General features: G+C 36.5%; 1 pseudogene; it reads left to right on the plus strand.

Annotated features, from left to right (window-relative positions):
- Positions 1-95,612: 95,612 nt before the first annotated feature.
- Positions 95,613-96,484, plus strand: LOC131812112 (small ribosomal subunit protein uS5-like; annotated as a pseudogene).
- The last annotated feature ends 47,695 nt before the right edge of the window (positions 96,485-144,179 follow it).

The following is a 144,179-nucleotide window of genomic DNA, read 5'->3' on the forward strand; positions in this document are numbered from 1 at the left end:
CATACATAAAAAGGTTATTTTTGAAACTAGAAATAAAGAAACCTTTTACCTTTTAATATGGAATCTGTTTCATTTTCACTGCACAAATTCTTAATTCTGGATGAAGCCTGAGATAAGCACACACAAACTGCACGTTCACCAGAAATATAGTTTCTGTCTTTGCTCTTGATGATTGCTAAATGAATAAGCTTGCTCACACATCTCAAAATCTGAAAACTTCAGTACAATGCTCTTTGTTTTCCAGGGAATGGCAGGGTACTCTTGATTCACAGAAACCTAGAACTTCTCTAAGGCAAGTGAATAAATATCATCTTCAATTAAATCAGTCTGCAGCTCACAAGGTTCTTTTCTTTGCTCAAAGTTCTCAGCCTAGGCAGAAGGTTCAGAGAAAGGACCATACCCAGGCATACATAGGTGTTAAAGGGAGAAGAAAAGAAAAGCTGTTCTTTTTTTTCGTTGCAGTTTTTCCTAAGTGGTTTTCAATATAACTTGATTCCCTCCCTATATCCTCAAGCTCTGGCAGCAGTGGAAACATTAAAAGATTTTCTTTTGCAACATGATATTTTTCCTCCCAAAATTCAGTTTCCTTTTAAGGCCAAGAATCTTTCAATTTTATCCAACCAGTTCATGTGAAGAAAAATATCTCATCAGTAGGCTAGTTTCTGTACCATTCTTGTTCAAACTACTCAGCAAAATCCAGCTACTACTTTTTTTTTTTTAAATCCTAGTATTCCTACAATATATATTTTAGTTCAAACACCATATTGAGAACTCTTCTCTGTTAAGCCGCCATATTTCTGCATTTAGAAGAAATTTATATGCTCTTTGTTCAGGTTTTTACAGCTTTTAAAACATTTTCAAGTAAGCTGGACTTTGCTTAATAAAGCTAATTACTTTTGTAGCATCAACCAGAACCTAATTTATTTCATCTTCACAAAGAATCCACTGTGTAGATACAAAGTTAGAATTTTTTTTTTTTTTTAATTGCAAAGGGAAACCCTCTCCCAGAGCCAGCCACTGGTGGGGCAGCATCAGGATGAAAGCCAATGTAATTTCTCTAAGACACATCTTTATTTTTTTCCAAGTCGAAAGAAAAAAACATTAAATATATCTTTACCTCTCTTCTGGGCAACTTATGGCAGCAGTAAAATCTCTCCTAAGTTTTTCCATTTACAAATCTTACAAATGCTATAGCATGACATTTATTGGTGACATCTGTTTATTCATCAACCTGGATAGAAAAGCTCTTGTTATTCAGTTTATTATACAAAATTGCATTCAATATTATGTGACATGTCATCACTGTATTGACATATTTTTTCAAGACTGAAATCTTCAATTTCTCCAGCTGAATCTTATTTTACTCACTATTTACTGACATTTTTTTCACCAACTGTAACTTTTTTTCTTCTAGAAAATGTTTTGTTGTTCAGTAACTTGATTTTGAGACTTTTCAGTGAGAATGACCTTTTCTTGACAGAAGCTTTACTCTGTTTTGAAATTCCACCGGATGTTTAAGATAATCATTAGCTTTCCTTGTCAAATGGATGTGATTTGTAAGTGTTTTTCCAAGATTTCTGGAGGCAGTCCAGCATTTTAACTCACATGCTCTGGGGGTGCCTGGATGATTCAGTCAATGGAGCTTAAGACTCTTACCTTGGGGGTTGTGGGTTCAAGCCTCATGTTGGGTGCAGAGATTATTTAAAAAAAAAAAAAAAAAAAAAAACATCTTTAACTGGCCTGCCACAAACAATATGCAACAGATCAAGACAACTTGGATTACCAGCCCATGTAAAATCCATGGACTCACTTCCCTGGTAAGAGAATTTATTCTTTGTCTTCCTTGATATAGTATCTCAGTGTAAAAACCAAGAAGATTGAAATTCATCACTAACTTTATGGGAATTGTTCATAGGCCTAACTTTAGGATCTTTCTTTCCCATCTCGCATCCTGTCTGCAAAGATGTTCCACACTGAACCATCAGACTTGCTTATGACACACAAATATTAATAAAATATAAAACAAAAGGGAAGAATAAATAACTAAACAAGACACTTCAAAATGTCTTCTAACCTACACAATCTACATTTTGCAATATTTTTGAAAACAGCAAAGCAACAGGAGGACAGTTAAGTTATGACACATAAAAATTCCTTTCCTATAGTGAAAAATTCCCTCTGATTGTCAGTTATATCAGGAGACTTGTTATAGACTTGTTGGAGGCATGCATAATTAACAATGTAGGCAAAGATGAAAAGACTTAGGGGATTGGACATGCTGGAACAGATACAGTGTGTGAGGCCAAAAGACCCATCAGAGGTTTAATGGGAAACTTTAGGAAACAATTCCCTTACTAAGCCTTTCACAAATGCACTGGAGAGATGGGCACCATCATCCCTGATTGATGGGCACAAGCTTCGTTTGTTAATATAAGAAGGCGGATGACAAGGTCCCAAAGCTGCAGCAAGAAGATTGCAATTATTGTAATGACTGACAAGACTGAGGGACAACTGGGGAGGCTTAGAGATGATTAATAGAATATAGTATCCCCAGTGGTAATATAGATTAGCCGCCAACAAGAGTGTTGCTTAATATATGCAATCAAAAGAAGGTAAACATATATATTCAAGAGACTGTGGATGGGCCACTTTAATTGGAAGTCATGATCTTTGGCCAAATTTCTCAGCTTGAGTCAGTTTCCAGACCTAGAACCTTATGACTAAAGAGGTCATTAGATCCCAAGGAAGAAGGACCATGCAACACCATGGTCCTTTAGACTGTGATTTAGCCTGTGATGTTTTCTTCAGATGCTTAGACATTTACTCAGATCACTGTGTTTCAAGAATGGGATAATATTTAGGTATTTTGAAGGTTACTGGATACAGCTAACACTCATACCCACAGCCTCAAAGTATTATCAAGGATTTTGTTAGAATGAGAGTATACAGGGACCAGTAACAAATAGAGTCTTGCCAAAGGCAGATTTATAGCAGAACTACTGGTTCTGTGAGTCTACCCAACATTACTGGCCCTATAAAGATAGAACACTGACCATGGGGCACCAAGGGACAATGCACCCAGAGCTCTACATTATGAGTTGGATTCTGTCTCACTGACCAGGTCAGTAAAGTCAGGTGGGTCCAATAACAGTCCACTGTAAAAATGGAAATGGTCACTTCCCAGTCCTCAACTCTACAATTGGAATTGACATATTCAGTGGTTGATGTAAGCCCCACCACAGAACCTTGTCCTGTGGAATCAGAGTGATCAAGTGGAAGCCTCTGAAACTGTTCCCCTCCCCCACCAAAACACAGCTAATCAGTACAATATGGCATTCCAGAGGAATGGTGGAGGTTAGTTCTATTCCTAAGGATATGAAGGTGGTAGTCGTCATTATTATTTTTTTAAAAAAAAGATTTTATTTATTTGACAGACAGATCACAAGTAGGCAGAGAGGCAGGCAGAGAGAGGAGGAAGCAGGCTCCCCGCCGAGCAGAGAGCCCGATGCGGGGCTCGATTCCAGGACCCTGGGATCATGACCTGGGCCAAAGGCAGAGGCTTTAACCCACTGAGCAACCCAGGTGCCCGGTAGTCGTTATTCTATCGCCACTAAATTCTGAAGTCTATTCCTGCAGAAAACACATGTATTCCGGAGAATGACTTTAATACTACTGCGGCTCATCCAGGTGGGAGCCCTGATGTGCTAGCTTGGCTGAAGCAGATTACAATGGCCTCAGGCACATAGCATGCAGCCACTGACCTGTCCAGTGCACTATTTTCTATTGCAAATTGCTTGTGTTCTCATAGAATGGATAACGAAATACACTTACAGTCTTGTTTCCAACTGCATTTACTTTCCTGCTCTCTGTCATAATATAATCAGAAGCGATGTGGACTGTTTGGACATACTACAAAATATCACATTGATTCATTTTATTGATGCCATCATGTTGATCAGGCAAGGTTAGCAAGAGGTGACTACCCTGCTGGAGGCATTAGGTAAGATTTATATGCTATAGAAAGAGACAGATAGAATTTATAAAGATTTAAGGTCCTGCCGCTTGGGTAAAATTTTTAAAGATTCAGGTTCTGGTTTCTTGAAAAGACACATTTCTGCTTTTTTTTTCTTTTTTCTATTTTTTTTGTATTCCCTCCTACTGCAAAGGAAGCACAATGCCCAGGAGATTTCTTCGGATTCTGGAGGCAACATATTCTACACCAAAGAATAGTGGTTTGGTCCATATTTTAGGTGTCATGGAAGGCTTCTAGCTCAGAGTGGGACCAGAGCAGAAGAGGACTCTGTGGCAGGTCTACACTGTGGTGTAAGCCATTCTTTTATTTGGGTCCTATGATCCAGAAGAACCTATGGTAACAGAGGTGTCCATGGTAGGAGTGTAGGCTTTGGTAAGTCTCTGTGGGAGAACCATGACATAGGACCCTGGGAATCTGGTATAAAAACATGCCCTCTTCAACAGAGAATTGCACATCTTTAGAGAAACAACTCCTGACGTGTGACTTGTCCTGTAGAGATGGAGCCGTTGACTATGAAGTGACTGTGCACTCAGAATGCTACACCAGGAGTTGGAGTCTGTCAGACTTACCGGGTCGATGAAGTCAGGTAGGCTCAACGACAGTTCACACTAAGACAGAAAGGGTGTGTCTGTGTTTAAGCCCAACTTGGAAGAGCAGGCCCTCATGTCACCCAACACTTTGTCCCTCCCTCAGCTTGCACCTGTGGCTGTACAGAAGGAGAAAGAAGCTCCAGTTTGGCTTAGAAAGATCAGCTTCATTTGTGAGCAGAAGCTAAAAATGGTCAGGGGCTGCATTCAGCCACATTTGGGGGCAGCCCTGCAATTCAGGTGTAAGGAAAAACCTTCCCAGTGAGCAGAGTGGTCACCTATTCTGCGTGGAAGGAGACATGGTCTTCGGTGACCGTATATACAGAACTGTGATCAATAGAAAATGGCCTGGCCTGCTGACCAGGGGCCTGGAAAAACCAAAGTTAGGAGGCCGGGTGAAGATGGATGTGGACGAGCACATAGACACAGGCACGAAGCGTGAAAGTTATTTAAACAGTGGGGCAGCGAAATTACCTGCCGGACATGCTGGACAATCCTGCTTCAGTGCTTTTCAGTAGTCCCTTGACTAACTGTGCCCATGGAGGGGACAAATGCAGCAACTGTGGCCCGAGAAGGATATGTTACTTTGGGAATGTGGATTAGAGTCGCACTCTCCTTTAAGTCACTGACACAAGCAGAGAAGGGATATCCGGAAAGGACCATGAAGGAGGGATACCAACGACTGTACTTGTCCCCATTAATCTCCTGCTTCTAGTTTCTCTGCAGGAAGAGGGGTCCACGGGAACGTGGAGGATCTGTCACCCGAACACGTCCGGAAAAGTGGATTCATGCAGCGCGGGAGGTGGAACATGGCAGCCACCAAGGTGTGCTGCTCTGATTTCCTTCCTTGAGAGAATGCGCCGGTGAGCTACGAGGACGCCGCACTGCAGTGTTTGTACCAAGGCCATGTTCTTCCCCAGCAGCCCGTCACGAATGACTGAGTGTGGCTGGGTAACAGGGTCGGATAATTTATGTCCAGTGAGAGATTCCAGCAACCTGTTCAGCTGCCTGACTCTCAAAACAAACTGCGCTGTCCTCTTAAAATCTTCTAACCTGCTTTTCCTTTCCTTCCTTCCTTCCCCTTTCACAGATGTCCGATCAACATTCCAGTCTGAAGGCTTCCCCTGCCAACTTCTGTTCTTCATATCTTTCATAGGAATTTTCCCAAATACACCTCTTTCGCTTCTAACTCCATCATGGGGTCGGCCCCGGGAATATCCTACCCATGCAGCTTCAAGGAAGGTTTGTTTTCAAAGCAGGAAGCCGTCCTGGGCTCCTTGGTACCATACCATGATCATCAATTATCACCCGCCTCCCTTATCTTGTGTCAAAAACTGAGAAAGGACTCAATCCAGTGAACACAATCTGGAGCACTGCCACTTGGGGTTAAAAGACATCTGAGGAAATGGCACGCAAGGTGGCACAAGGACTGTCTACCACTCGAGGGCTGGCATTCCGCCCAGCAAAGATCCAAACACGTGGTCTAATTTATTTCCCTATATCACAATCTCTTAAGGAACCCCTAGTGGCACCTTGTGGAATCCTAGGTTTCTGGAGAACTCTGCTTAAGAAACTCTGTTCTCCACCGGGTGTTACATAAGACTGATGGATTGCTGAACTCTACCCCTGAAACTAACAATACACCATGTTAATTAATTGAGTTTAAATAACGAAGAAAAAAACCCAAACTGCTCTAGAAGTTCTGTCTTCATCTTCCTACCCTTGCTCCCCTCATTCTTCCTATGAATCTCTTTTCCTCTAAGTGACCACCTTTCTTCCGCTCTGCTGTCAGTCCTAACCTTACATGGTTTCTGCGAGGGGCAAAAGACAGCTCAGGAAGTAAGCCTATGAGGTTTTAACCTTTATTTCTATTTTGGAGTGTGCTGAAGGAGAGAAAATGACATCTTGTGTTCTCTTAAGGAGAAACAAACAAACAAAAATATCCCACATTATTAATACTATGGTATATAGCCCTGTCACATGTCATTTAGCCAAGAACTTTGGAGGCTAGAAACATTATGATAGCCCCCTCAATTAAAACAATGAATCTTATAGGGGCCTGAAGTGGTTCAGTCAGTTAAGCCCCTCACTCTTGAATTCAACCTAGGTCATGAGATCAAGCCCTGCTTTGGGCTCGTGCTGGGCAGGGAACCTGCTTAAGATTCTCTCTCTCTCCCTCTCCCTTTCCCCCTCCCTACAACTTGGGTGTGCACTTTCTCTCTTTCTAAACAAAACAACACAAAGCAAAACGGAACAAAGCACATTGAATTTTAAACATTTCTTTATAACTCTCCCAACCTTTTATTAACTCCCTCTCTCTCCAGATTTTCATGAATCTGCCTTAATTTTTTCTCTGACAGGTAGGTGATGATTTATCCTATAGAAAAAGAACCAAGACTGTTTATTTGGTTGATTCTTCCACAGTCCCTAATTCCTAGTTTGCTGATTCAATGTAAATTGTATTTCTAGTCTGCGGTGCTCTCCATTTGTTTTACACCAATTTATGATTTAAATTGTTATATATTACCAAATGTCCCTATCAATGAGTTGAGAAAAAGCCAAAAGCCTATCCTGGCAAACAAACAGGTAAATATTTGATGACAGCAATAGAGTTTAGGGGAAATCGAGTCTTGTAATTAGGTTAGAAGACTATCAGTTCACAATTGTATTTAATGGGCTCACATATTCCTCAAGAGCTTCAAAATATTTCTGTGTCAGAATGATAATCATGGAGATCTGAATATCAAGCTCTGAAGTGGAGGGTATTAAAGATCTTCTCTCATTATTCTTGTTCCTATTTAACTGGTATATCACAGAATTAGTTCTTTCACAAAACTTACTTCCTAGGAAACATAAGGATCCCTTCTATGTGATGGTTAAAAAAAAAACTTTTAAACTTATTTTTAGTGGAAATATAGCAAAACAGTGGAAATGTATCAGTACACATTTTGCTGGCTTTCTAAACTATCGGCACTTGAATGTTTAAACTTTTGTAAGGTGACTTAGGGGGTCCTATCAATTCTGAAAACTCCTTACAATTCTACATCATGTTGACTATACTCAAGTCCCTGAAACACAACTGACAAGGAAGATTTCTCATTTCAAGTATATCTTTTATTTATGGATCGAGGTTTCACTCTATGCCCTGGTGGGCTAGGATAAAGAACATAAAGGAAACACCAAATCCTACTCTTCCGCTTCCTCTGAGGTCTGCAAAACTGGCAAGCCGCCTTCTGTTTGAACTTTCTCCTTTCTCAGGATGAGATTCCCCAGAGAAATCTCAGTCCCTAGGAACTCACATTTCCCTCTTCTGAGATTTTCCTAAGGAAACCTCTGTCCCTCATGTAAACATTTTGGTCCTAAACTTTCAGGTTTTCAGGCAGAACCTGAATTCTAGGTTGAAATAGCTAGGCTACACACAGGATTCTTGACCTAAATGCATTCATAAATTAAAGAGCCTCAAGAGACTATTTGTTTTCATTGACAGTCTTTTTCTTTCCTCTACACTATATATGTGCAATGCATATGAGTAGTTTTCAGAACAAAGGGCATAATGTTCCTTGGGCAGCTAGAACAAAATAAACTGGAAGGGCTCAAAAATGGCAGCAAGGACAGCCGTGTAGATTGGAGAAGTGATTTCTGCCACACTTAGTCTTTCTTCACCTCGGTTGAGAATCACTCATGCATGGACATTGGAAGCATACTTTGTTGCAAATTACTTGGATGAACACACCATCGTTTTACAATCAGAGGACTTGGGATCTTGTTCTGGTTCTGCTGCTCATTAGACCTATGATCAGAGCTAATTATTTTACAATTATCATCCTCAAGTTTCTTCCCTATAAGAGACATCAAGGTATAACAACTGAATCCTGTTGAAGATTACTTGATATTGAGCCTTCTATGATATAATGTCAGTGAAATTTTGATTATAGCAGATTTTTCTAAAAATTTAAAGCTGTCTTACCAGTATGGAGAAGGGAAGTAAAGACTTATATAGGAGAGGTGGCAAGAGGAAACACACATGGTCATTTGGTTCAGCCATTTTTCTAGAGGCTTCTCAAGAGATGGGGTGACTAAACCCGGCAAAGCCTGAGACATTCGCTGGAACTCATTTTACTGGGATGTGGGTTTATTTTATATAAAATAGAGAGTTTCAAGTACTGCATCCTCTCTTATATTCCCTAAACTTATTTGGGCAGTGTTCCTGGCAAGGCTTACCACAGCAGGCCCAGCTCTCACTTGGTTATCTGTGTTCTGTGACTAACGTAGGTAAAGTGGGTACTATCCTCAGACACTATTTCTGTCACTTCAGATTCAGAGAAGTGGAACAAAGGAAGTACTGTATGTTCTTTTTTTTTTTTTTTTTTAAAGATTTTTTCTTTATTTATCTGACAGAGATCACAAGTAGGCAGAGAGGCAGGCAGAGAGAGAGGAGGAAGCAGGCTACCTGCAGAGCAGAAAGCCCGATGCGGGACTCGATCCCAGGACCCTGGGATCATGACCTGAGCCGAAGGCAGATGCTTAACCCATTGAGCCACCCAGGTGCCCCAGTACTGTATGTTCTTTAAGGCCTAACACTTTCCTATCAGCACAGTTTACCAGTGAATCCCTAGATTTGGAAAAAATAAAAAATTAACTGGTGTCCAGAAAGCTTATTCTTCATTACCTATTATGGTATTGCTACTTTCGTATATTCAGTCTCATGGCAGAAAATGCCTGAAGGAAGAATGAGTATTTGTATTCCAGCACCAAAACCATAACCCAAATTTCCAACACTAAGTGAGGGATATATAGCAATGAGCTCCAAGAGATCAGCTTTTGGCAAGGGAGATACACTACATAAATAGTTACAAGATCACTAACATAAAGTGATAAGAATGTGTGAACTGCATTTTTCTGCAACCAGTTCTAGAAAGCTCAGGAAGGATTCCAGGATGGTGCGATGCCTGAGTTGGTCTTAGAAAATAAGCTTCAGCGAGGGGGAGGGAATTAGTTGTCCTAAGTAGAAGGGGAAGTGTGAGTAAATGCATAGGGTTGTGTGAATAAAAAATGTGTGAGTAGTTTGAAATTGCTGGAGCCAACAGTGCAAGGCAGGACATAATGAGAGACGCAGCTGGAACATGAGGCAGAGGATGCATAATGAAGGGTTTATGCCACTTAGGAATTTGAAATTTTATCCTGGCGTCAAAAGAAAACTATTGAAGAGTTATGGGTAGATACTGTGGCATAGTCATATTTACATTTTGGAAAACAAGTTTTGGCAGTCCTGCACTTGGTAAATTTGAAGGGAATGTGACTGGAAACCTATTAAGGAGGCTTTTTCACTAATTATTTGTGTCAAACATCGAATTTAGGCATTCACCATTATCTACATATAATATATAAAAATATCTGTAACACATATATTGTATATAAATATAACAATGATTATTATGTATTATTGCTATATAATCATGTATCATATTATATATTTATATTATAAGATGCATTATATTAAATGTATTCTATGATACATGATATAATATGTATCATATATAATACATATTACATATGTTTATGATATAGTATATGCATTATGTTATAATATATTCTGTAATAGAATTATATATGTATTTTATGTAATATTACATGATTGCATAATATTAAATAATATAGCATATTATATATTATATCTAAATATATATAAATGATAGTTATATGATTTTAAGCAGAGACTTAGTTTCTCCCATTTTATGTCTGCTTTATGTGTATATGGAGTGTTTTCAAAGTAGAGGCATATCTGAGTTCCTTGGGAATTTGGATCAAGATATCTGGATCAAATAAAAAATGGCTGAAGGGTTAGTCATATAAATTTTGGGAACACTACAGAGATATTTCTAACATATTTAGTCATTCTGTCACCCACTTGAAAATCATTCATGCACAGGCACCTGAAGTATGCTTGGTGGTAAATTGCTAGGTTGAAAATATCATAGCATTTTACACCAAAAATCTATCTCACTGTTATTGACATCTTGGAATATTATGAGTTTTTATTATGATGATAAATAACAGTTTGCTTTTCTTCTGTTAGAGAAAATGAATTGAAACCTGCAGGACAATATTAGCATAAGCTTTGTTCACAAGTTTCTCTGAAGTGAATTCTTCAATTAAATGATTAATAATTCCAATTGCTAGTCATCTAAGAAACACCATGCTTGACTACACTTTTAATATGATGTAATCAGTACTTATGGCTAAGGCTTTCTCCTTCACCAAGTAAAATGTATGATGTTTACTCAGATGCACTCCAGGATATAGGTAAAGTCAGAAAAGATACAAGGTAAGTGGGAAAGTCAAGTAGCTATTCAAAATGTCCCTCTGGGAAACCCAATACATATTCCTTAAGTTGTAACATTTCACATTTTCTTTGTAAGTGATAACCTCAAGCTGCTGCCATACTTTTCTATATGTCATTGTATTGTATTAACTGAAAAAAAAATGAATATGATGGTAGAAAGGATAGCACAAGTGTCATGTCTTCAGAATAGATGGGTATTAAATACTCATTCTGAGAACGATTCAGTGGAGAGACATGATGCTATACTGATCTGGAATCAATTCCTAGCTCAACTACTTTTCAGCAAAGTGACCTAGGATGAGAATTTAGCCTGCAAGGACACTTATTTCTTCCTACATGCTATGAGTAATAAAACTTACAGAGTTATTTTGATAACTAGCTGAGATAAAGTATTTAAAGTGCCTCAACTTGGCAAACAGCAGCCTTTCTATAATTATTACTTTTTATTCTTTGCTGTCACTTTCTGAAAATTGTTTTTTTTTTTTACTCTTCGTCACTGACTACTCTTCCTCAGTTTTCTTTGTTATGCTTTTCTTGCTAGCTGTCAGGGTACTAGAAAAATGTCATATGGGACACCCTTTGTTTTCTATCTATAGTGCTAGTTAGCTTCACTCAGATCCAGGAATATTCTCAGTGCATGTATGACTGCCAAATCTTTATCTCCAGCCATGACCTCCTTTTGTAACTCTGAACTTCTTTCTTGAAATCACTATGTGGATGCCTAATAGGCATTGTACATAATCAATAAATATTATGCTATTATTACTGTAAATATTATTATTACTATAATTATAGATGCTGAAGATATATCAATAAGAGAAACAATTGGAATTCTTTCTCTATATGTTTATGCTCTGCAAATGATGTTATACTATAATTAAAATGAATAAATTATACAGTGTGACCGTAATAAGTGCTGTGGAGAAAAATAAAGCAGGTGAGATATCTATTGCTACTTTAAAAATTATCCCAAATTTAGTAGCTTAGAACAATGCATATTTATTATCTCCCAGTTTCTGAAAGTCAAGAATACAGGCATTGTTTAGCTAGGCAGCTCTGGCTTCGTTTCATCTATGAGACTTCAGTGGAGATACTTACCAGGACTGTAGGCATCCAAAGACTTGTTTGGAACTAGAGGATCTGCTTCCAAGATGACATATTCATGTGGCTACTGACAGGAGGCTCTACTCCTAGAAATCCTACTCCGAGAAAGTGGGGAACTTCCAAATCATAACATATGTACAGGAATGTCCAGAGCAACATTCTTCACAATATCCAACTGTTCATCACAGTAAAATGGCATATTAGTCAGGGTTCTCCAGAGAAACAGACCCAACAGGATATGTATATGTATATGGACATGGATATGCATATGTGTTAATGTATATGGATGAGGAGATTTATTATAGGAATTGGCTTATGCAATTATAGAGCCTGAGAATTCCCACCATCTGCTATCAGTGAGCTGGAGAACCAGGAAAGCTGCTAGCATGGCTCAATTCAAGTCCAAAGGCCCTGAGAATCGGGAACACTGATGTTCAGGGTAGAAGATGGAAGTCCCAGCTCAAATAAAGAGAAAATTCACTCTTCCTTTGCCTATTGTTTCTAGTCTACCCCTCGATGGATTGGATGATGCTGTCTGCATTGGTGAGGGCAATCTTTATTTAGTCTACCTACTCAAATGCTAAGTTATTCCTGAAACATCCTTATCAATACACCCAGAAATATTGTTTAACCTGATATGTAAGCATTCCTTAAGTTGTGTGTCAAGTTGACACATAAAATTAACCATCACAAATGGATAAGTAAATTATGGCATATTCATAAACAGAATTTTTTTAAAGCTGTGAAAAATGAGCCAACTATAGCTACGTTACAGCCACACTGATGAGTCTCACACTTGGGTTAAGAGAAGCAAAATGTAAAAATACATACAGTATCGATTTATATCTAGTTCGAAAACAGGCAAACAATCTCCACTTTTAGGGCTGCATTCATTGGGCAATAAAACTTTAAAGAAAAGACAAGATTATGACTATCACCAAAATCAGGATCAGAGATGATCTGTCAGAGATTGAGAACTATAAGCAAGAATGAGCACATCCCCATTTGGGAAAGCTAGTAATTTTATAATTCTTAATCTATATGGTGGTCAGAGAGGTGTATGCTTAATAATTTTTATTATGCTCTACATGTTTAAGTCACTTATCTACATGTACTTTATGTTTTACAATTAAAAGGGGAAGAAAGGTTATGGGCTCACAGTAGGCCACGGGAGGTCAGTGATATAGAGAAGAGATGAAACGAAGTGTAAAGAAGAGAGTTCTCTTCAAAAAAAGAAAGGGGAGGGGATGATGCAATGGATTCATTGGGTACCTTTAAAGGGGAATATTTATTTCATTCTCCTCATGCTTCCTTCTATGCAGAGGGACTTTCATTAACGTGCCACTCCTGACAAGTATATCTACTCTCCATTATTCTTCCCCTGTGGGGGCAGTTAAAGAAGTGGAGAAGGAAATGATGTACCTCATTGATGAGTTTTGGAGAAAAACTAGCCCATTAATAGCTCAGGCACTTTCTCTCTCTCTCTCTCTCTTTTTTTTCTTTTGTGAGTGAGCTAATTGCAGGAAATAATGTGAGTTTCTGTCCCTCTAAATACAGGTTTTCTGCTCCTCTAAATACAGAAATGGTTTTCTCATTTCCCGTTTCAGAAAAGGTTTTCCCATTCAGGAGTTAAATATGAGGGAGATCACTTGCTCACAAAAGAAGCCACAGCCTCAAATTTCAGCCTTGTTAGTAACAAACGTAAGTAATTTTGTATTCATCTGCTGACTTCTGGCCTTATTTGTTTGATTGATTCAAAACCTGAGTGGGAAAAACCCTCATTTATCCCTCCGTACTCTTCTATAGTTTTGGGTAACATGGCGGCTCTCATGTCATCCTCTTTGATGAGGATTTTATCCAGCTTCTCACTTGCACTGGCCTCGTACTGTCAATAGCATTATGGCACTTTTTGTGACTTGGAGGTTTTAAAGCAATTTTGTCTTCCTTCATGTTTTCCATATCAGGACTAAAATGAAGCTTTTATGGGCGCCTGGGTGGCTCAGTGGGTTAGGCTTCTGCCATCGGCTCAGGTCATAGTTTCAGGGTCCTGAGATCAAGCCCCACATCAGGCTCTCTGCTCAGCAGGAAGCCTGTTTCCCACTCTCTGCTTGCCTCTCTGCCTACTGGTGATCTCTCTCTCTGTCAAGTAAATAAATAAAATCTTAAAAAAAAATAAATTTTATGATCCACATACAGTTAATGGGAACATTTTGGAAGCAGGCCCTCAAGATTTCACAGCAATAACGACAAGCGAAAGCAAAGCTAACCCGAGGATGTATACATGGGAAAAATAATATAGGAGTAAGAAATAATAACACAAAAACATGGAACAAAGCTACATAAACATAAGCTAATATATAAACTAATAAACATCTCCCTCCTGATATGCCTTTGTTGCATGAAAAAAAAATAAGATTAGAACACAGATGTCTTCAATTTCAATGAGCCAAGAGGCATATTGTATCTATTCTCCAAGCGCAGGGTAAGACAAAGAGCATGTATGGTACAATGAAAACTCTAACAGCTCAATAAAATAATTATTGTTTATAATAAAAATATTATTAACAGTAATATTTGTAACTGCTCTACGAATTGGTAGCTGTTATTGCTAGCTATTAAGAGTAATGTTGGTGTCAGGAATCAAAGTGAGAAAGAGAAGGAGTATGAAAAAAAAAACAAAAATACAAAGGAAAGTCTAAGATATATTTGTTTCCATTTGGATCTTCCTCGTTACTTCATCCTGCTTCATGTCTGCTTAGCTATTGAAGGAATTTGTGGTTTTCATGGACAATAAACACTTTACAGTTGGGTCTCTGACTGCTCTTTAAGAAGCTGACATTTGTGGTAAACACAGATAAATAAAATAGAGAAAAGGAGGAGTCTTTCTGCAGCCGTGAAGTAAAGTGGCCCCTGGGGAGGGGTAGTGACAACTCTAAGCTCAGCTGTTGAGAGATCAACATCACATTCTAAATTCAAATGGAAGCATAGCTAGTGTGGACCTCAGGATGTCACCATAAAAAGATGACTTAGCTGTCTTTCACCAGGCTTTATGAGGTCCCTTTATCTTAGTGAATCTGTCAAGGTCCAGGCTGTGATCATCAGCTTTGCCATTTTAGAAATCTGGACATTTCTTTTCCAACACAAGTAGAATCACAGTAATTAAGTTCATCAAACTGGTGTATAAAATCAGAATGTTAATATATACTAATTTAAAAAGAAGAGTTAAATTTTTACATAAAGTTGCACTTTAATGCTGGCATTTCTAGAATATGTTTATTAGGTCAGCAAGCAAGTTAAAGTCTGAAGAGTGCTTGCCAGTACAGAAGCAGAACAAGCCCACTATCAGCCTTCATCTTCACCTCTTCAGTGAGCTTCAGATCTGGGTTTGTGGATACTCACTCTTCCTTCCTCTATCACGGAGAAGCTACAGCGGACTTCTCTTACAAAATGCCAGACAGTACATCTTTGTCCCTATGTAAACTCTTCAACTGCTTGCTGTCGTAGGCAGAAACCCTAAACCCCTTGAACTCCCTGAAATTCTCTGTATATCATGACCTCAGTCTACTCTGAGGGAATTTAATCAGAGATGCTTAACCTTTAGAGCAAGACTTTCAGGTTTAAGAACACAATCACTAAAGAGCATCCAGGTGACTCAATCAGTTAAGCACATGACTCTTGAATTCAGCTCAGGTCATGATCTCAAGGTTATGAGATCCAGTCCCATATTGAGCTCCCCACTGGGCATGGAGCCTGCTTGATGTTCTCTCGCCCTCTTCCTTGGTCCCTCCATTCACCCCACCCCCCAACCACATGCTCTCTCTCTTAAAAAAAAAATAAATAAACCCACAATTGCTAAAATTCCTGTCAGAAAAAAATATTTTTTGAAAGATTTATTTATTTGAGAGAGAAAGAGAGCACAAACAAGAAGAGCAGAGGGAGAAGGAAAGTGAATCTCAAGCAGACCCCATGCTGTACGTGGAGCCCGGTGTGGGGCTTGATCTCACAATCCTGAGATCACAACCTGAGCTGAAACCAAGAGTCTGATGCTCTACCCACTGTGCCACACAGGCACCCCTCAGAAAACTATTTTTATTGTGACTTTGAAACTCTTTACCTTATAGTGCTCTTTTCCTCATAGAGGTATGTTTTTTAACTTATTTTTAATAATACAGTATTAAATTAATTAAACAAGGAGGTTGTTAGACTGATGTTGCTCCAATGTCATGGCTGCTTATATAAGCAAGTCAAAATCCAAGCCTTATGTAGGCAAATCAAAATCTTATGCCTCAAGGTTATGAAAGCAATCTGCCAAGGACAACCAATCACAAACAGCCAACTAGGTTTTAAGTTATAGTTAATCAAATATTTTCCTTTCTATCCTTCTGCATTTTTCTGTGTAGGTGTTTCCCCTAAGGTCCTGGTAGGGTTGGGGTGGGGTAGAGTGTCCCTAACCACTTCTGTTAAGCACTGCTTGACTGGAATTAATAAATGCTCAAATGGACTCTTAAGATGTTTTAATATGCCTCAGTTTATCTTTTTTTTTTTTTTTTGAAGATTTTATTTATTTATTTGAGAGAGTGAGAGAGAGAGATAGTGAAAGGAAAGCATGAGCAGGTAGGAGAGGGAGAAGCAGGCTTCCGCTGAGCAGGGAGCTCCACATGGGGCTCCATCACAGGACCTGGGATCCTGACCTAAGGCGAAGGCAGACACCCAGCTGACCGAGCCACCCAGGCAACCCCTCTCAGTTTATCTTTTAACAACAGGTTTATTTCTGCTGTAACAACTTGTTTTGAAAATTAGTCATTACCAAAACAGGCATAATATCTATTGATGATTTATTACAACATCCAACCTTAGTCACAGGGATTTAGTCCGAGGACCTTACTTGCACATTCATTTCATATTTATTAAGCACCCTCTATCAAACACTGTCTTATGTGAGGAGCAAGAAAGTTACAACATAACACACAGATATCCTGCTTTCTCCTGGGGCTTAATATAATGTGGAGGGGTAGGCAGGAAATACAAATGTACACATGCACACACACAGATCAGACAGACCCAAGATGCATGCAGAAAATTAAGAGAATAGAGGGATACAGAATGATTATATTGCAAGGATTGGAAGAGAAACCTTAAACAGTATAACTGGACAAATAGAATCCAAAAGGAGCGATATAGAGATCTATACATCGATCTCTATATATGTAACATTTGGAAAATTCCCTGTGGCTTAGAGGAGGTTAGAGGAAGATCTAATAATTTATATGCAAAAATATTAGTAGGAGCATGGGCTCCATTTATCTAAATGCTGATATGTTACACTTGGATGAGACCTCGGATGCTATATTCCCTGACAGGATCCAAAGCAGACTCTTTTCCATATTGGAAAAGACTTGTAAGGGGGATCAAGCTGGTTCAGATAAGTATGCACATTTTAAGGTACTTTAAATTCTCAAGAACTCTCAAGAATGCTTGAATGTGGTTTATAGGAACAAACTACTTGCTATTAAATACTTTAGTGGATCTGATTATTTTCGTACCAAACACTTTTGCTACTCTCAGCCAGCTGTTTTACCAGATAAACTGTGAGGATTGCTAAAAGGCCAAGAGGGGAATTCTGAAAGTATAGTTAACTTGAAGACATACTCTTTATGAAGATACATTAAAACTTGTACCTGAACTATTAAGAAATGCCAAGCTATTTAGGTGATAAAAGAAGATGTTCAAAAGAGATCATTTCAGTTTAATCCTTTCTAAAGTTTGATTTGGGGAGGCTAAGGTAAGCCAGAAGACAAGGTAGTGATTATTTCATAGAAAAATGAAATATGATAGTAGATACTGACCATGAAAAACATTGTTGAATGGCTTCATTCACCAGACTTGATTTCCAGAAATCTACTCATAATTAGTTTATTTTATCTCTTCAAGCCTTTATTTTTTTTTTAAGATTTTATTTTTTTATTTATTTGACAGAGATCACAAGTGGACAGAGAAGCAGGCAGAGAGGAGGGGGGAAAGCAGGTTCCCCCTGAGCAGAGAGCCCGATGCGGGGCTTGATGTGGGGCTCGATCCCAGAAGCCTGGGATCATGACCTGAGCCGAAGGCAGAGGCTTTAACCCACTGAGCCACCCAGGAGCACCTCTTCAAGCCTTTAGAAAGAGAAACCAGCAAGACAGAATCCTCAGCATTTAGATAAAGAAAGTAAGAAAGAGGTATAACTTTGGAAATTTGGTCTTTAATAAAATTTACCTTAGTTGTTCTATTTGGAAAAATTATAAATAATAGTGCCCTAAAAATTTTTAGAATTAGAAATATCAAATACTGGCAGTGTTTAGATGTCTTCAGATGGTACAATGGAGTTATTTTTAATGGCTTTGGAAAGGGAACTAGCTATACGGCCCCAAAACTATGTTTATATAGTTTTTTGTATATTTACTACCTCTATATTCTTGGTAAGTTATTTTCTTTATCACTTTTTTTCTATCTTTCTCTGTCTCTCTATATATGTATATATTATACATATACATATGTGTGTGTATATATACACACACACACACATACACACACTTATGATAACCTTAGCTAATATATACTGAAATTTACTGTGTGCTACCTTATTTCATCTTTACAGCAATAAGCCAATGATACAGATAGTAGTAATATTCATATTTTGCAGACCAGAAACTGACAATTACAGCAGCTATGAATCTTCCCTTAAACCATGCATTAACAAATGGAGGAGCCAGTATTTGAAACTAAGTCTGTTTGAAACCAAAACCTGAGCCCCTAATCCCTGTGCACTACAGATTCAGAAGGCTGTTATGACATTAAGTGGAATTATGCATGGGACAATGCCTAACTTATTTAAGCACCCAAGATAAACACAGCAGTTAGGAATCTTAGTATGGATCCTTCATTGCACAAGACAAATAGTACTTATTTCCTTTCAATCAAGACAATTACAATTTTAATCCTCATCCTATCTTGCCAGGCAGAAATTCAGTCTGATTCTTTATTCGGATTCAAACCTTCTGGTGTTGTACTAAGGTCTCTGAGTCCTGTGCTCTGCCAAAGAATTAGAGCAGACCCCTCTGGTTTTTTGGATTTGGTCCATGTTGGTTACTACTGAGAAACCCCTTATTCCTCCCAGCACTACTGCTTACTATCCAGTAATTCCGATATATCTGAGGCATAGAGATGTTTGTTGAGACTGTGGGTATCTTGGTGCCATTGTTCATTCATTTAACATTTACCCATTATCCTTCATGTATCAAGCACTGTCCTAGATGCTGAAGAAAAAGCCGTGATAGGAGACTGATTTTCTGTTCTCTGTCTAGAGTCCAGCCTCTCCTGTTATGCCATGAGATCATACACCCTATAGAATCTTGCCATCTCTTAATGGGATGCTACCAAGGGCCAACAGGTTTCAGCCAGAAATGAATCTACCAGGAAGCAACAGACACTTGGACTTGTAGAACCTCATTTTCGTAGCCTTTCCAATATTCTAAGATGGGCCTTAAGAATGCTTATACAAGGTTGTTTGTTTTCTTTGGTTTTCAAAGTAAAGATACTTTAACTGCAATTAGACAGTTGTCTGACTTTGTGTTTTTATGATCTGGCTAAAGGGAAATTAAGTTCATTATTAACATTGTCAGGTGTGCTAATATTATGGAGGTTATATGAAAAATTTGTTCTTATTTATCAAAGTCATATACTGAGCATTTATAGGCAAAAGGACACAAAATATGGAGTATTTCTCCCAAAAGGAAAAAAAGGGGGGGATACAATGAAAGAAAAACTAACATATCTGTAATTGCTGAAGCCAAGGGATGGATACGTGGAGATTCTTTATATTGTTCCCTTTTGTGTGTGTGTATTTACAGTTCTAAAGAATTAAAAATGCCAGAACCCATGATAAATCTGGGTCTGATTTTTTAATGTGTTTTTGACATGACTTAGTAGGTCATTTCATGTGTAGTTTCAAGTTTTTTTACTCACTTTTTCCCCAGAAGTTCTTAAATTGTATTTTGGTTTTGTTCTTGCTATTAATCTTACTGTGTTTTCAAGAGCAGCACATTTAATTCATAGGTTGGATCTGTAATTCTGCTCAAAATGTTTATTGTATTGTCTGGTATTGATCTCTATATCTCTTTACCCTGCACTCTCAGAATTTCTCAAGTTTCTCTGCCACACAATTGATTTTATTTTCTGTAAGTCAAGCCATTGTACCCCATTGCAGAATGAACTTTTGTTCTTGTTTTCGGAGTTGCTATTGTTAATTTTTATTTAATGAGTTCATTTTGCTTCTTAGTCTATACTTTTCTCTACTGACTCTTACCCTATAGCTCTCTGTCCCTCTTTCATGAGGCAACTTTTAAAATAAACAGACAACTTATTGTCTCTTTATTTTAGAAGCTGAAAGAGGTGTGTATGAAATAATCCTTTTCCTTAACCTGCAATAGCCCTTCAGAAGTTTTCATGGGTACATTGGTGCAGGATGCATCTCTAAGAGGAGGAAATGCTTCCCAAATTTTCAACTATTTCCCCCCATTATGCGGAGACCTTGAAAAATTTCTAGCAACACTATTCTATGGGATCTCAATTTACAAAATGTTAACTAAATTTTTAAAAAATTTTTATTTTTTTATTAACATATAATGTATTATTAGCCCCAGGGGTACAGTTCTGTGAATTGCAAGGTTTACAGACTTCACAGCACTCACCATAGCACATACCCTCCCCAATGTCCATAACCCAATTAGCAATTTGTTTTGTGAGATCATCTCTTTTGGTTGGCTCCTGCCTGATCCCATCTTGTTTCATTTTTTCTTTCCCTACCTCCCAAACCTTCCACTTTAACTCTCAAATTCCTCATACCAGGGAAATCATATCATAATTATCTTTCTTGGACTGACTTATTTCGCTCAGCATAATACCCTCTAGTTCCATCCACATTTGTCACAAATGGCAAAATTTCATTTCTTTTGATGGCTGCATAGTATTCCATTGTGTGTATACACACACACACACACACACACACACACATATACACACCATGTCTTCTTTATCCATTTATCTGTTGATGGTCATCTAGGCTCTTTCCATAGTTTAGCTATTGTGGACATTGCTGCTATAAACATTTGGGTGCATGTGCCCCTTTGGATCACTATGTTTGTGTCTTTAGGATAAACACTCAGTAGTGTGATTGCTGGGTTGTAGGGTAGCTCTATTTTCAACTTTTTGAGGAGCTTCCATGTGGTTTTCCAGATTGGCTGCACCAGCTTGGAGTCCCTCCAACAGAGAAAGGGTTCCCCTTTCTCTGCATCCTCTCCAGCATCTGACTTTTCCTGACTTGTTAATTTTAGCCATTCTGACTGGCATGAGGTAGTATCTGATTGTGGTTTTGATTTGTATTTCCCTGATTTGGCCAAATTTTTTGAAATTGTTCTTTTCTGCCCAGAATCAGCAGGAAGAGGGTAAATTCATACCTTGGATCTTGTATATATCTTCACCATGACTCAGATCAGTAAATATCACTTTACAACTTGTAAAGCACCAAGCCCTGTGTGGCTTTGGAGATACAAAGACTAATCCTTCTTCCCAGCCAAAGAGGACTCCGGGATAATAAACACATAAACATAGGTGTTCTGGTGACAGAAAGGAAGGTTTATATAACTCTCACTAATAGCACTGAACTAAAGGCTATGAAAAAATCCATTAACAGAAAGAAGCCTTCCAGGAGCAGTCACTCAATTACTCAGTTGTTTGTTTTTAAAAATAAAGGCGGTGTTATTTTCTCTATAAGCTCAGAGTTTTTGGTGTTGGTTTTAGTTTTGGTGTTTTGGGTAACCCTGAGGAGAAAGAAAACTAATCCTATTTTGCCAAAATGTTTAAAAATCTTTTACTATGTATTAAAGTAAATGCTTTCTGAATTAAAAAAAAAAAGTTATTCTGGTTCAATGCTAAACCTCTTTGAGACTTACTGAGAGGGTGTTTAATATTAGAGCAACTGTTTTGGTTCATTACATTTTTTAAGAGGTTCTAAACTTTAATCAGTGAGAACTCATTCAAGCTTCTAACTGCAAAAGGAGGCTCTTTTCAAGTCATGTGACAACCTTAAACTCTTACAATTTTAAAGCCCTTTTCGCACAATTTGTCATACGTGCCCCAAAAGTTTTGGGTTTTGCTAATGTGATAATGCTTATAAACAGAATGCTAAAAACTCTATAGGATATAAGGAGACTAATACAAATGAGTTTTCTAAGTCTAAATTTGGTTTATAGTTAGACTTTTGGAGATTATTTTTAAATGTTACCAAAAAAGCTAATATTTGTAAAGACCTTTATGGTTTAGTGTTTTTGCCTTTAAAAAAAAAATTTTTTTTTTTTAATTTTAGAGAGAGAAAGAAAAAGAACTGGGGGAGGGGTACAAATGGAGAGGGAGAGAAAGAATCTCAAACAGACAGCCCTGAGTGTGAGCCTAATGCAAAGCTGGATGAGGGGCTTAATTTCACAATCCTGAGATCATGACCTGAGCTGAAATCAAAAGTCAGATACTTAACTGACTGAGCCACCCAGGTGCCCCTCTTCTGCTCTGTTTTATAATCATTCCTCTGTTAATATATCCAACAAAGAAATGAGTAGAAAATCTATCACGTTAATATCCCTCATATGTATTGAGATACTATACATTGGCAAGGAAATGTGGGTCTTATGGAAAAATGGATAAAGGCAATAAAGAGAAAGCATGCAGACATACACGAATCACTGATACACATGTGGAACACCAAGAAGCTCAACCTCAATAGTAGCAACAACAAAAGAGCTATAAAAAAGTAGTAAGAATGGAATAAAGCATCAACCTGGCAAATCATTTAAAAAATAACAATCACCTTTTTGGTGAGAGAAAACATGAATTCAGGCACTCTGTTACCGTACTGAAAACTGGCACAGCTCTTCTGGAAAAAAGAGAGGTAAAATGTACCAAAAAACCTTCAGAAGCATTTATCATCTCTTAGTCATTAGCGTCACTTCTAGGAATTGATTCTCAAGAAAATCTCCTCATGGTGCTTGAGCATAATGTCTTTGTATGACCCTTATTATAGTTTGGTTTTGTACCACTTAATATTCCCATATTACAGGTGAGAAAGCCAAAACCTAGAGAGGATGACACACAGACTCCCACCACAAGTCACGGACAGGCCTGGATCAAATCTCCTCAATCTCAACCTCATAATTATTGCTCAGGCTGAAAATATTTAGCTCAATAATTTCGGGGTACCTTCTCCAGGCCACATCCAATGTTTGGTTCTGGATATACAACATCATGTCTATTGAACATTTACTAAACCTGAGTTCTTCCTATATAGATCTCCTCCTCTTATTCTTGGAACAAACATTAGGGGTCCTGTTTTTCATCAAGGAAGCTGAGTAATTGCCCTGAATATCAAATAGCTGAGTTTACAAACCAACCTCAGCAATCTTACTGCAGGTTTCTCTCTCTCTTAACCATTACATTGATCCCTCTCCTCGAGTAGATGACCACCCACAGATCCTGTTCTCAAAGAACTCACAGTGTAGTTGCAGGGAGACATATTTGTGACAGTTCAGGACACGTGACAAAAATACTATGTGGACAGAAGAGGAGACTCATGTCACTGTGTTCTGGCCCTCACAGCGCTGATGGTGGTGTGTAGGTGGGTCCTCATTTTTACTGTCATTTTAAGAGCAATTGATATTTATATATTTCTATTTCTATTTGTTTGTTTTTTTTTTTAAGATTTTATTTATTTATTTGACAGAGAGAGATCACAGTAGACAGAGAGGCAGGCAGAGAGAGAGAGAGGGAAGCAGGCTCCCTGCTGAGCAGAGAGCCCGATGCGGGACTCGATCCCAGGACCCTGAGATCATGACCTGAGCCGAAGGCAGCGGCTTAATCCACTGAGCCACCCAGGCGCCTCTTCTATTTCTATTTGTACCCTCAGATATCCATGGTCTGAGAAGACTTTGTAACAGGAGATATATATATATATATATTTTTTTGCTTATTGATTGAAAATTCTGTATGTGCTTTTAATCCTCCTATAAAAAAGAAAGTAAAACTATCAAAATTCATAGCAAAATAGTCGAATTAAAGAAATTAAAATGTTAACACGGTCTCTCTCCGCTCTCACCAACAAAAGGATTTATTTTCTTTTTCATATCTCTCTCTAGTTGTTTCACTTTTATAATCAGACAAATGCTGTACATATTAGTTTGCTTTTCATGTATATCATGATATGATATGAATATCACTGTCGAATAGGTAATTTGTAACTTCTTGGGGGTCATACACATAGCCCAGCAGGTATTTTATATGGTTGTTTGGAAGAAGAGGGCAGGGAGGGGCCATGTGAGCTTTCAGTGATTTTCTAAATCCCAGCTTAGCTTCTAACCTCATTGGGTAAATGTGGCTGCTCTCATACTGACTTTCCTAAGAGGATTTGATCAAAACTTAAGACTCCAGGGGCTCCTTGATGGCATAGTCAGTGAAATCTCAGATTCTTGGTTTAGGCTCAGGCTGTGAGCCTCTTGGTAATGGGATCAAGCCCAGCATTGGGCTGTGCGCTCAGCAAGGAGTCTGCTTGAGTTTTTCTCTCCGTCTACCACTGTCCTTCCCCCACCACATAGGCATGCACGCCCATGTGCGCAAATGTGCTCTCTCTCTCTCTCTCTCTCAAATAAATAAATAAATAAATAAATCTTAAAGCAACAACAACCTAGGAGTCCAGAGGTGGGACGGGCCACAGAAACAGCGTGGTAGCAATGAAGCTAAAGTTTGGTTGTCACACAAAATGAAAAAAATATATACAATTGCATTTGAAAACATGTAATTGTTATATAAATATGAGATATATTTTCAAGGTTTTGAAGTATGAAAAAGAGTCTTTTGAGATAAAGATAGCAAGAGAGAGCACCTGAGGGGGATAGGGAGAAAGGGAGATGCAGACTCCCCACTGAGCAAGGAACCCGATGCAGGACTCAATTCCAGGACCCTGGGATCATGATCTGAGCTAAAGGCAGATGCTTAACTGACTGAGCTGCCCAGATGCCCTTGAAAAGGAGTCTCACTAGCACAAAAATCACCACAGAAATAATGCTATCCAGAGTGTTCCCAGTTGGCCACAGTATAACCGCTGTCAGTCACTAGTAGAGGCTCTCTTGAAGGTAAATTTTGGGTGGAGTAATTTTCAAGCCCTAATACAAAGAGCAAACATCAGTTGAACATCCTTTATACCAAATGCTTAAAGGCGATACTCATTTCAGCCTCACAACAAATTTTTGTTGTCATCACTACAAATGTGGGGTCAGTAACTTGTTCAGGGTTACACTTTTGTGAGTTATAAAGCTGGGAACTAAAACCAAGCAGCACCAGGGCCTTTATTCATTACCAGATAATCTGGTAATAAAATATTAAATATTGGGAATTTGGTAACCTCCATGTTTTCTGCTTCTACTCCCATGCACTTAATAACAACTCCTCTAATAACTTGCATATTTTAAAAAATGCTAATTAATATGTTTTCTAGTTATCATTTAAGTATTATGAGATAACTTGGCAGAATATATCCAAATATATATATATATATATATATATATATATCCAGAATATATCCAGATATCCAGATATATATAAATATATCCAGCAGTCCAGATATATATAAATATATCCAGCAGTCCTAAAAAATTAGAGTAAAGATTCTCTGGTTTGGGTAAAAGAGATAAACTAGCAAATAGTACATTCCTTTATCCACTCTCTATTATACAGTGTTTTGAACAGCCATATATGATTTTGCAGTTTTTTTTTCAAATATTCCCTGAAATACAGTAGTTCACAAGTTCTGCACCTTGCTAGTCTTCCACTTCCAACTCAAAAAATTTGATAATTCCCACTGTGTATTGTCTTTTGGATCCAAATGTGTCTACTATAATTTTAAGGAAAATAATGCTGCACTATTATCTCCTTAGTGTTGCCTACTCTAGGAGTTGGGTAGGTTGAAGAGAACAGAGCACATTTTCTAATTCTGGTTACTCCACTAATTATTATTATTTTTTTAAAGACTTTATTTATTCATTTGAGAAAGAGAGAGAGCTCACAAGTAGGCAGAGAGGCAGGCAGAGAGAGGAGGAAGCAGGCTCACTGCTGAGCAGAGAGCCCGATGCGGGGCTCGATCCCAGGACCCTGAGATCATGACCTGAGCTGAAGGCAGAGGCTTAACCCACTGAGCCACCCAGGTGCCCCTACTCCAGTAATTATTAATATGTAATTAAGGCACAGGGTCAAGAAGAGAACTTGTATCCCATCTTTGGTAGATGGAAGATTTATGGGACAGTACAAAGATAGAAGAATCTCCTGGAGGTCATAGGTGTCCCTTTGGAGGTGTGCAAGACCAGTTTTAAGAATCTAATGTTGGGGCACCTGGGTAGCTCAATCGGTTAAGCGACTGATTCTTGATTTCGACTCAGATCATGATCTCAGGGTCCTAGGATTGAGCCCCGGAACTGGGTTCCACCCTCAGCAGGGAGCCTGCTTAAGGATACTCTCTCTCCCCGTCTGCCCCTCCTCCAGCTCTCTCGCTCTTTCTCTAAAATAAATAAATAAATCTTAAAAAAAAAAAAAAAAAAGAACTGGAATAAAGTTAAAAAGGGGAATTCTGAGAGAAAATGAGCAACATGGATTAGTGGAAATAGGGAGAATTTGTCGTTCAAAGAACAGGCTAAAGGTTCACTTCTGACAGGTATAAGCTATGTTACCTTGGGAACTTACGTAAGAGTTAGCTTTCTCACCTAATCCCACAGGGATAGTCTGAAGATTAAATGACTTTATGCAGAATGTTTGCACATGCTAGAACACAGTGGGCAGCAAATATGCAATAGTTGTCATAGCATTCTTAGATTACTAACTGGGGGATAATGCTATTTATCACACAGGGTGATGGTGAGAGTTAGGTGGAAATGGAATTCACCGTTCTGTACCAGTCACGCTCTTGGATGGACCCTTTTGCTCTTGGTTAAGCCTTTGTGGAAGCATTAATTCATTTATAAGATCCCGCTGCAGAATTTACGCATCTCCACAAGGCATTCTATCTATCTGCTCCAGTGCATTTTCTGTATCTTTTGTCAAGTTTTATTTTTATAATCTGACCCACTTTGAGGGAAAAAGAAATCCTAGTTCTTGGGACATTTGGCCACAAGGGGGAAGTAGAAGAATTTGTTCAGAAACTCTAGCAGTGTTTCTCTTTGTTTACTTTCTCCCCCCCTCCTCCATTTCCTTAGTTCTGTTTGGCATCTTGTACTTAAGTTGCAGGCTTTCTGATGCTAAAAATACCCTCACTGGCTCTATACTTGGAAAGTTTGTCAAAGGCAACCACCTTTTGATATCAGAGTGATGTCTGCAGGATGAGGTAAATGGTGCCTTGCTGGCAATAATGCCTTCGATTCCTGGTCTGTCCTTATGGATTGTAAAGCGGTAACTGCCCACGGCAGCATAGTCCTGGGGCAGTTAATCACTGAGAGGAATTATCTCTGGTCCCAGGAAGATGGCTGCTTAAGAGCCACTATGACAACACCTACATGGGAGGGAGCCCTTTTCCGGTTCTGCTCTCCCCAGGGGAATTACTCATTATGATCGCCTACTTTTGGCTTAAAGGATTTCTCTGGCACCTACCTGTTTTGTTGTTCTCCTTCCAATTAACTAAGGGATCTTTTTTTCCTTTTTCTTTTTTTAAATGCATTCTCTTTGTCTGTACTTGATTAAAATTCAAGCTTTAGGCTATGCAGATTTAATCAATTGTTTTCAAGGTTACTTATTTTGTTTAAAAAGCATGTGTTGTGGGCCATGTGTATCATAAGGTCTTCTAGGTGCTGGTTACAGCATCAGATAAGACTAGGGCTCTGCTCTTAAGGAATCTGTAGTGTCTTGGGTTGGTTTTTTCCAGTTAATATTCAAACTGTATAAATATCTTTATATTCTAAAACCTTTGGGTTCTCATTTCCTGCAGAATGAAGTCCAAAACTCATACAAGGTAAGGCTGTAGAGCTTAAGTTCCTTGTAGGAAGATGGTGCACCCACTTAGAAATTTACAAAGACAACAAGTGTCTGTGGGGGAAGGGTAAAGAGAAATTCACAATTGATGGCAAAGCTTTAGCCTCTATCCTTGAGCTGGGTGAGAGCTGCAGCCTCAGGAAAGGGTCCCCAAAGGAGGTGAGCACTTTGGTACTGAAAAAGCTGGGATTCAGCCTGCAAAGTAGGGAGCCAAGAAAACAAATGTCCCAATATATGCTTCATAATCTCTGATGCATCCAGTGGTAGAACCCCAAAGGAAGTCAGATGGTAAGGGAACATGGCACATGTGGTCCCCAAAGTTCAGACTCCTGGAACCCAGAACAGAGTAAATTGGGGAGGAAAACATGTCAAGAATATCTAGCACAAAGGCCACTCCCAATCTACCTCAGATTAATTTGCCATTTATTATGGTTCTTTTTTTTTTTTTTAATTTGACTTATTTATTTGGGAGAGCACAGTGGGAGAGGGGCAGATGCCATTTATTATGGTTTTATCCCTCTATTCTGTCCACATTTGCTACTACTCCAATTTTTATAAAATGTAGATAATTTGAGAAATAAAATTCTCTTTAATAGCAAGAATTCAGCATTAACCTAATAAATATTTTTGGAGTGTATATTATGGACCAGATATGTTTCTAGCAACTAGAAGAGGTTTCTACCCTTTAGGAGCTTATGTTTGAGTGACATCATCATAAAGAGTGTATAGTATCATGTATGATCAGAGAAAGACACATCAGGGGTAACCAATATGCAATTAGGAGAATTCAGAGAGGTTTCCCACATATAATAATGGCTAAGCTTATTTATAGAAGATGACAAAGAGACAAAGAGACCAGACAAGTATGATCCAGACAGAAAAGAAGGTGTGAGCAAGGACCAGAACCTAAGAGCAAACAGAAACTCAGCCTATTTTGTGGAACTGCAGACAGTTCATACTGGTAGTTTGCTGAAGGGACAGAGGGTGTATGAGGGGTGAGCAGAGGCGGAGTACAGAGCCTTTGAAGTCATGCTAGAGATGTTAGGAGTTATTTGGACAGGGAGGTCGTCAGGACCATGGTCCCCAACAAGAAACTATGGAGTCAGGACAGCTAAGATAAAACAGCACTGATATCCTGTTTTGCAGCTTGGACACGACCACACTTGTACTCTGCTTGGCAGCCTTTGCAGAAATCATTTCTGCAAAACGTCCTAAAATAAAACAATTAACCACAAAGCATTTGTCACCATCATGAGTGATGGACAGTTAAGACATAAGCCCCCAGATTCAGCAAAAAATACCATCAGCACATTAACGTTAACCTAATAGACAGAGAGATATGTGACCAAAGTCCTGATTGGCACAACTCAACATACCCTGATTGCTTCAGATGATTCCTCAAAAGAGCTCATAAAACCCCATTAAACTTAGAAACTCCAAGGGCAATCCTCTCAGATGCTCTCCCTCTCTGGGAGCTTTGTACCATTGCTCAGTAAACTTTGCCTTGCTGCCTACCGCTTTGTCTGGCCTACCTCTTCATTCTCTGAATTGCACCACCAAGAACCATGGGCACTAAAAGGATAAAAATCCTGCAACAGAGAGTCAAGGGTTTTGGGTAACTGGGAGGAACTGAATATACTCTGCTTTCTGCAAAAATCCTTGCACAAATTGTTTGATAGTGTTTCCTAAGAAAGGAGGCTCTTGGAGGAAAAAAACAGTATTTCTCCAATATGAAGTCCTTTGATCTGTGCTTGCTCCCTGTGTGGCTCCAGTACCAAACAGTCCACCAGAACCAAAGCAGCTGGGATTAAAAATGGTCCAAATGCTATGTTGGTGTTTTTTGCCATTACCCATGGGTCACCTCTAAATCAGCATTACTGACTTTTAATTCCTGTGACCGGAAAGGCCTCCTTCACTTATGCCACTGCCTAGGGCAGCAGGGATCAGAGCATTACACGTGGGGGTGAAGTCTCCATTCTCTGTACCCACCACCTCCTACTGCCCTTACCCTGCCCCTGAGCTGGAATCAGACTGCCTACATTTAAATGTGGGCTCTGACTTAAACTTGTTCTCAAACATTCCTTCTAATTTCTCTGAAGCTCACTTTTCCTCATCTGTGAAATCTTGAGAATTTTTAATTTAATTTCACTACAGGTTCTTTAAAGATGAAGCAAGACAATTAAAAAAATTAAAAAAAGTTTTGGATGCCTGGGTGGCTCAGTCATTAAGCATCTGCCTTCGGCTCAGGTCATGATCCCAGGGTCCTGGGATGGAGCCCCCAGGTGGGCTCCTTGTTTATTAGCAGGAAGCCTGCTTCTCCCTTTCCCACTCCCCCTGCTTGTGTTCCTCTCTCACTGTCTCTCTCTCTCTGTCAAAAAAATAAATAAAATCTTTTAAAAAACCATAAATAAAAAATAAAAAAGTTTGATAACTTATAAGTACACCACAGCCTGAGGCTGCTATGGTCTGGCTTAGAGGCAGGTGGCTCTGGTTCTTAGCACAAGGATGGAAAGAATCTTTCTGGGCTGATGCCCAGAGTGTTGGGAGGAGGTTGGGAGGTTGGGAGGTTGGCAGGGAGGGAAGGGGGACAACTGAAGGACTGGTGAAGTAGCAGGGGGAAAACCCTAGGGGATGGGCACTGGAACAAATCTAGCTTTTGTATTGTGCGATGATTCTACCCCCTTGAGCAACTCATTGCTTTTGTTGTTGTTTTAACATTTTATCAGACAAGACTGTCCTTGGTGAGCTAGGAAGCCAGGGTAATCTGTGGGTACCAGGGTAGAGGACAGTAGCACCTACATGGCTCGTTTCCCTGATGGATATTGACCCTCATCTTGAAGCCGGTGCTTCTGTTTCTGCAGCAGAGAGCTGAGTAGGTCAGACCCCCACCTGAGACTTTCAGGAGGTCTGAGGACAGGTGCCACTGGGATCCTTGCTTTTTTCTTTGGTGCCTAAGCTGAGAGGACTGGCAGCTGCATTCAGTGTCAGGATTATAGGGCACTGAGCATGCATCTCAGATCCCAGACTGATCTCGAATATGCTATCCCTGGCCCTAATGACAGTCTGGGATGCCAGCATCTCAGGAGAAAGTCCACTTTTCTGAGCTGGAAGCAAGAGGGTTAATATCTTCAGTTCCTGCGTGGGGGTGACAAAAGCAGGTAAATGAGTGGTTGAGAGTTAGGGAACTGGGGCCCAAATGAGCCAGAGGATTGGGAAGTCATGGACACATCGGCAGGTCAGGCAAGAACGCAGGAAAGTGGTCTGGATGAAAGCCAGACCGGGAGTCTGTTTCCCTCCCACATACCTTTCATAAGCTCTGTGGGAATCCATGGCCACACAGGGTGGTACTTTTCATATGCCTAGAGTCAGGATCCTGGTTGAACCTTGGTTTTGTGTGGGTGAGCAAGTAATTTAACTTCTTTACACCCATTTTCCTGGCCAGTAAATACAATAATATTTATGGCTTAGCTCCCTCTAAAGGTTTTATGAGATTCAAATAATATTTACCTAAGAGTAATTGAATGTATGATGTTATAATAATCTAGCAATGTATTTGGAAACTGTATAATATGTCAAATGCATGGTTCCAATTTTAATTTTTAAAGATAATTTATTAAATGAAAAGCATAATAACATTTAAGATAAAGCTTTTTTTGTCATTTTTTTCTTATTTAAAAAAATTATAGATTTCACCCAATGTTTATTTTTATCATAGTAATTTCAGATAAGGTAGCCTACATTTTCATTCCTCATTTTGTGGTTTTATTATTGCACTGATTTGGTTTCCTTGTAATGTATCCTTTAAGTGTTCAATTTTCCTTCACCATGTTGAAATCCAAATAGCAGGGGAAATGAAGCCATAAAGCTCAGGTCCCTGTGAATCAACAAATTTCTTAAATTCTAGCTGTAGACAATATAGTTTTAATTTCTGATTAATCTGACAGTGCATAAACCTGAAGTTGTACTCTACAGATATTCGAGAGGCATGTTTTTGCTCATTCCTTCTTTCATTTATTCATTCCACAGGTTATCTACTCACTTTACCCCTGACAAGCGAGGCACCGAGCTGGCTGCTGGCAATACAATAATCAGACATGGTTTCTGGACACAAAGAGCCTATGTTCCACTGGAGGAGATAGTGACAAGGAAGAAGGAAGTTGTGAAGCAGAATGATTTCAGAAATGGAAGCTCAGGGCAAACTGAGAACATAGTTTCTTACCCTCATTAATGCTGTGTGTGGTTTTTTTTTTTTTTTTTTTTTTTTTTTTGGACAGCAAAATCCTAACGTTTTGACTGCATTTGAAAATTTATTTTTCTTTTCTTTTTTTTTTTTTTTAATATTTTATTTATTTATTTGACAGACAGAGATCACAAGTAGGCAGAGAGTCAGGCAGAGAGAGAGAGGAGGAAGCACGCCCCCTGCGGAGCAGAGAGCCCGATATGGGGGCTCAATTCCAGGACCTGAGCCCAAGGCAGAGGCTTTAACCCACTGAGCCACCCAGGCGCCCCTGCATTTGAAAATTTCTAAAGAGCTCCATAATGTGCCTGACAAAGAAAGAAATGTCTTATTTGTACAAGGTACTATGTATATAGAAATAGAAAAATCATTAGCATCAGAAGTCAAGACAGAATCGATAATTTGTTTCAGACACTATATTACCAATGTATTTTCTTAAGCCATAATTTTGGGCTTTTGATTATTTATTCTTTATTTCTGTGAAACATCTTTCTTCCACCCCTCCCTTCTCCAGTAATATCTTTGGGGTTTTCATTTTTGAATCATTAAGAAATAACAATCACAATTTACTTTTCAGGATGATTTCATAGAAGACAAATTTTTTTGTAACTACTGGGATGAAACAGTGTTCTGGGTATTCCTTGTAAAGTGTCTTATAATAACTATTTTGTTTATCTAATAACTTTCTTATATATACCATTAACTCAGTAATACTTTAGATAGTTCTTTAATTTTTTCCTGTTTTATTTATTGTGTTCACCAAAACTTATTGGCACAGACAATAGAGACTTCTGTGTGAGACTTTTGCCACTAAAATTAAAAAAAAAAAAAGATACACACACACACACACATACACACACATACACACCTTCAGGTAATTTACAATCTAGTGGCATAAACAGACCAGTTCACTAAAAACGGTGTTTCTAGATTGTTACTGTTGGCCCAGCATCCTTACTTACAGATATTTTAAAAAATAACTCCTCATCCAACTATTTTTGAGAATTTTTGGCTCAAACCAGGAAGGAAACTTTACCTTTGCTAAGTGCTAAAGGAACTAAATGGCTCATTAAAAAAAGATTCAGAACTCCAGAGATAGACATTACTCAAATGAATTTGTTAAAAACTACACTCAATATATCATAATCAGATATTACATATGAGCTGTAAAGACTTAACTTCTGCTTTAGAAATGGAGGGTTAAAAAAAATTGTCTGCAGGCAAATTAATTTACTTCTCTTTTCTCGGTTGAGGCACTGACAGTCAGTCTCTCTTAGTCTCTAACAGAAATATTATAGAAATAAATTTTTTTAGATATAGAACTGTACAATATCTTACAGTCTTGTTTTTGTGTTGTTAATTACATAAATTATTTCTTGAAATGGAATTGCCCAAACCCTGAGGTACCATGTTCTTCTAGTTTCAATTTTGTGATATAGCTTTATAGTTAAGAATGGAGCTATGTGGCAGATGGCCAAAAAGTCAACAGGGCCTGCAAAGTTCAATTGCTTGAGAGTCCCCTGGCACAAAGCTTAAAAGAGGAAAATAGGCTTACACTGAAAATAAAAGAAACGGATAGAAATACACTACATCCCTAGTGCTCCAAAATAGGTACCTATCCAACTCCATAAGCTGTGGCAGTCCTCTGAGCCCCGTCAAAGCAGAACTCCTTCACTTTCTTACTTTAAGACTCATAAATAATTCCAAACATTATATGAGCTAAAACACAACCCCAAAGCAAAACAAGACACTCAGATGACCAAATATATTTCTCATAATATGTGTTCTGTCTTTAAGTCCTAGTTGTCAGGGGAACAAAGTACAAGATTAGAGGATTGGAACATTCCTGTACTTCGCCCCCACATCCATTCCCAATCTCCTCCAGTAAGGGGAAAATAGTGATTGGGTTAAATTGCCAATGGCCAATGACTTAATCAATCATACCTTTGTAATGAATTCTTCATGAAACCCCCAAATGACAGGATTTTAGAGAGCTCCCAGGGTGGTGGACATGTGGAGGTTTGGGTAGAAGGGATCCCTCAGAGATAGCATGAAGTTCCTCACCCTTTCCCCAGTAGACAGAAGTTCTGAGCTGGGTGAGCCGTTCTACCAAATTAATTGAGCCAAAGGAAGAGGTCTCCATAACCTCTGATTTATAGCCAGTTGGTCAGAAGTAAAAGTAAAAACTTGGACTTGCAGCCCTCATCTGAAGTGGGGAGGTAGGTGAGTCTTGTAAGACTGAACCCTGAAACTTGGAATCGGACACTGTCTCTGGGTAGATGGTGTCAGAATTGAGTGGAATTGTAGGACACCCCGTGGGTGTCCAGAGAATTGCTTGGGGTTGGGGGAGAACTTCCCCCTATGAATTAGAATTGGGATCTAAACATTTTTAGAATCCTAATCACTGAATACCTTTTAAAACATGCACATAAATAATTCTGTCACTTTGATGCCTTCCTTCATTAGCTCCCTTCAGAAGGAAGCCTTCCTGTAATAACATACTCCCCACCCCAGGTATAGCTTGCCTCTCTCTACTATAATGTCCACTCTGGGTTGGTTGCTGCTATCATAGCACTAATCGTTGGTATGGTTCTTCAGGGAACAGGTGCCTGAGAAAGAATCTGAATTAATTAGGTTTATGTTACATTTGTTAAATTATTTAGATCTGTAGGGTTTTTGCATTTTACTCATTTAATGTCTAGATATCAAGATGCTTATGATAAGACGTGAAAAACTAACAGACTGTGTTGATGACACCTTATCTTGGGACAATTCCCAGGTCACAGAAAAATCACAAATAATCTTATATTCACTCAGGAAATTTCTACACATGATTTAGAACTCATTTTTACTAGAAAACCCACTCAAATTTTGGGAAATGTCTTTGTAAATAATAATTACAAATACTTTTCAAATTATGTTTTCAAGCAGTTTTAAAAAAGAAGTAGGTTAGCCTCAGTCTCCTAATGAGTTTTTCTTATGTTTGGAATACATTAAAATGTGTTGGGTGGTTAGATCCCTATGGGAAGTATTTGGTTACCCCTTTTTGACTCAAACAGATTTGGCCATATTTGCAGCATAGCACTTTTCTAAATGTACTTCTAAATATGGGATTTCTTTCCAAGACGATTTTGAAAGTGATCTTGAAGACAGTGTCAGACAGTTTTTCATTTGCTTGTTTGATTGTTCTTTTTATTGTTTTGCTCCTAGTCAAGACATTTCTCTTTTTAGCTCCAAAACTTCTGATGCTTTTCCTTCAAAATTTGCATGATTGGCTTTTAAATGTTGCTGAAAGAGAGTTTCATGTAGTAATTGTTCAGTTTCTTTTTTCACAGAACAGATACTGAAATTTAGACTAATTTGCATCTCCCCGATAATAAAACCCATACTTTAAATAAACATCTAAGTACATCCCAGGGTTTTTAGATTGATGACTGCTGCTTAGTACTGAGTCACTAATTGTGGCTGAGAAGTGCTATCATCTTTGTTACTTTGTTTCTTTGGGAAGCCTCAGGGACTAGATGAAAGTCCCATGTATCCTAATCTGTTGCTACAAATAAAATGTTAAATTCTTAAAAGTGCCCCATGCTTCTCTGGTGCTTTCACATATGGACCAGCACACCACACGCTGGGTGGTGAGTAGAAACCGGTTTACCTTCCTGCCCCAGTCTGGCCTTAACCACACGGAATTTCTCGAACTACAGCTTAAGTGATTTTTTTTGTTTTTTTTGGTCTTAAATGTAACTTATATAATGCCACTCTGTTGCTTCAAATACTTACAAGGAGTTCTGATACCTGAATATAAGTGAAACCGGGTCTCTCAAGTTTTAGAGGGTCTAGCACAGATTGGTCGGCATTGCCTCTGTAGCATCAGAAGTGACCACTCATTTCCTCACAGACATTCTACCCTTTTCTCAGTCCCCTGAACTTGTCATATTCTTTTCCTTCATGTCTTTGTCTGAGTTGTTCCCACTGGACAAATCCCTATCCCAGAACTTCACATTCCCCTGCTTTCTTGGTTAATTCCTCTTTACCCTTCAGGCCTGGAAAGGTTTCCCCAACCTGCCACATTTAGGTCAGCTTCTCTCAGGCATGAATATATGCACACAAACTCTACTTCTTTATTGTACTGTTGGTGTCATTATTTTAATTTTCTGTTGTCTGTTGCTCCTGTGATCTTCCAATGGCAGGGATGAACTCTGTCCTTTTTTTCTGCTTTATTTTTAGTCTTTCACATAATGCCTGGCATGTGACTGGGATTCAGTAAACACGAGGTGAAGTAACAAATGCCCCCTGCAATGGGCAACCACTGGTCAAGAATCAACCGAGAGTCAACTTTATATGTGGAACTGCCCATCTGACCCAAGGCTTTAACTTCTGCAGTGTGCTTCCCATTCTATAATCTGTCCCTCTTCCTCTCCTGCCTCCCGGGTGGGACCAAACTGTATGTCTCTCATTAGAGGCTCACAGTAGGACTCTGATACGAGGTAGATTGGACTGGAGATATTCATCTTTCCTGATACACATGCACACTCCACAAAGGGCTTTTATGGTACTTCTTATCCTATATTACAATCATACTTTCCCCAATAGTCTGTAAGCATTTCAAGGGCAGCAAATTTGTCTGGTTTCTAGTGTTGAACCCCAGGTCTAGCATATAGTAGTAAAGTCTAGCATCTAGTACATTTAATAAATGAAAACTCAATTTCATTATATGGGAAACTATGTCTCAAAAACATAGAATCACAGGGCATTTGGGTGGCTTAGTTGGTTAAATTTCTGCCTTCAGCTCAGAGCACGATTCCAGGGTCTGGGATCGAGCACCATATCAGGCTCTCTGCTCAGTGGGGAGCCTCCTTCTCCCTCCGCTGCTCCCACACCCCCCGTTCATGCTCTCTCTCTCCCTCTCTAAAATAAATAAAATCTTTAAAAAAAAAAACAACATAGACTAACATGTTTGACGTTCACAACTACTAAACTATGGAGACATGAAAGACTGGAAATCAGAATTTTTGACTCAGAATTTGATCAGAATCAGAATTTTTGATTCTCGCAAATCATTTAATAGTAATTTGAATCTCCCTATTTTAAAAAATACACCAGATTGTCAAGAACGATGCCATAAAGTCCATGATTCCATTTGATAAAAGGGGAAACCAGTAGGCACAGATGGCAGAAACTTCTTTAAAGGAAATGGCTCAGGGCAAAGATATTGAAGAGAGACAAGTGGCCAGATCACCTCCTTTCTGAGTTTAGACTATGGATTCATCTTTACTAGGGTGGACACTTATATTCCATCTCCCTTTCTCCCTTTTAAACTAAATACTGAGGTAAAACATACATAAGCAGAAAAACACAAATCAAAAGCATATGGCTCAATGAATTATCATAAAATGAATACATCAGTGTCATCACTACTCTGGTGAAGAAACTGAAGAAGCATAGTAATGACATCCAAATGCCTCCCACTGTATGCTTTCTTAATAACTGCCCCTTCCTTCCATTCTATTTTCCAACCTTTTTAAAGATGTGTTGCTAGAATATAAGGTATTTAAGGATGAAAATATCAATATATCTGGTAGGAAGATTCACAGTCTAACAAAAGAGGTAGTTTTATTCAAATAGATATGAGACCATGCACTCAGAGGCTAGCAATGTGAGCTAAGTATTAAGGACACTCAAAAGTCGGAAACATTTGTGGGCTCAGTGGGGCAAATAAGTCTTTACAGATGAGGTGACAATTAAAGGGAGTTTGAAAATTGGCTTCCTGGGTTTGCCAAGGGAGAAAGGCAGATCATGCCAGCCAGAAGGAAAGAACATCATTGGAGGAAAAGGGAGAGGAAAGGGATTGGCTGTTTGAGGAAAGGCTGATTAGGGCAACATGTTTCAAACTTGACTGTCAGAATCAGCCGTTATGCTGTTTAGGGGCCACACTCTAGATCTACAGGATCATGTGCTCTAGAGTTACGGAGATGAGATCTACATGTGTGGGTTATTTACAAAGCTTCACAGTTATTTTGGTTCACAAACAAGATTGTGAATAAATGGACTGGAGGCTAGACTACCTTAAAGAATGGGAAGTATTATGTATATGGCCGGTCAGAGAAGATTATGGGGAAATTCGAATGTCAAGCTATGTATTTTGGCTGAAGTCTTTAGTCTGGTGTTTCCAAAATTTCCTTAAATAAGAATTCCAGGCAGCCTGTTAACAGCCTTCTTGGCCCCAGTAAGAACTGATGAGGGAGAAGTCCTGGTGATTAATTTTGCTTGCCCCTACCCTCTGGACCTCTCCTTCCTCGTAACCCTTTTTCTGTTCTTCCTTCCTTTCTTCTGTCTTTCTTCCTTTCCAAAGAATTCAGGTATCTTTCATGATTACTCACACTGGGAAACCCTTTTTCAGGCAGATGGGAGTTATATAGATTTCGGGGCATCAGACCTGCCATAGAGATCACCTTGGAATAAATGTACTGGTTGGAGAAAGAGATTTATGTGAGGGAGAGAAGATGGAAGCTCGCCCTATAATTTAGGGGCTAGCTGATTAGCAGGGGCCTTGGTTGATTCACTTTTTAATCTATAGTGTGAGACTGTCCAACACCTAACTGTTGTTCAGAAATTCATGTTAAGTGAACAGGTGAATTACTAACTCATTAGTTTGGCGAGTCTGTGCTATTTTCAAGGGCATTTTAATGGGTGAAATACAGAGGACTTGGTGAAGAAATTGAATGTGGTCCTGGGAAGAGGAAGCACTGAGTATTATTTAGAGCATTATTATTTCTAGCAAGAAATGGTTGGTGGATAATAATGCCACTCACTGAGCAGGATCGAGTGTTATTTTTTTAGATGCAAATTTGAGGAAAAGAGTGTTTCTTTAAAAACACAAAGTAAACCAGCAAATGACTTCGTTCCAACATTGCAGAACCTCTTCTATTTCCTTTCCCCTCTTTATACTTCTATCCACTCATGGCAACACCCCCAACACAAATCTTACCACACAAGTGATGCATACTGGCCCGGAGCACGGCTTACGCATTTAAGGTCCACGCCTTAGACTGACAAAGCCAATTTTCACACCTGTCAGAGCCTCTCCCCTTTGCTCCACTCTCCCTCCTTACTCAGAGCAACTATTTTTTCCCCTCCATAACAGCTTTAATAGGTGCGCGAGAGAACATGCCTGAATGGAATGACGGCTGTCTGATTTTGTTACTATGTCTGCTGCAAAATCCTGAGTGAGTGGTGTGAGTTGGTACTAGGGTTTGAAACAGAGGGACAAAACTCTAATTGAATCTAATCTTCAAATAACCAGAGTAATAAAAGAGAAATAGGGGTGGAACTTCAACGCAGTTCAATTTGAGAAGTCTTGTAGCTGCTCAATTTGAGAACTCCACATAACAATTACCTGTATATTAACAGATCATAGGTGAGTCTCGATTTTTCACCTCAGTGAACATTTTTCTGGCAATAAAACAAGCAGTACTTTCTTTCCTTATTACGGTAAAACTGCCACTGGGCTTCATTTAATAAGAATTAACTGTGAATAAATTACAGCATCAAATTATGCACCATGACACGACTTGGTGTGAAAAATCTAGGCAGCTGCAAGACTCCTCGAAGTTAATTCAAGCTGAGCTCAGTAGAAAAGCCGTTAATTACTTCCTGGAACCTGTGGATCTATTTTCAGTTCCTGGTGCCATCGGGATCACAGTTTAGACGAATTACCAGCAAATTCTAATGAAAGGTAGCAGGGGGAAGAGGCCGCAGAAATGGGGGTCAAAATTTTTACTCTTGGATTTGCCTCTGGCTTTTATTATCAAGTGTCTCTACAAATTGGTTTGAGAAATCACAGCTGGATTTGGAAGACTCTACATTTTATATTTGTGAGGAAACATAGAATCATCTAGTTCTACCTCCTACAGAGAACTTCCCTTCCTTGTCATTTCTGAGAGATGGTGAGCTTCTACTTATAATAGCTCTGTGACCAGGGCTCATTACCTCCTAAAGCAGCTTATTCTTCTGATAGAACAAAGTTTTAGAAATCAGAGTTAAAGTCTAGCTGATTTTACTAGTCTTTCTAGATCTAGTTCTGGGAACTGAAACAGTTTCCCAAATTTGCCTAATTAATAGCACCTGTTGCACTTGCTAAATTTACAGATTACCTCCTGTTTTCCCTGGGAAATTCTGAACCCAAAAGTCAGAGTTTGGGCCTAGGGAATCTGCATTTTATCACACGCATAAGATGATTAACGCTTTTAGATAAGTTTAAAAAATGTTCCTTTAACCACTTCTTAGACACGAATGTGTATTAAGAATCACCTGGCATCTCGTTAAAATGCAGATTCTTATTTAATGAATCTGGGATGAGACTTGAGATTCTGCATTTCTTTCTTTCTTTTTTTAATTTAATTTTTATTTATTTATTTTTTAAAAATAAAAAAAATTTTAATTTTTTTCAGAGGAGATTCTGCATTTCTAAGGAGTTTCTAGGTAAGCCAACACTGTTGGATAGTGAATCATATGTTGAATATCAAGACTCCTATCTCCAAACTAAAAGCCCTCTATTACTTTACTTCTCATACAGTATGGATATGCTGTGGTCTCCACTCTCTTTATTATCTTGGTTATTTTTTCCTGGCTCCATTTTATTTTGCTAATGTCTCTTATAAAATACAATGTATATAATCCAATGCGATTTTCCTAATGTGCTTTGAAATTGACACTCCAGTGTTCTTCCAATAATTTAATCCAATTTTCTTCAAAGTGTAGGTTCATATTAACTCTGTGATCTGCTAAAATCTTTAAATCTTCCTTGCTTAAACTACTGCCAAGCATGGTCTTCTGGAAGCCAACTTAATTTTCTTTGATGGGTGAATACTAAATTTTATGTTATCCCTGTTGAATTCCCCATTTCTTTTATTCTTTTTGATAAAAAATTGGCATCTTGATTGTGTTACCTATGATAGTAGCTATCCCTTCCAACTTTACTTCATTCTTCCTACTTCCTCATGGGTTTTTTGGAATGTTGAAAATAAAAGTACAGAACTTTCTGACAGGTTAATGGAGAGGATTACCATAAAGTGACCAGTTGCTAATCTGTATAATTCTAGTGTGGTTTTTAAATAAGTGGAACTCTACCCAAAGTTTCTATCAGCCAGTCATTGTTTTTTAAGAGGGGCTCTATCGGTATTTCAGGTTTGACAATTCTGTTATATAGGCTGCTCAGCATATTGTTATTCATTTAGATCCCTTGGCACTGCCCTCTTAATGCAAATAACACTCCCTTGACCTATTTCCAAATACCCCCAGGGTACAGTAGCTTCATGACTGGGCACTGTTCACCCTATATTTTACCTTCTTTCCAGAGTGTATCGTGGGAGACTTTCTTCAATACTTTTCTCTATGTTGAACTAAGACCATTCCTTCTGTAAAAACTAAGACCACTGTTCCATAGAATTTAATAGTAGTTAAATTCTAAAGGACTGAGACCACTCATGTCAATATAAATCATCTGTTTGCTCAGGGGATTTTTCACCAGGAAGATAAACCTGTAATCCAGTAGATAATTCAGTTTTTTGCCTGAAGAAATTTTTATAAACCAAACTATCTAGGTGAATGATCTGGAGAAAAGTTCATCACCCAGACAGCATGCTTATCAGAGCAATAGGTTCATTATCAAGCCTTGCTTTAAGACCCTTAATCTGATGGTACAGCGCTACTAAAGGATACTGCATAAACTTTGCCCAACTCCAGTTCATTTCCCAACTTGAAAGACCTGCCTTAAACCACCTTATTCCAGACCCCAAAGTTCAGGACTTCCCAAATTTCTTCCTTTTGAGACATTTTTGAAATTATCAAGATGGTGATCTCTCTGCTTCCATAAAGTTTAATAAACTCAGTTTTGTTGGGTTATCAGGTTTCTCCGGTGGTCTTTATGATGGAGCTGACCCTTTAATATAGTCCTGGTGGCAACTTGCTCTCTTGATCTATAGGTCCTATGAAGATGCTGAATACTTGCTTCAAGCTTGTTGAATGAGTGATACGTACTTTTGCCGTCTTTCAGGAGAAGAAAAGAAATGGAAAAAGAGAGAAGAGAGGTATTGATGTAGACAACAAAAGAAAAGATCAAGAAAAGGAGGAATAGGTAGATGTAGAGGAAAATAGGCAAGACAAAAGGAAACAAGAACAGGAGGGGAAAAACACAAAGAAGAATGAAGAAAAATTAAAAAAGATGTGACTAATGACCTTTTCCTTCCTTGTTCTTTCCATCATGGAAAATAGGTTGTGATTCCTTGTTGTTCTCTGTCAGCATGATTTCAGCTACAAATGCAGACAAGGAGAGGAAAGACAATGAGAATAATCAGGTGGTGGGGATGACAGAATGACAAGATTGGTCACTTCACTCATTCGGCAAACGAGAAGTGCTCCTTCTTTCCAGAGATGGTTCCTCCCACCCAAAACTGTTAAGCGAAGCTTGGCACTTGCCTAAGTTGGGACTCCTAAATCTGACACATAATGAATTTTAACTAATATTTGTCCACCTATTCTACAATTTATTGAGGTTCATTCTTTATGATTTTTCCTAGTTTCTTAGTTTTTACTTTTTGTTTCATTATTAAATATTTATCTATTTAGATCCTCATTTCTGAGATCTATCCATTATCTTTTTAGAAATTAGAGGTATTTACCTTTTTCTAGTTCCTTTATACGTTTCCCTGTAATAGAGATACCTTAAAAATTATTGCTGGTTATTTTTAAAAATCATTTTCAAATGTCTTAAACTCTGAAAGTGTAACCTGATAATCATGCATAAATTGGATGCTTCTAATAATTAAAGTTATTCAGGAATTAGTGGCTCAACATGTTTTGTTAGGAAGTAGAAATAGCGTGAATAGATATAAACAACTTTGAAAATAAAATTTTTCTAAAGAGTAGCTTAGACTTAACAGATAATATTATCTATAACAGCATAATATTTCACTTCTGGATCTTTTATTTTTCTGGACACAGGACGGTCAGATATTCACTCTCTGCTGGCTGAGAATGAATTTCACTCATTCTTCCTAAGCCATTATATTATAAAGTACAGTACTCCCCCTTTCAGAATCCAGGGTGAATTCTTATGACATCTTAAAACTGGTTCTTTTTTTGTCTGTTTGTTTAAAATATTTTACATGTTGAATATGGAACATAGGATAGAAGTGAAAAAAACTAGTTTCAGTAGAAAACCAGTTTTTTAATCTAAGCAAACTTGGTTGAACCAGTTCATAAGACATAGAAGCCACAAATTAAACTTCCCCCCATTGCATTAATTTTACACTAAATGAGCCTTTATAAAACAACCCAGCATGTCTTAAACTTTAGGCCTGGGCTGCATTATTGATACTAGGAACTCTTCCAAGAAGAGAAAGCCAATAATCAAATAAATGTGAACTGGAACTAATTTATGTAGGTTTGAGGGTGCCACCAAGACAGGGTGAAAGCACAAGGTGAACAAGAAGGAAATGGTGATGTAAATCTCAGATCATAAACCCCAGGGACACTGGCCAAACTCAAGTCCAAGCCAGGTAGACATCTGTTCCCAAGAAACTCTCTTCTAAATGGGGCACGTATTTTTTGTGACATTACAGATTTGAGATCAACAGAGGGGAGACGGGTAAGAAGTATGAGTAACGACCACATGCTGAGGCCAGAGACTCAGTATTCCCAGCCTATCAGAGGGAGTGTAGTCTGCAGTCAGTCAAGCAGAGACACTGCACAGCATTAGTGTAGGTCAAGAAGTTTCAGCATGATGCTCTCACAGACACCTGGGGTTTCGAACACCTCCAGAAACTCATTCATCAGGCATGGATGGCAGCTGTGAACTATTTCTGAATTTCACTTGCTAAGAAGCAAACTATTAATGTATTTTGGTTAGTTTTCACACTGGTTGGGATTTAGCCTGCAGGTGCACATAGATCATTTCTGGAATGAGGTTAAAGAAGTCATAATGGATGTTGAGATATGTGGGCAATATGGGGTAGAGGGTAGCGAGTGATAAAGAGAGGCCAACTTCCTCTTACGGTGTTAGGAGAGACCTCTTCATTGTTTATGATTCTAGGTCAGAAGAGGAACCTGGTAGCAGCAGTCAAATACTCTTTGTTATGATCGTTCCCTTGTTATAAAGCAGACTGTGATCAGAGCATGCGTTTATGGTATTTTATTAAATTATTCCAATACTGTGTGAACTAGATATTAGTTTTCATAGATGGAAAAAAAAACAATGAGGTATGGAGAGGTAAATGCTTTTCTTTTGTCTGACTCTGAGTTCTGTGATCTTCTTCTACAGATCTTAACTGGAAGACATATTTTTTATATCTCCCTGATCACTCAAAGCATCTGCAGAGATTGACTCCAGAAATTACCCTTGCTAACATGGAGTAATCCATGGCAATTAGGCAAATTAAGCTTGAACAACGGTCCTTCGTTCTTACATGTTGATACCCTGAGGAAAGATCATTTCTGAGACTACTTCCATAAACCTGGCCGATGATAGTATATATCACTGCAGAACAGGGTAGCCTGATGCTGTTGTATGATTCCATGCTGATCATAAATAAGTTATATGAGGTAATTTGTATTTTTATCAGTAAGCACCATCCTCCTAGATGAACAGACAGCAGCAGTCACATTCCTTTCAATCATTAGACCTGCTTGTGTTGTTGTGTTTTCCAAAATTCTGACTATAGGTCTTAATCCAGCACTAACACTTAGCAGACCATAGCAATATCTCTTCTGTGCTCTGTTTAATGGCCAAACATTAAAATTTTATGAATGACGGCAAATAGATAACAAGTGCCAAGGCAGGCCCCAGTTGCTATTGTTCAGCAGTGTTTGCTCTGCAGCAGTTTTCGGAGCTCTGCAAACATATATTCCATCTGGCAGCTGGCTATGTTTTCCATTTTCTCTCTTTAGAAAGCCCTCAGGCAGTTCCATTTCATACATTTTGTTACTCAGGCTAAAGTAATTGCCCATCAGCATCTTCTGAAGAAGTCCTAGTAATGAGTATTATTGATAAAGTACAGAAAAATTATCAGCATGTATTTGAATATTCCTCACTCATGAACCAAATCCATGAAACAAAACAAAACAAAACAAAACAAAAAAAACCCTTCCAATGCAAAACTGTATGTTTGGTTAACAAGTTGTTTTTTATTTTCTTCCTTGTTACTAGGATGCAGACATCTTTGCCCTTCCCAGTCTTATAGTTTAGGTATCTCTGGTTACCCTGCACTGCCAGACTCAGCTAAAATCTGAGGTCAAGCTGGTCAAGCCAAAGCCCTCTGTTTCACCATCTACCCAGTCCTGGAATTTGTTTCTTCTTGCAGACTCATGCTCCACTGTGCCATGGATGAAATTCCAGTCGAACTGAGCAGTCGGCATTGCAGTATCTCCCATTCTTGGTCCCGCACCCCACATTGACTCATTTCACAGATGGCCTTTGCTTTAGATTACCCATGTATGTGAAAATCAGTTTATTTGTTTGTGATATTTATACCTGACCATCTCATTCAAGATGATTACCCCCCCCACCAAAAAGCCCTGCATGCATATCTACTATAATTGACTTGAGTATCTTTTCTCACAGATAGTGCTTAAAAAAGAGTTGGTGTAGCATACCAAGAATAATAAGGATGGCATGTCAAAGCCTAGGTTCTTGATCCAGTTCTATTTCTAACAGTTTTGTTTTAAGCAACCGTCTACCTAACCCTGGATCTTAGTTTCTACATCTGTTAAATGGGGAAGGGGTATCTTCAGAGCCTGTTGGGAAGAGGCAGAGAAATTTATCTACTCAGATACTCACCACTGCCTTCCTTAACCCCTGCAAAGGAAATTTACAAATTTCCTTTACAAATTTACAAAGGAAATTTACAAAGAAAATGTGTCATACAAGGAAAGAGAAAGAAAACAGCCTGACCAGATTAGCTGAATTGAATCACAAGGTAGGTGGGTGGACTGCTCTGAATTCTATGTTAGTTAGAAGATTCCTGAAGTGTCCTTCAGTTCCAAGTAAGTCAATAATTCACTTGTATTTGTTAGGAAAAGATAGTCAGAGAATCAATTGATATAGTTTATGAATTAACAAGTGGTTTTATAATCAAGCTGATTTTCATGCAATTAATGCAATCATTAATGTGGGAGCCTCAGAGTTTTGTTTTGCTTTGTTTTGTTTTACACAATTCTGGCTTCAGAGTTGTATTAGAGCACTTAACATTCCTGCTGGAGAGCAAAGACAATCTACAACTAAACATCTCCCTATGTTGAATGAATAAAGAAAGACTTTCTGTCATGTAGGAAACATCAATTAGAGTCTCAGATGTTAGAAGCATTACAAATAGAGGGATAAACAAAGCTTTGGTTTTTGGGGACAAACAGAAATTTAAAAAGCAGAAGCACCATGATAAGATTAATGCAAAAATTTTTCATCTTAGAACGTTCTTCCTACAATTTGTAGAAGCTAATACAAAAGGATTTTGCACAGAAGTTGAATCAGTCCAGGTTCATCATCACATTAGCATGTGCACCTGCTAATACAAATGGAATCTATGAAAGGTATTTACAAAGCTCTCCTTTGGCACCTGGGTGGCTCAGCTGGTTAAGCTACAACTCTTGATTTCTGCTCAGGTCATGATCTCAGGGTCTGGGCTCTGTGTTCAGCAGCGAGTATTTGTCCCTCTGCCCCTCCCCCTGCTCTTGCTCTCTCTCTCAAATAAATAAACTCTTTTAAAGAAAATTAAAAACATAGAGAGCCCCACTTTACTTAGCAGTGCCAAATTTTCTCATGATTAAAGTGTTATAGGTCTAATCCTTTTTAAAAGATAAATTCTTAGTGTAGAAAAGGTGGAAAATATAATATACAAAGAGGAAATAATAATCTGCTCAACCTCAGTGAATATTATTTGGGTATTTTTCCTCTGTTATTCTGTGTATATGTGTATGCATATGTATTTTGCAAAATAGCTATATTATAGGAATGTAGTTTTAAATCAAGGTAGAATTAACCATATGTTATGAACATTTTCCTATTATGCTAAATATTTCACAAAACTAAAAAGATTATATTAGATTTTATCATGGATATATCAATATTTTTAAACATTTCCCTCACAGAGATTTTATTGTTTCATCATAATAGTGTTAAACAGCCATAGGTTTTTACTGTATATGAGGTAGTAGGAGATGTACTCTATTCAAAAACACTTTACATGTATTACCATATTTAATTCTCAAAATAAACATGAGGCAGGTATTATTTTTCTTTTTTTATGGATAAGGGAACTGAGTTGTCAAGAAGTTAATAATTATAGCACCTATCTCCTCTGCCTCCTAATAAGTATGTTAATGACATTTCTGCCAGCAGACCCATTGATGGCATCTGCTAGCTGAGGAGGCTTTAGTACAGAATGTTTTTAGCTGGATCTATCCAATCTGTCTAGAATTGTCTGTGGTAAACAAAACTATATGTATAGAGATTAGGCCTCTGGAATATGTCATATATCCTATGTAAATGGCTATGTCATCGAATAACTGAATAAGTAGGAAATGACTGAAAAGTCCCCTTCTTTGCAAGTGACATGACTGTATACTATCTTATGAGTATTCATAATGTGACAAGAAAGGACCTGGGGAGCTGTCCTGATGGTCTCAAGCCACTCCCTGTGATTATTTATAAATAATCTGTTATCTCCATATGGAGATTTTATGGATTTTTTTATTCATTTGAATTTGATTTTAATCCCATCCTTTATGTAATTTCAGATATTTCTTAAGACTTTTGATGTATAGGGTATACTGGGAGATAATTTTCTACATTTTATATACACAATCACTTACTACCTTTGTTCCAAATAATTTTCATAGATGTTAATGTAGTGAACAGTTGTGGAAAATAGAGATGATGTCTCCCTCTCAAGCAATAGGGAAGCGTGCTTACTGTCCAATGTAATTAAGATTCAAGTTCTTCTCTTATACTGTAATCTATCACATATGGGTGTGTCATCTGGACCTTTTCACTTTCCTCTGTGGACACTGGGGCTTGGAAGACTGGCACAAGAAAATACGATACTGTGGTTACAGGAGTCTTATCCTTTGTCAACCTTCATATACATGCTGCAGGATACATTTTTATCCTTTATCCTTGTAAGGAAGAAAAAAATCTCTTAACTCTTCACAGCTCTTTTCTGGCTCATATTTCCCTTCATTGATACATTGTGGTATCAACCAACAATATCATTAATGGTGAATAGAGTGCTTATAACACTTTTGACAACATTGGCTATTATAGAGTCAACTTTCTCAGCTTTGTTAATTGACAGTGAAAAGACGCCATCTCTTTGTTTGGATATGTATATTTTTATGGTTACTGAAGTACTACTTGGTGTTATAATTACCTTTATTTGTTTACACCTAAAATAGACTCAACCTCTATAGCCAAAGACATTGTCTAAAGTAGTCTTTATTTGGTGTGGTCTAACTGACTCACTGACTGACCAGCATCTGTTAATTGGTAATCAGAAAATTAGAATTCAATGAAGAAAAGGATGTGTTGTTTTAGGAACTGCCAAGGCATTTTCTGGCTCTTAATTTTTATTCTCTAAATTAACAATTCTTTTGTTACTTAATTTTCTTGAAGTTTCAACATTTTCCTTAAAAATTCATGAGTTTTTCAGAGGATCATAGGGAAAGAGAAGAAAAAATAAAACAAGATGAAAAAGAGAGGGAGACAAACCATGAGACTCTTAATCACAGGAAACAAACAGGGTAACTGCAGGGTAGGGCAGTGGGAGGCTGGGGTAACTGGGTGATGGACATTAAGAGGGCATGGGATGTAATGAGCACTGGATATTATTAACCCTGATGAATCAATGACCTCTACCTCTGAAACTAATAATACATTAAATGTTAATTTTTAAAAATCAAGTTTTTTTGAGAGTCATTTTCCATTAGCAATCTGCTCCCTTTCTTCTCAGTAACCTTTTTTTTCTTTGGCTGTCAGTTGAAGTAATCCTTTGTTTCTAACTTTACAAAAGAGAAAATTGATCATTTATAAGTCGTTTCACTCTGACAGCCCTGAAGAAGGAATCTTATATTTTCTAGTCATCTGTTCCTTAAAGCCTAACAAATGCTAGTCTTCAGTTCAACACACTCATCTTCTTATCTAGCATCTGTCTCTTCCATTAGCTTTGATGTTTTTTATTTACCCTTTTGGACCAATTTACTTCCGTAATCTATGAATGGATAAATTTTATTTGCTTCAGTGGTTTTTATCCCAGCACTGTTGAAAGCTTATTTTCTGTAGGGTGATGTTAGCAGTGATTTCTGAAATTCTCATTCACATATACCAGATTGGTTTGCTTCTTCAAAGCAAGCTCTTTTCAAAAAATAAGTGTTACAAATATATTGAACTGATTTAAAATTGTGTATCTGCATACACATTGATATGTATTATTCTCATATGTATATTAAATATTATATTTTGGTACAAAATTTCTGGGCAAAAAATTGCCCATTTAAATCAAGGATCTTAAAAAAATGAAAAATCTACCACTTCCCAAATTATCCTAAGGGCATCGTCAGAAATAGAGTAAAAAATAAAGCTTTATGCTCAGAGATGGTCATTGCAGCATTATTTCTATAGACTAAAACTTTCAGAAACCTTAAATATCTAGCATCAAGAACATTAAATAATTAAAAGTGTTTAGAAGAATCTTAATAAACATTGAAAAATGTGTATTTATGTGAAAAAGCAGTTTTGAAGAAACCATTTGAGGTGCTATCAATGATTATATTTGGAAGATGAAACTAGTTTAATGAAAAATTTTTTAACAATGTGTTATCAAAGACTAATTTTGTTTCTCTGTAAAATAGGAATAATAAAAATAGCTCTCTGATAAATTTGGATGAAAATTGCTTATTACAGTGTATTACACATATTAAACATACCATTAGAAATAGCTATTAATGAAGTGCCTGGGTGGCTCAGTCAGTTAAGCATCTGCCTTCAACTCAGGTCATAATCTCAGGGTCCTGGGATCAAGTCCTGTGTCGGGCTCCCCATTCAACAGGGAGTCTTCTTCTCCCTCACGCTTTACCCCTCGCCACTCCTCATGGCACACTCTCTTTTTTTAAAAAAAGATTTTATTTATTTATTTGTCAGAAAGAGAGCACAAGAAGAGGAAGAAGCAGACAGAGGGAGAAGCAGGTTCTCCACTGAGCAAGGAGCCCAACATGGAACTTAATCCCAGGACCCTGGATCATGACCTGAGCTGAAGGCAGACACTTAACTGACTGAGCCATCCAGGCATCCCTCAAATAAATAAATAAATAAAATCTTAAAGGGAAAAAAAAAAAAAAAGAAACAGCTATTATTATTGCTTGGGCTAATCATTCTTTTAATATATTTTTTTTAGTATCTATCATTGACTAAAGACCAATATTGTGCTTCCCACTCTCCCAGCATTATTTTCAAAGTCAGAAACTGAGATTCAGATATGATAACTAGTCCAAAGTCACTCTAGAATTAGAACAGTCAGGATTCTAACGCCTGTCAGAATTTTATCCTTGATAAGCAACCATTGCTACTATCTAAATGTATCATCTCAACATGGCAAACAGGGAAAGGCTTGGAAAACACTGCTTACATATCATCTGCTAAAAAAATGAATCCCATAAACTTCTCTACTAGACTGTAGTTTGTATGAAATCTCTGGGGTAGAATGCTCAGTATTACCAATTATTAAACTCATATATGTATTTGATTGATTTAGATGTTAAATGACTTACGAAACTCATCAACTAAGTTACATTGGAAATGATAATATAACCCATGTCTTCTAACTGTTCCTTTTCTGAATCAAATAATCACAATGAAGGTATTCTTTCAGGGGTTAATCTACAGAGTATAGTTTTAGCTAGGGCACATGGTCCCATCTGGCTCAAAATTTTTAAAGCATAGGATGTTATCCAAAATATACAAAGAGTTCTTAAACTCCACAATAAGAAAATGAACAACCCATTAAAAAAAATGGGCCACTATAAACAACTGTAGGCCTACGTATTTGGTAATCCAGATGAAATCAACCAATTCCTTGAAAGACACAATCTACCAGAATTCACACAAGAAGAAATAAACTACCTGAACAGGCCTATGTCTATAAAATAAATCGAATCAATAATTAACATCCTTATGAAACAGAAAATACCAGGCCCAAATGGGTTCACTGGTGAATTCTAATAAATATTTGAGAAAGACATTATGCCAATTTTCTAGAATCTCTTTCACAAGACAAAAACAGAAGGAATACTTCCTAACTCATTCCAGAGGCTGGCGTTACCCTAATGTATTTTGAAACCAGAGATATTTTAAGAAAACTACAGACCAATCTTTCATGAGAAATAGATGCAAAAATTGTCCATAAAATATTAGCAAATCAAATCCAACAATGTGAAAAAAGAACTAAACACGATGACTAAGTAGGTTTTATCAAGGTATTAAGAGATATTTTAATATTCAAAAATCAGTTTATGTGATCCATTAATCAAGAAGAAAAATCACATCACCATATCAATAGATGCAGAAAAAGAATTTGATAAATTCTACCACCTAATCATGATTTAAAACTCACAGTAAACCAGGAATAGAGGGAACTTCCTCAACATGACAAAGAGTATCTACAAAAAACTTACAACTAATGCCATACTTACTGATGAGAAACTTGAGTATTTCCCAATAAAAACAGGAAGAAGGCAAGGATGTCCCCTCTCACCACTGCTCTTCAAATTGTAGTGGAAGTCCTAGAAAATGCAATAAGACAAGAAGAGGAAATTAAAGGTAAACAGATCAGGAAAGATGGCATCATTGTCAATGTAGAAAATTAAAAAAAAAACCCAGCAGAAAGGAAAAAAAAAAACCCTCCTGGAGTAATAAGGAATATTATCTAGGTTCTTATAAGGTTAACATATGAACGTCAATCTCTTTTGCTGTACACTAGCAATGAACAAGTAGAATTTGAAATTACAAACCACTACAACAGACATTACTATTGACCTTAGCAATCCAAAAAATGAAATAATTTAACTATAAATCTAACAAAATATGCTCAAGATCTATGTGAAGAAAACTATAAAAGGCTGATGAAGAAATCAGCGACTAAATAAGTGGAGAGATATTTCATGTTCATGAATAGGAAGACTCAATATTACCAAGATTTCAGTTCTTCCTAAATTGATCTACAGACCCCATACAGTCTCAATCAAAATCTGAGTGAGTTAATTTGTGGACATTGACAAACTCATTCTAAAGTTTATATGGAAAGGCAAAAAAAACAGAATAGCCAACACAATATTGAAGGAGAACAACAAAGTTGGAGGACTGACATTACCTACCTTTAAGATATACTATAAAGGTACAGTAATCAAGATAGTGTGGTATTGGTGAAAGAACAGATGGATCAATGGAGAAGAAGAGAGGGCTCAGAAATAAACCCATACAAATATAGTAAACTGATCTCCTTTGGAGCAAAGGCAATACAATGGAGCAAAGATATTTTCAACAAATGGTGTCCGGACAGCTGGGCTCCTACCTACAAATAATGAATCCAGAAACAGACCTTACACCCTTCACAAAAGTTAATTCAAAATGTGTCATAGGCTTAAAACACCCATAAGATAAAACAGGAAAAAAGTCTTGATGACCTTGAGCTTGGCAGTAACTTTTTACATACAACAACAAAGGTATGATCCATGCAAGAAAAAACTGATAATCTGAACTCCTTGAAACTAAACATTTCTGGTGAGAGAAACTGTCTAGAGAATAAAAAGATGCACCACGGACTAGGAGAAAATATTTACAAAAGATATATCTGATAAGGGACTACTACCCTAAATATACAAAGAACTCTTAAAATCAACAAGAATATGAGCAACACAATTAAAAAATGGGCTGAAGACATTAACAGTCACCACCCCAGAGAAGATATGCAGATGGTAAATAAACATATAAACAAATGTTCCATGTAGTATGTCTTCGGGGGAAATGCCAGTGAAAATAACAATGAGATACTACACACCTCTTAGAATAGCCGAAGTCCAGAACACTAACAACAGCAAATGGTAGGATACAAAGCAACAGGAACACTTTTTCATTGTTGGTGGTCATGGAAAATTGTAAAATGTTACTGCCATTTTATTTATACATTTATTTTAAAATATTTACTTATTTCTGAGAGAGAAAGCATAAACAGGGAGGGAAAGGGGCAGGGTGAGAGGGAGAAGCAGACTTCCCACTGAGCAGGGAGCCCACTGTAAGGCTTGATCGCAGGACCCTGGAATTATGACCTGAGTTGAAGGCAGAAGCTTAACTGACTGAGCCATCCAGGCCCCCCCGTAAAGCCATTTTAGAAGACATTTTGGTAGTCTCTTGCAAAATGAATTTTTTTGTGTGTGGAAAAAAAAATACTCTTAATATGTTATCCAGCAATCACACTCTTTGATATTCACACAAAGGAACTGAATACTCATGCCCCAACAAAAACTTGCACATGGTTGTTTACACAGCTTTATTCATAATTGCTGAGACTTAGAAGCAACCAAGATGCCTTTCAGTAGGTATATGGATAAATAAACTGTGCTACATCCAGACAATAGAATATTACTCAATGCTAAAAAGAAATGAGCTATCAAGTTGTGAAAAGACATGGAGGAACCTTGAATGCATATTGTCAAGTGAAAAAAGCCCTCTGAAATAGTTATGCAGAGTATGATTCCAACTATGTGAAACTCTGGAAAAAAACTAAACCATGGAGAGAGTAGAAAAATATCAGATTTGTTTATTTGTTTTTAATTGTCCTATGCATCTCTTCCATTTGGCTGTTCATGAGAATTTTATCCTTTATGATACACACTGGTAAACCTCAAAGTATAAAAGAAAAGAAAGGAAAAAGATCAGGGGTTGCCAGAGCTTGGAGCAGGGAGGGTAATCATTGCTCTGAGGGCAGAGCACTGAGGAAATCATACTGTATAATATTATAGTGGTGAAAACATGTCATGAAACATTTATCAAAACTTATAAATCATATAGAACTCTCTATGAGGCAATTAAAAAAACCTCACAGAATGTATAAGATTGGACCCTAATATAAACTATGGACTTTGGATGATAATGACCTGTTAATGCAAGGTCATAGATAATAACAAATCTACAATTTGGTGGGGTATAGTGACACTATGTAGGGGAGGCTATGCCTGGTTTAGACAGAAGGTATATGAGAGTTCTCTACTTTCTGTTCAATTTTGCTGTGACCTGTAACTGCTTTAAAAAACAGTCTATTTCAAAAACCCTTTAAAAGTGTTCAGCTTTTCTGTGATGTGGTTTTTCACCTTGGTTATATTATTGGTATTTTTATTTTCATTGTCATGTTCACTATTGTTATTACTAATAAAACGCAATGGAAAAAAATGAAAAGCAATTGCCCATGACTCTTTCCATCCTAATGTAGCAGGTATTTTTCATTTTCGTGTGTTACTTTTGTGTGTTATTTGAAAATAGCTTATTTTACACAGTTGATATCAAATATAAATTACAAACTATGGGGTTTTTTTGCCACTTGAAATTGTATTACAAACAGTTGTCTCCCCTTTGTCTTCATAATCATTTTTCATAGCTGTGTAATATCCCATTATGTTAATGTACTATAATTTAGTAAGCCTTTCCCTATTGTCGAACATTTATTCTATTAAAGAAAATGCTGCACTGAATATTCTTTGGGCATATACCTTCTTTCTTCTGCTGAATTATTCCCTTAGGACAGATTTCCAAATATGGAATTACTCTAACAAAAGCCATGAAAATCTTTGATTTTTTGCTATATATTAGTATATCTTTTCAGAAGTAATCTACACTGAAATGAGTGGAGTATGAATACACTGATTTAACTACAACTTTTTTTTTTGTATTAGAGACTATCACCTATAATGATGATTTCTTGTTACTGTGGAAATGTTTTAAACTGATTTCATCACTTTATTAAAAATTTGGCTATTTTATAATAATATCTACATAGCAATGTCAGTATCACCATATTTCCTGAGAGTAATCCTATACTCATCTATGGTTGAAGGAGAAGAAATAACTATCTGAGACAAGTTGATTAATGATTGTCAATTACACCTTACATACATTAGTATATGGTTTTGAAAATTTGAAAGTAGCTCTGTGTCTGAGGTAATATAAACATTTACTTTGGTAACTGTGTTAAAATAACGGATCTGTTTTGAAGAACTTTTCATGAATATTGCAAACCTGAAGACCGTCTCTGTTTAATTAGGAAAGTTTGACTTTCACATTACTCAGAGTGACGGGTGGGGGCAGTAGCAACCTTCTTTCCTCATCATGGATTCTTCTTTCTCATTGTTCCAATGTAGACCTGGCTTTGAGCTTGAAGATGGAACAGACTGGCTCAGCATTGCCAGGATAGAATTAGTATTTAAAGTTCAGTCAAATACCAAAAGGCCCAGAGGTTTTCTTCTGCACTAAAATAGCAAATCTTATTAGTTAGCAACCCAGAAGAGAATAGAGTACCTCACCATGGCACCCACACAGTTCCTTGATGTTTTCATGGATAGCGTTGCCTTTCATAGTGGTTTTGTAGACTGGATGAATCCAACATCCACTTTTGACTATCCTTGTGAATACTGAGTTGATAAAACTCATTTGGTCAAAGGTAATATATTTCTACCTATTTCTATGCAATTTCTAAATGCATTCTCCAAATAAACTCTCAGAAACACTGGTCTGGCCTGTACCTTTCCAACAAATGTGTGGATTTCATAATAAATGAAGTTGGAATTTCTTTTCACTCTCCAAGATTAAGTTGGTGGTTGCTTTAAGGCCATGGCAATTTACAAGTTGTTTTAGATTTTTTTTTTTTCTGGACTAAGCAGTATTAAATTTCTGAAGAGATGTTGCTCTGAGATTAGTAGGTGAAACTGACCTTGTGCTGTAAACAAATAAGAAAATTCAACCATTTTATTTTTCTTAGGCTGACCAATGTCCACAGTAAATATTTATTTAGGAAAGTATAAATATGTGAAATTGATGAACATATTTTCCCAGAGAAATCAGCTCTTTGCATGGATAATTAATACTTATGGATTCAGGAAACTTACCAAGATAAATCATCAGGGAGATAGACTATCTACTGTGTCCTGAGTAATAAGTGTATTTTATTAACATATATATGACCAGCAGCAAGCCTAGAATTAAAGATAAAATTATTAACTTAAAACTGAAATGAGTTTTTGATTTCAATTTCATGCACAAAATCACATAAAAAAATACAGTACCATATGGTATTACAAATTGGAAACCATTTTGGAGACAAATAGATTATGCCAAAAAATAAGTGATACCCTTTTGTAGAAGAAATTTCTTCTACTCTTTTAAATCTTTGATAATACAATTGGACAATTCATTTTAATTTAGCTGAAATACTAGAGCAAAACTGTTTAAAATGTTCATTAAGTATATAACATATATATATGATTTTAAAAAATTCCAGTTGTTTTATATTTTTCTTATTAAATTATTGTAAGGTCCCCATAGTGCCTTTTCATGGAAGCACTGAATAGAATATTTTGGTCAAACCTATTTATATACACACACACATACACACAAACATACACATAATTTTTAAATATTTAATTAAGAGTGGTTAATTATTTTGTGATAGGTGTTTTGTAAGAAGTTGTGCTTTTTTACTCTTCCCAATTATTATCATAGAGAAGAAAGAATGACATCAGAAATGTGCTTGTTAAGCCCAGATTCATTACAAGTAGAGTGAGTTACTGATTTTAATGATTTAAAAGGTTCAATCTCTAGTACAGGGATTAATCTCCCACATAAACATACCCATGTTCATGGTCTTGAACGTTTTATCATCAGCCATGCCTGTGCTCTGGTATGTGGATAATTGCACAGCTTGGGGAAGCATTTGGGCATCATAAAATACACAGTCTAGAGAGCAATGCTCTAGTTCTCTCTCCACTATAAGTAATTTCCTCCTCCTCTTCCTCTTCTTCTTTTTGGAAATCAGGTAACCAGAGAGTGGTGATTTAGAATCCCTCATTTCAAATTCTTGCATCTCTGTGTCTTAATTACTTAAGTTACTTACTATCCCTGGGGTTCCATTTCATCAACAGTAAAATAAAGATGTGAGTAACAATATCTATTATGTATTAAATGGTATTAATAATAGTACCCTCACATGGTTGAAATTTTTAAATGAATTAATGAATGTGATAGGTTTGGGGGCAGTACCTCAAATACAGCTTTCTGAGTGTTACTTATGATGATGGTCACCATAACTAATAATTTAATATTAAATAATAACGTTTTCTTTCCACAAAAAGCATAGTATCTGGCTTACTTCATGTTCTTTCCTTCCTCCCTCTCCTGAACTCTGCATTGTGTTAGAAGCTATAAATACACTTATAAGAAAAATATCATTTTGGAAATGAATAGAAAATATTCAAGTATGAAACAAAGGATTGAGGTTAAAGCTGACAAGAAATCTTTAAAATGTTTTGAAAATCAGCTCCAATGATCGAAAGAATGAAGTATTTCCATGTGAAGTTAAACAAATGAACTAGATCTCAAATATCAATTCTTAGAGAAGAGACAGATTATCTAAGACTTAACTCTCATGGGTCTTGGGTTTTCAAAAGATGAAACATAAATGGCATATGCTTATTGGAATGTTAATACTAAATTCTTGGAATGACATATATAAATAAAATAAATAATATATTTTATATAAAATATAAATAAATAGATATAATAATAGTACATTCATACAATATGTATTTAAACACATATACATATTATACACATACAAACACACACACATATAAAATTGGAGAAGGCATATAGCAGGCTTATCTTCCAAATTTAACTCATGAATAAATGTGTTATGGTGCATATTATGAAGCCACTGGTTTTCTTTATAGAAAGCAACTCTGAAAGGCCATGGTTTACAGCACACATGACAAAATGTTTTAAGTCTGAGAAAATGGTGACTGCTTCCTGGAACTGTAAATTTAGAAAGATTTGAAAATGGGTTTAGACTCAATGTAAGAGTGGGCCATAATCAATTACTCCCAAATATCAAATATTTTAAAAACACCCCAGAAGATTGTATAGCCGGTACTGCGTTGACCTGATCAGCCACCCAGTTTGAATATAATCATTAAGCCATAAGTAGTATAAAAACAAAGAAAATTATACCTAAACAAATCAAAAAACAAACCACTGAAAAGCAAAGATAAACACAAAATTTGAGAGATTTTATAGATAGGGAGATAATAATAAATAGGACTTCTAATTTCTTACTAGAAACAATAGAGTTCAAAAGACAGAATTTATATCCTATGAAATATCTTTCAAGAATGAAAGTAAAATAAAGACATTTTTAGATAAATTCAAACTAACAGCCTGTCACCAGCAGACCTACATTACAAGAAATGTTAAAAGGGTCCCCGGGTGGCTTAGTCAGTTGTGTCCGAATCTTGATTTTGAATAAGGTGTTGATCTCAGGATTGTGAGATCGAGCCCCATGTCAGGCTCTGCACTTCACAGTGAGTCTACTTGAGATTCTCTCTCTCCTCTCCTCTGGCCTTCCCCCGCCACCAATCAAGTGCTCTCTTTCTCTCTTTCTCTAAAATAAATGAATAAATCTTAAAAAAAAATTCTTTTTTCAGGCCATGCAGAAATGATATCAGATAGATATTTGGTTTTTAGGAAGGAATAATACCAGAAATAGTTTTTCTATATATTTATTTATTTAAAATATATATGATTAATTAAAGCAACATACTATATACTAGTATTGTAACATACTATATTAAGTAACATATGTGGATAGATGTAATACACATGAAAACCATAGCACAAAGTGGATCATTTCAAGGTTCTTACATTTTATGTGAAGAGGTATGTGAACTCTAATTACTTTGGGAGACATTACAGAAAGACACCTCTAAAAATTAATGTCAAGAGGTATAGCAAAGAGTCTAAAGATAAAAGAGAACTCTAAAAAAATTAAATTAACATGTAGTTTAAAAATGAATAATGGAGGAAAAAGGAAGAGAAATTATAAACAGAAAACAATAGTAAAATGGGATAAACACAATCATATCTACAATTACATAAATCTACCCATAAATAATTACATAAATGTAAATCAACCAATTACTACAACATGCATATATGAATGAAAAGGAAAAAAAAATCTCAACAAGACCTAAATACATGCTGTTTAGAAGTGATGCATTTAAAATATAAAGACACAAAGGGGTTGAATTCAAAGGGCATTAGAAGAAATGCCAAGTAAATAATAAGGATAATACCAGATAATAAAGACAAAATCTATTACCAGAGATTGAGAGATATTTCAAAATGATAAATGGATTAATTCTGCAGAAAAACATCTCAAAAAATGTGTCTGCCTCTGAAAGTAGAGGTTCAAAACTCATAAAGTAAAAACTGACAGATATAAAGAGAAAAATAGATAAATGCATAAGCATATTTTGAGATATTAATACCACTCTTTTCATAACTGAGAGAACATCCAGACAGGATATCAGTAAAGACATAGAATATCTTTAACCATCTTGATCAAATTGACATTTATAGAAAACTACATTTAACAATTGCCAAATGCACATTTTTTTTAGAAGGGTACAGTGCACACTCAGTAAGATAGGACATACGCTAAGCCATCAAAACAATCTCAGTAAGTTACAAAAGATTGAAATGTGAGAGTTTATCTGCGACTGCAGTGGACCTAAATTAAAATCAGAAACAATGTTATATCCAGAACAACTGTTCCCCAAAGATTTGGAAATTTAAAAACTTTAAGGGGCGTCTGCGAAGCTCAGTGGGTTAAGCCTCTGCCTTCAGTTCAGGTCATGATCTCAGGGTCCTGGGATCGAGCCCCACATCAGGCTCTCTGCTCAGCAGGGAGCCTGCTTCCCCCTCCCTCTCTCTGCCTGCCTCTCTGCCTACTGGTGATCTCTCTCTGTCCAATAAATAAAATCTTTAAAAAAATATTAAAACTTCAAGAAAAGCTATGGTGAAAGGAGAAATTAAAAGGTAATTTTTTGAGTGACAATGAAAATATAACCATTTGTAAGATTCAGCTAAAGAGTGCTTTGAAGGAAATTTTTAACTTTAGTAACTTATTTTAGAAAAGAAGGAAGATACAAAATCAGTGATCTAAAGCAGGGCTTGGTAAACAAGAGCCAGTGGGCCAAAACCTGGTAGGGACTTTTTAATAGCCTATCAAATACAAATGCTTTTAGATTTTTAAATGGCTACATGTATTTATATAGAACACCTTCTATATGCATATCTATGAAAAATGCCTATCTATAGAATATCCTCAATCTGCAAATTGTAAACTATTTACTTTGGCTCTTTACCAAATATTTCCTCAACTGTGACCTAAAGCTCTAGTTTAAGAAGCTAGAAAAAGAAGAGCTATGTAAGCCAAAGTAGAAGAATGGAATTTATAAAAATGAGAGCAGAAATCTGTGAACTATAAAACAGTAGAGACAATTAACACGGAATATTTGGCTCTTCGAAAAGATGAACAAAATTCATAAACCTTTAGTTAGGCTGATCAAGAAAAATGAGAAAGTGCAGAAATTGCCTCTATGAGACATTAAAAAGTGGATATTGGCAGAAATCCAACAGATATTAAAAGATTCAAAAGGTAATATTATGAACAACTACCTTTAAGTTAATAAATTTAACAATTAAGATAAACTGGACAAATACCTTATAAGGTACAACTTATCATAATTGATACAAGATGGATTTGAAAAATTAAATGGCTTTATATATATTAAAATAAAGGTATCTGTTACTAAAGAAAAGGCACATATTTGGGGGAGGAGGGGAAAAGCATGAGAAAGGTGAGAGAGAAAGACACTCCAAGGCCAGATGGTTTCATTGATGAATTCTTTTAAAGATGTCTCCAGTTCCGGGACCTGGGAACCTGGGTGGCTCAGTGGTTAAAGCCTCTGCCTTCGGCTCAGGTCATGATCTCAGGGTCCTGGGATGGAGCCCCACATTGGGCTTCCTGCTCAGAAGGGAGCCTGTTTCCCCCCTCCCCACCCCCGCCTACTTGTGATCTTTATCTGTCAAATAAATAAATAAAATCTAAAAAAAAAAAAAGATGTCTCCAGTTCATCTTTCTAGCCACCTCCCTTCATCCTCCATGGACTGCAATCTCACATCATATATGAGGATTCTCTTAGAGACTCATGGCTCCCCATACTCGAAATTTCTATGCTTACCCTGAAAGGAACCCCAGGTGTGATAGACCCCATGTCTGTCTCTTGTCCTACTCCTTTTTGCTCCCCTTATCCATATCAACACAGCAGTCTTCCTACTTCTCTAGGTTATAGAGCATAACCTCTTCTGTCCCAGGATGGCATGTGCCCTGCTGTCTTCATGGAGACCACGAAGGGAGAGGAGGCCAGAAGGAAGATAGGTTTGCACATGAGGGAAGGAAAAAAAAAAATGACCTCCTTTAAAGTGATTTTCTTTATAGTTAGCTTTATTCCAGGGCTCGTGATAAAATATAGATAACCAAGGTAAAAAGCCCATAGGGGCCAGGAGGCAACATAACGTGTGTGCATCAAGCCAGATATAAGACCAAAAATTGATGGAGGTTCTGGCAGCTGGGGGGATGCGTTCTCTTCATAACAGCATTTAAAGTTTGCTTCTTGTTTTTGTATTTTTAGCACAACCGACTGAATTAGTCTGGTTGGCTGTCAGGTTGTTGCCTACAATTCAGTCACATATTCTAAATTTTTGCCAATTTGAATTGTTCCGTTTTATTTATTGATAAATACGCAAGAATTCTAATTTCCAGGAGAAGATAAAAGCATACTGAGTCTACATCAAATGAATCATAGTGAAAAAAATTGAGCAAACGAACATGTGAAAAGTGAAGGAATGAGTCAGGATGCACGCAAAAATACAAAGATGACTGAAGTATATATTATTAAGCATTTCCTTAACTTTTGACAAGTAGCAAAACATGGTGCCACAAGATACAGTGTTTCATAATCTTAACAACAACTTTGAACTAGGCAAGGTCATATTTATTAATTTATTTTTTATATTCTAATTACTTATGAGAAGGACTTAAAATGGCTAAGATTAAGTAAATAAAGTAAAATTTAAAATATTTGGGACAGCTGGGTGGTTCACTGGTTAAGCACCCGACTCTTGGTTTTGGCTCAGGTCATGATCTTGGGGTCCTGAGATGGAGTCCAGCACTAGACTCATGTTCAGTGTGGAGCCTGCTTGGGATTCTCCCCTCTACTCCCCCCACTGCACTTCCTATTTGTGTGTACACTTGCACGTGCTCTCTCTCTAAGACAAATAAATAAAATCTTGAAAAAATATATTTAAGCAAAAGACGAGACTTTAAGTCTTGGAAATACAATAGAATTGAAGATTGAAATTTGTACCCAGGATAGATACCACTAATTTGCACACCTTTACTAAAGATGGACATTAATTTTGTTCTAAACTAATGGGCCACTATTAATGCTATAACTCATAGTGCACATAAGACAAAAAACCCTTCCCAATGTTTAGGATGAATCTATTTCTGGAAGAAAAACCAAAAATGAATTTCTCTTATGGGTCCTCAGAGAGGGCAGGCATAGGGGTGATCTGATGAAAAGTGTTCTTACTAACAACTGATCAGGACATGCTCTGATAACTACAACATGCTATTTTTATGCAGTTGCTTTAACATAAACTAGTGTCACAAAATAAGAGCGCTTTTAGAAGGGAGTTGAGAGGAGGTTTACATATCCCCATTGGCAGAAGAAGAAATGGGAAGAACAGAGTAGGCTCTTGCAGAAAGAGGGAGCCTGAGCTGACACTTTAATAATCTTCATATTTAACTGTTATATATAATCTGCATAAATTCTTTCCAAGTTATCCCTTAAAATCTACATTTTTCAGTTGATAAAAATTGCGTTAGAGACAATACTGCTTGACCATAATAATATATCTAATTAGTGAGAGAGCCAAGATGCCCTCCAAAGAGGGTCAGGAGAGATCCAAAGCACAAATTCTTTCCATTATACCTTGTCCATTAGGTAGATAAGGAGGCAGATGCAAATAACTGGATGAAGAATTTTGCAACTATTTTATTAAAATAGCGATGAATGGAATTCTCAAGGATGAATCATGAGTTATTTCACTACACAAAACTCTCAATTATATTCAAAATAATTCTAAAATTGTTTATTTTCATTTTTTAGCAGTAACTTTCGGAGCATTTATATTCTTATAAATATATATTTCTAGAAATCCTATGTTCAATGACCACTTCTAGTCAGGAGGAAAATAGTGACTGAAGCTAATTGTTCTCTTCCTTATGAGAAGTTAATAAATTTGCAGCCTAATGCCACTGAAGATGAAATTTTTGTGATCTTATGGCCTGAGGATATCAGAAGTGATATATGATACACCAAACTTATTAATTCTTTTTTTTTTTTAATTTAGGCTTAAAAAAAAAAACAAGCAAAAGGGTTCTGGCATTTAAAAGTCAGTAGGCTTTTATCTATTATTAATTCACATAAGAAAAACAGCTATGATGGCAAAGGCCAGATACTTATAACCAGGCTATAAATATGGATGAATAATTCATTTTTCTATTAATGTTGAATTTATAGTCTAATGATTGAACTCCTTATTTTTTTTCTTTTCCTAGAAGGACATGCACCAGGCAAAATACTGCACTGTCAACAGTCAGAGCATAAAGCAATGCAGTAAGTGAAATGAGATTTACTATACACATATTTTTCTTATTGGAATGGTTCCCTATTCATAGACTCCATATTCTGAATCACTAGAAGTTTCTGGAAAATGATCTTTTCTAGAGATAAGGTTATCTCTAGATAGTGTGAGGAGGTATTTGCGTCTCTATCAGGCAACATGTGCCCATGTTACTGAGTGTGTAATCCAGGGCATTTTCTTCTGAAATTCTTAATTACAATTCAAATGTATTTTCCCAGCTCTCGACTTCTCATTTCAGGTCAGATGACAAAACTGATGGTCAAAACGTAAAATTTATTTATTTGCTGACTATACTAGGAAGTCCTTGACGGTCCCTCCTGAGATTATCTAATTTTGAGATTCTGAGAGGGACTCGTTCCAATTAAAGGTTATTCCTAAAACAAATTTTCACGGGCCAGTTGCTGTAATCTGGAAGGAAAAGGTCAATCAACTTGATGCTACCTACCCTTGCCCCCACTGGATGCATGCCTGTACCAAACACAAAAATGAGTACATCATACACACTGAGCTTGCCTAAGGCAGATTACACATCATCTATGAAGAGCTGCCTAACACACACACATGCACACAAAACAAAACAAAAAAATAAAAATAAAAAAACAACAAGTAACTCTGAACCGTACAGTTGTTCCACATTTAAGTCCACCTTTTCTTCTCCTCTCCCATGTACTTCCAGTGCCGGCTCTCACGGGTTATAATTGCGCTGCAGTATCCATTTTGATTCTAATTCTTCATGGCACAAACTGAGTAAATTGGCACAGTGGACAGCAGGAATGTTTCTGGAATCCATTTTTATACCATAAAGCTAATAATATCCTAACTCTAAGTAGAAGTGGTTCTAAATATCTATGTGGTATAGTTATATATAATATAGTTACATGTAATTCAGTGGCTCTGAATTACATATATACTAAAAACCCCGAACTAACTATATCTCTGATTCAAATTCCTTCTAGCCAAACTCTGAAATTTTCTGATTATTCCAGACACTGAGAAGCTGGAATGGAAAGAAAGGGCACTTGCATTAGAATACTTATCTGTAGGTAAAAGTAGGTTAGAACATCCTTCTTCACGAACTTTACAAAAACTGTGTGGCTGTATGAACCCAATGTTAGGGCTCCTCCAGGCCCCTTTATTGAGGTTTGAGCTTTATTAGTTTCAGTAGCTTTTTAGTAAATAGACACCTCTGTCCTATGTTGGCATTTCGGGTGAAGGAGAGCCAGGAAGGTTTGCTGCCATATCCCTTGGAGGAACAATACAGCAAGGGCAAAGACATACCTGCAGTTTTCAAAAAGAATCCCAAACTATTATAAAGGGTGCTAGACACTAAAAAGCCAATTAGTATGATAGTGATAATGACACTGTTAATGAAATACGCAGAATGGAAACCTCCATGTCTTTTCTCAAAAATATAACCATACTGGAATCATTAAATTTCTTAAATCAATTTAGTTCATTTAATACTTAATTCACTTTTAGTAAAGTCTCTTTTCAAAAACATAAAGCCTTTCAAGGAATGATTTACACTATTATTAAATAATATGAGTATCAGCTTAAACTTTATATGGCCATCTTTCACATCCTTTTTATAAGGCAGTTTTATCTATGGTTCCTAATCCCTTAAGAGAAAGTAACTTTTAAAATGATTTCAGTTAATTGTTTAATAAGATGTGTAAAATGCTTCTCAAGAATATTGTCTTTTCCACAGTTCCATTGTATCAATGCATAATTCACCACAGAAAATATCTCTAATTTCAAAGCTATTGTATATTCATGAGGTTGAATTTGTGTCTAGGAAGACTGGTGAATAAAAGAATCAGTGAATTAGAGGTTAGGAAGGGACTTGTAAAGTTCATTAACCACACTATTCTGCCTGTAGTCATATTTCATATGATGCCAGATAAAATCCATATTAATTTCAACCACCTGAAAAGAGGACTCCATTTCTTTTCTTAATCCTGTAGTGTTTTTTGTTATGTTCCTACTATGTGCCAAATACTACAGCTGTCAAAAATGAACAGGACTCTGCTATGTTGTCAAATCATTTCGAGCAATGTCATGTTTTATTCACTATTGCATTCCTCGAGCCTAGCACAGAATCTGATAATCAAATACTCATTACATGTGTTGTTGAAGTAAGACGGTTATATAGAAGCTGGTTCTAGAATAATTAGATAGAAATGTTGCTTAATAAAATACCTTGATGGCAATTGTGATAGTAGCATGATAGTTTTAAGGATATAGCCAGAAGGGAGCCAAAAGCCATATGACCAAAACTTTTCTGAGGTGGAGGGTGCTTAGACTACAGAAGAGAAATAGTGAAATCAAGGAAGAGATGATACCCAGCATTCAGGCAGGAGGCTGGAGCTAGTAGGGAAGGATGACCAGTAGAATTTGTGTGCAGGTAGTATGAATGAATGGTCCAGGGACTCTGAAGAATTAGAGAAAGTATATTTTTAAGGATGATGTCTGGTAGGTTGTATGTAGTGCTGCAACTGGACAGAATGCACAGGAGGAGAAAGGATGAAAAGAGATAGAGAATTTAATGGAAGAAGAAAATCAGAATAAGAGTTGATAAAAAAAAAAAAAAAAAAACATCCCTCTCCTTCCGCAAAATCCTTTGAGAGAAGTGCTGACTTTCTCTTTTTTGTGTAGGGTACAGTTTAAACTCATTTAAAAAGACAAGAACAGGGACGCCTGAGTGGCTCAGTCATTAAGCGTCTGCCTTTGGCTCAAGTCATGATCCCGGGGTGCTGGGATCCAGTCCCACATCGGGCTCCTTGCTCAGCAGGAAGCCTGTTTCTTCCTCTGCCTGCTGTTCTCCTTGCTTGTGCTCTCTCTGTTGTTCTCGCTCTCTCTCTCTGACAAATAAATAAAAATCTTTAAAATGACAAGAACAGGCAGCAACTCTTTCTGCCCTTGGGTCCCATCTCCTTGATTTAATAAAAGCACCTTTTTGCATCAGAATAAATAAATTAATTAAATAAAATAACAAGAACCAGTTGATTCCAACAAACTGGAGAATTTGACGATATTCTACATGCTGAAATAGGGGTTAGAAACGCTTAGACTTAACTGAAATGAGGACCTTGCCTCTGCCTGAAAAGAACCTAAAGGCTAGTGTTTGAGAGATGCACCCAGGCAGTTTGATAAATTCTGCAGCAGAGGAGTGATCAACATGCAGTGAGAACATGGACAGAACGGGGGTTATGCTCTACCCACTGGGGAGAGATATTAGGAAGACACAGAGGAACAGCAATACAAGAGTGGGGTCAAAGGGTATTCCAGAATTTCTTAGGATGGAAAGTGGGGAAAGGCGTTATGGGAATCAGAAACAGAGAGTACAAAATCATGGAAATCTTAAAGGTGCCCTGGAACTGGAAGCAGAGAAAAGACAGAGAAGGAAGCCAGGGTCCTGCCCTGAGAGTGCTGCTCAAGCCATTCTGAGGAGGCAGGAACCTGTTCAGACACAAACAAGGGAATTCCATTAGGGTTTTGTTTCCGTTTTTGTTTTCACCATGGAAATGACATACACATCAATATCTATCTGTTTTGTTTCACTAACGGATATGTTTTAAAGAATTCCCTTAGGGAAAAACAAAACAAAACATTTAGAATATCGGATGACATCAAGTAAGAAGGCAAAGACTTTGAAGAGATGACGAAGAACAAGAGTTTGCATTCAGGTGGAAAAATGGAGTTACCCTTATTTCCATTTCTCGCTTAGTTTCCTGAAAAGGCACAGAATCTATCTTTTGCAATGCATGTTGTTGTATGACCTAATTTTCATATTTCTTTCCAGGGCTTTGGTTGCTTGATATCAATGTTTCATTCACAAAAAGACACAATGACAGATTATTTTCACTTGTCCATCCATTCCTGGAGCTACAGGCAGATCTATATTTCACTTTCTGCTCTAGTAAATGAAATAAAGATGCAGGGCAACAGTATATGAGGAGAATGTTATAGGAAATCTATAATGCTGATAAAACTTACAGGTTTAGCAGAAATCAGACAATTGAGAGTTTTTATTTTGTTATTTTATTTTCTCTGGCAACACTTAACTTATTTATTGTAAAACTAGGACAAAACTCAGAGTGAGTGAAATGATGCAAGTTTTATTGAATTTTGTCAAGCAAGACAGGTTTGAAATATGCTTTCTTTGTTCTTCTAGGAAGTGATTTTGGGAGAGACTGAAGGAGTATACAGATTCTTAACATTTTTTTCAAGTAGTCAATCACAGATTTTATCTGCGGGTACAGAATTAAATTCATTCTACATGACTCATCTCGAATACCTGCTTCTATTATGCCCTACCCGATTTTGCTCTACTCCATGTATTTCTATACTGCTGACTCAGTAATCCAGCTTTTACTGGGAAGACAGGGATTCTAGGAATTTTAATTAGAATTTGAAAAGCCTCTTGGTAGGTAAGAGAGAATGAAAGCACAGAAATTTTGTCTGAGTCATTGGACCTGTTTTGGATGGCAAAAAATAGAGTATGTGATTCTGAATATGTGATTAGCTTGCATGGACTCATAATTGAAACTGAGAGTGAGAGGATTAAAATACTTGAGTGGAAAAAAAAGAAAAGAAAGGAAAAGAAAAGAAAAGAAAAGAAAAGAAAAGAAAAGAAAAAACCTAACCTTACATCTAAAGGAGCTAGAAAAAGAACAAAATAAACAAAACCTAAAACCAGCAGAAGGAAGGAAATAATAAAGATTAGGGCAGAAATAAATGATATGGAAACTAAAAACCAATAGAACAGATCAATGAAACTAAGAGCTGATTCTTTGCAAAAAAATCAACAAATGTGATACAGAATCCTAAAATTATTACGGGACTACAAGAGACCCTGAATAACCAAAGCAATCTTGAAAAAATAAAAATAAAAAAGGTAAAGCTGAAGGCAACACAATTCTGTACTTCAAGGTATATTACAAAGCTGTAGTCATCAAAACAGTATGGTACTAGCACAAAAATAGACACATAGATCAATGGAACAGAATAAAAAACCCAGACATGATTCCACAACTATGTGGCCAATTAATCTTTGACAAAGTAGGAAAGACTATCCCAGGGGAAAATGTCTCTTCAACAAAGAGTGTTGGGAAAACTAGACAGCAACATGAAAACAAAATAAAACAAAACAAAACTGGTCCACTTTCTTACACCATACACAAAAATAAATTCAAATGAATTAAAGACCTAAATGTGAGGCCTGAAACCATAAACTCCCAGGAGAGAACATGGGTGATAATTTCTTTGACACCAGCCATAGCAACTTCTTTCTAGATATGTACCTGAGGCAAAGGAAACAAAAGCAAAAATAAAATTTCAGATTACATTAAAATAAAAAGCTTCTGTATAGTGAAAGAAAAAACAAAAAAAAACAAAACTAAAAGGCAACCAGAGAATGGGAGAAGGTATTTGGAAATGACATATCTGATGAAGATGTAGTATCCAAAATATATAAAGAACTTATAAAACTCAACACCAAAAACCAAATAACCCAATTAAAAAATGGGCAGATGACATGAACAAACATTTTTCCAAAGAGGACATCCAGATGGCCAATAGACACATGAAAGGATGCTCATCACTTATCATCATGGAAATGCAAATCAAAACTACAATGAGATATAACTTCATACCCATCAGAATGGCTAAAATCAACACAAGAAAAAAACAGGTGTTGGCAAGGATTTGGAGAAAGAGGAATGCTTGTGCACTATTGGTGGGAATGCAAGCTGGTGCGACCCCTGTAGAAAACAGTGTGTTGGTTTCTCAAAAAGTTAAAAAGAGAACTATCTTATGATCCAGCAATTGCTCTACTGGGTACTTAGCCAAAGAATACAAGGACACTAATTCAAAGAGATATAATGCACTGCTATGTTTATAGCAGCATTATTTACAATAGCCAAGATATGGAAGTAGCCCAAATGTCCATCAAATGATGAATGGGTAAAGAAGATGTGGTGTATATATACAATGGAATATTATTCAGCCATGAAAAAGAATGAAATCTTGCCATCTGCAACAAAATTGATGGAGCTGGAGTAAACAATGCGAAGTGAAATAAGTCAGTCAGAAATAGACAAACACCTCATGATTTCATTCATATGTGGAATTTAAGAAACAAAAAAAAAAAAAAAAGGGAAAGACATAAGAGAGAGAGAGAGGGAGAGAGAAACCAAGAAACAGACTCTTAATTATAGAGAACAAACTGATAGTTACCAGAGAGGAGTGGGGTGAGGGGAGGGGTTAAATAGGTGATGAGGATTAAGGAGTGCATTTGTTGTGATGAACACTGAGTGATGTATGAAAGTGCTGAATTACTATAATGTGTACCTGAAACTAATATAACACGGTATGTTAACTAACTGGAATTAAAATAAAAACTTAAAAAATATATAAACAAGAAAAATAAAATACTTGAGTGGGAACCTTTAGGGGAAAAAAAAGCTGGAAATGAGAGCTCAGTATTTAACAGTACCGATACCAACACTTCAATAATAATAATAATAGTAAATTCAAGGGATAAAGCCTATAGTTCAGATATTAGTATACCTACATACAGCAACAAGGGGCTCAGAGTTATCCTACTACTGTAGGAAAGGCAGAAATAAAGCTAGACATTGGGTACAACACTTCTCAAGGAAGTTAACAAAGCCAGAAATCTCTCTGGATGTCTTCTGTCTTCCTTTCTCTATGACAACATTCTTTCCTACTGCATATTTATCTTCCACATGGCAGCCACTATGTTGTTGAAATCTTCAGGGCCTTATCACCTGTGTCTTGGGAAAAGCTGACATTTGCTTAATCTAATGTCATGTTATAAAATCCAACAAGAGGGTTAATTTGAATTACCTACTCAGCACCAAGCTATTCACGTAGATGGGAATGGAGACATGGGAAAATAGGGATGCTTTTAAGAGTATGTAACCTTTCAGAACTCATGTTTAGTTCTGGAGAAAGAGCACTTCTCTGCAGAAGACAGGCAGTGTTTCCAAAGGAAAAATAAATTGATGGGCAGACATAAGAACTACTAGAGCAAACACATAGCAGGCTGGGGCATCTGTAACATCAACACAGATATTCTTAACCTCTGTCATTGACTTCCTTGGGACAAACATCTAAAATTTTCATTGGCATCAGCATCAGTGGATGCCAACAGACATCGATAATAGGACTCATTCTTTTTGAATCATTATTGACAGGCCTAGCATCGCACTGAGCTAGATCAGAGGAGGTGGTAAACGGTACATGCTATTGTGATAAACAAGAAGATTAAAGTGGACACCTGAACCACAGGGGATGTATTTGAATGTGGATTAGATTCCTATAGAGCAGATAGTGATGAAGCTAGAGAAACAGTTTGGTAAGATGCCCTTATTTATGCTTTGGGCTGCTACAGCCTGGGAAATATGGATTTTGTAAATTTATAGGTCAAATGAGTGTCTCCTCTATCCCATATGCATCCTATGACTATACACAGATGCCCAATAAGGGACTATATTACTGAATTGTGGTATGGATTACATCTACCTCAAAACTTTATCCATCTGCTGCACATGTCTTAAAAGTAGATCAATTATTCAGTCCTAGAGTGAAATCACGAGTTGGGTCAATTCAAAACACAAGTGCATAACAGGATAAGAATAGTGACTATAGGGCGCCTGGGTGGCTCAGTGGGTTAAGCCGCTGCCTTCGGCTCAGGTCATGATCTCAGGGTCCTGGGATCGAGTCCCGCATCGGGCTCTCTGCTCAGCAGGGAGCCTGCTTCCCTCTCTCTCTCTCTCTCTGCCTGCCTCTCCATCTACTTGTGATTTCTCTCTGTCAAATAAATAAATAAAATCTTAAAAAAAAAAAAAAAGAATAGTGACTATAGTGACTAGAGGAACTGGTTAGCCAATTGTGGATATCTAACGTGTCATAAAATTGTCAGGCATTAATCTAGCACCTTTGATGCTGGTGGGAGAAAGCACTATAGCAAGGGATGAAGGTGGAATCAGTACTTGAGATTTAAGACATTGATGTCCATAAGTCCGTACTCACCATGACGCAGTTTGGGCTGGTGGATGGGACAGCATGTTGGAAAGGTATGTGTCTGGCAAGGCAGAACATAGGAGTCCTAGAGTACGAGGCAGTACGTGGCTGGACATTACTGAGCTTAAAGAATTTAATCAGAAATCAGGAGGAAGAACTCCAGCATAACTTAAGACTTGCAATTAATGCAAAAAAGGAAAAGGAGTGGGTTTTGAATTAGAGGGTGAAGAAAATCTCAGAAATTGCCGGTGGGGAGATTAATCCCAAATTTCATTGTTAGTGAAGCTATCTTAAAAAACAATTGATAAGCAAGCAACTTGGGCTGGCACATTGGCTTCTGAATCTCCAGTGGATGTGAGATCTAAGCCACAACAGACCAGACCAGGAAGGGAAGGATGAGAGATGGAGGTTCCTGATCTACTTCTCGAATATGTCAGGGTTAGCACAGAAACTGCAACAGGAAAGAGTTTGCAAAGAAATGGGGGCACCAGTAAGCACTGAGCTACGGAGCACACACACAGATGCAAAGAGAAACAAGGCAAGATTGACAGTTACCTTTGGAACTGAGAGGAAGCTGGTGTGTAATGCTTCCTCCCATTCTTAAATGTTTAATTGCTTAACTGAAATGAATACAAATATGGCTCAACAGCCATTTGGTGTGATTAGATTTTAGAAGATGAACGCTATTTAATTCCATAGGGATCTAGGTGTGCACCACATGTAGAGATGAAATTTGGTCTATGAATCTTTTACAGAAGATTGGTGTTAGGTTCTGGATCAGAGTTTACTTTCCCCTTAGAGTAACCAGTCGCTGGTTTTGTGCTGTAGTGTTGTCCTGGAAGTATGGGACCAGAAGCATTTAGCAACATGTGGTGCCCTTTGTGGGCAGCTCCCCTTGGTATGGTGCAAGAGTTGTATTCAATCAAGCTGTCAGAACAATGACAGCTGTGAGAAGGGGCCCCAAAATCTACTCATCAAGCTCTGAAACAGCTCGCACTTCACTCGTCTGGAGTTACTTACCAGTGGTTGATGATGACACAGTTGAGTGAGGCAGAGGCTTATGAAGCATTTTGGCTCTCTGTTTTGGTGAGAAGGTTATTTTGAAAGGGAGAATTTTAAGGTCTTTAGTATATCCAAGCCAGGCCTTTTATTATTGTGGTAAAAGACCAATAAAACAGAGAAAAATATTTTTAGAGACAGTGAGGACTATAGTATTATAAAAACTTGGATTCTGTATCAGTGTTAAATCAGAAAAGCAAAACCACTAGAATATATAAATCATTCTAATACAATAAAAGAAAAACTGATAGAAGCACATCTTAAACTTTGATACTAATTAGATGTGTTTCTTTGGGTAAAGCACTTATAGTCTCCATCCTGAGTCATCATCTGTAAACACTGAGATCTGACAAAGTATTTTTCATTATAGTGTTTCTTTTCTAACTATACATGATTCTCTGTGTGTATCAGCTTTATCTTTCTATTAGGGTGGTGAAATCCCTGCAGGTCAGAAACCCTGAACCATTCTTCTAAATCTCCTCTTGAGCACAGACTGAGACTGTCTGCTAAAGAAGATATCCTTGAATAGAGATTTCTGGAGGAATAATTGATGGATAAGTCAACTCTTAGTTATGGAGACTTTAATAAATAGTATTTGGTTAAGTATAGTGATGTTTAAATACGTTGTTCTAAATAGCTACATTACAAGGATCTTGGAGAACCATGCTTCCATCTGTGTGTTTTAAAACAAAACTAAAAAAACCTTACACCTTGAAACTTGAGTTTCAGTCCAAGGCAGTTTGAATTTTCATTTTTTAAGTGTATAAAATCTATGACCCAAGCTTCTGAGAGTTTTAATTAGAAAAAATTTATCATATCCTTCAAATTTGGTTTCAGCTAGTGAGAATAAAATATTGTGCATTTCTTTTAGCTGATAGCCATCTGCTACAGAAACATTCAAATGTCAGCTCATCAGAATTTAAAAGGACTTCCTGAACAGAAGTTCACTGAAATTTAAGAAACTTTAATGGAACTTCTGTTGCAAAATGATGCTGTCTTGGCTCTAGGCTAAGCCCCAAAACACACCTACAAATCCATCTCCCAAAATGTCTGCCACAGAGAAGGAGCTGGATCAGTTTTACAATTTTTATGGCAAAGGTTAAAATAAGTAATTTCCACAACAGCTGTCGACATACAGTCTGTCTTTGGAGGCTGCTTTCCCTGGAGAATTTTATTTCTTCAAATGTCATAATTAGAATTTCATCTCCAGTGACTACTCAAGGAAATCTGGCAGCAGGAGACAGCATGGGTCATGGTTTAATTACAATGCATCCTTCCCCCGTCTGAAGGGCCAGGAGCTTGTTGCTAGTCTTGTCACAGGAACCCCGATGCACTGGGAATAATTAAATGCACTTTTCAGCAGATAACAGTTGTTTCCTTAAAATTCAGTAAGATTTATCTGAGCATTAACAGATTTCCCTGTTCCCTGTTTCAAAACCTGATGGGGGACAAAGAAGTAGACTTCCAGGCAATTTAGGACAGTGAGTTGTGTTCACATACTTACATTACCAATGATGGACATGTACCAATAGGAGGGCACTTTTTTTTTTTTTTTAAAGATTTTATTTATTTATTCGACAGAGAGAGAGATCACAAGCAGGCAGAGAGAGAGAGAGAGGAGGAAGCAGGCTCCCCGCTGAGCAGAGAGCCCGATGTGGGACTCGATCCCAGGACCCTGAGATCATGACCTGAGCCGAAGGCAGCGGCTTAACCCACTGAGCCACCCAGGTGCCCTAGGAGGGCACTTTTAATGCATTCACTTACTCATTTTCTTTCATCAAACAAACATTTATTGAATATCTACATTGGTGTTGAGCATTAAACTTACCATTGGGGAAACAGAGTTGAACAACACTATCTTTTTCCATAATAGAGACATCTGAATTTGTTTATAAGTCACCATAAAGTGAGTGATATAGTGGAGTTATAAACATGATGCTTTGGGGACATCAGGAAAGAAGTCATTAGTTCTAGTTGGAGAGATCAGAAAAGACACGACAGGGAAGGGGACACTTTAGTTGAGCTATAAAGAAGGATAAACAGGAAGGGATTTGATAGATTGACAATGAAGGGGCAGCAGTTCCTGACGGTGAGAACTGCATCTGTAGAAACAAGGGTATTTGGAGGCCTGAGTGTGGTATCAAAGCAGAAGGCTTTTGAATAAGTCAGAGAAGATGGGCATACAGTAGACGATCAGGGTATATTTTAATGCAGGCAAAAATGTAGATATTATGGACAAGATACTTATCTTTACAAAAGGTTTATGGGTATGACAAATATTGATCTCCTCAGCTCTCAGAAGAGCTAGACAGGATTTTTAAATATCTTTGTCCTTTTATCCCAATTGCCTGAAAGAAATCTATCATTTTCCTTTTTTTTTTTTAAATGAAGTTTAAAAGCTTGTTGTATCTATATGATGAAATACTACTAAATAAAAATAAATGAACTACATGCAAGAAAACCGACGAATCTCACAAGCATTTTGCTAAATGAAAGAAGCAGAGAGAAAAACTGTATGATGTGTGATTCCATTTATGTAAAATTCTAGAATAGGCAATGCTATAACAACACAAAGAAGATGGGCAGCTTCAAGGGGTGAGGGGCCAAGCAGAAGATACTGACAAAAAAGGGGGCACAAAGACATTTTTGGGGGGGATGGAAATATCTACTGCATGGTAATGATGGTGGTTACAAGACTATAGACAGTTCTCAGAACTCATCAAATTATACACTGAAAATTAGGGAGTTTTATTGTTCATAAATTATAACTCAGGAAAGCTGATAACAAAGATGAGGTATATCAGAGATGGTTGGAATGAGTTAACTTCAGAGATACTATAGCCTTTTAAACCAGAAGCAATAATTTTTCTAATAAAATTATCTAGAAAGGATAGCCACTGAATGAGTATCAATGAATGGATTTCCTTAAGCATCTGAAGACGGATGTTAGCTGATACTGAGCAAAATAAGAAACTGAGGGATGTAGGGGTGACTGTTTGACTTCAAAGTAACTTTTAAGTTACAAGTACAGTAGTAAACAATAATTTTTATAAAACCCTTATCTGCCAGAAATATTTCTAAAAGCTTTATAAATATTAATACATTTAATTTTCACAACTCTGTAAGTTTTATCATATTCCCATTTGTCAGATGAAAAAACTGAGGCAGAGGGAGGTTAGTGAACTTTCCCACTTACAAACCATGTAAGTGTAAGAACTGAGATTTGAAGTCAAGTGAACTGGTTCAGTCTGTGCACTTAACCACAGGGACATTATATTTGAATTTAAATTTTCCCAGAAATTTAATAACGAGATGAGTTTATATTCAACCTTGGGACATCTTGATGTTGTCGTATTTTGTTATTAGAGTATGTTAATATTGCCATTTTATATCCCTGCAAAATCCCTGATAACTTTGATAAGACAATGTGGCTGGACATAGGGTGAGGAATGAATTTTCAGCTTCAAATACAGTGTAACATTGAGATAAATTAATTAAGCACACTGTTCTCATCCATTTCGATGCCTTCTGGGGGGCAAAATCTATCCTGACCATCAGAGGTACAAAGAATGTCCACAAAAGAACAATGGTTGGTTTGGGAGGAGTGGCTATATGAAGATGGAAATGAGTCTGTCCTTTTCCCTCCCAAGGAAGAGCAAGACAATTACATATGATTATAGGCTTCATGAATAAACTCAATGGATTTGACAAAGAAAAATTACTGGAGCGTATTAAGGGTATGTATTACAATTCACTATACATGTTTTCCATGCACTTGAACTTCCACTAAAGAAGCTCTTCTGGAGTAAGCTATTGGATTATTGGGTGATAGCAATGGTCCCTATTTCCTAACTGAGTGGAGACCATTTGTAAGCACTGGGAACCTGGCTTCTCTTCTTCTTCTTCTTCTTCTTTTTTTTTTCATTTTGTACTAGTAGAAAGAAGAAATCCTCAGTAGTTATGTCTGTCCTGAAAACCGAAGTTTTCCTCAGTTCAAGTGCCTCAAGATCTAGGTTGGGAGGTTCAGCAGAGAGCATTAACATGCCAATCTGGTTGTAAACTTCGTCAGAAACTCTAACCTAGCTCTTAGCAGTAACAAAATTCCTCCTTTGATATACATTTGTTTTAATCTGCACAATTCTCACTTGGGTCAGAATAAGATAACAAAGAGAGGGGTGTTACTTATTAAAAGACCTGAACAATGACAACAGTGCTGCTGGGCTTCATTTTGTGATTCATAGTGAAGGTAGAAAGAAGGGCTAATATTGGGAATAAGGGCATTGAGAAAATCCGGCAAGACAATATGGGAAAGAAGAGTAGAGCAAAACTAAAGTCTTTTAACCTCTCAAATAACCTGTCTTCATCCACGGTATATAATTTTCTTCTGCTCTTCCTCCCACCATGGCCAATATACACATACATGGCACCTTCCAGCCCCACCCACCCCTGCCAAACAACCACGGTAACAAGACCATTTATCCACCAATTTTAATTTTTCCAGTGTTTGTTTGTTTTGTTAAAGTCTATGCCCAAAGATCACCAAGAACACACGTGCAGTCAAACAAACGTACGTTTATTAACTTGCTGCAGCAGGAAAACTGTTTCCTATGAGGAAAATAATCTTAGTGAGATGGAATCAGAATGGTTGTGTATGGCATTTGGGTTTATACTAGGTGATTTGGAAGTCTGTGTTTGATTGAAATGTCAGAAAGTAGAGGCTACTTTCTTTCACCATACACAAAAATAAACTCAAAATGGACTAAACACCTAAATGTGAGTCCTAAAACCATAAACCTCCTTAAATAAAACATAGGCAGCTATCTCATGGACATCAGCCTTAGCAATATTTTTTCTAGATATGTCTCCTCAGGCAAGCAAAAGCAAACATAAACTATCAGACCACATCAGAATAAAAAGCTTTGTACAACAAACCAACAAAGCAACCTACTGAATGGGAGAAAATACTTGTAAATAATATATCCAATAAGGGATTAATATCCAAAATATATTAAAAACTTACACAACTCAACACCAAAAACCAATTAATCTGATTTAAAAATGGGCAGAGGACCCAAATAGACATTTCTCCAAAGAAGACTTACAGATGGCCAACAGACACATAAATTGCTAATAATTACAGAAATGCAAACCAAACCACAATGAGCAAACTTTACACTGTTGAAATAGCTAATATCAAATAGACAAGAAATAAAAAGTGTTCGTGAGAATGTGGAGTAAAGGGAACCCTCTTGCATTGTTGGTGGAAATGTAAGTTGGTACAGCCATTGTGGAAAACGGTATGGAGGTTCCTCAGAAAGTTAAAAAATAGAAAAACCAAACAAACCAGTAATTCCACTACCGAGTATTTACCCTAAGGGAACAAAAACACTCTTTGGAAAGATATATGCATCCTTATTTTATTGCAGCATTATTTACAATAGCCAAGATATTGAAGCAACCTGAGTGTCCATTGATAGATGAATGGATAAAGAAGATGTACAATGGAATACTACTAAGCTATGAAAAGATTGAGATCTTGACATTGGCGACAACATGCATGGGCCTACGGAGTATTATGCTAAGTGAGTTAAGTCAGTCAGAGAAAGACAAATTGCATATTATTTCACTTGTATTTGGAATCTAAAAAGCAAAACAAATGAACAAACAAACAACAAAAACCAAAGAGAATCATAAATACAGAGAACAAAAGGTTGGTGGCCAAAGCTGGGGGAGGGGTGGTTTGAGGACAAACAGATGAAGGGCATTAAATGGTACAAACTTTCAGTTATAAAATATATAAGTCATGGGGAATATAAGTACATAAATTGTAATAATGTTGTATAGTGATGGATGGTAACTGCTCTCATCACAGTGGACATAGCCAAATATACAGAATTGCTGAATCACTATTTTGTATGACAAAATGAATGTAACATTGAATGTCAACTATACTTCAACTTTAGAAAAAAGAAAGAGAATGGAGGCTCTTTGGTTATGAGTACATTAATCATTTTAATTAAGAAGAGGGGCGGGATAAAGCAGAGCTGTCCCTGGTAAAGAAGGATTAGTCACATTGGCTTTGAGAGGAGAATGTGGTTGCATCTTGTCCTTATTTTTGTCTTGTTCTATCAAGGTCACAAAATAACCTTATCTGATGATGATATTCTGTGAAATGGTTTATGTTCAGGAAGCAACACTACAACCTAGTTTTTGGCGGCTGGCAGCTAACAGTTGTCAGCTGTCAGAGATTGTTGTTTATTTTTTTTCTCCTTTTTTCTCAGTATTTTTTTTTTTATCCATTAACTCCTCTGTTGTTCTGAGGCCACTTGAAAGTTTGTTTTCAGAGGAGAAAAAAAGTAATCTGTGTTAGTTGCCATCTCACCCACCACGAATGAATTTTAGAAAGAAAGGGGGGAAAATTTACCTTTTAAGATATCTTTTATGCAAAAAAAAAAAGAAAAAAAAAAGGAAGTGCATTGAGTGTGTGTGTGCAGGAGACCAATTTACTGGAAGTACAAACACCATTCATACAAATGTTTATAGCTGCATTACAGTTACAGTCACTAATAAGACCAAATTTTTTGAGGTAAGCAAACATATTAGAAAAGTTTCATGTGTAGTTTGGTTATGTTAAGCTGACTGCAATTATGCTTTTAAAGACGTAAAAAATAATGCAAGGAAAAGATTATATAAAAGGTACCAGTAGATTGAGATATTTTAATTTGCTTTTTCATAGATGGAATATTAACAGTTGAGGAAAATATTATATTTCAAGCATAGTATAGTGAAGCCTCAAATGAAAATTGCATTAGGTTTATCTTTAATAGCAGATTGGGCACACTGAAGATTGCTTTCTACACGTAACATGAACCTAATGTTGAATTTTCAGTGATTTACTAATTCTCTTTCAAGAGAATTAAATTTCTTCAAATATAAACTTCTCATTGGCTTTCTGGTTTGGGGTTTTTATTTATCTATTTTTTTTAAGTTTATTGTTATTCCCTTTACCTCTATAGCTTCTACAGAAATAGTAGTGGATATGACCTGCTTCTTAAAAATTAACTTTGGACATTTTCCAGTTTTCTCATTCATTAATGAATACATGCATGCCCATTTATCCATGAGTAGATGTTTCAGGGAAGGAACCAATGGTGGAGAAACTACCCAATTTTCACTATATTTAATTAGGGCCTTTCCTGCCTCCAGGCATTTCTCAGTCAGAGAGCCTGAACTGCCCATTCTGAACAATGCTATCCTTATTCCTCATATCACCTCAGCTGGAGAAATGAGTTATGGAGACCACTATGGAAAAACTGGTAAAAAAAAAAAAAAATAGTGGAGAAAAGAAGGCAATGCGAAGAGAAGGCTATTATTGGAGGCTTTTTCCTTCTACCACCCAGCACAATTATGCCTAAAAATAATCTCCTGAAATACATAGACTGAAGCCTCTGTGAGCCCTCTTTTCCAGTTGAAATGACCAAAATTGGTGCATTGCTATTTTAAAAAATATTATATTTATTTTTTTGGCAGAGAGAGGACAGTGAAAGAGGGAACACGAGCAGGAGGAGTGGGAGAGGGAGAAGCAGGCTTCCCACTGAGCAGGGAGACCGATACGAGGCTTGATCTCAGGACCCTGGGATCATGATCTGAGCTGAAGGCAGACGCCCAGTCACTGAGTCACCCAGGTGCCCCTGGTGCAATACTATTAACTGAACTCTAGACTTTATTTGGATTTTAGCAGATATTCCATCAATGTCTACTTTATGTTCTAGAATCTAATTCAGGTACCATACCACATGCATGTTTCCCAGCCTCCTTTAGTCTGTGAGTTTGTCTCTCCTTGTTTAAATGACCTTCACAGTGTTGAGGATTAGTACTATCTAGTTGAATGTCCCCTAATCTGTATTTGTCTGATAGTTTTCTCATAATTGGTCTTGGGTTAAGGATTTGTGGAAAAACACCAAAGATATAAAGTGTTCTTCTCATCACATGACATCAGGAAGTACATACCTACTTCACATCACTGATGATGTTAATCTTGATGACTTGGTTAAGGAGAAACTGGTAGGTTTCTCCTTTAGAAAATTATTTCCTCTTTTCCCTATTCTATTCTTTTAGAAGAGTCACTAAATCTAGCTCACCCTTGGGGTCAGGGTGGGATTAAGTTCCACTCCTGGAGAAGGGGTTATCTATATAAGCTATTTTGGAATTATATTGTAAGGAAGATTCATCTCTTCTCCATTTACTTATTTATTCAATCATTTATTTATGTCAGTGCAGATTCATGGATTTTTTAAAAATATTTTGCTTTAGGGGCACCTGAGTGGCTCAGTGGGTTAAGCCGCTGCCTTCAGCTCAGGTCATGATCTCAGGGTCCTGGGATAGAGTCCCGCATCGGGCTCTCTGCTCAGCAGGGAGCCTGCTTCCTTCTCTCTCTCTCTGCCTGCCTCTCAGTGTACTTGTAATTTCTCTCTGTCAAATAAATAAATAAAGTCTTTAAAAAAAAATTTTGCTTTATAATCCAATATTACATTATTCATTTCATTGCTCAAATAGTTTCAGTTTTGGTCACAGGGTGCTCTTTGGAGGTTGGATCCTGTGTTCCTTCAACATGTTTATTCTTTCAGGGTTTTTTTTTAGCATTTCTGGTACTACCATAGGATCTACATTCATCTTTTATCTTCTCTGGCCCAGTAGCAGAATCAGTCATTTTCCCAAGCAACCCTGGTTTCTTTTACTGGAGGACTGTATTTAGAAACCAAAATATGGGCACTCTGTTCTTTGCTATTGGCATCATTCCAGGCCTCCCAGTGTACAGAATTAGCTAATTTATGTTATTCATTGGTTTGTTAAAAATTGGAATTATAGTTCACATAATCTTGTGTAAAATTTTTCTGCAGCTAAGTTTTATTTACATATTATTAAATATAATGATTCATCAGGTTTAAAATTCTAATCTCTTTTCTAGGCTACACATATCATTTCCTTTAGAGACAACCAATTATGAATATCTTATATTACTCTGTGATAATCTGTGCATACATGTATGTATTCTTCTCCTAATACACTTGCAGACAAAGGCAGAATACTATATGTATTGTCCTGTGTCCTGACTTTTTTTCAGCCAACAATATATCTTAGAGAGTTTTACAGATCAGCTTATGAAGAACTTCCTCAATCATTTTAATGACTGCATTGATTATCATTGTATGGATATATGTACCATAATTTATTGAAGTAATCTTCTATTACTAAATATTTATATTGCTTCTATTCTTTTATTATTACAATCAATGCTGCAATTGCATATGTAATTTCTTACATGGCTGAAAATAACTGCTGAATAAATTCTCTAGAAACAGAATTGTTGAGTCAAATGGCAGGTATACTTATCATCTTGATAAATACTAGTGTTTTCCACAAATGTTTAACAATTTATATGATTTCAATGATCCTTGGAGAATTTCTGTTCCTCCACACTGTCACTAATACACTGGTGTGTTTTAAAGCTTTTTTATTTTTGTCAAAGTAAAAAATTGCATCTCAGTGTAGTTCTTATTTGCATTTCTCTTAACATTATGAACATTTTCATATGTTTAAAATGCATATGCATGTTATCTTCCTTAACCTTAACATATTTTTGTCCTTTCTCTTATAGGTTGTTTGTACCTTGTTGATATGAAGTTCTTTACATAACAGAAAAATTATCCCTTGTCTCCAAAAAATTTGCAAGTATTTTCCCCAGTTTCATTTATGTTTTTGAAATGCTTATGTTGAGCTTTTCCACAGAGTAACTTTATATTTTATTTTTATTTTTTAAGATTTTACTTACTTGACAGAGAGAAATAACAAGCAGGCAGAGAAAGAGAGGGAAGCAGGCTCCCCACTGGGCAGAATGCCCAACTTTATATTTTATATAAATCATTGAATTTTTACATAATAGATTTAAAGCTTCTGAATTTTGTCATATTTATAAAAGCCTTACCATTCTAAGATTACTTTAAAAATGTTTCCATTGTTTATATAATACTTTCATATTTTTCTTATTGATTTTAAAAAATAGTGCTAATGGGTTTTGAAGAAATATGGAATTGATGTTAAAATTTGTTTTAATTTATGCAGTTTTTCATTATGGGTTATACTATATTTTGTTTGAAAACTCTCTCTTGCTTGACATTAGGTTCTCATTTTTGTTTTGATTGGATTTTTACAATCAATTTAAAAATTGTATAGCATCCCCAATATACTCCCAGTGATATTTTCTTTTTCTTTTTCTTTTTTTTTTTAAGATTTTTCTTTTCTTTAAGATTTTATTTATTTATTTGACAGAGAGAAATCACAAGTAGATGGAGAGGCAGGCAGAGAGAGAGAGAAGGAAGCAGGCTCCCTGCCAAGCAGAGAGCCCGATGCGGGCCTCGATCCCAGGACCCTGAGATCATGACCTGAGCCGAAGGCAGCAGCTTAACCCACTGAGCCACCCAGGTGCCCTCTTTTTCTTTTTCTTAAAGATTTTATTTATTTATTTGACAGACAGAGAGATCACAAGTAGGCAGAGAGGTAGTAATGCAGACATGTAATGTGCCACATCAAGATGATTAAAGAAAAAGAGGAAAACTAGGCCTTTCTTAGCCAGACTTTGCATCAGGTGCTTTCTTACTCACAAGTGCACCATACTGTAGATATATCTTCATTGACTCATCCATGATTGTAATTAAAAACATTGTATTTCAAAGGATACTACCAAGAAGGTGGAAAAAAAGAAAAAAAAAAAAAACATAAGACACGGACTAAGAGAAAACATTTGCAAATTATATATCTGATAAGGGACTCAAATCTAGAATACATAAAGAATACTCACAATTCAATGAAATAAGACAACCCAATTAAAAAATGGGCAAAGTATCTCAATAGACATTTCTCCAAATAAGATCTACAATGGCCACTAAGCACATGAAAAGGTGCTAAACATTATTACTCACTGAGAAAAAATACAAATCAAAATTACAATGAGATGTTACTTCATAGTCACTAGGGTGGCTAAAAATTTCTTTAAATTCAAAAAGATACAATAGCAAGTGTTGATGAGATGTGGCATGTTGGGACCCTCATATATCGACAGCGGCATTATAAAACATTCCAGCCGCTTTGGAGAACAATTTAGCATTCCTCAGAATGTTAAACCTGGTAGCATATGACTCAGCCATCCCACTCCTCAGTATATACCCAACAGAACTGAAAATGTATGTCCATATAAAAACTTGTACACAAACATTCACAGCAACAATATCCACAATAGCCAGAGAAAGTGGAAACAACCCAAATGCTCATGAGCTGATGAAAAGATAAAACCATAGAGGCAAAAGTAGATGAGTGATTGCCAGATGCTGGGAGAAGAGAAGAATGAGGAGTGACTGCTACTGGGTATGACTTTACTTGTTGGTCATGAAAATTTACTCCTCTGCTTCTATTGAAGAGTTTAATAATTTCAGTTTTTACAAGCTTCGGCTTGAGATGGCCATTCAAACTATATCTCTTCCCTCTTCCCATCACATCCAATGCTGCACCCACAAGAAACTACTTTGATTTTAAGATCCAGTTTCTGAAAATATTTTGTGTCTTAGTATTGGTATGTAATGTTTAATTTGGTAAAATTTTTGCTTTTCTCAAAAGTTATAATTAAACTCTTAAAATTATAAGACCTCTTAAAATGTATAGGTATGTATTTTAGGTATATATACCTAGGGGTGTGTGTGTGTGTATACACACACATACATACATATACATACACACACATATACACACACACATGTGTATTATTATGTATAGGAATATATACACACATACATACATACATAGGCTTGTACATGTATGTATGTACACACATATATATACTGGTCTGTTTTCCTGGAGAACCTTGATTGTTACATTATGGTTTCAGAAAAAAATAAAGATTTTAAATTATTTTTACCAGGCTTATATCCAACCTACTTAAAAGCAGCTGGTTTTCTGAAGTGTGCTTTAACACAACACTATAACCATCGTTAGCATACACGGAGGCCGTTGCCAGGGAAGATTAGCTGGTTGTCCTCACTTACTCTACAGGATAGCATTAACTTAAAGAATCTACTATGCTTCAGGTACTCATTCTCAGTTCTACTTGTCTGGAAAAATCAGACTTGGATATGAAAGACTATGGACAGAATTTGGCGAGAAGAACTTACACTTCAACAACATCTCACTAGACTTCTGTGTAAACCCAGCCAAAGGACTCTAATGGATGGTCATTTGCTCCATCAGTGTAATCTCTCTGGACTGAGAAATCTTCAAAGATGGCCAAGCAGAACCCATAATCAGTGAGGAAGAAAAGCAGGTTATGTTATTTATAAGAATATAAATAAATTAGGTTTAGGAAAATGTAGGTGGCTAAGGACTCTATTTCACAATTCAGGTATCTGTCTTTCTTCTCACCCACATTCCTCTTCAGAGCTGGTTGAACACTGTCAACCCTTCCCTCTCAAGAGTGTTTAGTGAGTGTTTACGTGCCAGCAATCTGTTATGTACAGCATCACAGTGAAAAATAGAAGTGGCTGCCCTATTGTAAAGGGCACATAATACATAAACATGAGAAAACAGATAATGAAAAGTAATACTAAGAAATCAGGATGATATGATGCAGTGACTGGAAGACTTTATTATATTGGTTCTCCTCACTGTGCAGGTCTTGGGTACAGTTCCAGTGTAGACATATCTAACATTGACAATGTCAAAGTCATGTACTTTCTAGGGAAGGCCTCAAACATGTTCTTTTGCTAAAACAAAAATGAAAATAGGGATAGAACTCCTATATGTGGCAATGAGAAAAGGACTTCCAAATACGAACAGCATCAATTATTCAGCTGTTTGCTTGCTTATCTTTGTGTTTGTGTGTGTATATATGTATGTATTTATGTGTATGCATTTATGTATGTATGCTAAAAGCTTTGGCATTAACAATTTGATACAAAGACTAGTAAGTGTATTAAAATAAATGCTTTTGGGGTGCCTGGGTAGCTCAGGGGGTTAAGCCTCTGCCTCATGCTCAGGTCAGGATCTCGGGGTCCTGGGATCAAGCCTTGCATCAGGCTCTCTGCTCAGTGGGGAGCCTGCTTCCCCGCCCCCTGCCTGCCTCTCTGCCTACTTGTAATCTCTCTCTGTGTGTCAAATAAATAAATAAACTCTTAAAAATTTTTTAAATAAATTCTTTGGAGGGTACCTGGGTGGCTCAATCAGTTGAGCGTCCCACTCTTGATTTCTGCTCAGGTCATGATAGGGTCATGAGATAAAGCTCTGCGTCAGGCTCTGGGCTAAGTGAGGAGTCTGCTTGGAATTCTCTCTTTCCTTCTCCCTCTTGCCCTCCTGCAACTCTCTCTCTCTTTCTCTCAAATAAACAAATCTTCAAAACAAATAAAAATAGATGCTTTTGTGGCAGCACTGGTAGATGATGCAGAAGAATGCTGTTTTTCTGTCTCTAAACCAACTATGCAGAATGAACATTTATTTCTTCAACACCTATCTGTCTTTCTTCCACTGGAGCTTGCAGTGGCCCTCTCTGGTGATTATACAGCAGATTGAGAGTGCTGAAAGTATTAAACTAAAAAAAAATAAACCATTTTTTCATTCTTCCATTATTTATTTCTCTTGTTCTAAGACTAAACTCTCTATCCAAAGGAAGTAGAACCATCACTGGAATGTGGACTAGCTTTGAAAAAGAGAGTTCCTATTATAAAGGTTACCCAGTCTCCAAGTACCTGTTTGGCTCTGTTGAAACTTTCCATTTATTAAGTGGTACATTATCAGTACATGGTACATTTGGCACAATTTGAGGGGGTACTATATATATATATATATTTCCCCCCACCACCACCATAAGGACAGGTAACATGTTTAGTAAGCCTAGGATGCCCACAAGATTTGTGCCAAACAGGTTTACTGGGAGAGTCTGGTTATACCTTTTCCTTGCAGCTCTTCATGAAGACAGCTTGAGGATCAAAGTCTAGGTCTATTTCCTTATCTCTTCTTTAGTGCCCTGTTTTTAAGTTAGATAAATTATTCTTTGGTTTCCTCTGCAATATAAGCTTTATCAGTTGTGGTCATCTGTGTGCCTGATCTTGTAAAGAAAATAAATCGTCAGCCTCAATGAAAAGATAATCATCAAAACAAAAAGTATATTCAAATAAAGACTGGTGAGCTATGGCTTAAGGATGTTAGCAACTTAGAAATTTGAACAGCTGCTGTTACTTGCACAAGAACGACTTTCTTCAGATAATTCAACATATCCTTTACTTCCTAATTCTGTAATTATGACAGCAATAATATCTCTAATATCTGGATTTATTATAGTGATAGTCTTTACATAGGATTTATTACTCTAAATGACTACTACAATTGGATATGAAATGCTGCCCATGATTGTTTTTTAAGATTTATTTATTTATTTTAGAGAGAGACAGTGCATGCACATAACAGGGGGAGGGGCAGAGAGAGAGGGAGAGGAGAGATCTCAGGCAGACTTCCCACTCAGCTCAGGGCCTGATGCAAGTCTCGAGCTCATAATCTTGAGATATGACCTCAACCAAAATCAAGAGTTGGGATGCTTAACCAAATGAACCAACCAGGCACCCCCATGATGTTTTCATTTTAAATATCCCATTTTCCTTCTTCAGGAAGACAATTAATTTCTTGAAACTGGATAAAATGAATAATAAATGGTAATGTTTGAGATAAACAGCCCAGAGCATAAACTATTGTGAGAATAGGTGGAGGGTCCAGAATCTACCTTTTGACTTTTATTTTAGGTGATGAAGATTAGGCCATAGAGTAGAGCTAAAATCAGTCAGGAATGGCAGAGGATTTTTAAAAAGATTTTATTTTTAAGTAATCTCTACATCTAATGTGGGGCTTGAACTCACAACCCCGAGACCAAGAGCTGCATGCTCTACTGACTGAGCCAGCCAGGTGCCCCTAGAAGAGGGATTCTTGAAGGGGCTGACAGATGCATTGACAACTGATGTGTTTTTGTTTTGTTTTGTTTTGTTTTGTTTTTTACTTCTGGATGGCACTGTTCACCCAGGCAGAAAGAGGCAGCACCTCAGTAGGAAAAGTAGTTCTTTTTGTTGACATATTCTTCTTTTATACACATGAGTATCATTTCCCACTCAGCATTATTTAAACATGTTACAAAAGACAGCAGTTTGGCCTACGTTGCCCATTTGTATCCTTCTGATAGTTTCATTTATTACATTGTATTTTTTGTTTAATCATTAAAATGAACTTGCATTGCCATTATCTACCTAATGCAATCACTATGACCTCAGCACTATCATTTTGTAGATTTCTTACAGAAGTTTTGGAAATATCTAGAGGTAGGTGCAAACAGGAGGTAGTGGTAGGGAGTTGGAGACTGAGACAGCATCATGTTCTTTGTTGCTTGCTTGTTGTTAGATTTCTGGTATTAATAATGGTGGGTGGTGCCTGAGTGGGGGGAATCCTCATGCTAAGAAAAGGAGGAATTTATTCCTCACAGTATACTTTCATGAATTACAAAGTATTCTTTAACATACATAAGATTCTTTAAAAAATAAAATTGTTTTTCAGGTACATCAGTTTTTTGTTTATTTTTATTCATTTTCATAGTTTTTAATTGAGGGGAAAATGTAACTGCAATGAAATGCATTAGGTGTATAAATCAGTGAGTTCTGGGGACACCTGGGTAGCTCAGTTGTTAAGCATCTGCCTTCAACTCAGATCATGATCCCCAGATCTTGGGGAGTCTGCTTCTGCCTCTCCCACTCCCCCTGCTTGTATTCCCTCTCTTGCTACCTCTCTCTCTGTTGAATAAATACATAAAATCTTAAAAAAATAAATCAGTGAATTCTGACAAATGTATATATCCAAGCAACTGGCATAGCCATAAAAAGTTAGAAAATTTTCATCACTCCAGAAAGATCCTTTGTGTCCATTTTAGTCAACTCTCCTCCTGATAGCCAACCATGTCTCTGATTTCTATTGCCATATACTAGTTTATCTTGTTCTTGAGCTTTATATAAATGGATCATATAGTACATACTCTTCTGTGCCTTCTTTCACTCAATGTAATATTTTTGAGATACATTCATATTGCAGGATGTATCTGTAATTCACTTGGGTTTATTGCTAATTATTTTTCCATTATATGAATATACCAAGTTTGATTATCCTTATCCTGATGGGAAACATCTTGTGATTTTAATTTTTGGACTATTATGAATAAAGCACCCATAAGCCTTCACATAAAGGTACTTTTGACATATATATTTTTTATATCCCATGTACCCAGAATCTCCTAGTATAATATCTAACCTTTCCAGTAAGCAAATCACAACTTGAATGAGAGAAGGCAATCGACAGACACTAACCACAAGATGAATCAGATGTTGGAATTATCTAATATGGATATTGAAGGACCCATCATTGAAATGGCTCAAAAATCAATTAAAAACTGACTTGCAACAAATGAAAAAATAGAAAATCTCAGCAAATAAATAGAATTTGTAAAAAAGAGAGAAATGGAAATTATAGACTTGAAAATTATCATAATGAAAATAAAACCTCCCTGGATGGGCTCCATAGCAGAATGGAGATGACCTGCAAGAAATCACTCAATCCCACAGGCTGAATATAGCCCAGGTCTTAGGATCTGCATTTTGTTCTTGGCCGATTCCTGTAATTGCTTCACCAGGCAGAGCTACACTTTCTCAAAGGTCATGAGGTATTAGAACTTAATTAACCAGCATCTTAGCTGCATTTAGCATCCTGAAATTGGCAAAGGACTTGGCCAGAGAACTCTAATTCCAGTTGTTATTTTCCCTCAGTTTTTCCTTGAAGAAGACCTGTTTCTGACTCATATTATTATTAAATCATATCATATCTTATATGATCTTTAATAATTTACTCTGAGAATTTCCCTTAAAGTTTAAATAAAGTAATAAGTACAAATTATAGACAGGGATTCCCTCATTTCAACACTCAAGCAACACGTTATGTGTGTAGTAGAAAGAGTAACTTGGTATTCTATATTATAAATATCTATAACTGTATATCTATATCTGTATGTATATGTATATCTATATCTCTATATCTGTTCTATCACTGGACCAGGCAGGAGCTACATGTAATATCTAACAATAAACCTGCCAACTGTGTCTGGTGGTAGGTATGAGACATAATGCTAGTGTGGGGGAAATATGTCCACTTTGGATGACAGGATCTGGCATTCGGTACTGATAAAAGTTTGACAGGACTTGTCATCACAATGGGATGCTTGCGTGCATGCTCTCTCTCTCTCTCTCTCTCTCTCCCTTTCTCTCCCTTACTTTCTTTGGAGAGTAGACATTAAATATTATCTATATATTTATTTATTTATATGTTTTATTTATTTATTTGTCAAAGAGAGAGAGAATGAGAGCAAGCACAAGCAGAGGGAGCAGCAGGCAGAGGGAGAAGCAGGCTCCCTGCGGTGCATGAGCAAGGAGCCTGATGCAGCACTGGATTCCAGGACCCCAGGATCATGACCTGAGCTGAAGGCAGACACTTCACCAACTGAGCCACCCAGGTGCCCCTAGACATTAAATTTTAGATGTCATGTTAGAGACTCTTTCTTGAAGCTGCCTTCCATGCAGAATTATTCCATGTCTGTAAAGCTTAGTTTGTTTTGGAATTTTGCATCAGAGAGTAACCCAGACTGAGTTTTGTGCTCCTAAACATGGAATTTATAGTGTTTTGACTTGACATGACTCTCTAGCTGCTACTTGGCTAAAATATTGTCTATGTAGTGCCACAATCAGAGTTGCTTTATTTTTTCATATAGCAGTAACTTTGTAATATCTATCCGAATTCCATAAGATGGGATTTGACGTAAGTACTTAGATACTACTTAGAATGCTTTATTTCCTTTGGAGATTTGAAAAGGAACTGAATTTTGAAAAATAATATTAGGAGGGAGAGAAATGGAAAGTTATATGAGAGTGGCCTTATTCTAAAGCTTAAATTTCATTTCTTTATTCAAAAGATTAAATTTTCTTGAATTTTGCCTAAATGATTATTTTTATGATATTTTAAAAACATCAAATGTAATTAAACATGCCACATTAGGTAAATAGAAATCAACTGATCATATGTGTAAAGTCTATTTTTTTACTGATATATTCATCTATACTAAAGTGAATACGACTGTCCACATTTCTACATTCTCATAATAAATATAGGAATTATATACATTTTGAATTTCCATATATATTTTAGAATGAAAATGAACTTGTCAATTTCTTAAACAAGTGCACTGAAATATTAGACAGGGGATTTCATCTTGGAATAATTTATATTTAAACAATATTAATTCTTTCATTCTATGAGCATGGCACATTTATATCTTTTTTACGTTTATGTAAATACATTTATGTCTTTTTAAAGTTCCCTCAGAACTTTAGTAGTTTCAGTGAATAGATCTTGTGTGTTTTTTGTTAGGATTATCATGTATTTCATGTTTTTAGATGCTGTTACAAATGACATTGACTTTTTAACTTTTAAATGCTAATTGTTTCAAATGTAGAAATACATTTACCTTTTATTGATTACTATTGTATCTTTGACCTCTTAAATTTGACTTATTCTAATAGGCTTTTAATGTCTATTCCTTAGGATTTTCTATGTAAATGATCATGACATCTGGTTAAAAGGATACTTTTACTTCTTCCTTCCCAATCTTTATGATTTATATTTCTTTTACTTTTCTTATTAGGATGGCTAAAATATCAATACACTAGAAGGTATCATAAATATCCTTTTATTGCCATGATCTTAGCAGGAAAACATTCAATATTTTATATTAAGTAAATTATAGATGTCGGTTTTCAGATATTGCACTGTTCTTGAATTTCCACTTGGTTATTTTACAGTGTTTCCTTTTCTAATGTGATTTACTGTATCTGTTTACTCATTATGTTCTTTTTCTTTTTAAATATTTGAACATATTTATAAAAGGTACTGCAGTTATTTTCTGCTAATTATAGCTTCTAGAATTCTGATAGGATCAGTTTTTACTGACTGGTGTTTTTCCTGAGAGTTGTTGTTGTTATTATTATTATTATTTTGATTTTTTGTATGTCTAGTTTTATATTATATACTGAGTATTAGAAATAATATGTTGCTGTGAGTTTACATTATGTTGGCTTACTTAAATAGCTATTAGATTTTCTGATAGGGAAATAAATTATTAATGGATCCTCTTGATCTGGTATACTTGGATTTATCCCTCTTTATGGCAGGTCTGTTAAAGCTATTTTTTTTTAATATTTCATTCATTTACTTGAGAGAGTGAGAGAAAGAGAGCATGAGAGGGGAGAGGGTCAGAGGGAGAAGTGGACTCCCCACTGAGCAGGGAGCCCAATGCAAGACTTGATCCAGGATCATGACCTCAGCCGAAGATAGTTGTTCAACCAACTGAACCACCCAGGCGCCCCTATATCTTTAGTCTTAAGAACACTTTTCTAACACAATTTTTTACTAAAATTGAAGACTCATTTTTAAAGTATGGCCTTTCTTCAGTCTCAGCTGAAAGCCTGAGGTTCTCAATGAGGTTATTTCACTATGACTGAATTGTAATTTCAGTGTGTCCCAGAACCCACAATTTCTGTTGTCCCCACTTATCCCACAATCGTGAATCCACAGGGAGTTTTCTGACAGGTCTCATGAAGCCCAGTGATGTACACGGACAGTCCAGTATTCCAAATATCCATTGATCAAGGATATTTAGAAGCCACACAATGAGACTTTTGTCCTTAAAACCCCCATCTCGGTCTTCTTTCTATAGCTTCATGCTCTACAAATTTCAGATATTTTTAAAAGATTCTATTTACTTATTTGTTTAGAGAGAGAGCATGAGTAGGGGAGGGTTAAAGGGAGAAGGAGAGAGACTCTCAAGCTGGCCCTGCCCTGAGTGTGAAGCACAATGCAGGATTCGATCCCATGACCCTGAGATCATGACCTGAGCTGAAATCAAGAATTAGACACCTAACTGACTGAGCACCCAGGTGCCCCCAGATTTCAGCTATTTTAATCTTCTCATCTTCAATGAGATACAGGGTTTCACTTGGGTTTGACTACTTGAATCATAGTTTGAAAAGTTATCTCATACAGAAAAAGAAGATAAACTGGGGATTTACTTCATATGTTTCCCTTCTCTCAAAGAAGGGAAGGACATCTCAAAGATATCTTACCATATCCATTGTCCCATATTTAAAATCCATTGCCTCATATATTTTGTTCACTTTCAGTGTTGTCTGTGGAAAGAGAAGAATAACTGCCAGGTACTCCATCATGGCCAGAAGGAGAATCCCTTTTAATTTATTTGTACATAGTTATATAATAAAAAGTAAAGAGGAGAGAATAAAATGTCAAGTATTGAACCCTCGTATATTTAAACAAAAAACCAATTAATTGTAGTATGAATCACAGCAGCATTACATCATTGTTATTTCTTAATAAAGACAGACATCATCCACACGAATGCTCCAGACTTTTTATCTCTGAGATGTTCCATCTAAGAATCAATATCTCTGAAAATTCATGAATAGCCCTAGAACTAAAGATAATTAATCAATGAGCCTCCTTGAGCAAAGCTCTCAAGTGGGCTAAAATATGATACACGATATAAATGTTAAAATGATAAAAAATGTCACAAATAAACATTTTTCTTCTATAAAATTAATCATCCTCTAGCAGGGTTGCTTGTATGATGTATAAAAGTAAGAGACAGCAGAGAGTGCATAAAGCACCACAAATTATTTGATAATTCTGGGAGTTCTTGGAAAAAAAAAGCAGAGACAAAGAAAGAAAAAGAAAAGAAAACAGAAATAGGAGGAGGAGAAGAAAATCAGAGGATAGAGGAGAGAAAGGAAGGGATTTCTAGGCCATCTCTTTAACTAGGATTTTGACCCTTCATTAAAATAATCGATTCTTAACCAGGTTGTTCCTGAAATTCAGTTACTTGTTATTTCCTATAACTAGTTTGGATTTTCACCTAACCCATTCATCTTAGCTCCATAAGTGAAAACTATTGATTCTATTAACCTGCCATATTGGCTACATTTTGCAAATATGGAGCTTTCAAAAGCCTCCCTTCCCAGGAGAACTGGTGACATATCAAAACTTTCCCAAGAGATTTGGATTGCTTGTTTATTTTATAGTGACATTTAGCCATTCTGACAAGTGCTTAATTATTATATGTTCCTCCATAAAGGTTGTCTCTGACAATATGTGTAAATCAAATAAATTAAAGCACTATAAGCTATTAGTTTTCTATTCTGGTTGACATCTGTGACATTCGTTAATAAATAATTTAGTGCATTTAGAGACAATGATGAAGAGAGCATCATTACTGCTGGGCTTATTTTCTCCCAAAGGATATGCTAGACAGCTGCTTACCTCTAATAAAGTTAATAAATCTAAGGCCGTGACTTTACACTTTGTCCTACTATTATAATAGTTTGAATACACCATATTAGTTTATATTATGGACATGCAAAATATATTGCTATGCAGTGTTGCACAGTTCAGCAAGGATCATTATTGCCATAAGGAGTCACATAATTAAGTCCCAAGCTCTCTTGTGTCTTATAAATTCTTTCTCCAATGTGGATCTCAGTTTCCTCATCTATAAAGACAAATTTAAACTGAACTCAATAAATGCTAAGGTCTTTCTAATCCTAAGATTCTGAAATTTTGTGTTTTATTAAATCTTACTGGGAATCCAACTGATAGGTAGTGATTTTCTTATCTTATTAATAATAAGCCTTGCCTACACCCCACCTTGTCCCCCATACCTTGAGTATTTGACTCGACTCTATTAATTGTGAAAATAGATTGTGGCTACTTGAAGTATATGTAATTTTTAGCACAGAAAATAAGGTAAAGTTTAGTTGATTCTTAAACCTTCTAAAAATGAACTAGCATCTTTAAGAAAACACTAAAAGGTGGATGCCACCAGTGCTGCAGAAGGCCTGTGAGGGACTGGAGGGCCATGGGGCCCTTAAACGGCTGCCTGGGGGGCTTTGCCTCTGGTATTTCAGGCCAGGATTGTGGCCATGGAAGGGCCAGGGCTGAGGCCATGGAGCTTGTGGAGGACCAAGGGCAAGGAGTGAATCCATCACACCAAGCTGGGCCATCTGGTCAAGGACATGAAGATCAAGTCCCTGGAGGAGATCTATCTCTTTTCCCTGCCTATTAAGGAATCTGAGATCATTGATTTTTTTCCTGGGGGCATACCTCAAGGATGAGGTTTTAAAGATTTTGCCTATATAAAACCAGACCTGTGCTGGACAGCAGTCTAGGTTTAAGGCATTTGTTGTCATTGGAGATTACAATGGACATCTTGGTCTGGGTGTGAAATACCCCAGGAAGGTAGCCACTGCCATCTGTGGGGCCACCATCCTGGCCAAGCTTTCCATTATCTCCCTTCCGGGAGGCTACTGGAGGAATGAGATTGGCAAGCCTACACCATCCCATGTAAGGTGACCAGTGACTGTGGCTCTGGCTGATGTGTCTCATCTTTGCCCTCAGAGGTATTGGCATCACTTTAGTCCCTGTGCACAAGAAGCTCCTGATGATGGCTGGACTGATGACTGCTACACCTTGGCTGGGGCTGCACTGCCACCCTGGGTTAACTTCGCCAAGACTACGTTTTTGCAGGGGTGGGCAGACAGAAAGGGAGAGAGAGTCTTAAGCAGGCTCCACATAGAACCCAATGTGGACCTGATCCCACCATCCTGAGATTGTGACCTGAGTTGAAGTCAAGGGTTGGATGCTTAACTGACTGAGCCACCCAGGTGCCCAACAAGGCACTCTTGATGTTATTTCTAAGACCCCCAGCTCTCTTATCTCTGACCTCTGGAAAGGAACTGTGTCCACCAAGTCTCTATCAGTTTAGGAATTCACTGACCATCTTGTAAAGACCCACACCAGTCTCCGTGCAGAGGGCCCAACTGTGGTCACCACATAGTTTAATATAAGAAAAAGAAAGCGAATTAAACACTTAAATCAAAATAAAACAATAATAAAAGTGAACTAAATCTCAGTTTGCAATTTGAATACACTGGTTTTCCTAAGTTGAGATAGGTAGATGGGTATGAAGAAAAAAGAAAGGAAGATGGGCAGAGGCAGAAAAACTTTATTTCACTCATCTAATGAGCATATAATGAAGGACCTGCAATGTGCTAGGTACTGTGTTTAGGTGCAGTGTTAGTAACTGAGGATACAAAGAAGAGTAAGATAGTCCCTGCTCTCAGAAAACTCAGAGCCTAGTGGTAAAGGCAGAGTTAAAACAATTATTATACTATAATGTGATGTGAGCAGCATTTAACTTTTATGACCACTTTCAATATGCCAGACTCTGCTAAGAGCTTTACAAGTACTATCTCATCAATTACCAAAAGAGATTCATAAAGTAGACATATTGTTATCACACCCATTTTTTGCAGATGAAGAAATAAGTACAAAGGGGACAGTCAAAACTACTCTAATACTCATGGGCCCTCATGGTCCTCTGCATTGCTTCTCTGCATCTTTGTCAACTTTTCTCCAGATAACAATTCTCTGGTTCTATTTCTATTTCTATTTCACATTCCAGAAAGAGAGAATCTGATTGAATAATTTTAGCGTTTCCTGTATTTTGGAAACAGTCTTGCTCTCAGTCATCTCACCTCACTTATATTTGGGTTTTGCCAAACTATAGACTAGTGACTCTTGATCCAGATGTGTTCCCCTTGGAGGAATCATGTATGACAAGGAGAGCAGCCATTTTGGGAAGGTAGCAGGTAATGTGGTATACAAAATGGCTGCTCTCCTGAGCAAGATGAAATTTCCATGGAAGATTGTTGTGTGCAATGGACTATATGATTGGTTTACTCAGTTGAAAAGATATGGATGAGCTTTCAAATAATAGGATATATCAATTGTGAAGTATGCTTAAGAAGGATCATAAATAAATACTACATAGTACCATTAGCAATAGAAACTTAAAAAAACTAAAGCAATTAACCTTTTTTGGGGATCTAAATGAAAATACTCCCCCAGAGACACCTGGGTGGCTCAGTAGGTAAAGCATCTGCCTTCGGCTCAGGTCATGACCCCATGGTCCAGGGGACAAGTCCCACATAGGGCTCCCTGCTCAGTGGGGGGCCTGCTTCTCCCTCTGCCTACCACACCCCCTGCTTGTGCACACTCTCTATTTCTCTCTGGCAAATAAATAAAGAAATTAAAAAAAAAATTCCTCCAAAGGAATTGTATTTAGTAATGATTTTACCAGAACTATTTCAGGTATAAATTGAATGAAAGTTTTATATTGTGATATATAAGAGTTTCCTTTAGAAAGGCTTATTTGCTTATATTCTTATATTTTTGTTCCATTATATTTCTCATAGTTCCAGTTATAAGGCAATATTGTGATATGTGAGATACAACCTCATGTTTAATTTGATCATTCAGGAATAAAGGCCCCAGATAAAAGTAAATACAAATCTTTGGAACTATTGAGCATAATTTACATGAGAACTAGACTACCGTTTGAGCAATGCTTCAGTCCTCTGAGGGCATACCTTCAAAGTGAAGTGTCTCAGGGATAACACAGTTCTCTCCTTCTTGTCAATTAATTGCTTTTCTACATTACCTTGGATTACCTTCCCTAATACTCCACAAGAGTATGGCTCTACTTTTCCGGCATATAAATATTATTTTATTTATTAATTTTATAGGTAGCTGTTTGAATTTGGGAGGACTCAGATATTTGGACCATTTTATTAATTCTGAGAACTCCGAGAAAATATAATTACTGGGAATGCTACCAATTATGGAATGTCAAAAGAGGAAGCGTAATGCCATTCCCTAACTCTCTAGGAAATGGAGGTAGGGGGAACAGATTTGAGAAGAGAGAGTAATTATAGGTGCTCAATGGCAGAATGGTGTGTTTCAACTTGCCTAGTACTGTAAGGTTGGTTGATAGCTGAATACATTTACCATAAAACTCAATCCACACTCTCACTTCTGCCCAGTGAATAAACCAAATTGGCAGGGTCTAGAAAAGGGCCTCTCATTTAAATAATGAATATTATGAGGACCAAGGATCAGAATCACTGGGTACACGACATACCTCATCCTTGGACCTATTATCAGAGCATATGAACAGAAGAAAAACATAGTGACACTGACGATTTGGTATCTCTATTCAGAACATTATAATAGCATCCCTGTCACTATTTCATATCTTTCCCCAATAAGTTGAAGTATTTATTTCCTCATAAGATAAATCTCCATTATGAATAATCTCTCAAATACCTCATATCCCTCCCCATCTTTACTCCCCACCCAGAAGAAAATATATCTGTCCCTATCTCTCCATACACATTAGTGTAGTAATCCATTTCTTTGAATGCTTTTACAATCTCTTCAATCAGAATTAGCTTTGAATGTGATTATCTATGGGAAATCTATTATGATTATAAAGAATATAAAAATATTTATTTTCTTTACTTGTCACATCCTTGCTTATTAATACATCTATTACAATGAAAGACCACACTATATGAAGTAATTATTTATTATTAGAAGAGTAATTACTGGGGATTATTGTTTATCAACCATTTTACACTTTCAACATCCTTAAATTACCAGAAGGATTAAACTTTGAATTTAGGAGGCCCGTGTTTGAACGCACAATTACATCAGTTGGCTTTCTCATAAATTATTTACGGGGCCACAAAAAGATTACTGACAATGACTGTTCATTATGCACCTGAATTAAAATAAAAACTTACATGGACATTTTGCTGGTAATTTGTCCTTTTTCATAGGAACTATAGAAAAGCCACTAGGATTTCAGATTGGTTTAAGGGATTTGAAATCCAAGGTTTAGCAGCTAAGAAGATAATGAATGTGGCCTTGTGACTGAATTTGGGTGCCTGCAAATGGGAAGGTACGCCCCATCACAAGGAGTCAGCCACTCTGCAGATACTCCTAGAAATGGTATCATATCAGGCAGAAATGTTATCCCAATGTTGTAAGATCTGATTTTTCAAGAAAAGCTCAAAATTTAGATTTCAGGGGGAAAATTCTATTTTATAAACTTAAGTTCAATTTTAAAAAACAGAATGGGCCAAAGACAATATGTTTTTCAGGTCAAACCGGGCCACCTATTTGAGATGCTCAGTTTAATGACATCAGACTTGATATCCAATGTGTTCATCTTATAATTGAAATAGATTTGGAAAGTCACTCAGGATATTAGCACAGGAAGATGGGAAAGAACAGAAATGGGAAAGAATGTAAAAGTTTGTCTCTACAGCTCTTCCTTATTGATGCTTTCAATGCACCACCCACCCTCCAACATAAACCTTCAGATCTGCTACCAAGTTTAACTGGTTTTAGCACATTCTCTTTTGAGGCATACTATACTTTGTGTAATTGTGTTCTTACCGATTGGTTTGATTTTTATCTTATTCTTAAAAAAAATTTTTTTTATTAACATATAATGTACTATTAGCCCCAGGGGTACAGGTCTGTGAATTGCCAGGTTTATACACTTCACAGCATTCACCATAGCACATACCTTCCCCAATGTCCATAACCCAACCACTCTCTCCTACCCTCCTGGTTGTACCAGCTTGCATTCCCACCAACAATGTAGGAGGGTTCCCCTTTCTCTGCATCTTTTCCATCATCTGTTGTTCCCTGACTTGTTAATTTTAGCCATTCTGACTGGTGTGAGGTGGTATCTCATTGTGGTTTTGATTTGTATTTCCCTGATACCAAGTGATGTGGAGCACTTTTTCGTGTGTCTGTTGGTCATCTGGATGTCTTCTTTGCAGAAATGTCTGTTCATGTCCTCTGCCCATTTCTTGATTGGATTATTTGTTCTTTGGGTGTTGAGTTTAAGTTCTTTATAGATTTTGGATACTAGCCCTTTATCTGATATGTCGTTTGTAATTTTTATCTTATTCCTATGGGACAACTTTACTTCCATGCTCTTGGAAGATGAAATGTCATCAACTATAAGTACAAGTACTTTCTGGCACTAAAAGCACAGCCAGAGTCATGCAGCTAATATTAATTATGTGAAAACCAGTTTATGCCCTGAGAGAGGCTCCATCCTCAAACTCGAAGGATCATTCCTTAATTGGGTTATTTGGTGAGGATATTGCTGCTAATTTGTTCTTCTGAAAAATGCTGAATAAAATCTATACACATTTGTTGCCCAGCCAACACCATACCTGCATGTGCAACAAACAAGGACTCTATGGGAGCTTGATAGCAAATGGTCTTTGATTTTCTGTCTAGAAAGGCCCATGGAAAAAAGACTAGAACTCTCAGCTCAGGTTTTGGAATTTTTCCTAGTCACATTACCTCTAATCACCATACTGTATATTGGGGGCAATAAATGTTTTTTTCTGGAAGTCCTTATGATAGAGACGTTCTAGGAGGTAGTGGGAGGGTATAATTTCATCCACATGTGTCCCTGTGTTTTGCTCCCTTTCCATCTCCTAGCCCCATTTTCCTGGAAAAGTTAGATTTATTCTCTCTTCTACTTGAATTATGATGATATTGGTTCAAATCTTGGTGACTGACATATTCATGGTGCTAGGCCCTCTAGCAGTTCTCTATCCCATAACTCTAAAAGTTTCTCCTCTGTATACTGATTTGCTGATCAAGAAGGTAAGAAAAATAAACTCTGCCTATTACTGCATTTCCCCCCATAGGGACATGTAAAATACTGCATATTTCTTATTAAGCTGATTTTCTATTCATTCAAAAATATTTATTTCATGTGCTTACTGCATGTGGAAGAAAAAGAAAAAACAAGATTTATTCTTACCTTTAAGTAGTTTATAATCTAATGGGTTAGGTATTCCCGTTTATGAGAAATTTTGATAATATTAGACCAAAAAGTGCCTTGAGAGAAGTATAATGAAATGCTGCTGGGCACACAATGATTAATTCTGATTTAGGGGATTGGAAGAAATCAAACAGTTTATTGGGCAAGGAATTTTAACATTAGCCTGACAAAATTATCTATCCATCTATCTATCTATCTATCTATCTATCTATCTATTTTTTTGACAGAGAGAGAGAGACATAGCCAGACACGAAACACAAGGGCTGGGGAGTGAGAGAAGGAGAAGCAGGTTTCCTGCTGATGCAGGAGCCTGATGCAGGGCTCCATCCCAGGTCCCTGGGATCATGCCCTGAGCTGAGGGCAGATACTTAACGACGGAGCCACCCAGGCACCCTGACTAAATTATTTCTGAAGGAGGTTTTCTTATATAAACCCTAGAGGTCATGCTTTCCAAAAGTAAACAGGCAGACATCATTAGACATAGAAAGTTCTCTCCTTCCATCTTACCATTAACGGTAATAGACACTTTCAAATCCAGCTCTTTCACGTTGACTCATTACCATTAAGGAGACATAATGAAATAAAAGGCCAGAAATTCCTCATGGAAATATAGAAAAGTTGAAAATGAGAAATATGATCTAAATTTTTAATTTGTAAGTCTGAACATAATAAAAGAGTATATCCTCTATAATTTATCAGAAAACTTAGATTTTCTATTGTCTCTTTTTCTTGTGAAATTTAGGCTTCACCTTCCCTCACTTACCCTTAAATTCTTCCTCTCAAGGGTTTCTGATTAGGTATCTTTAAGGTTACATGGCATGATGAGATAAAAATGTAATTCTATCTTACTTTATCTTTATCTTTATTAATTGTGCTCTCAAGTGGCTTTATTTTAAAATTAATATAGTCAGAACAATTCTAGAAGAGAGCTAATACTTTTAGGATATTTATGATAGAAAACAGTGTCTTTGTAATCCATTTGGACTCTACTGAAATTATTTCCTTCCTATGTCCAGATCTAAATAACCAATCTTCTTTTTTTTCCCTCCATTATTGCATTCACATTTTAATTACTAATCTGAACAATGTAGGGTTTGTTGCTACCAAAAAGAGTAGGAGGAAGAATATACCTTAAGCTTGAACCATATCCTACTGGGGCCATTCAAATATTTTTAGTCTGAAGCCTGACTATGTTCTCTCAGTTGTTTACATTGGAGGAAATCCCTATATTGCCCAAGGTAAGGATATCAGGTCATTTAGAAGTATCCCTTTCCTATACAGTACATCTGGAAAAATATATACAGAACAGCTGATGTTATCTTTAAATCCTTTAAGACATTCATAATAAGAATTAATGGAAGTTATTCCTCAAAAAATTGAAAATAGAGCTACCCTATGACCCAGCAATTGCACTATTGGGTATTTACCCTAAAGATACAAATGTAGGGATCTGAAGGGGCATGTGCACCCGAATGTTTATAGCAGCAATGTCCAAAATAGCCAAACTATGGAAGGAACCCAGATGTCCATCAACAGATGAATGGATAAAGAAGATGTGGTATATATACACAATGGAATACTATGCAGCCATGAAAAGAAATGAAATCTTGCCATTTGCGATGAAGTGGATGGAACTAGAGGGTATTATGCTGAGTGAAATAAGTCAATCAAAGAAAGACAATTAGCATATGATCTCCCTGATATGGGGAATTTGAGAGGCAGAGAGAGGGGTTTGGGGGGTAGGGAAAGAAAAAATGAAATAAGATGGGATCAGGAGGGAGATAAACCATAAGAGACTCTTAATCTCACAAAACAAACTGAGGTTGCTGGGGGGGAGAGGGGTATGGAGAGGGTGGTTAGGTTATGGACATTGGGGAGGGTATGTGCTATGGTGAGTGCTATGAAGTGTGTAAGCCTGATGATTCATAGACCTGTACCCCCTGGGGCAAATAATACATTATATATTAATAAAAATAATAATAAAAGAGAATTAATGGAAGTTATATTAACTTAAAATATACATCTCTAGGGGTATCTGGGTGACTCATTTGTTAAGCATCTGACTGGATCTCAGCTCAGGTCTTGATCTCAGGGTTGTGACTTCAAGCCCCAAGTTGGGCTCTACACTGGGCATGGAGCCTATTTAAAAAATAAAAATAAAAATAAAAATACATCTATAGCTAAGGTTTGTGTTACCTTCACTGATTATTAGCTGTGCTGTATGTTTTCTGTTTCTTTTTTAAAAAGTTGTTGCTTCTAGGTTGGTTATCTCTTCTTTTCCTCTTATCAGACGTCCAATTGACCTCTAAAATCTTAAACTCAGGGCCTTTTGCCAGTCCCATTTACCAACATCAGTACTGTGCATGCTCCGTCATCTTTATAGTATACCCAGATCTGAGACTGCTGCCTCCTGTAGGGAAACCTACACTGCTTCCGGGTTAGAGGTGTGAAGTGTGGCTCCCTCCATCCTCCTTGTTGATTTTTTTCTTTGAATAATTTCTGTTCTTATCTTTGTAATTTGCATTCTTACACCTTAATGTGCTGTTCTTTTTGTGTCTTTTACTGATACTTAGAAAATTTGTTTTCAGGCTTTATTCTTTGTAATATCTGAGTTGAAGTCTATCCATTCTCCATTTAAGCATAAGTTTAATTACATCTCACATAATTTCCTTGCAATATTCTCATTATGTATTCACAAATATTTTTCATTTTCTGTTGTGATCTTGTTTGATATAATGGGTTAAATATATATTTCTTATGTCTATATTTGCTCTTAGCTTCACAGTTTATATGCTTTTTAATTATTTTTAATGTTACTGTATAGATTACAACACACATCTCTGATTCACTGAAGCTTTATATTAACACCTCTCCTTTTCCAGAACAAGGCCCTCACAACATTTTAACACCATTTGTCTCCTGACTTCACGCTATTGTTATATTTTGCCATATATTGTCATACATTTTAGTTATAAACACATATATAACACAAAATTTGTATAAATTTTAAATATTTATCTTACCTACATATTTACATCTATTGTTTATGTTTTTTCTTGCAAAAAAACTTTCTTGCAAAAAAACTCCAAACTTGCATCTGTGGGTCACTGTTCTTCTGACTTTAGAATGTCTATTATCTTCTTTTTAGTGCCAATCTAATTGACAAATTATCTGTTTCTCTTTGTCTGAAAAGGTCTTATTTTGCTTTTGTTTTAAAAGGACATGCTACTGGGGCACCTGAATGGCTCAGTCGATTAAGGGTCTGCCTTCAGCTGAGTTCACAATCCCAGGGTCCTGGGATCAGGCGCCCGTGTTGAGCTCCCTGCTCAGCAGAGAGCTTGCTTCTCCTCTCCCTCTGCCTGCCACTCCCCCTGTTCATTTGTCAAATGAACAAATACAAAAAAAATAATAATAAAAGGACATGTTCCAATGAGTTCTGGGTTCTATTGTCACTCTAGCTGCTTTTAAGATTTTCTCTTTTCTTCCTAGTACCCCTCCAACCCCCCCGCCGCACCCCAGAATTGTGGCTTTATGTAGCTAATCAGTTTTACAAGTGTTAATTAACATCTTTAAATCTTGATTCTCTTACTTTCTCTCTGTTTTTGGGCTTCCAATTCCATTCCATGGAGAGGGTGGTTGCGTTATCGACATTGGGGAGAGTATCTGATATGAGAGTAGTCTATTTCTAGTACCATGAGCGTAGTCTATTTCTAAGTTGAAGCTCCTTGATAGCTGAATCCTGAACTCCAATTTTTGTCAATTTAAACTGTCAAAATTCTACGTGGTATCACACACAGTCTTCACGGGAATTGATCAGCAGCATTAGCCTACACCTGGATTGGTAGACATAGCCAGGAAAAAGCAGTCCCGGTTTCTGAGCTTTTTCTCTTGGATCTTGGCCCCTGAATTCTCAGGTTTGTTAGCTCTCCTATACTTCCAAACGGGTGCTCTTTTCATATTTTTTTCCAGTTTTCCCACTTAACTATCAAAGGGAGGGTTGGAATGAGTTGTCTATTTGCTATGAAAGGAAACAGAACTCTCTCTTTTCAAATGATATATGACATATACTAATCTTGAATGTTAATAACCATGACTTTTTTACATATATTTATACCTGTCTAGCCACTACCCAGAGAATATATAGAATATTTCTAACACTTCATTAAGATACCTTTGCATCTGTACCTCAGACTATATCTCTCATCAGATGGCTGTCATTCTTAATTCTATAATCATTGATTAATTTTGTCTGTTTTGAACCTAATATAAACATAAAAGGAATGTTCCTGAAGATACACTTATGTATCTGGCTTTTTCCACTAAACATAATATCTATGATATTTACCATGTTTTTATATGTAGTAGTCCCATTTTTACACCTGTGTAGTATTTTTGTATGACTATAACCCAGTATATCTATTTTCCTCCTGATGGGCATCTAGTCTTAACTACTTTAAATAAAGTTGCTACGAACATTATGTATGTTATTGTTTGGAGGCTTTCGGGGGGAATGTTTTTTGGTGGCCAGATGTATTCTTTTCTCTTGTGAATGTACCAACAGTGAAACTGCTGAGTCACATGGAAGGTATTCAGCTTTAGCAGAAACTAGCAGGTTTTTTTAATTGGTTTTTTCATTTTATAGTCCCACGAGATTTTTTTGTCATGTAGGCTACATGCTATTGTTTTTTAAAATAATTCTTCATTTTCCACTCTTTTTCATTTCCTTCGGTTATACAGTTTGCTCATTGCCTAACAAAACTGAGAGTGTAGAACCTATACAGTGTTTTTGCTGCTCTGTTCAGTTTCTTCCGTTAACGGTAACTTCTGGTCTTTCAGTTCACATTTCCTAAGGCAAGGGTTTGCTTGGTTCAGTCTAACTCTTCTACTCTGCCACTGGGCCAAATAGGTTTTGTTTTCCTTTCCTTTCCCCTTTTCTATTGTTTTCTGTTCTATTTCTTTCTTTCTTTTTTTTTTTTTTCTTGGTTTTCACCTCTGGCAAATGAGTTACAGCTGAGGGGGAAGGTTTTGTTTGCATATGTGATCGCTACTTCAAGGAGTTGGAGGGGTACTTGATACCATGTTTATTTTGCCTTCTGTCCACAACTTACATCCATTCTTCAAGACAGGAAACAATCCGAAACCTCAGAGTCACGGTCTATAGTCAGTTTACCTCCATTCCCTCTTCCCAATTTCATATATCTCTAACTATTACTGATACCAATTTGACTATAATTGTTACAAATAACAATAATAGAGAGCTTTGTGGATATTTTCAGTGAATTTTGAATTTTGTAAATGATGCAGAATGAGGTACTTGTGTATATTTTAAGTGCTTTTATCAGGTATTTAATGAAGCTATTTCACTGTCTGGATACTCCAGTGACTAGTTTTCTACCATTTTCTACAAATCCTTAACAAATGTTGATCAATAACATTTTTGTGAAGGACAAAATTTACAAGGGAGAAGAAAAACCCTACCTCCATGAATCATTGATTTCTACTTTGGCCCATTCATTCCAAATATATCTACCAAGTACAATGTCAGTTTATATATTTCAATATTTAATAGTCTTCTAAAGTCTCTGGTGTGTACACACATTCTATTAAAACCCTGTCGACTATTTACTTTCTCCAATCATTCATATGGGCTTTTTCTTGCCAAATGTTAATGTGACATCTGCTGTACCTAATTCCAGTAAATATCAGGGATTTTTATGCATACAAACGGTTTATCATACATACACCATCAATTTGTTCTGAGACATGTCACTTGTGCAAATAGCCTAGGGTTTTATTTATTAAGATTTACATCAAGTGAAAACTAAACACTTTAATTCAAAGGTCTTGGATTTTCTATCCAGATGTTTATAATCTCTCATGCTATTTACTGACCTTACCAAATTAAGGTTGTGAATTAATTAGCTATATCCATAAATTCAGAGTAAAGAGACAGAATTATTATAAAAGCTGATAATATATGATATTAGATTTTCATAAACTAAAGAGGCAATATAAATTCAATCTGAAAGGAGCAAAACATCATAAAATAGCAAGATCCTTTTTAAAAATGGTAATGGATACATAAAATCAACCAGGTTCTCATGCTTAGTTTAATGAATTTATGTACTTTGATCACATAAACCAAAAATATCCTGTTACATAAATATTGAAATTTGATGGCAGATTTTTAAAAAATGTTTTCTTTGTTTTCTACCTCAAGAGAAAGTGTTTTTCTCTTATTTTCATTCAACTATCTATTCAACTGCTTGTTCATCAAACCAATATTTTTTTTTATCATTTCCCTAAACCTCTAGCCTCCTCAAATCAACCCCTCTGTCATAGCATTATGTGCTTTTGACTCATAGAAAGTATAACAGTTATAACATTGTATTTATTTGTGGGATGATTTGGTAACTTTGTGAATTCTCATAAGATTCTGAGCTCTAAGTAAGTAGGGTCTTTGTTCCATTTTGCTCACCACTGTTTCTCCAGGGCCTAAGAGTGTTTCACAGAGAAAGTGTTCAAAAAATAAATGTAAGAGGTACTGTATATGAATTAGAGTTTCAAGAAAATCAAGTGATTGTATTTGCCACAACAAACCACTGGAATCAGGAATACGAAAGGATTATGCAAGGTATGGATTAGGACAAAACTCTGTTTTATGAGAAAGAGGAGAAAACCACTTAGGAACGGGTAGGTACAGATGGTATTATACAGCAGATTTTCATATTAGCCAAGGTAAAAAATTTTACTTTGTAGGATAAATAATGCCCAGGAAAATAAAAATGTATTGCAGGACTGAGGTTAGTACCATGGGGAACCTCCCAGGCAACTCTTCACTGGCTGATCCAGAGCCCTAAATTAGACACAAACATGTATTCTGTGTTCTCTCCATTAATTTTTGCTACAGGTCCAAGAGGCTTATTCTGGTGATATGCAGTAACTGCTTGTTGTCTGAAATAAAATAACTCCACATCTTAAATTTGTTAACTGAAAGTCTTGAATTGTTCTAGAAGGAGACGATAGAAGCATGAGTTTTAGTTAGCTCTTTTCAACCCTCTCTGAACCTGGTTTTCATAAGTAAATTCTTACAGAGACTACTCTCCTATTAATACTTCCTCTCTCTTTGTCCTTGTCTCTCTATACACATACTTGTATACATATAATACACAGCACACATATACATATATATACATTTACATATGTGTGTATACAGAGAGAGATGAATATATACATATGTTTTTAAAAAGAGTTAACTAGAAGGATGACTGAAGATGTACAGTAATCTTTCCCCTTCCTGAGACCCCACAGCAGTAACAGCAATAAAGGAACAGAAATCATGAACCTATAATGATGAAGATGATAAATGGAAAACCGCATCAGAAATCAATCATTTAAGGCTCCCCAACATATTGAACTCCTTCCTTCCTTAAAGTTGGGTTATTTGCCACATTCAGAAATCTGTCTTCTCAAGGTGAAAGCACGAATCCTCTCTCTCTCTAAAATCCCTTGACCCCTCTGAACAGAACCTGCACCTTTTTCTTTCTCTGGTCATATTTCTTCCTCCCCACTCCTGTGCCACCTTCTTATTTCCAACTCCTGTTCTGTCTCTATTTCTCTGACTTATGCTTTTGGCAATATTTCCTCAATTCTTCAACCAGTAGAGTAGCTTAGGAAAGGGAAGTTGGAGCAAAATTTAGCTTGTTCCTCATTTTAAGTTTTTAAAAGTGTTACTATATGTGTGATGTAAATACATTTATTCTAAGTAAATGTTGGGCATTGGCTTTTGATTAAATTTTTTTCTCCATTTTTTTATGTGGACAAGGCTAGCTCAGACTGAGGCTGACTGGATGACTAAGAGTCTTATTTATATTTATATGAACTTATATTTTGTCCCATTTACATATCTTCTCTTTGTCTCTCCAACTCTGTCTCTCTCGTGTGTGTGTGTGTGTGTGTGTGTGTTACAGAGTCTATTTGAAGGGAATTTTTAAATAGTTCTTAATGATTTTTCTTACTCACTGATCTTTTTAGGTTTGATCTCTTTTTGTATAGTATTTCATGTTTTTCTACCATGTTGTCAAGTTCTTACAGCTTTTCAACATTTTGGGGAAAGAATGTCATATAGTAGCATCATAAAAACAGAAAGTCTTATATAAACGTACAGCTATTTTTTGTTAATTCACACTTTCTTTAATTTATTGATTAGATTTTCCAGGGCAAATCTTTCTTTTTGTTTCATCTCCCTAAAAGCCACAAATAATATTATATAGTCAGATGTTTTCTAAGTAAGATAGTATACAAAACACAGATTACTGAGAATAGTTTTAAGGTTATATACTTTTGCTTCTTATTTTTATATTTTTATTTTATTATTTTTTAAAGGTTTTCTTTATTTACTTGAGAGAGGGAGAAAGAGAGCACAAGCAGAGGGAGCAGCAGAGGGAGAGGGAGAAGCAGACTCCCCACAGGGCTCAATTCCAGGACCCCAGGATCACGACCTAAGCCAAAGGCAAATGCTTAACCAACTGAGCCACCCCGGTACACCTGCTTCTTATTTTTATATGCTACAGAAAAGTTATTTCTTGGGTCATATTGTTTAGATATGTTCATTTTATCCACTTTAAGAAGATGTAAAAGGAATGTGTGTGGGTATGAGATGTGTTGTTTCATGAGTTTCACAAACTTTAGAATGCTTGTGAATTTTCAAATACCAACCCCAAATTTTCACTGTGAAATAAGTCAGTTATTTGGGTAGAAGTTATACTGAATATAGACAGTGGAGACAAAGAATATTTATGACAGAGAAATTCAATGATGTACTTTTTTCTTCCCTAAGGAAAAGAGTAGTTTTTCCCTAAGGCACCAGCCTCCAAACTTTTTGGGTCCCTAAAATTTTTCTTTTATGTGGAATATAATGTAAATGACTGCAATCAAAATTATACTTTCAAATTTAAACAAAGAAAAACTTTAAAATACATATGTATCAGTTCATTTTAAAATATACAAAGTAAACTCATTTTATATTAGCAGAGTAACATTTTTATGAAACAACTTTTTTCCAAAGGGAAAAAAAATGATTAGGATCAGAGCGGCATTTTTGCAAATCTCTTAAATGTCTTACTTGCTAGAAGACAGATGGGTTCTTCGGTCTGCTTCTGTACTTGGTCTTCTGAGATTTCACATGTTATACAGTCTCTAGGAACCTCCCCAGTACATTCCTGGAAGAGTGCAAAAGACAAATAGCATCATAGTGTTACCATAAAAATAGTTTTGATCTTGCAGACCTATTGAGAGAGAATCACTGTTCTGAAGTGAAATGTCTGTTCCAGACATACCAAAGGGCACAGTGAAGAATATGGAATTGAATTTTATGTGTCTTCGTTCAGAACACCTGAATTTGCAGAATACCAGAATTTGCAAGTAGGGCACAAAAGATAACTAAACTTTTATCAACATTTGTTTAAGTCTTAATGGGTTGGCTTCCTTGGTAAACTAAGTGAAGACTTAACCTATACTACTGATGGGTGCTCTTTACTTTCTGTGTTATTTGCCCAAGTAAGAGTGATCCTGCTTCTTCCTAGAATAATTTTCTGTGCTTTATGTCACTCTTACTATGTCTGTGATAGTGAAGGAAGAAAAAAAACACACAAAAAACTTAGGTTCTTCACTTATGGAAGAGCTAAGATACTTTATAACTGTGTTACCTTTTATGTGTATTTTTAAATGTTTTATTGTTAATTTGATGATTGGGAGGGAGACAAACCATAAGTGACTCTTAATCTAAACAAACTGAGGGTTGCGGGGGGTGGGTGGGAGAAGGGGGGTGGGATTATGGACATTGGGGAGGGTATGTGCTTTGGTGAGTGCTGTGAAGTGTGTAAACCTGGCGATTCACAGGCCTGTACCCCTGGGGATAAAAACATATGTTTATAAAAAATAAAAAATTAAAAAACAAATAGGTAAACAAGTGGTTTCTCAGTCACTTGCAATTCTTTTTTTTTTTTAAATTTTTAAGATTTTATTTACTTATTTGAGAGAGAGAGTACAGAGGGAGAGAGAGAAGCAGACTCCACACTGAGCAGGGAGCCCAACATGGGGCTCAATCTCAGGACCCTGAGATCACGACCTGAGCGTAAAACAGATGCTTAACCTACTGAACCACCCAGGTGCCCCAGTCACTTTCTTTACTTTTCCTTTCTTTTCTTTTTTTTTAGACTTTATTTATTTATTTGACAGACAGAGATCACAAGCAGGCAGAGAGGCAGGTATGAGATCATGACTTGAGCCAAAGGCAGAGGCTTTAACTCACTAGGCCAGGTGACACACACTTGCATTTCTTAATCAGCCAAGTAAACAATCTGTGAAAATATTTTTGAAATCTGCATTCACAAAATAAATAAATTTAGAAAGAAATAAAATATTTTAGGATACCTATTACATGCAAAAATATCTTGGAAATTTCCCAGAAATTTCCAGAAAATCTCTGGAAAATCACAAATATGTGTGGTTTTTTTGCTTGTTGTTTTTTGTTTTAACTTCACAAAAAGCGAGCTGTTACAAATAATTAGATTTGTCTCTGTTGATATTATATTATAATGGAAAAGTTTCTATGTCTTCAAGGAAAAAACAGAAATCTTTGCCAATCCCTTTCCTTTGTGGTCATGTTGTTGTTTCAGAGGTTTGGGTATGAATTTGTCTATAATTTTGTTCATCTACTTATGCTATGGTTTATTTAATAGAGACAATTACTCTAAAAACGTGTTTTTCAAACAACTTTAACTGTTTAACAATATATTTTTACATTTTGATGCAACACACATTCATAAATGCTCACAACTGAAACAAACATTTTAAGAAGTACTACTGGCCTATATATTTGAGATGTACTTCTAGTCCATTCTATAGCTTATTGATTTGACTCAATTTAATTCTATATTTTTTAAACAAAAATGGGTTGTGGCCACTAAATTGATTTCACAATCCATTATTGGGTTGTGAACTCTAGTTTGAAAAACATTTCACCAAAGAAACTTTTTATTGATAATCTTACCTTTCCCTGCCATGTAAATTTTCATATATATATATATTTTTTTCTTAACAATGAAAAGTTGGAGATGGTACATCAGCAGGCAGACAGTAATATCATGCTATACCTTTGAATTGTTTTTTTTTCTTTTCCCTTACTACAGTGCGATAGAAGTAAACACATGATAAACCATAAGAAAAGCCATCTAAAATTTGGATCTAATCTGGACCAGCAGATCCAAGGGATTGTTTACTTTTTCTTTTCCTCCGGGCAACTCAGAGTAAAAGGAAAATTACATGCTAAAGTAATTTCAAACACTGTGCCCTCTTTTCTGGCAAATGATTCCATTAAAATCTAGGGAGCACCTGCTGACCTGTGCACATTGCTATTCAATGCTGACTTACTATTTTTAGGGAGAAAGTGGAATAAAAGCTTGTATTTTAATAATATCTACTAATCATGCATCCTAACAGCTGTTTTATTTTTGCTGACATAGTAGAGAAAACAGTATCTCATCCTTGGAAAGTATGAGCTTCTGTTGGAGAACTGTACAATTCTGAGTGTCCCTGAACTTTGTGCATTTCTCAGAGTCTGTCAAGGCCAGCATGAAGCACTCTCCCTTTTCTTTCATACTACAGGGTTCAGCACGTAAGCCTATCTTCTTTCTCTTCATTTGTATCACCACCCATTGTTGTGTGACATTCCCCAGAGTGGCTGCCAGAAGACTTTGAATAAAAACTGTTACTGAGAAAAGAGACTAAGCAAAACACATTAACAATATAAATATGGTAACCGGACAATAATGTAAGGACTCTTAGCAGTTCCTGTAGTCATTATCCTAAGTTTCCTAATGGCAACAAGAAGTTTACCAATAGCTTTCTGGTCTTCCTTTCTACTATGAAGGGTAGAATACATCCACCCTTCTCTTCCCTTAGATCCTGGCTCTTTTCTGGATTGCTCACTCGTATTTTATTTGTTCATCCTGAAATATCAACTGCAATTAATAGGTTTCATGTATCCATTCAAGTATCCAATTATGTCAAGTAAGTAGTTTTATTTCTGGGGACCACCAGTGTATTTTCCACATGATTGAATCCTATATATATTTTCTATATCCTTATGAAATGTCACATGGCTGTCTTTACTCACAATCTTATTTTTATAATATCTTTGCTCTTTTGGTAACCACAAAGGTTAAAACTAGTGATTCCATGAATGCATTTTTCTTCAAATATAATCTTATGTGGAAAAGCAATACATAAACCCAATAAAAAGGAGCATTTCTTTTTGAGATTTCCTCAAAAAGAAGAGTTCTGGAGTCCATTCTCATACAGTCAGCTCATCCCCAGTACATATCCCCACAGAATTCCCAAGACTTTGCATCTGACCTAAAACCCATAAATACATATATAGGGGAACACCCATACTAAGGTGTTTAAACAAGCAGATTCCATTGTTATTATGTGATATTATAAGGTTTTCTTTTAAAAAAAAAAAGGAAAAACAAAACACATCAGATTAAATATTCAATTACTACTACTCAATTGAAAATCCCTACTAACTCACTACTAAATTGAAAGCACACGAATAAAAACTTTATGGACCCACAAGGGACAATGAGAATGGGTACGAGAGCTGCAGATGAAATATTTCTGCAGATCTTTGGAAGATGAAAACCAGAAGGAGAAGTGATAGCTAAGCCTAGAAATCTCAAAAAAGAAAAACAAAAGAAAATCTACAGCTTAAGAACCTGAAGAGGCTTTGCCTAAGGATGACAGTAAAAATATTTCATGATCTGTATATCATGGGCTCTTACCAGTAAATTCCAGTTTTATCTGGATTAGGTGAACAAATACCAACCCTGAGAAAACCAATGAAAACAAGCATCTCCAGTAAGTTGTTGTTTTTTTGTTTTGTGTGTGTGTGTGTGTGTGTTGGGTTTTTTTTGTTTGTTTGGTTGTTTTTTTTTGTTTTTTTTTTAAATTTTTTTTTTATTTTTTTTATGGCAGCACCACTGCCTTTGGCAGAGAGCTGTGAAATATGGGCCAGAAAACTGGGAAGCTAGTTGGAAGTCTGTCTAGAGAGTCGTTACTTAATGTAGCACTTAATATGGTATGTAGATACCATTGACTATGTGCTAAGCATATTCTTGATGCTTTACAGAAAATACCATTTTACTTCTAAAATAAAGACTAAAAGTAGAGTATTAATATTATCCCTTTACAGCTAAGGAAACCGAGGCACAGAAAGGTTAACTTGTTCAAGGTCACCCATATAGTTAGTGGTGGTCCTGTGATTCAAACCCAGGCAGTCTGTCTCCATTCTCTTAATGACCGATACGTTTGTTGCCTCCTACTTTTTCCTCAGGAGAATCTGAATGGAAAAGGCTCTTCCTAAGGGAATTTCTGCATAGCAGAAAGTAGAGTCCAAAGAAGGAGCTGAAAACAAAGGGATTAACTTTATTTCTTTACTTTAATTGTGTGGACTTCAGACCCACTTTGTTCTCAGAATAATGGCATGGACATATTACCTTCTTCCACCTCACTATGAACACATGTACTGACAGGCTACTGGAGGATGTGTGTCCAAAGAAACAAAACATACTAAGAGGAAAGATGTTCATGTGCAATTCAGGGAGTCTCATGGGGAAAAAGTCAGATATTAAGTAGACCATCAACTAACAAGCCTCACCTTATCAACCTTTACTGGCTTATCCTTAAATTAAAAAGACCACAAAAGTTTCACTAAGAATTTGAGGAATAGTTTCAACATGAAGATACCACCAATCCTATTAATTGTTATAATTACTCAGAGTGAGAGAGATGAAGCCAAGGCAACAATCAGTAATATCCTCAAAGTGATGTTGTACCTACAAACAAGATTTGAATTCTGCGACACAGGTATTATAAGAAAACAAGGAATAGCTTTTTTTTTTTTTTTTTTTTTTAAGATTTTATTTATTTATTTATTTGACAGAGAGAGATCACAAGTAGGCAGAGAGGAAGGCAGAGAGAAAGAGAGGAGGAAGCAGGCTCCCTGCCGAGCAGAGAGCCTGATGCGGGACTCGATCCCAGGACCCTGAGATCATGACCCGAGCTGAAGGCAGCGGCTTAACCCACTGAGCCACCCAGGCGCCCCAGGAACAGCTTTTAAAAAACAAAAATACAAGAGAAATTTTAAGATTGCAGTAAATGGGTTGGAATTTAAATTGAGTTGAAGTTTCAGAAAGAACACAACAGCAAAGTGATCAAACAGAAGACCTAAAACATCAGAACAACTCTCCTAAAGTCTTATTTCCATGTTAATCTATATATGTTCTTGCATTTTCTTTGTGAACCAACACATGCATAAAAATAATTTCAGTATAATCTTGTATTTTCCGAATCCTCTCCCCACTTTTGTTTTCTATTCTATTCCTTAAGCAAAGATTTTCAGTACAGCATTGAATTTTAAGAACAATAAAACAAATCCGTATCATCTTTCTGATTTTAGTAGTAATGTTTTCAAAACTTCACCACTAAACCTGTATTCTAACATTTGTGATATATTTTCATTTGATTAGGAAAATCATATTATATTCTTTTCTGAAAATTTTTAATAAAAGACTGCTAAATTTTATAGAAGGCTTGGAATCTCTCCTTTTAAGTATATTAAGGTGGTGAATTATAAAGCAAATTTTCTAATATTGGAAAATTCTTTCCCTCTTAGGATAAACGGCTGATTCATATTCTAAATGTTACAATTATTAACAATTATAAATATATTAATGATTCCATTTGATATTTACAGTACTCAATTTTATTTAAGATTTTTCATATTTATTTTGATAAATGAAATTATCTACATATTTTCTCCAAATTTGCTGTATTTGTTTGCTGTTATCAAACATATGGTAGAATTATGAACTCTGTGGGGTAGTATCATTATTACTATTAGTAGTAAGAATACAAGATTTAATCTCAGAAAATTTTAAGTACATAATTCAGTATTGTAAGCTATAGGCACTATGCTTTATAGTAGATCTCTGGAACTTTACACAACTGAAACTTCATATCCCCCATTGCTTCTCATTTCCCCTCCCTCCATTCTATTCTCTGCTTCTATGAATCTCTTTTAGATTCCACATTTAAGTAAGATTGTACAGTATTTGTCCTTCTCTGTCTAGCTTATTTCACTTAACGTATGCCCTCCAGGATTATTATTCAGGCTTAAAAAAGAAGAAAATCCTGCCATTTGACTTTTAAACATTTTTTTTTAATTTTTTATTTTTTATAAACATATATTTTTTATATACATATATTTTTATCCCCAGGTCTGTGAATCACCAGGTTTACACACTTCACAGCACTCACCAAATCACATACCCTCCCCAATGTCCATAATCCCACCCCCTTCTCCCCAACCCCCTCCCCCCGGCAACCCTCAGTTTGTTTTGTGAGATTAAGAGTCACTTATGGTTTGTCTCCATTTTAATGATTATATTTCATATATGTTTGCATTTGATTCGTAGCTCCCTTTTTAAAGTCTTTATATTTATAAATGCTTTATAAATGTTGGTCTATCATTTGCATTTGCATTTTATCAGAAAAAAATAATTTTTCTTTTTTTTAGCATTAGTTTTAGTCATGCACTTTGATATGTTTTTACACATTTATTTGCTTGAGAGAGATTTTGTTCTCTTCTTTAGCAAGTGGGTTTGAATTTGTTTTTTTAAAATCTAGTTTCTACTAAGTGTGGAATTTCATTGATTTTAGACATGCCTGTTTTTCTGTTAAAGCATTTGGTACGATAACTTTTCTCTTAAGCACTGGTTTAAGTGCATCCCACAAATTTTGTAACGTGTTTTCCTTTTCATTCAAATAAAATTCTAATTTCTTTATGACATTTTTTCCTCATGGGTTATTTATGTTATGTCATTCCTAAATATATGAGGGTTTTCCGTATATTGTTCTGTTATTGGCTTTTAGAGAATACTATTATTGTGAGAGGGCATATTTTACATGGCTTAAAAAATTATTAGGGTTGTTTTCTGACCTAGAATATGGTCTAACTTCGTGAAAAGAAAATATATTTGGCTTTTTTTCAGTGAAGGACTCTATAAATGCCAATTATGTCAGATTGGTTGATAGTGTTTTTCAGGTCTTCTATATGCTTAAAAGATTTTCCTCTCTATTCATTCTATTATTTACTGAGAAAAGCATTAATATCTCCAACCATAATTGTGGATACATCTACTTCTCCTTCCTATTCTATTAATTTTATTTCATGTGTTTTGAAGCTGTATTACTAAGTGAATTCCCATTCAAAACTTTTATGTGTTCTTGTTAAAATGGACTTTTCTTGGTAAGGTTTTTCTTTTTTTCATGGCAATTTTCCTTGTTCTGAACTATTCTTTGATATTAAGCCAGCCATTCAATCTTCCTTTTGATTAATGTTTTCTCGGGATATATTTTTTCATTTTACTTTTAACTTATCAGTGTTTTCCTATTTATTTATTTATTTTTAAAGATTTTATTTATTTATTTATTTATTTGAGAGAGAGAGTGAAAGAGAGCAGGAAAGTGGGGTGAAGGGCAGAGGGAGAAGCAGACTCCCCACTTAGCAGGGATTTTGATGCCAGGCTCTATCTAATCCTGGGACTCCAGGATTAGTGCTGGGTGCTGAAGGCAGATGCTTATCAACCTAGCCATGCTGGCGCCTCTGTGTTTTTCTACTTAAAAGAGCTTTCTTTCATACAATCACATAGATGTTTTCTTTTCTTTCTTTCTTTTTTAAAAGATTTTATTTATTTTATTTGACAGACAGAGATCACGAGTAGGCAGAGAGGCAGGCAGAGAGAGAGGAGGGGAAGCAGGCTCCCTGCTGAGCAGAGAGTCCGATGTGGGGCTCGATCCCAGCACTCTGGGACCATGACCTGAGCCGAAGGCAGAGGCTTTAACCCACTGAGCCACCCAGGTGCCCCTCACATAGATGTTTTCTAAAAAATTCTATGAATAACCTTTCGTTTTTTGACATGTTTAGACTGTTTATATTTAATGTAATTATTGATATATTTAGACTTAATCTTACCATTTAGTTAGTTGTTTCTATTTATTTTATCTCTCCTTTTTCTTCTCTCTTTTTCTGCTGGCTTTTAGATTAATTACATAATTGCTAGGATTCTATTTTTTCCTCAATTATTGGTTCAATATTTATACTTCTTTTTTTAAAGACTAGGGTTACAACATTCATCTTTAATTAATCACCATCTACCTTCAAATATTGTTAAATCACTTCAAAGAGTATTAAACCTTATACAACATACTTGTAATTCCTCTCTCCCATTTTGTCTCTCTTTATTTCTACATTTTACTTTCACATACGCTATAAACCTAAACTACATAGGTGTTATTATTTATGCTCTTTATTTCAATAGAAGATAGAAGAATACTTTACATGTATCCTCATTTTACTATTCTGGGAACATATTTTATCGTAACTGGTACTATTGGCCCAGTTCAGTGGGCTGTAGTCAACTTGGCTTAGTTACAGAGGTAGAGCACATCCCGGCTTCTTTCCAGTTTTCTATAAACCCACATTCTTCCCTCAGCTTATTTTAATAAGACTATTTATAATTTCTTATCAGACTTTGGGCATTTTCCATCCTTATCATTCCACAGGGTTAAAGTTTTTTACTTCTTTTGCCTCCTTCTGAACATAGAGACGGGGTCTTTGGCCTCAACATTGGTTCCACAGCTATCTAAAATAGCCAGGAAATAGTACCTCTGGGGAAGTGCTAAGTAAAGAAAACCATCTTGGTTTTGGAAGACCTGGATTCACAGTCTGTCTCCACCAGTGGTAAGAGATAGAAAACACATTCCTCATATAATTTGAAATAATGGATGTTTTTTAGTTGGCTTCTTTTAGATAGGTCTTAAAAATTAAGGATGATGCATTTGACATATAATGTTATACAGTATCTATAAATCAATAAGGATTAAAGATAAATTAGATGTCATTGAATAAATAGTATTTCAAAACAATGTTCCCATTTACTTACAAAACATCTTCATCTGCCCTCATAGTCTTGGGAATCATTTGGATTAATATCTTTGTTTTAATAATGAGGCTTTGGGGACATAATAATAAGTGACAAATTACTAAGAGACAGACTGGGACACAAACACAAGTGTTTCTAACTGTATCTCCATATATTTCTTCTATTACACAATGATGTCTCCTTAAAAAAGTGGCTATACATTGCCATACAGCATGTAGCCTCTATTACATGGCTCCACAAAGAACAGGAAACCTCTTCAATCACTACAAAATAATTCAGTGCTTTCTGTCATAGTGTAAAAGAGATTTTTTTCTCCTCATTGTTTAGCTTAAAACTTGCTGAACTGAGAGAGGAATGATGGAAATAATTGATATGGGTGCTTTTGAAAAATGGATGAAAAAAATGAAAGTGGAAGTGTGGGCTGTCTGTAGAAATAGAACAGAACCCAGGAATGCTAGTAAAAAATTGATTATCCCGGGGGTGCCTGAGTGACTCAGTCTATTAAGCATCTCCTTCGACTGAAGTCATGATCCCAGGGTCCTGGGATGGAGCCCTGCATCAGTATCCCTGCTTAGTTGGGGAGTCTGCTTCTCCCTCTCTCTCTGCCTTCCCATGCTCTCTCGATCTCTCTCTCTTTCTCAAATAAATAAAATCTTAAAAAAATTAAAATAAATCAATTAACCCAGCAGAATATTAAAGCTGAGGATGCAAAGTACAAGTTGATAATGAAAGTCTGCTGCTTTGGATAACACAGACATCTGAGGGTTTACAGTTACCCATAAGCAGTATGTAATCCTATATTCTGTCTCAAGAAATAAGCCAGGCATGTCTCCTTACTGTATCCTTATGAAGCAGGACTTGAAGGGCATTGGCGAATGGGTTTGTTTTTCAACAGCTTTAATTTCACCTCCCAACTTCTTAGAAAGTGTAAATCTCTGCGGGGTACTACTGCCCCATTTTGTTTTTGCCAGCTCTTTCTCATTGGATTCCTTCCATTTTCCTATCACTTCCCATGTTTACTCACAAGGCCTAAAGCAACTTTAAAGCAATGGGTCAAGCCTTGATGAGCAAAAGAAAATTCATTTTCTTTAGAAACTTCAATCTCTAAGCATCTTACCCTTTAGAAAAATTATGTAGTTGTCAGAAATACATGTTTTAATTTTATTTTTTGGTTTGCTAGTTCTCTTACTATATAATGAGTAATAAATAATCATTGTATGTTACAAAATGTGTAATAAATTTGATATCAATGTATATTTCACTTTTTTGGTTGTAAGAAAAAAATTAAGAGCAAAGCCTATCAGCACTGAAGTGCTAAGAGTTTGAGGATTTTTTTTTAAAGATTTATTTATTTATTTATTTATTTATTGACAGACAGAGATCACAAGGAGGTAGAGAGGCAGGCAGAGAGAGGAGGAAGCAGGCTCCCTGCTGAGCAGAGAGTCCCATGCGGGGCTCTATCCCAGGACTCTGGGATCATGACTTGAGATGAAGGCAGAGGCTTTAACCCACTGAGCCATCCAGGCACCCAAGTTTGAGGAATTTTTAAAAAATGATCTTGTGTTTAGAGTTTTGAAGTCTTTTCACACGTTATCTTATTTTAACACATGTGGGGATTGGTGAAGTTCATTTTGGTGCCATGTTTTTCAGACAACTAATTATTGTAGAAGTGGGATTAAATCCACTTCTCTAGCCTTATGTTCTATTAGGCTCAAATATTTCTTATTTCTAATTCCTTGACCTAATTTTACTCTATAGTAAGAGAGAACATTATTTCTTCAATTTAAATTTAAGGCTAGAATTATATGGGAGCAAATCAGACCAAAGAGACCAAGATAAATGATTCAGTGATGTGTCTCAAAAGATGCCTGTATCTAAAAAATTTGAATTTAAGGAAACCATTCCCTTCAGTCACATATAATCATATATGATTTGTCCCTAGGTGCATAAAGCTAGACATTTAATAAAGGCCACTGCATCTTCTACATTTGTCCTATTCAAGAACAGAATATTATTTACAGTTTTTAGAAGATAGTTGTAAGACATTCGGGCTCAGTAATCTGGGTCTTGATTTATCTGAAAGGCAACTAACGGTAGTTAAATTGGTTTTTCCTTGGGCTTGCTTTACCTCCTACAAGTCCACTCGGGTTAGAAATAATAGCTTTATGTAGCTCTCAGAACTTGGGTCAGACTCTTCTGACACTTTGCGTCCAGATGTGCCCACAGGCATATGATCCCGCATGTGAAGCCAGCTATAATACATTACGATAATAGGAAAAGTTGTATCCACAACTTTACTGCAGGAAGCATTTATATTTGTGCATAATATTTCTCAGGAGGTTTGATAGGGAACACGATGAGAATAACTTTCTACATTTTTATTAATGACTTTACACTTCAGAATACCTGAAAGCAAGAAGTTCAAGCTTTCTGACCTGAAGCGGCTACACAGAACAACAGCTGAGGTAACTGCTTTCAGGAAGGGATCAAACCTTAGAGATATCTTTGATGTCAGCTTATTTGCTGAGGTACAGATGATATTGCTCATGGCACTTTTTATATCTCAGGTTATGTTACTGAGGTCCACAGTTCATACTGCAAAAATAATTTGCCAACATACCTTTGATCATTTTTATATATTCCCAGTTTTGGAGAAATGCCATGCTTCCATCATTTGTCCCAGTTTCGATAATGATCTTACCACTCAATTTCGTAAATGACTCTCGATTTTTTAAGTTACTTGTTAACTATTTGGGAAACCTTCAATGCTATTACTTCAGAAAGCCTTGGGGATTTCAGTTTCCTCGACAAGAACAAAATACTCCATTTAGTCACTGCAGGTTTTTATTGCTTTAAATCTCTATTATCCATAAAGAATTGATCCATAGATTTATACAAGAAACCACAGCTATTCCTGCACCCCATGCCGGACTCTCATATTTAGGCTGGCTGATGTCTGAACATTGCATAATGGGAGGGAGTAAATGGTGTGAAAATATATTAAAATATAGGGATTTTTACTTGAACTCATTGTTAGCAACCAGAAATTACAATAATTAGAACAGATTTTGAGTGAAAAGAAGAGAAAGTTTGAGAGCTGTTAATGTTAATTCATCTGCTCCAAAAGATCCCGGATAAGATCAGATACATATATTGTTATAAAATAAAACTCTTGTTTGATATAAAATATTATTTTTTCAATTTAATGATTTGCTCAAAGTGATAAACATTGTAATTTAATTCTGTTTACTGAAGGTATTCAAATCGATGATACAGAATATGTTATGACCAAATGAGTTGTGACTTTTCAAACATTTGCCAGTTTACATGGTGGGTAGAAAATACCTCTCAGAGAGGAGGTGCAGTATCAATAACCAAAAAGTAAAATGTCACATTATAGTTAGATGATAATTTTTAGAGCATTTCTAAATACTTCAGTGATGTGTCCCTCAGACCAGCCCTTTAAGATAGGTAAATGTCATAAGAATATGAATGCAATGGTATGATGCCTTTCCCAAATGAAAGTTAAGATTACCCTTTAAAAATGAAACTGGGGAGAATATAAATGTAATACATGAGATCATTCTGCTTCAGAAATGACACAATCCACGAGGCTGCCTGTGACTGTATTATCAAATGCTTTGAAAATACTAAAAATTTAATGAAGGAGATCCTGTCTGCACATTTTAGGATGCATGACTACGATGGCATCTTAACAAAGCAAGGCTCTATGACTACAGGGTGAGGGGGTATACAAGAAATTTGTAAATGAAAGGTCCAATGAGCAGAAAATCATGGTATACTTGCACCATTATGCCTGGAAGAGGTTTCCTTGATGGACCAGCACAAATATTTATTTGTGAGTCTCTCTTTGAGTAAGATTGGATGCATCAGACTAACATTATCTGATGCCACAGGCAGTTAAAATCATCCAACTTACATCTCCTGCTCTGTTTCCATGCTAACAAGATGACATCCTATTTCGATAATACATTTACTTGACCTGTGTGTTTCCCGTGGGAAGGGAAGGCACTTATCAGGCATGTAGATTATTTAGGTCTGTATAGAAATGATAAAATTATGATGCATTTTGGTAAGACAGCTATGTAAACTCATTTTTGTTACTTGGCAATGAAAACTCTTTGTTAAGACAATCTAACTCTCCCACTCCAGAATCCTATTGAAATGAGTACTCAGTATAAAATATTAAAAGGGAAACAAGCATCACTGGAAAGAGGGAAAGGTGCCATGAACATGTTACAAATTTCATATATTCATGTTACTTTATTACATGCTCACTAGAGGACAGGTATTCTTTAAATGCGTGTGATATAACAATAAATGAAAAACACAAAAATCCTTACCTTTATGTAGTTTACATTTTAACTGGAGGATTGCAAAAATAATGATAAACACAAAATAAGTAAATAATATATTAGAGAGTCCTTTGGCAACAGAAAAAGTCAAGCAGGGTAAGAGGTGTTATGAATCTTGAGAGTAAGAAGGAAATTTCTGCTATTCAATAGGGAGACCAAGGTAGACAATTTCATTGAGAAGGTGAAAACTGAGCAGAAATTTAAGAGGTCAGGGCAATAGGCAAACAAATAACTAGGAGAACTACATATCTATCAGAGGGAATAGCTAGATTGAAGGCCCTAAGTGAGTATACATTGAAGGCTTTCTCATATATGAATACCATGGCTCAGACTGGATGCAAACAAGAAAAGAGACTGCTGGCACTACTCCACTTACCCACACAAAGCAGTGCAGATAATTGGAGAAGAATCTGGTGGGTGGTTGCTAACCCACTGATTCACAGTCCCATGGAAGAGGCAACAACAGTAACAGCAGAGGAGGATTTCTTATCTTCAGCTCCAAATCCTCTTTGAAATTTATTTATTCAAAGAAGGAAAGGAACAGAATATATCTTACTTCTATTCAGTGAGAGCTCAATAATAATTGGTTAATTCTTGGATGTTTCAATTAAGCATTTATGGAAAAATAAGCTTTAAAATTAATAAAAGTTGCATTGAGATGACTTCTACAAATTTAGTGACTTTAGTCTGTACTTTTACTTGGATCCACCTTCTGGAATGTGAATACATGATCAAAGAAATATAAGGACGTTTATGTCAATCAGGAAAGCATGAAGGTGGGATGCCTGGGTAGCTCAATCGATTAAGCCACTGCCTTCGGCTCAGGTCATGATCCCAGGGTTCTGGGATCCAGTCCCGCATTGGGCTCCTTGCTCAGTGGGGAGCCTGCTTCTCTTCTCTGCTTCTGTCTGCCTCTCTACCTGCTTGTGCTCTCTCTCTCTCTCTCTCTCTGACAAATAAATAAATAAAATCTTTTTTTTTTTTTTTTAAAGGAAAGCATGAAGGATTTTTGAGTTGCTAAAAAAACTTAGACTAGGCAAGACTGGTTTAAAGGAAGAGTCATTCAACCTATATAATTCACCAAGATGGGAAATTCATATAAGCTTTGGAGCAGGAAAAGCTGAGGATCAAGTTGATTGAGGGGCAGCTAGTGGAGAGCACATAACATGTTTCCACATACATTGCAACTTATCTGTGTAGACACATAGAAGCTTATTAACACTATCTGCTGTGATACAACTGTTACCAATATAAAAAATAGTGCAACAAGAAAAATACTGCAATAGAGAATATACATACTATAGTGAGATTCTTTCCCCTCCTTCTAAATATAGATCTCTAGCGAACAGAAGCAGATTCATCATAATTCCTGGTTTGTAATATATTGACATCATCGGCCTGTGCAAAGGCCTTTTTATTCATTTGATCACATATTTACTTTTAGTTATGTAATGAGTACCCTCAAACTTATCCCTGAAGCTAAAAACTTGAACAATGATATTAACTTACTTCTGCCTAAGTAGTCCTCCTCTAGTTTGTCTTCTTGTCTCTCTCCAGAGCTGATAATTATATAAATTTTATGTTTGCCTTTTCTTTGCTTTTTTTTAAAAAAAAGAGTTATCACATGTATATGTACAATCAACATATTTAGTTTTGCTTGATTTTTAATTTCATAACAGGAAATCATGTAATGTAGTCTTCTGGATCTCGCTTTTTTGACTTATTGAATTTTGAAGGCTTGACCATAGCTTCTTTGGAAAATCTGCAGCTGCCTTAGCACTGCTCGGTTCTTTGACCCAGGTGAAGCAATGTCTGGCCTCTCTATAACCTTTGAATCAGTTTCTGCTCTTGATGGTACAGCACCTTTCACGGCTTCGTGCTTCTGGGTGTTCCCCATATCAGCAAGACTCCCTGCTAGGTGACTGTTTTTGTCAAAAATTGGAAATGGTAAAAATTCAAACCAAATCATTAAAATAGTATTAGTAAGAGGTTTATTATGCACAATAGAACAGTTTGCAAACTGAGAGTGTTCAAATCAAAAACCAATATAAATCTCAGAGGCATGACATTACAGGATGGCTTATAAAGTGAAAAAGAAGAAGCTATTTAACCTTTACTATGACTGGTCATTACGATGAGGGTTTTCCAGACAGCAGGGAATTAGTTAAAAGTGATCATCTTACACCATTTCTGGCAGATGACTTGAGTTTTTTTTTACCATTATCAGAGAATTTACAAGAAATAACCCAAGTTTTGCTTATGTTCATGAAGTAAACTTTTTTTTTAGATTTTATTTTGCTTACCTGGCTTAAATGGTTTTTTTCTGTTTGGCAAATTATTTAATTTTACTTTAACACTATAAAGATAGCTCAAGCCAAGGTACTTTCCTTGGGGACCGCTTGGCCCATGTAACCTTCCAAATGTTGGGAGTTCAACTCCTAGCTGCTTGTCCTGCCTCCCAGTTATGTAACTGCTCCAGCCAGGTCTTGCCTGAAGAATTCCCAGGAGGGACAGAAACAACTTCTTGATGTTCAGGGACTGGATATTTCCAAATTCCAGGAGATGCATGTTTTGCTCACCCAAAGGCCTTCATTGAGCCCCCTCTGCTGTCACAGTGAGTGCTGGAATGTTTCTGCAGTTTATCAGGCAGCCAGTTGGGAATTCAGATCAGCTCCCCATCAGATCAGCACTCCAGTGTCTCCAAGAGCCCTCTACTCTTCACTTGAAGACTAAGAAAGCAGCTCTCTGGCTCCTTCTAAGAAGTGAGGTGAAAGGCCACAGCGCTCCCACTAAAGGCAATTCACTGCTCAGGAGGATGTTTTCCTTTAAAATCCTGCTGTCTATTTACATGATATGAAGGATCAAGCTGAGATTTGTTCTGCAGCTTTTCTTTCTTTCTCTCCCCTCTTTCCTTCCTTCTTTTCTTTCAAAGGTTGTGTCTATTGTTTTCAACTTTGACACTTTCACTAATATTTCTAAGAAAGCTGGAAAATATTTCATCCCTGGCTAGCTATCAACTATTGATACATTATCATGGAGGGTAGAGTTCAAGGTGTGTAGGACAAGACTTTTTTTTGCTCTGTGTTGCTTGCTTTGCTATAATTATCACGTGTTACTTCTTGCAGTTTAAAAAAAAGACTCTTTTGGGAAAACATGAAAATCAGATAGACCTAGCAGAAAATTATTAACAGGTTGGGTAGCAAACCTGCAAATGCACTATTTCTAAGGGACTTGTTTTCAGGGACTCTATCTGATGAGATAATTATCTTTATCTTTGAAACCGTTGGTAAGATTTCACACTTCAACCAATCACTTCAAAAGCAGGAAACTCTATATTTTGATTCCACAAGACAAATGAGTCTTCTCCCAGACACTTAACAAAATACTTAATCATGAAAAGAGACTGGAAAAATTCTAATATAAAAAGGAACTATAATCAAGAATATCAAGTTAAAACAGTGAAACATTTCTGAAATACTCATTATTGACATGTATTTTTCAGATGATTAATTCATTTTGAAAATTATTTAATGAATAGAAAGATAAGGTATTACTTTTTGATTTTGGAAAACTAAACAAAAACATTTAAATAAATATTACTTTACTGAAAAAATGTTTTAATATTTCAAGTATGTAGAGATTGAAAGGAGAATAATTTTTCTCCTGAAATATAATCTCACCCTCTTCCATTGTTCAAATTGCTATAAAAGGCACTTCTGCTCATGCCAGTCTCTAGCTTAAGAATACTCAAATTCTGCCACTTGCCTGCTAGATAAAATTAACATTTATTACTCTAATGCACAGAGTCCTTCTCTACTAAGCATGAGATCCCTTCTCATTTTAATTTCACAGCACTTTTCATGTACTCTACACTTCAGTATCATTGAAGAATTTGCTGTTCCCTGAGCTCATCATAGCCTTTTATATATCTATTCATTTGCTCATTTTATTCTTTCTGGCTGAAATACTGAAATGACCTTCTGTCTATGAACTACAAATTATCCTTCTATACCCAACCCATATGTCATCTGTGCAAGGCCTCTCTTAAAAGCCTGGGTGGCTAGTGTCTCCATTCTCTTATAATTACTCACTTGCGGCAGTGACCTCCATCTACTGCAGCAACTTATTCAACTCTCTGTCTGAAACTCCACAGACAGTTCTTAGTGTAGATACTCAAATATTTTTTTTCAGTTTAATGAATAAACTTTAAAAAGTTAACCCCTAGATTTAACGGAATATATTAAAGTGGTTCAATAATCATAATTTAATGTTATAGTTATAGGAAATCCAAGATCATTTTGTACCCTAGCTCCCTTTAAAGTCTAACACAGTGGCTAATGCAGGTAAAAAGCATTCAATAGCCTGCATATATACACAGGGATTTTATATAGAACTGCATAAAATCTGATTTTTAGCAAAAGATAAAACTTTTTTTCAGAGTGAAAGTATAAATTGTTTACTTTAAAAGTTTCACTTTGGAGATTTTTGTCACTCTTCCCAAGGCTAAAAGATATTATATTTCCTCAGAAAGATGACTAGAAAGAATATGAATATGCTTTTCTCTGTTTAAAAAAAGTATTATTTTTAGTAATGTCAATTACTTGTTATAATCCAAGACTTGTATAGTTCTCTTCTTATATGTCCATTATTTTCAAGCATGGAAGGAGAGTTGTCTCCAACCTGTGAATGAGTACACTTCTTTGCAAAACTCTGATAGTGGATTGCCTGGGTGGCTCTCAGGTGCTTAAGCATCTGCCTTAGGTTCAGGTCATGATCTCAGGGTCCTGGGATTGGGCTGCATTGGGATCTGCTCAGCAGGTAGTCTGCTTCTCCTTCACTCTCTGTTCTCTCTCTTGCTCTCTCTCAAATAAGTAAATAAAATCTTAAAAAAAAAAAAAAACCCTAACTCTGATATTAATCTTGTCTTACCCCCAGGAGTGGCTGCCTTAGTCAGATCTGCTGATTTATTACCATAGATCACCCCAGAGGTGATTATAGGAGGATGGTAAATGACTAGGAACTCGTTTTATTGCTCTGGGTTACCCCTGCAGCTTTGCAATTACTTCACTCAAGGTTGACTGCACTTCCCCAAACTATTTTTGTATCAGCAGAGATATGTCTCTTGCCCCTGTACTTTTTTATATGTGGTGATGTGATAAGTACAACCATTTCAGGTCAAACAGCACATTCTGGCTTATAGTCATCAGGACTCTAAGGAACATGGACATTCAGACAAACTGCCATCGGCCCAGGTTGAGGGAACCACTGTGCTTTCCGCTTTGGGAAGTTTGTATTGACGTGTTCTCTAGCAGAGCACTGTAAGCCTCAGCTGGTTGTTATTGCCAGATGCTGTTGCTAAGGAAGCTTGCCAATCTCTTTCCTCTAGACCTGCTTGTTTTCCCTGAGTTGTCTTGGCAGGCTATATAAATATTTTAACAATGAAAAAGCATGCAGGAAGGAATTCTGAGAAAGATTATGGTATAATAGATGACAGAGAAGGAACTGGTCTAAACAGCTAAAGAGAAATGTGAAAGAAAACAAAGCCAACCCTTCACCAGGGCTGAAATTATGGAATGGTGCCAACCACACACTGCAGATAATTCAGACAGACAAATCAAAGGAAGTCACCAGGAGAAAATGCAAAATTCTCCTTTCTACAGAGTAGTGCAGTATTGCAGGAAATTACAGGAAGACCTTTCAGAAAACCCATAAAATATATACTAATTTGGAGGAATGAAGGCTCTAGTGACAGGGTTATGTGACAAAATGTGTAGTTATTCCTTTTTTTTTTTTGACCCAGATTCTTAATTATGATGTGAGATTATTCTCATTTAATTGAGAGAAAAGGGAGATAAGGTTGGACCATGAAAAAGGTGGGAAACAGCCTACAAGGAGCCATTTATGTAAAGTGCAGCAGCACTAAAGACAGCTACAGTGGGAAAGGTGACAATATGCAGACTCATTAAATTTAGTTATTTTTTAACCTAATTTCTCAGCAATGCTGTGAGTTCATTTTAATGAAATGAACAATCCAGAAAACAAAACCCTCATCCACCAGGGAAAGTTTAGCAATCCTCCCCACCCCTCCCCACAAAACCCTCATCCACCAGGGAAAGTTTAGCAATCCTCCCCACCCCTCAAAAATCAAAATAGTCACAATAAACACAAACCAAACCAAATATAGAATTAAATAAGAATTTTTTTTTTTTTTAGTTGAAACTACCCAACTATCTTCAGATTGCTGTATGACAGAACATAAGACTATAAAACCAATGTCTTAAATAAACTCTCGGACATAAATCACAGGGAGGGGCTACAAGATTCACCAACACCTTTTAGGGGGAGATAGGAAGACACTAAGTATGTTCTTGTTTAAACATGATTATCTATTAAAACAAACAAATTTATACAAAATGCTTGAATCAATAAATCTACCTTCCATAACATTTTACAATACTAGAGTTGAAGTGCAAAAATATTATTTTGAATGGAAGATCTTTGAATCAGAACCCCCACTCTAGTTCCACTTAGGTTCATTCTACTTTCTCATCACCTCTCCTCTGTTACCAGCAGCAAGAAATTTAAGGAGAGAACTAGGGCCACCCTTCCCAGCCCTAACAATATATTTCCTTACCCCAGAAAATTTCACTCTCATCTCTTTTTCTTATCTTACTCCTATTCTCCTTTCCTGTTTACAAACCCCTTTCTCTTAAGCAGAAGAGAAAAATGAGTTTTTTAAGATATTTTATTTCTTCCCTATTTTGGCTTCCCCCTGGCAGATTTTTCAAACCTAGTGATTAGAACCTGGAGTCTTCTTTATTATTAATATCTTAGGTAATGGTTGGCAAAGGAATATAAAACAACTAACTTATTGACTCAAGTGATTGATCTGTCACAAATTAATAGCCACATATTAGCTTGATAAACATGCAAAAGTGGTCTAAAAAGGATCTGGTGTGGGGGCGCCTGGATGGCTCAGTCAATTGTGTCTAACTCTTAATTTTGGCTGAGGTCATGATCTCAGGATCTTGAAATAAGCCCTGCTTCTGGGTCTGCAGTCAGCAGAGAATCTGCTTGAGATTCTCTCCATCTTCTTTTCCCTCTGCCCCCCTCTGCTCATGCTCTCCCTCTTTCTCTCTCTCTCTCTCAAATAAATAAATAAATCTTAAAAAAAAAAAAAAAAAAGAAAAAAGGTGTATGTTGGAGTGCCTGGGTGGCTCAGTTGTTAAGCATCAGTCTTTGGCCAGATCATGATACCAGGGTCCTGGGATCAAGCCCCTCATTGGGCTCCTTGCTCTGCAAGCCTGCTTCTCCCTCTCCTTCTGCCTGCTGCTCTTCTGCTGTGCTCTCTCTTTCTGCCAAATAAATAAAATCTTTAATAAAAAAAAATAAATAAGAAATTAAAAAATTTAAAAGTGTCTGTTGGACAATTTACTTCAGGAAATAGATTATCAGTAGAACATTTGAGACAGCATAAACTTGCATTCTTCAGGAAATTACAGCATAAGTTCTCTAAAATGAGAGATATGTTGATAATAAATAGATTGAGATGAAGAAGTTTCTGGCATGTCTAAGGAATAGATTTAAGAGAACAGAGACTGTCAATACAAAACCTAAAACTAAAGTAAAAGCAGTATAATATAAAACTGAAACTTTTGGAAACATAATAAATTGATGGGGAGCATAGCTAAAAGAAAATTTTCCAGAATACAGAGAAAAGGAACAGAGATGAAAGTGATCAGAAAAAAACACAATTTATATATAACTCATTAATAATTAAAAATTGGAAGAAAACAATTTCTAAAGGAAGACTAATATTTACAATAAAATTATTTGTGACTAATACATATAATGAAAAGCAATCAAGTGGATATTTTTTTTTTGGAAAAATTATTGAACTTTAAAGACAGAAGCATACAAACATTAGAATAAAAAAAGTCAAATGTCATAAAATTCAGATAAGTTTTAGATGTATCCTCTTCAATATTAGAAATCAAAATACAGTGTAATAATTTGTACCAAGTTTTGAGGAGAAAGTTGGGATTTAAGAATTCTCAACCAGGGAGGAGCAAGATGGCAGAGGAGTAAGAGACCTAAACGTCATCAGGTCCCAGGAGTTTAGCTAGATAGTTATCAAACCATTCGGAACACCTACATACTCAACAAGAGATTGAAGAGAAGAGCAGCAATTCTAGGAACAGAAAAGTGACCACTTCCTGGAAGGTAGGATGTGTGGAGAAGTGAATCCGAAGTGATATATGGAAAGAGAGACTGCAGGGGGTGGGGCTGGCTCCTGGCAAGCAGTGGACGAGTGGAGCACAAAATCAGAATTTTTAGAAGTCTGTTCCACTGAGGGATGTTGCTCCAAGGCTAAGTCGGGGGTGGAGCCCTTAAGGGGACAGTGTGGTCTCAGGACCCATGGGTCACAAAAAGACCAGGGGTGTCTTAGTGTGGCAGAGCTCCCAGGTACTGCAGCAGGGAAGCTGGCTACAGAGACAGAGCTGAAGAGTGAGCTCGCAGCTCAGGGTTACCTTAAACTGTGATCCAAGGCATAGTCGGGCCACTGCTCTCTGAGCAGTGACACCACAAGCAGCAGATCCTGGGAGACTCACCTTCTGGGAGGAGCAGCACAATCTGCTGGGTTTGGAGACTCCAAACAGGGCCAGGTGCCAGAGAAACCCTCCGGCATAGGCCAGGTGAGCTCAGAGTGCTACCAGAGACTAGGAAAACAGGAGAGATTGATTGCTTTTCTCTGAGGGCGCAGTGAGGAGTGGAGCCCTGAGCTCTCAGCTCCTACCGGCGGGAGAATGGGAGGTTGCCATTTTCATTTCCATCCTCCAAAGCAGTATGGAAAGTGTTCAAGGAACAAAAGCTACCAAGAGCAAAACCCAGCAGATTACGTAGCTTGGCCCCTGGCAAAAGCGATGCAATTCCGCCTCAGGCAAAGACATTTGAGAATCACTGCAATAGACCCCTCCCCCAGAAGATCAACAAGAACTGCCAGCCAAGACCAAGTCCAACCATCAATGAGAACTGCAAAACTTTGAGCTAAGGAATATAGCACATAGAATTCGTGGCCTTTTCCCCATGATTCTTTAGTCTTTCAAAGTTAAATTTTAAAAATTTATGTTTCTCTTATTTTATTTTCTTAAATTTTCCCCTTTCTTATTTTAACATTTTTTTAACTATTTTAACTTATCGATACCTTTTTAAAAATTTTCTTTAATTTTCATTGTTATAGGCATATTCTATCCCTTCATTGTATTTAACCTTATTTTGTGTATGCATATAGGTTTTTATTTCTTTAAATTTTGAGGATACAGATTCTTCTAATAGATCAAGATATACCCTAAATCTAGTGCACCCTAAATCTAGTGCATGGCTTTGTTCTAGTCTCCAGACTGATCACATCCTTTCTTTTTTTTTTTTCTTTTTCAACAACTTCTTATCATACCAATTCCTTTTTTATAATCTTTTTAAATTTTCATATTTACAGTCATACTTCATCCCTTCATTGTGTTTACATTTTTTAAATTTTTTAAAAGATTTTATTTATTTATTTGACAGACAGAGATCACAAGTAGGCAGAGAGGCAGGCAGAGAGAGAGAGAGAGAGGAGGAAGCAGGCTCTCTGCCAAGCAGAGAGCCTGATGTGGGACTCGATCCCAGGACCCTGAGATCATGACCTGAGCCGAAGGCAGAGGCTTAACCCACTGAGTCACCCAGACCCCCCTGTGTTTACATTTATACATATATATATGTATGTGTGTGTGTGTGTATATATATATATATATATTCTTTCTTTCTTTAAAATTTTGGGAATCGGTTTCTTCTAACAGACCAAAATACACCCAAAATGAAGTCTATGACTCTGTTCTATTCACCAGTCTAAAGTATAAATACAAATATATATATATGTGTGTGTGTGTGTTTCTCCCTTCTTACTTCTTCCCCCAATTTCGGGTCTTTTCTGATTTGGTTAGTGTATGTTTTTCTGGGGTCACTGCTACCCTATTAGTATTTTGTTCTTTCATTCATCTATTCTTATCTGGATAAAATGACAAGGCAGAAAAATCACCACAAAAAAAAAAAAAGAACAAGAGGTAGTACAGAGGGCTAGGGACCTAATCAATATGGACATTAATAATATGTCAGAACTAGAATTCAGAATGACAAATATCAAGGTGCTAACTGGGCTCAAAAAAGTATGGAATATACTAGAAAATCCCTTTCTAGAAAAATAAAATAACTAAGATCTAACCAAGTTGAAATTTTAAAAAGCTATTAATGAGGTACCATAAAAAATGGAGGCTCTTACTGCTAGGATAAATGATGCAGAAGAGAGAATTAATGATATAGAAGAACAATTGATGGAGAATAAATAAGCTGAGAAAAGGATAGGCGAACAACCACAGGACATGAGGGGAGAATTTGAGAGATAAGGGAGATACCATAGAATGAAACAATATCAGAATAATTGGGATCCCAGAAAAAGAAGAGAGAGAGAGAGGACAGAAGGTGCATTCAAGCAAATTATAGTGGGTTTGGCGAAGGGAACAAGCATCAAAATCTAGGCGGCACAGAGAATCCCCCTCAAAATCAATAAAAATAGGTCTACACCCTGTCATCTAATAGTAAAACTTACAAGTCTCAGTGACAAAGTGAAAGCAGCTCAGGACAAAAGGTCTGTAACATACAACAGTAGAAATATTAGGCTGGCAGCAGACCTATCCACAGAGACCTGGCAGGTCAGAAAGGACTGGCATGATATATTCAGAGCCCTAAACAAGAAAAATATGCAGCCAAGAATACTATATCCAGCTAGGCTGTCATTGAAAATAGAAGGAGAAGGAAAAACCTTCCAGGACAAGCAAAAACTAAAAGAGTTTGCAAACACCAAACCAACCCTAGAGAAAAAATTGAAAGGGGTCCTCTAAGCAAAGAGAAAGCCTAAAAGTAACAGACCAGAAAGTAACAGAGACAGTAACAGTCACCTTATAAGAAACACAATGGCATGAAATTAATATCTTTCAATAGTTACCCTGAATGTAAATGGCATAAATGTCCCAATCAAAAGATTGGGAGGGTACCAGAATGGATAAAAAAAAACAAGACCCATCCATATTCAGTCTGCAAAAAAACTCATTTTAAATCCAAAGACACCTCCAGATTTAAAGTGAGGGAGTGAAAAACAATTTACCATGCTAATGGACATCAAAAGAAAGCTGGGGTGGCAATCCTTATATCAGATAAATTAGACTTTAATCAAAGACTATAATAAGAGATTAGGAAAGACACTATATCATACTTAAAGGATCTGTCCAACAAGAAGATCTAACAATTTTAAATATCTAAGCCCCTAACATGGGAATAATTATATAAACCAATTAATAGCAAAATCAAAGAAACACATTGACAATAATAAAATAATCACAGGAGACTTTTACACACCCCTCACTGAAATGGATAGATCATCTAAGCAAAAGATCAACAAGGAAATAAAGGCCTTAAATGACACACTGGACCAGATGGACATCACAGGTATATTCAGAACATTTCATCCCAAAGCAACAGAATACACATTCTTCTTTAGTGCACATGGAACATTCTCCAGAATAGATGACATCCTGGGTCACAAATCAGCTCTCAACCAGTACCAAAAGACTGGGATCATTCCCTGCATATTTTCAGACCACAATGCTTTGAAACTAGAACTCAATCACAAGAGGAAAGTTGGAAAGAACCCAAATACATGGAGGCTAAAGAGCATCCTACTAAAGAACGAATGGGTCAACCAGGAAATTAAAGAATTTTTTAAAAATCATGGAAACAAATGGAAATGAAAACAAAACTGTTCAAAATCTTTGGGACACAGCAAAGGTGGTCCTGAGAGTAAAGTATTTGGCAAAACAAGACTTTTTCAAGAAACAAGAAAGGTCTCAAGTACACAACCTGACACTACACCTAAAGGAGCTGGAGAAACAAAAGCAAAGAAATCCTAAACCCAGCAGGAGAAGAGAAATCATGAAGATCAGAGCAGAAATCAATGAAATAAAAAAACAAAGAACAGAAGAACAGATCAATAAAACTAAGAGCTGGTTCTTTGAAAGAATTAGTAAGATTGATAAACCCCTGGCCAGACTTATCAAAAAGAGAAAAGACCCAAATTAATAAAATCATGAATGAAAGAGGAGAGACTATAAGCAATACCAAAGAAATACAAACAATTATAAGAAAATATTATGAGGAACTATACACCAGCAAATTTGAAAATCTGGAAGAAATGGATGCATTCCTAGACACATATGAACTACCAAAACTGAATCAGAATAAATAGAAAATGTGAAAAATCCCCATAACCAGTAAGGAGATTGAAGCGGTCATCAAAAATCTCCCAACAAACAGGAGCCCAGGGCCAGATGGCTTCCCAGGGGAATTCTACCAAACATTTAAAGAAGAATTATATTAGGAGAATTATATACCTATTTTCCTGAAACTGTCCCAAAAATAGAAATGGAAGGAAAACTTCCAAACTTATTTTATGAGACCAGCATTACCCGGATCCCCAAACCAGACAAAGACCCCATCAAAAAGGAGAATTACAGACCAATATCCTTGATGAACACAGATGCAAAAGTTCTTACCAAAATACTAGCCAATAGGAGCCAATAGTAAATTAAAAGGATTATTAACCATGACCAGGTGGTATTTATTCCTGGGCTGCAAGTTTGGTTCAACATCTGCAAATCAATCAACGTGATACAATACATAAATAAAAGAAAGAACAAGAACCATATGATACTCTCAGTAGATGCTGAAAAAAGCATTTGACAAAGTACAGCATCCCTTCCTGATTAAAACTCTTCAAAGTGTAGGGATAGAGGGCACATACCTCAATATCATAAATGCCAACTATTAAAAACCCACAGTGAATATCATTCTCAACAGGGAAAAACTGAGAGCTTTTCTCCTAAGGTCAGGAACATGGCAGGGCTGTCCACTATCACTGCCTCTATTCAACATAGTACTAGAAGACCTAGCCTTAGCAATTAGACAACAAAAAGAAATAAAAGCATCTGAATCAGCAAAAAAGTCAAACTTTCACTCTTTGAAGATCATATGGTACTTTATGTGGAAAACCCAAAAGACTCCACTCCAAAACTGCTAGAACATATACATGAATTTAGTAAAGTGTCAGGATATAAAATTAATGCACAGAAATCAGTTGTATTTCCATATACTAACAGCAAGACAGAAGAGAAAGAAATTAAGGGGTTGATCCCATTTAAAATTGCACCCAAAACCATAAGATACCTAGGAATAAACCTAATCAAAGAGGCAAAAAATCTGTACTCAGAAAACTATAAAGTACTCATGAAAGAAATTGAGTTAGACAGAAATAAATGGAAAAACATTCCATGCTCATGGATTGGAAGAACAAATATTGTGAAAATGTCTAGGCAACCTAAAGCAATCTACACATTTAATGCAATTCCTATCAAAATACCATTAACTTTTTTTCAAGGAAATGGAACAAATAATCCTAAAATGTATATGGAATCAGAAAAGACCCCGAATAGTCAGAAGAATGTTGAAAAAGAAAATCAAAGTTGGTGGCATCACAATTCCAGACTTCATGCTCTATTACAAAGCTTTAATCATCAAGATGGCATGGTACTGGCACGAAAACAGACACATAGATCAATGGAACAGAATAGAGAGCCCAGAAATGGACCCTCAACTCTGTGGTCAACTAATCTTTGACAAAGCAGGAAAGAATGCCCAATGGGAAAAATAGAGTCTCTTCAACAAATGGTGTTGGGAGATTTGGACTGCCACATGGAGAAGAATGGGACAGGACCATTTCCTTACACCACACACAAAAATAGACTCAAAATAGATGAAAGACCTCAATGTGAAACAGGAAGCCATCAAAATCCTCGAGGACAACAGAGGCAGCAACTTCTTCAACCTCAGTCACAGCAACTTCTTCCTAGAAACATTGACAAAGGCAAGGGAAGCAAGGGCAAAAATGAACTATTGGGACATCATCAAGATCAAAATATTTTGCTCAGCAAAGGAAACAGTCAACACAACCAAAAGACAACTAATAGAATGGGAGAAGATACTTGCAAACGACATATCACATAAAGGGCTTGTATCCAAAATCTATAAAGAACTCACCAAACTCAACACCCAAAGAACAAATAATCCAATCAAGAAATGGGCAGAGGACATGAAAAGACATTTCTGCAAAGAAGACATCCAAATGGCCAACAGACATATGAAAAAGTGTTCCACATCACTCGGCATCAAGGAAATACAAATCAAAACCACAGTGAGATACTCTCTCACCCCAGTCAGAATGGCTAAAATTAACAAGTCAGGAAATGACAGATGTTGGCAAGGATACAGAGAAAGGGGAATCCTCCTATGCTGTTGGTGGGAATTCAAGCTGGTGCAGCCACTCTAGAAAACAGTACGGAGGTTCCTCAAAAAGTTAAAAATATAGGTACCCTATGACCCAGCTATTGCACTACTGGGTATTTACCCTAAATATACAAATGTAGTGATCCAAAGGGGCAATGCACCTGAATGTTTATAGCAGCAATGTCCATAATAGCCAAACTATGGAAAGAAACTAGATGTGCATCAACAGAGGAATGATAATGAAGATGTGAGATATACATACATATGTATGTATGTGTGTGTGTGTGTGCGTGTGTGTGTGTATGCATACACACACACACACAGGAACACTATGCACCCATAAAAAGAGAAATCTTGCCATTAGTTATGACATGGATAGAACTAGAGGGTACTATGCTAAGTGAAATAAGTCAATCAGAGAAAGACAATTAGCATATTATTCTCTGATATGAGGAATTTGAGAGGCAATGTGGTGGGTCACAGAGGGTAGGGAGGGAAAAAAATGAAACAAGATGGGATCAGGAGGGAGACAAATCATAAGAGACTCTTAATTGCAGGAAACAAACTGAGGGTTGCTTGGGGGGGGGCGGGAGTGGGGGAGGGATAGGGTGGCTCAGTCATGGACCCTGGAGAGGTATGTGCTATGGTGAGTGTTGTGAATTGTGTAAGACTGATGATTCACAGACCTATACCCCTGAAGCAAATAATACATTATATGTTAATTTTTAAAAATAAATAATTAATTTAAAAAGAACTGTCAACCAGTCATATAGGCACACATGTGAAAGTAACAGAAATATATTCTCTAATATGCTATGGCATAATATATTGGCATTTCCTTCAATTATCTTAAATTTAAAATGAGAGAGAGAAAGTCATACACGACAATCACAGTATTGAAAATCACAAAATATTTGAAGATATACTCTAGTTTATTTATTAGACATTGTTTTTTGTTTGTAAACTTATTTGAAGAGCAAGAACACTTAAAATAACATGAGACCCAATATTTCATAATATTTTATGAAGAAAACTAATTTTATGAGAAAACTATTTTATATTTTATGAAGGAAACAATTAAAACAAAAGATTCAAAACAAAATTATGAGATATCACCTTACACTAGTTTGATTGCCTATCATAAAAAAAAAAGACAAGAAAAAATAAGTGTTGGAGAGGATGTGATAAAAAGGGAAACTTTATACCCTGTTGGTGGGAATGAAAGATTTTTAAAAACAATTTTTGACAGAGAAAGAGACACTGAAAGAGGGAACACAAGCAAGGACAGTGGGAGAGAGAGAAGTAGGCCTCCCATTGAGTGGGGAGTTGGATGTGGGGTCCAATGAAGGGCCCAATCCCAGGACCATGGGATCATGACTCGAGCAAAAGGCAAATGCTTAACAACAGAGTCACCCAGGCACCACTGCTGGGGGGAATGTAAAGTGGTTGTAGACACTATGGAAAAAACTATGGAGATTCCTCAAAAAGTTAAGAAAAACCTATCACAGTCTACTTTTCCATTTCTGGATATTTATCCAAATAATATGAAACACTAATTTGAAAATAAATATGCATCTCAATATTCATAGCAGCATTATTAACAATAGCCAAAATATGAAAACAATCCAAGTGTCCATCAGTGGATAAATGCATAAAGACGTGGTATACACTCCCACACAACCACATACTGCACCTCCTACACACATGAACATTACTCCACTATAAAAAGAATGAAATCTTGCTATATGCAACACTATGATAGACCTTGAGGGTACTGTGTTAAGTGAAATAAGTCAGAGGAGATAGACAAAAACAGTATTTCATTCATATGTGGAATCTAAAAGAAACATAAACAAAAACAAGAAAAATGAACAAACTAAACAAAACCAAACTCATAGACACAAAAAACAGATTGGTAGTTACCTGAAGGGAAGTGAGGTTTGAGGTAGGGGAAATGGGTAAAGAAGGTCAAATGTATGGAAATGAATGGTAACTTGACTTTTGGTTGTGGTCACTATGTAATGGATACAGATGACTATAATGTTATACATTTGAAACTTATATAAGGTTATATGCCAATTTTATCTCAATTAAAAGAAAGAATCTCCATAATATATGTAATTTTGTCAGACATTCCCATTAAAAAAGTCATTGGGAGATGATGTGTGTGGTAGGCTGAATAATGTCCCCCTTTCCTTCAAAGATGTCCACAGTCTAACCCCCAGAAACTCTAAGTATATTACTTCACATGGTATAGGGGGCTTTTCAGATGTGGTTAAGGATATGGACCTTGAGATGGGGAAAGTATCCTGGATTATCCTGGTGAGACCAATTGAATCATATAAATCCTTGAAAGTATAGAATCTTTCAGGCCTGTAAGCAGTGAAAGGGAGATGTGGCTGTGGAGGAAGGGTTGGTTGAGATGATGCATTGCTGGTTTTGAACAAGGGGGATGGGAGTTATAAGACAAGGAATATAAATGGCCAAGAAGCTGACAAAGACAAGGAAACAGATTATCCTCTAGAACACATCTTCTTTATACCTCAACTCTTGGCTTCTGACCAAGGTTCTGAAAATCAAAATCTATACATTAAATATTTCAATTGTGGCTGTGTCCTTATAGTCCATTTCCAAGTTCTTCTACGTTTTGTCTTCCGTTGTCCACACTGGTATGTCAAATCTTATCAGTTTCCTTATAATAGATACTCTCGCTTTTGTCTGCCTAGCATCCATTCCTCCATTTTCTGAGATTACATTGATCTTCAATTAGAAAACTACTTTCCTTCCATGTTTAGACAATACCATTGGTTTTGCTCTGAGTCACTGAGTTTCACAGATGGGCACATGATCCAGGGTTGGCCAATAAATATATACCATAGCATTGTCAGTGACTGAGTTCAGGAAGAAGCCATGACCCAAGCTGGCCCGATGAAAAGTCAACCCTAATAATTTTGCTAAAACTACTAAAAAGATTCACTTACACTTCTGCTATAGTTGTTAGTCTGATACAAAATAAACCTAGAGACTTGAGTGTCATTCACACAGAAAATCAGCCTGAAAATGTAGCCAGTCCAAAGAGGAAGTTGAAACAAGAAGTGGAGAAAGAGAGATCTCTACTAACATCTTTTGAGCCTATTGAGCCAGATATGATTAAGTCATATCAACTTTGTAATTTCCAGTTAAGTTAGCCACGCATATCTTTTTTCTTCTTTAAACTACTTTGAATTTGCTTTCTCTCACTTATTGCTGAGAGTTAAGAAGAATCCTGAAATATCAAAGCATACCAGCTACATAGAATTTGATTCAAGAATCAGAGCCACAATGAGTAATATACACTAAAGGACTTAATAGAGTGATTATACTTTTATGCAATTGTTGGATGTGGGGTGGAATTCTATGGAAGGTTTTACTTCTGAGACTGGTAAGAGTCTAAAGCCACTATACTCGAGTCAGTAATTGGAAGTAAAGCTGGATAGGAAGAAGTGGAATGTAGCAATGGCAAAATGTTAAGTCCTAAGCAATAACTGGAGCCAATATCTGTCTCTCACCATCACTAACAGTGATAAGATGTTATCAGGAAATGATAACCTTTACCAGAGAGTTACACATGTACTTCTCTGAGGTCTTGAAGAAATTGAAGGAAAAGAGATGAGATCCAGTAAGAGAAGGAGTTACAGGCTAGCTGCTGTCCAACTAAGGTAAACTAGCAAATGAATTATAGTTTATACAAGCTGCAACAGGAGCCTCATGTCTGCCACCAAGGTTCAGAGCACAATAGCAGCTACTTACTTTTCACTTTTCAAATATCACATACATTTCTCTTGAAGCTGACTGTAAAACCTTAAAGTAATTATAGAAATTTACTTCCAGCTTAGTTAGCCTGACACTGTAACAAATCCAAATCCACTACACCAACTCTTCTATCACTATCTGTAGCAAAATTGATCATTTAAAGAGTAAAGAGAAGACATTAGACAGGAACTGACAAAATGTCCTGTCACCACATCTATACAAGTACCTATATGCAAATCCGTCCATTAGATCCTCCTTCATATTTTCTGTTTTTTATTCTTTAACTTGTACTCTGGATTCCATTTATTCTTAGCTATTTTGGGACCTCACCACACTGATTCTTTTTCATCTTTTTCCAAGGGATTCTCTTCATCTAATGTAATTACATACTGTGGAAAACTGTCCATGGAATGCTACTTCAGGTCTAACAATTGTATAAAGGGATACATAAAAATAGAGAATCTAGAAATGGACCCTCAACTTTATGGTCAACTAATCTTCAATAAAGCAAGAAAGAATATCCAGTGGAAAAAAGACAGTCTCTTAAACAAATGGTGTTGGGAAAATTGGACAGCCACATGCAGAAGAATGAACTTGGACCACTTTCTTATATCATACACAAAAATGAATTCAAAATGGGTGGAAGACCTAAATGTGGGACAGGAATCCATGAAAATCCTAAAGGAGAACACAGGGAACAACCTCTCTGAACTTGGCCACAGCAACTTCTTGCTAGAAAATCTCCAGAGGCAATGGAAACAAAAGCAAAAATGAACTCTTGGGACTTCACTGGGATAAAAAGCTTTCAGACAGCAAAGGAAACAATCAACTAAACTAAAAGGCAACCTATGGAATGAGAGAAGATATATGCAAATGACATATCAGGTAAAGGGGTAGTATTCAGTATCTATAAAGAACTTACCAGACTCAAACACCCAAAAAACCAAATAATCCAGTCAAGAAATGGGCAGAAGACATGAACAGATATTTTTCCAAAGAAGACATACAAATGGCTAACAGACACGTGAAAAAATGTTCAACATCACTTGGCATCAGGGAATTGCAAATCAAAACCACAGAGAGATACCACCTCACATCATTCAGAATGGCTAAAATGAACAAACTAGGAAACAACAGATGTCAGGGAGGATGCCGAGAAAAGAAATTGGGAATGCAAGCTGGTAGAGCCACTCTGGAAAACAGTAAGGAGGCTCCTCAAAAAGTTAAAAATGGAATTACTCTATGACTCAGCAATTATACTACTAGGCATTTAATTCAAAAAATTCAAAAATAGTGATTTGAAGGGGCACATGTAGCCCAATGTTTATAGCAGCAATGTCCAAATTAACCAAAATATGTAAAGAGCCCAGATGTTCATCCATAGATGAATGGATAAACAAGGTAATTACATATATAAATAAAATAGACTATCAAAAAGAGTAAAATCTTAGCAGCTATGCAAAATCAATAATGAGAATGTAGATACATATATATATGCATATATGAGAAAGTAGATATGTATCTACATTCTCAATATATCAATATAATATATATTATATATATATATAAACACAAATACATGAGATATGGTCAACATTACAAATAATAAAAACCTACAAATACACATTTATTATGTGTATTTGGATTTGTGTATCTGCTGCTCACAACACACTGTTTTTTTTTTTTTTTGAAGGATTTGCTCCCTCTTTAGAGCCTTCACCATTTATCACCATTTATTTTTCTTATTTCTGTATTCTTTTTTTTTTTAAATTTTAATATGATTTTTTATTTTTTATAAACATATATTTTTATCCCCAGGGGTACAGGTCTGTGAATCACCAGGTTTACACACTTCACAGCACTCACCAAAACACATACCCTCCCCAATGTCCATAATACCACCCCCTTCTCCCAAACCCCCTCCCCCCAACAACCCTCAGTTTGTTTTGTGAGATTAAGAGTCACTTATGGTTTGTCTCCCTCCCAATCCCATCTTCTTTCATTTATTCTTCTCGTACCCACTTAAGCCCCCATGTTGCATCACCACTTCCTCATATCAGGGAGATCATATGATAGTTGTCTTTCTCCGCCTGACTTATTTCGCTAAGCATGATACGCTCTAGTTCCATCCATGTTGTCGCAAAT

Source organism: Mustela lutreola, chromosome 12 (genome assembly GCF_030435805.1).
Source record: "Mustela lutreola isolate mMusLut2 chromosome 12, mMusLut2.pri, whole genome shotgun sequence".
NCBI lineage: Eukaryota > Metazoa > Chordata > Mammalia > Carnivora > Mustelidae > Mustela > Mustela lutreola.